Source organism: Xyrauchen texanus, chromosome 50 (assembly GCF_025860055.1).
Source record: "Xyrauchen texanus isolate HMW12.3.18 chromosome 50, RBS_HiC_50CHRs, whole genome shotgun sequence".
Classification (NCBI taxonomy): Eukaryota; Metazoa; Chordata; class Actinopteri; order Cypriniformes; family Catostomidae; genus Xyrauchen; species Xyrauchen texanus.
The window spans coordinates 15,506,543-15,650,721 of NC_068325.1; the positions used below are offsets into that span (position 1 = coordinate 15,506,543).

The following is a 144,179-nucleotide window of genomic DNA, read 5'->3' on the forward strand; positions in this document are numbered from 1 at the left end:
TTCCCCCATTTATCCATTATGCAGGTCTTCAGCTGTACAATTGTACAGGTTTTTGTTGCCATATTGTGCACTTCATAATGTGCCACACATTCTCAATTGGAGATGGTCAGGACGGCAGGCCAATCTAGCACCTGCACTCTCTGCTTATCTCTGTCGCTCCTTCAAGGGCTATGCAGACATTGTAGGGTGTGCTCTGAGAAATAGCCCAGGATGTATTATTAAGTTCAGGGCTTCATAGTCCAAGACTTGCTTTCCTGCTTATATTTTTATAGGTCATTCGACTAATGCCCCCAGTGCCAAACCATTCCACCTGGAAGAAATGGCGGCGGTAAAGCCCCTCTCTGCTCATGACTTGCCCTGGAGCTTGAAACCTCTCTGGATGATATGAGATGCGCTAATGTTGTTTGCATCTATCATAAACCATCTTATCTTTCTCTAACACCTTTTAGATATGGGTAAGCTATGTTGGGATCCCAATTCAAACAGAGATCTTAATACCAGATGGGTGAAGTTAGCATGGAAGGTGTGTATGAGTTCGGCAATGTCACGTGTGGTGTCACAGGGCCTATGCCTATGTGTAAAGTCCTAAAAGATCGAGGAAACGCTTTATTACTCTTCATATTCAGACTCACCTGAGAATCTTCAGATTACAGTCAGGGTTGCTCAGTCCAGTGGAGAGCCTCTGCACACAAGAATCTAACAAGTGACACATGCTGAGATCCAGACATTTGAGGCTGCAAGATCCAAGAACTGAAGCCAGAGTATCAAAAGCACCTGGCGGAATATAACTGTCGCAGGAAGAAATGACATTACACTATACTCTGTCTGACAGGTGCCCATCTCCATGTGTTTTTCCTCTTGTCAGTAAATATCTGTTGCTATAGAGCAATTCAGTCATGATGTCAATTTGTGGACTAACCCTGAAGGCTAATTTGTAGCCTTTTTCTTAACGAATAGAAGTTTTTAATTAATAAGTCAAACAAGGTCTGTGGTTGACCAACCTGGTCTTGTAGAACGAGCTGGAGTTGGCTCGTACATAAACGTGCAATTTTTACTCCCATAGAGAAAAGTAAACGTTAACTCCAAACCTAAACATAAAGCATATTCCCTTTCCCAAATCATAAACCATACCATTAATTTATTTTACTTATGTTTAACTTGGAAGACAGATAAATATTGGTTATGAATGAACTTTCTTATGATTTTTCCAGACTTTAACCTCTAACCTAAACCTAATCATAAAGTGTATCCCCTTTTCCAAACCATAAACTTAACCATGATTGTAATAGGAAAATCACTTTTGTGTATCACGGAAGAAAGAAAACATCAGGGTTTGGAACAAGATGAGGGATGAGTATTTCAGGATATTGACATACATCAGTCATTTGTTTTAGCAACCAAATATGTTCAGAGAAGATTCCTTTTTTAAAATAAATTGTTGGATTGGAGGCTACTGATTTGAAGTTCTGTTTGTCGATTTGTTGGTCTCTGTGGGAATATAAGCTGTAACTTTTCGTAAGAGCCAATTCCGATTTTGATTTTGCCATCTTGTACTAATTACTTTGTCATGTGACTATGTTGGGTTGGCATTACTTGTACAGACTTTCACGGTTTGTTCTACAACATAAATCACACACAGTAATACCTCAAACTTCAATTCAGTAGTCACAGTGTTTTTTTAAAAAGTGTAAGTTTCTATCATTAGATCATATTAAAAACCCTATTATAAAAACCCATTGGAGATTACCATGGCTGGAAAAAGCTAATTCTCTTCCAGGTTTTAGTACTACAAACAGAACAGCTCTTTTAGATTAAGACCAGGTTCATCATTCATACCGACAGTTAACAATCCGCAGGGCCTCCAGTTTGAAGCGAGGATCCCTCAGCAGAGAGAAAAGCTGCTGAAATTCAGCTCCATTTTGTCTGTTGTTAGTTAGATCAAATTCCTTCAGGTGTGAAGGGTTTTCTTGAAATGCAGAAACCAATGCAGAGAAAGCGTCCTCATCGATATTGTAATAACCCAACCTGTGAAGAGACGTTTGAAGATTTCTGAATTAGCCTCTTTTCATTCATTCAAATCGTTTTCTATGAGGGTGTTGCAGGACTGAGCATGCAGCACAGACGCAATGGAGTATTGGTAGAATGCCTCACAATTTCAAAATGGCTAAATAAAGAAGATGGACCACCGTTATGAAATAAAACATTTTACACCAATTTTGGTTGTCCTATTCCTTTAAGGGAATGGATTTCTGTTACCAAAAAGCAAAAACGTGTAACTCAATAAATAGTTTTGTAAAACATATGCTTGCAATTGTGGATTATTATTCACCTTAGTACTGTTAGTTAGCAGTTTGGATGTCTGAACCATGCCAAAAGAGGCTGCACACCGTGATTTTTGTCTGAACATTGAAAACAACTCCTCAAGTCAAGCTCTATGACAAGGACTGCTACAGAGAGCTGCAGCCAACATCTTACAACCTTCTAATGAGAGCTGTCCCTGTACACTGGGAAAGACAAAGCACTGTATTAATGATGCAATGTTAATGCAACTAATAACAGTTAGAATGGCCATGAAGTCTGGTGTGGACTGAAAGTTTTATTGATTACAGGTTGCTTTTTCTTAAGCGTCAGTTTTGTCTCATATTTTAATCACAAAACGTAAGCAACTTTAGTTACAGAGATTCTGAAATCACAAGAACACACTAGGACTATGCAATATGGACAAAAAATATCTTTATTCTCTTGGTAATTTTCTGTTCTTTCGTTGGTACCTTTTTTGCCACATGTGAGCACTCTGAACGCTTGACGGTTGCGTTCGCATTTCTTTGAAACTCGATCTGACCTTGATCTTCAAACACAGGCAAGGCTACATCTAGCTCTTCCAAGCAGTGAGAGAAAGATTAACTGAAAACCCAAATGATGGACTTTTCTGGATTTTCCTTAAGATGTTAAGGACTAAATCCTCTAGCCTAACATTGCAAGAAGACATGAACACAACCAAAAGACATGCCCATTAGAAAGAGGAGAAAGATGTCCAAGTGGTCATTTTTGCTTCTTGAAGCTCTATCCAATGCTCTTCTGTGCATTTCAAGTGGCACTTCTGTAGGTTTGAGCAACCTCTTTACTCTTTCTACCACTGTGAAAGACATTACATTTTCTTTACTGGGTTCATAAAGCACATTAGCATCCAGTGCAGCAAGGAACTCCTGGATGCTCGGATTTGTGAAGCGGAACATTTTCCCTAAATGCATCAGTTCCTCCATGTTGAAAATCATGGGCCAATCCTCAACAAGTTTGACAGGAAGTAAACCATCAATTTTGGCCATTTTCATGTCTTTCTGTGTCCTTTTCCAGCATGTGCCTAGCCAATCTGCCTAACGTTAGGATCTCCTCAGTGACTAATCTAGTGGATCTTTCCTCAGTCTTTTTCTTACTGGAGCACTCGTCCCCTCATTTCAATCAGCAGGAAATGCGAAAGAATTTTGGTCAGTGTCAATGGAGGATCTGTATTGCAGCTGTTACTAAATAGTTCTTCCAAAACAGTGGCAGCCATTTGACAAAAGAATGGCAGGGAACAAATGATATAAAGACTCCTTGACAACATAACATGAGTGATCACTCTTGCAGCAATACTTTGATCGGAAACTCGCCTTTTTCCCACTGTAAATCGTCTAACCCATAAAGTTCAACCACCCGCTGTACATGTTCTGGAGGAATTGAACAAACATATTTGAGCTTCGAGGTGATCAGGATCTGAGCAGATGGTAAAAGGTTCCCTTTGAGAAGGTTGACAAGCAGGCAGTCTATAAAAACCTGTTTCATTGGATTGTTGCACATCTTGCTGAAATTAAGAGGGAGTCTAAACTCACCCAGGCTATCAAATATAAAGAGGACTTGAGCTTGTTTGAGAGCCTCCAGGTTGAGTAACTTTGGAAAGAGCATATCTAAGAGCTCCATCAGGCTGTATTTCTGGTTTTGTAGAACATTCAGCTCAGGCAGGTGGAGAGGGAACACAAAATCAAAGTGCTGGTGTGTTTTGCCATGAGCCCAAAACAAACATCCTCAAGGCCGTTGACTTCCCAGATCCAGATATCCCTCTTATGAGAATGTTGCGGACATGCACTTGCATGAAGAATTGAGGCATCAGGATATCATCATAACTAATCATATTATCATCTTTTTTAATGTCATTGAAGGGTCTTTCCAGCCCTCGCATCTCATGAAACATTTGGCTTTCCAAATGTTTCCCCAAATATATCTTCAGTGGAAAGTAGTTTGTAGTCTTTGGAGTGTCTTCTTAACCTCCATAGTGTAGATCTCTTCTTGAGTGTTGTCTTCAAAAGCTGGAGGTGTAAGAAATTGTTTTTGTTATGTTATTGTTAAAGGAATGTTTGGTTCAATACAAATTAAGCTAAATTAGACAGCATTTGGGGCATAATGTTGATTACCACAAAAATGTATTTCGACTCGTCTTTTTTTCTTTAAAATTGGATGCCATCTCAGTCGATTTTGTGAATACTTAACCCAGACTCTATTTACAAGGATAACAGTGAACAGAAAGTTAGGGAGGAGGCACCAAAACAAAGAAAACACGATCTAGTGACACAAGGAAGTGTTTTGTAAATCTACATCCTTGTTCGTGACATATGTGGCCAATCAGGTCCATCTACCTCTGCTGCAGTCATGCCTTTATTTCCATATAAAGCTACTACTAAACAATTATAATTAACTTCATTTCTAGAGCTCTTTTCACTGGTGTTCAAACAGGGGAAAAGCAAGTCCCACACATTGCCATGTCATGCTAATTTTAGAACGTATATTCAAACAGCAACGTTTACTTCTTACAGCCTTCTTCAGTAATGTAGTGCAAATTATTCATGCATTTTTTTCACACAGTATTACTTTCACATGATGAAAAGGACTGTGAGGAGCCTGAGGATATGGTGCTTGTTAGAAGGAAGGGGATCCAATGGACCATGGTAGAATCGCTTTATTGATGCAGCAATCTTTCCCATGGCAGTGCATGGAATAAATATCCTGTATTCCAACAGCTGAGCTTTCATACAAGACTGTAATACCAGCAGTTAACGTGCTCAGCACAGTACATCTACAGAGGTTGGAGAAGATATACATTTCTTAATTCTCTCTGTATATACTTCTGAGCAATCAAGAAGGTCAATCTGTCAGTAGCACTGGCACCTAGAGACTCCTGTGCTGTTAATATTGATTGGGTCAGTGGGTCAAACCCAATTCCAGGCTTCTAAAAATCAATGAACAGCTCCTTTTATTTTTTTCCATTATATGGTAACTTCATACATACTAACTATATTACTGTAATGTATTACCTCCTTATTTTATCACAGAACCAATCAACCAATTCCCAAAGTGTTTACTATCTTCTAGCTCGGTGTATGATTCCTAATATCCTAATAACTGCCTGTGTTAAAGGAATATTCCGGGTTCAATACGAGTTAAGCTTAATCGACAGCATTTGTGGCATAATGTTGATTACCACAAAACATTATTTTGACTCGTCCCTCCTTTTCTGTAAAAAAAAAAAAACAATAAATGACGTTACAGTGAGGCATTTACAATGGAAGTGAATTTGGCCAATGTTTGGTGGGTTTAAAGCCAAAATGTGAAGCTTATAATTTTATAAAAGCACTTGCGTTAATTCATCTGTTAAAACTTGTGTATTATTTAAGCAGTAAAGTTGTTTAAATCGCCAGTTTTACAGTCATTATAGGGTTTTAGGGTTTGCTGGCATTACATCGTCATGGCAACAAAGTTGTATAATTGGCTATAACTTTACACTGAAAAGGTTACTAACTAATTTGATCACACTAAAATCATGTAAACACACATATTGTTTATGTCTTGTGGCTATACTTTTGAAACGGTGAGTATTTTAACGTCAACAGACAGCCCCATTCACTTCCATTGTAAGTGCCTCACTGGAACTCAGATTTTGCTTCTTTCATTTTTTTTTTTTTAAAGAAAAGGAGGGGCAAGACTAAATGTATTTTTGTGGTAATCAATATTATGCCACAAATGCTGTCGATTGAGCTCAACTTTTTTTAAACCCTGAATTTTTCCTTTAAGAGCACCGTTCTCGTCTATCCCTTTCATCTAACTTTTATATAACAATGCGCGTCGCGTCACACTTCAACTGCGCATGCTCGGAGCACATCCGCCTTAGCACTGTGACTGGCAAGAATAGTTGCGATAGTGTATCAGTGTGACTGTATTGCCAGGAAATTTGCCGATTTTTTTTATTTCTGTTCAAGTGTTACATTGATTATTTGAATCGAACCCTATAACGACAACTAGTGTATACCTTATTTGAGTTCAGAAGGACTGTTTCGGTTTTTCCAGTGGAATTATTTGAGAAGTTCGCTGTTATCGCTGCATTGTTTGTGTCCCATACGCCGGCTTACATTAACTTTCGCTCAGTGTGAAAGTCGCGCTTAGTCGCTTTGTATTCTAATTTCTCATCAGCGGCGCGCTTGGAAGTCGAACTCGCCGATACATTGTAGCGAATTTTCGAATTTTGCGAAAATGGCCGCAACAACGTTCGAAATGGACGGAAGCGTAATGGAAGGGGTGAATATACTATTGCTAGTCCTTTTTTTCTTTAGCAATCTCATTAGTTAAAGTTATAATAATTAATACTTCAGTCTAGGACCACCAAAGCTAAATGTAGTAGTTGTGGACTGTTTTTATTTTTTATATAAATTTTTTTAACAGAATGTCCATGTTTCTTTTTGAAGGGGGGACAGATTTTACGAGTGTCTGCGGCTCTTAGTTGCATCCAAGGGGCGTCAATCAAACTAAATAAAATCCGAGCCGGTAGAAGCACACCGGGGTTAAGGTAATGATCATTTTGTATTGGGACACATCGTGCATTCAGCTCTATGGGGCTTTGTGTATATTTAATAAAAAATATTTGTTCCATGTGGATCGTGCTTCCATGCTCACCCCCTCCCCTTCTTTCCTATTCTACAGTGAATCATGAAACAAAGCAAAGTTGGGTTGTTGGAGTCTAGTACTAATTTTACCTTTACTTTTAGAGTCATTCATACAGATAGGGGACTGTTCATTCAATAAAGTTGTTGTTTTATAACATAAATGTCAGTGAAATACTTTTGCTATGGATTCTGAATGGGTCCCTTTGTTAGTTGGCCTAGAAGCACATGCCTAATGTTGCCTTTCTCACTCTTTCTTACATTTTTCCTTTTGAGAAGGTCTTGATTTGTATTGGAGCTCTTAAATAGCCAGTCTTTTCCCTTCTAAAGTAAACTTAATGTTGTTATCACATTTGCCTATATCAACATAAAAACATGTCCTAAGTTATTAAAGCTTTTTACATAGTATCAAATTCACTGTTGATACGTAGAGTAATTCTGATTCTTTAAGGCAAAATTAGTGGATTTCAAACAGCTCTTAACTTGGTATTCCTTCAATTGTTTTTGCTACCAACCAACCCCCCCAATTCAATGTTGCAGGCCTCAGCATCTGTCTGGTCTCGAGCTGGTGAGGGACATGTGTGATGGCAATCTGGAGGGAGCCACAGTGGGATCCTCGGAAATTATACTCACTCCTGGGAAAATCATGGGTGGGAATCACATCGCAGACACCCAGACGGCTGGGTAAGAGAAAGGAAGCCATGTTACGTAGAGCGTGGATTCATGACATTGTAAAATGCCTAATTTTCCTCAAGTCCATTAAATTATATTAAAGACCTCATATGACTATTATTCTTAATAAAAATAACCTTGACAAAGCATTGTAGTGCCTTGTAAACCTAAGTGAATGGTTTGTTTTTTTGTGCTTTAGAAGCGTGGGACTGCTGATGCAGATTTCTCTGCCCTGCGCCCTGTTTGCTCAGGGTCCGTCAGAACTGTGCTTGAAGGGAGGAACCAATGCTGAGATGGCACCTCAGATCGACTACACAATAAAGGTACAAACCGCCATGTTAAGTTTAGGCACTGGGCATGACCAGGCAGAAACATCCTTGAAATTGTATCATTCATTTTTGTGAAGCTTCAAATGAGATCTTTTCTAGGTCTTTAAACCAATTGTGGAGAGATTCGGGGTTCAGATTCACTGTGATTTAAGAATGAGGTAAAGCATGTTTGGTTTAGTTTGATTTTAAGTTTTTAAACTGATTATAAATGTTAAAACTAAAAGACAATTTTTTTTTTAAATGATGTTTCTTGGAAAAACAGAGGTTACTATCCTAAAGGGGGTGGAGAGGTGGTGGTCAAGGTAAACCCTGTGAAAGAATTGAGTCCAATTAAATTGACTGAAAGAGGAAACATCACCAAGATCTACGGAAGGGCATTTGTGGCTGGAGTACTGCCCTTCAAGGTACAAGACATGTTATCTATTCTATTTTGCTTATCTACACAAATTACGCTTCCTTTTGATACCATCTATCATTAAAGGAATAACTGGTCTTGGGAAAAAAGCTCTGAAACAAACAAAAAATGCCTTTATTTGTTTTTAAATCAGCATGTTTTTTGTTTGTAATTGGCATGTTTTTTGTTTGTAATTGGCATGTTTTTTGTTTGTAATTGGCATGTTTTTTGTTTTTATTTGGGTTGTTTAGAGATCAATACATTTGTTTTTTGTTTTTAACTGGCTTGTTTGGAGATCAATAAATTATTTTTGTAATTGGTGTGTTTTTTGTTTTGTTTTGGCTTGTTTGGAGATCGATACATTTGTTTTTTGTTTGTATTTGGCATGTTTTTTTTTTTTGTTGCTTTTATTTGGTATGTTTGGAGAGAAAGATATTATTAAACACATTGTCTTGAAATTGCTGAATTGACCAGATTGTAAACTTTGAATTACTCTTGATGTTTAGTTGGCGAAGGACATGTCCACGGCAGCTGTACGCACAATCAGGAAGGAAATTAAAGATCTGTACATAAACATTCAATCTCTGCAAGAAAAGGACAAGGCCTGCGGCAGTGGCAATGGGATTATGTGAGTACATCTGATCTCAAACTTACTATTGCTATTTTTTACTATATGTTTTGTTTCGAGTTTGTAAATATATATATATATAAAATATTGATTATTTTTGGTCTTTTTACAGAATAATTGCAGAATCATCCACTGGCTGTATTTTTGCAGGGTCATCTCTTGGCAAAAAAGGTAATAGTTGTCTGGTTGTCATGTGCAAAACAATGTGTTTTATGTTTTTCCACTAGAGGGCATCAGATGACAGAGAGAAGCCTGTTTTGTTGCATTTGTATGGATTAAAAAACATTCACAAGCCCATAAAATCGAATATGTTTCCTTAGTGCATCTCCCTGAATTGGATGTTTGATGTAAATGAAAATATGAACTCCATCTCACTATAGTTTATGGTTGGTTTGTCTGTCCCCAGGTGTGTATGCGGACAAAGTTGGCATTGAAGCTGCAGAAATGTTGCTAAGGAACCTCAGACATAATGGTTGTGTGGACGAGTTCTTGCAAGACCAGGTCAGACAGCACACACAAACACACAACTATCACAGTGCAACGAATAACTACTTATGCACATACTTAAGGGCACTTCTTTATAGACTAAATTCATTATATTTTCCTCTTACAGCTCATTATTTTCATGGCCTTGGCAAACGGCACATCCAGAATGCGGACAGGCCCAATAACTCTCCACACACAAACGGCAATCCATGTCGCTGAGCAGCTAACTAATGTAAGTTGGTGCACACCTGATACACAGCTATATTACATACACTCACTGAGCACTTTATTAGGAACAGTCATAATAAAGTTCCTGACGTGGTCTGCTACCGTTGTAGCCCATTTGCCTCATCGTTCGACGTGTTCTGCATTCTGAGATGCTATTCTGCTCACTACAGTAGTATAGAGGGGTTATCTGAGTTATCGTAGCCTTTGTCATCTCGAACCAGTCATTCTCCATTGACCGCTCTCATCAACAAGGCCTTTCCATCCGCAGAACTGCTGCTCCCTAGATGTTGTTTGTTTTGGCACCATTCTGAGTAAACTCGAGAGACTGTTGTGTGTGAAAATCCCAGGAGATCAGCAGTTACAGAAATACCCAAACCAGCCTGTCTGGCACCAACAATCATGCCATGGACAAAATCTCTAAGATACATTTTTTTCCCCATTCTGATGGTTGATATGAAAAATGAACTGAAGCTCCAGACCTGTATCTGCAAGATTTTGTGCATTGCACTGCTGCCACATGTTTGGCTGATTAGATAATCACATTAAGGTGTACAGGTGTTCCTAATAAAGTGCTCATTGAGTGTATATATTAGCAAAATTAATAACTTAGTTGGCTATTTGGGTTACTCGCCTCAATCCGGGTGGTGGAGGACAAGCCTCAGTCGCCTCCGCTTCTGAGACCTTCAATCCGCGCATCTTATCACGTGACTCATTGTGCATGACACCACGGAGACTCGCAGCATGTGGAGGCCCATGCTACTCTCCGCGATCCACGCACAACTTACCACGCGCCCCAAATGTTGAGAGCGAGAACCCCTAATCGTGACCACAAGTAGGTTACCCCATGTGACTTTGACCTCATTAGCATCCGGGCCAATTTGTTTGCTTAGGAGACCTGGCTGGAGTCACTCAGCGCACCCTGGATTCGAACAGTGGTGGTAGTCAGCGTCAATATAATTCCATTAAATAATCGTCATCAAAACGGTTTTCCGTGTGACGGAAATTTCGGAAAAATTTTGTCTGTGTGTAGCCCGGTTTTTCTAGACATACAGACAGTCTGCGCATACAAAATCTGCATCACACGGAAAAACCACTTTGATTATGATTCTTTGCTATTTAATGCATTGCTTCCTCAAATTTGAAATTTCACATCTTAAATCTGTATATGTGCGTCATTAGCGCATGCACTTGATGTTGACCATGCTAAATAATTATCGCAAAGCAGTCGTAGTGCGAATGCGTTCATATGCGCTCGCGGTCAAGGGTGTACTTCGAAAGGCTGAGCGCTCGACCATGCATGAGACGGAACGGCATGCGGAATACCAAAGTATACCTTAGCCTTAACAGGTACACCACTAATAGCTAAAGCTTGCGGTTTTAGTTTGAAAAACTAGATCATGTTAGCAGTGGAACTTATGTCCTCCATAGGACACTTTCACTAGCGTACATGTCCTCCAGTTTCAGTTTTCTTTCTTTTACAGGCAAAATTTGCTATATGCAAGGCCGAGGATGAGCATGGCAACAACGATACCTTCATCATCGAGTGCCAGGGAGTGGGTGCCACCAACTCTAGCTTGTAAACTCATGGATATGCCCTCCTTAGCTTGTCCCCAGCCAAGATAAAGCGACTTGAAGGGAGTCAACTGGAGGACTTGTTACAGAGACACACTACTATTGTAACTGACTGGATAACTTAAAGATAACTGAACGTTATCTTTATGTTCTCCCACAATAAATGAATCATTTTCACAATGACCCCCGGTCACTTTGCCTTGTCCCTTACGCCAACTGTTCTGTCCCCTCTAATACTTTAGTTACTCAGGGTATTGCCTTGCACTGTAATGAAACTGTCTTTTGACATCACTTTTGCATTATGGATAGTTTGGGCTGTTTTTGCAATATTCCCACACCCAGTTTGTGCTGAATCCTGTCGGTGTTGATATTTTTCAGATTGAAATAGTCAAATTTGCTTTTCCACACCCTAACACAAGCCTTAAAGTTTCATTAAATCCATCTGATATAACAAATCGGTTTTTACCATAAACAATAGCTTAACCAATTTTGCATGGAAGTAGTAAAATACATGTATGTCACTGGTAAATGTAGTGCACTGTGTGTACACAGAGGAAAAGAAAGGTTTTTCCATCCTTTCAATTTACGTTTCCATGTAGCTGCTTTGTTTTTGTTTTTTTGAGAGTTATTTAAGTTGTTGTTTTGGTAAGAAACGAATATCTGAAACGTCATTGCCATTTTATTGTTTTCTCGCTGTACTTTTTCTTTTATTGAAATGCTCAACATCTCTCCGTATATCGTTTGTCATTTTATTTCTTGGGATGAAAAATGCTTAAAGTGAAAGATCACTAGTTTCATTCTTCGTCATTATTACTATTGTTATTTATAAGATGGAATTGCAGATGTTAATTTGATTGACATGAGATTTTTTTGTTTACATCTTCTGTTTTGTTGGCTACTTTAGATGAGCATGTCATTTTGTTATTTGCGTTAAGATCTTTTTGAGGAGATAAAATAAAATGAGTAATAGACATACAAACCTATAACTTGATTCAGTGTTTCTTTGAATAAATGTGGTCTTGAAAGCACTTTGAGACCTTTTGAAGATGTTTTGCTTGCATGGCATTGCGAAATAACAATTTTACAAAGTGAATGAACTTGTGGAGCTTACAATGCAAATCTTCACATTTAACTTCCCCTTAGAGACAGTCTACAAGTGTTGGCTATTACCAGTCCAACTGGAATCTCTCCCTTGGCTCCTTTGTGCTCTGTGCCAATTCAATTATACCCGGCAGATGCTAGGACAATAGAGGGAGCAGAAGAGAATAGGGGAAGCCGTGCAGCCCTTGGGTCTGGAAAAGGGCACATCTACATTGTCAAAAGGAGAGGTGTCCCTGGGGGGTGGTGGGTGTGGTCTCTGAACCATATTCAATGGTCTGTCAGTCTGATCATTGGCTGTCCAGTGCAGCCGTTGCTGTGGGGAGTAATTAAACAATGGCAAAGCAGAGATTAAAATCTTTGCTAATGGCCAACTATGTGATCAAACAAATCAATGCATTTTAAAGCATTTTTTTAGATTTCTTTAAATTAATAGATTTTAAAGTTGGGCTCTTTAAAATTAATGTTAAAATTTGGATTTTTAGATGAACGTTCAAGTAGGGTTTCTTAAATTAATTATTTCATGTTGGGATTTTATAATTAATCGATTTTAAAGTTGTTTTTTAGATGAATCAATTGTGAAGTTGAAATGTAAAAAAAGCTTTTTTGTAAATATATTTATAAGTTAGCAATTTTTATTAGGTATTTTCTAAATTACTTCTGCATTTCTCATTTAATCAATTAAATGAATTAATTTGAAAGTTGGTATTTCTAAACTAAAAGTAACAAATAAAATTAGATAAATGTTAACGTAGGGATTCCTAAATGAATTGATTTAAATGTTTTTTTAGATAAATTGTGATGCAAATTTTGTTTTAATGAATTTATTTGAAAGTTTATATTTAAAGTTGGCCAAGACATTACTGAAAATCCTTCCCATACACTGATGAGCCAAAACATTATGACCACCTGCCTTATACAGCTAAAACAGCTCTGACCTGTCGAGGCATGAACTCTACAAGACCTCTGAAGTTGTCCTGTAGTGTCTGGCAGCAAGACATTAGCAGTACATCCTTTAAGTCTAGAGAGGGAGAATGAAACAGATGAACACTTTAACATTTATCGGCCGATTTACCGGCCTCGCCGATATATCCGTTGACCACTGTTACAGGTATTACATAATCAGTTACACAAAGAATATTGCGTGGCAATACCAGTCATTTTTAAAGGACTGTTTTAATCACCTTGTTAAAAGGACTTCGTACTACACATTAGATTAGATATTGCAACAAGACGGATAACAGTGCACTGTGGTTATAAATGTGTTTCAAACAGGCCATATCAATCGGAGTACCCATATTGTTTTGTGATTACATGCTGTTTTAGGCACTAGGTACATTGGACGGAGAATAGGCTATACATCCATTTTATGCTTGGAGTCCTCTAAATATCAGCCACTGCTAATAAATAATGAAATATTTGCAATTAATATGTTGCTTCAAATAAAATTGTATTTATTTGCCATCAGAAAACACTGTTATTTTTAATGGCTGTCAATGTAGAAAGAGGCTTTTGCCTCCAGAATGGTGTAGTTACAGTATTTACCAGCAGGGGGCGAACTTGACCAATCAAATGTTACTCCAGAAAAATATATTTTATATTTTACTTTATTTTTATTTATGTATTTTTATACATTTTGTGTCAATTTAACATCCTGAAAATTATTCTTTGTGTTTTGTTATTTAGTAAATTTGGCATCTTTCTCTCTTCTGATGGCCATATCCATCTCTATATCTTTTTTCCTTTTTTAGAAAATCATTGAAATGTAAAAGTAAAATTTTTCCATAATACTTGCTGTGGTCTCCCTTTCGCCTCAACGCCATATTTGATTTTTGCCAGGAGGTACAACAAGGCTGTGAAGGGATTGACAAACAGTCTCTTCAAAGGGTTGCACAATTGTATAAAGTGTTTTTGGATCATTCCGCTGATGAAACATTGAAAAGAAATTTCAGTAGACAAAAACTCCAAGCAACACAAGTTGTGGAAAATGAGATGTGATTTAGGAGTGTTTTGATGGCTTAATATACAGTGGATTTCATTGAAGAGACAGCAGGTCCATCCCTCACAGCCTCGTTTTCATTCCCATCAAAAATCAAAGATGGTGCTACCATGAATAAGGTCTATAGAAGTTTAACACGCTCCCCTGATAGCACACCTACATCACCAGATGTCTATTTGATGTGTGTGTTTACATCTGGAAGATGTTTGTTTATATGTTGTTTACTCATGTATGTCTTGTGGACGTATTGCAGATGAGCAGACAATGTAAACAATGCGTTTTCCAGATGTAAACACACATCAAATTGACGTCCGGGTTATGTATGTGTGCTATCTGGGGCTGACAATATACACCAATCTAAAGGCAGAATGAGAGCTGTTGGAAAACACAGTGCTTCTTCAATCTAGTTTAGCCACTGTCCACAACAAAACACCCATCCCATAAAATGTGACCTCGGTCGCCTCTAGATAAAGCGTGTCATGGCTGACCTCAAACTTTACAGTGAAAACACTCATCTTAATTTTCACTTGACAGCCCACTGTCACACTCACTGCCTACATGAAACCTGTAATTCACTTGTTTGCTTCCTGTCCCCTAACTTTTCCATGATGTCATAGCCCCACAGCATTTGCTCTTTTTGTCAGATAGTGTACCTGTACAGCTACTGAACAAAAAGAATGGCCAACATGCTCTAAATAGCTCAGATATACTATATGTGACATGATGACACCAGAAGATATAAACAACAGCATTATGGACAACCTAGATCGATGTCCGTGAGAAGGGCACATTAATCGTTCTGAAAAGTAACGTGAGCGAGCTTGAAAGTCACACCTTGCCAGGACTGTAACGTGAACCCCATGTGAGGAAACCTGAGCAGGTCACACAAACCAGACCCCCCTTGTTTTGTTCCACTGGCACACTCTGTCCACACTGTACAAGTTGTTGAAAGCACATTGTCCAAAATAGACTTGGTTGCTTTGAATGGTGTAGGGTCCCAGGAGTCAGACGTTCCACAGGGCAACAGAGGGAGCCGTGGGTCCCAACAAACCCGGTTCTGTGAAACCTCCATGAAGGCATGTCAGACGCTGTATCCTGGAGATCCCAGGAGAATAGTGAATGGAGCCAGTCAGCCCAAGCTGTGCACAAAGTCTGGATCTCCTTGATTGGAGGTAGGATGGACTCTCTTTCAGTTCAACATTGTTGATATAAAACAGATAGATAGACATTCAGACAGAGTCGAGCCGAGGGTCAGGAAGTTCATTTGCAGATCATTCAAATCCTATGCATAATGCCCCAAAACATCCTGCATGATAGATTTGCATTGTTTGCTTCCTTAATGCTTAAATAAAATCAGACTGCGCTATCATTAATGCACTCATATTACTAATCTACTTCATGATGTCCATCTGTTCAATGTGAACTATTTATTGTAAAACCAATTGTGCGACCAGTCTCATGCGTGATCTCTCCAGCTGTTGCGGGTGAAAGATATTTGATCTTACCATTACAGATTGTCTGGCTACTTTTGTGTTTGGGTTCTCAGATGATGCCACAAGCAACAAAATAAAGACAATGCATTTTTCATTCAGAGAACCTAAAATGTCCACAAATCAGTTTCTTGAATTGCAGAATTGTTTTTTGGAGTAGAAATATCAGGACATTTTAACTTTAAATAAAGAGATATGGACAGATAGAAAAGATAGATAGATAGATAGATAGATAGATAGATAGATAGATAGATAGATAGACGGACAGGCAGACAGACAGATAGGAACGAAAGAGAGATTATATAGATAGAAAAGAAAGGGAGAACAGTTAGATAGATTAGATAGAAAATAAAGGGAGAACAGATAGATAGAAAAAGAGATTAGATAGATAGAAAAGAAAGGGAGAAGAGATAGATATATAGATAGAAAAGAAAGGGAGAACAGATAGATATATAGATAGATAGAAAAGAAAGGGAGAACAGATAGATATATAGATAGAAAAGAAAGGGAGAACAGATAGATATATAGATAGAAAAGAAAGGGAGAACAGATAGATATATAGATAGATAGAAAAGAAAGGGAGAACAGATAGATATATAGATAGAAAAGAAAGGGAGAACAGATAGATATATAAATAGAAAAGAAAGGGAGAACAGATAGATATATAGATAGATAGAAAAGAAAGGGAGAACAGATAGATATATAGATAGATAGAAAAGAAAGGGAGAATAGATAGACAGACAGACAGATAATACTTCAGAAAGACAGACATTATGATGTTGGTGCAGCTATCATTTCGAGGACTCTCCATTGACATAATTATTAAATATATATATATATATATATATATATATATATATATATATATATATATTCAAAAAACATAACGATTTATAAGCTGTTTTCCTCAAGGGGACCGACAAAATGTCCCCACAACGTCAAAAATGTCGGGTTTTACTATCCTTATGGGGACATTTGGTCCCCACAAATTTATAAATACACGCTCACACACTTTATTTATTACTGCGCAGCAATATTTGATTGTTCAAACAATACAACTATCCTACCAAATATCTCGAAATGGACACTGAGTAAAACAGCACTCGAACAGATTGAATTAGACCGACTGAGAGTGAAACATCTTCCCGTTCTCTGATTGGTCCATCGAGACTTAACCCGCGTAACATCATTCCATGCTGCTGATTGGACAACTGGAGAGCACGTGACGTCCCTTTAAGATCATTCTTGACCACCCGCGACCACCGCACGAGACAAATGACCAGGGCAGAGTTACAATGTCGCAGATTGCGTCTCATATCTGTCCGGTTTGAAGCGGATTTATAACCCGGCGATCGGTGATTTCGCGGCTCATACGAAGGAAGAACCTCCGATGCGGATCATTCAAGCACTTTTACGCGCGATGCTGGACACGAGTTGGGATGATGTCGAAATGACGCACCTTGGGTTATTTTAACAGATTGTGAAGTTTTAGTTGTTTTGCTTTATTTCTGGACTGCTTCTTGGCAAGCGCCTTGCATGCACAGCCTAGCAAAACAATAACAAGTGACTTCGCTTAACAGGAAGACCATTTTAATGCACATGTACGCGAGGGAGAATGCCACAAGACTTTTAAGTGCCTTGTTTAAACATATAATTGGGCGTTGTTGTTCTTAAACTACTCTGAATATTTGCGCCATCGGTTGAGAGAGAAGTTGCATCCGTGGAGAGGAAACCAGAGATAGTTTGTTCTTCTTTTCTTGTAGGATAGCTGAGCCAAACTCGGTCTCCGTCAATGACTCTCGACAACGTAAAACATTCCGCGATACTCAAGACTTTTTTTAAAATGGAAGTCGATAATGATTTGAAAGGAGCCTCTGAGTTCATAAAAGGTAAGTTAAACTTTCTGGGTACCTTCTGTTTGAACAACTTTTGATTCATTGAATCAATGAATTGAATTGATTCAGTGAGTCAATTAATTTAGTGTGTTTTGACCATCAAATTTGCCCAGAAAACGTAATTTCTTTCAAATTAAGAACTCAAATTATTCTTTTCTTGCTATGCTGAATCTAATTAAATTGAAGAGGATTGTTCGTTTAATGTTTTTTTCTTCACTTTTGTTAAAGTTACAGTTGGATAACTTAATCGATCCTGTCGAATAAACCCAAGCCTACAATAAAATCTCACCTATGAAAGAGCCTAAAAAGCAGTTTTATAGCTGTTCCAGCTTGTTTAATCGACCATATCTGTTTTTCCATCCTCAGATCGTCTTTATTTTGCCACCTTACGAAGCAAGCCGAAAAGCACTGCAAACACGCATTACTTCAGCACGGATGAGGAGTTTGTGTATGAAAAGTGAGTTTTCCCTCCATCCAAGGGCGTAGATTTGGCTTAAACATTGGGGGGTTGCAGCGTTAAGCATTTGCCCATGTTTTCATTCATCATGGTATAAATAATGGGGCAGTTGTACTTGCTTGTTTTGATTATTGAGGGGGGTACCACACCCCCATCCCTCCTGGAATCTACGCCCCTGCCTCCATCAGTTTTTCCCCATTAAAAACCTCAGCAGGCAGGAAAACATTCCAAAGTTGTTTACATAATGCTTTTATCAAACATTTCCTCTAGTAAAAGAGCTAAGACGTTGAATTGTGTTTGTCTCCAATGTTCCATAATGGACCTTCCAGTCGTTTTTGCATTTCCGCCTGAGGGAATATTGTAAAGAAAAATAGGGCTGCTGTTTTTCACACCCTTCTGACAGAAAACTGTTTCAAACACTTGTTTGACGGCGTCTTCCGAGGATGGATTATGGTCTTGCAAGGCCCCGGGGCCCCAGCCTCTTCGAAGGGCCCCTCTTAGTGCAATTGCTAGAGAAAATGTTCAAAGAATTGAGCATATACAGTACCATGGAAAAGCACATAAGATGTTTCACAAAAGCATTTGTCTTAAAATGGTTATTTATATCTTTAGCTGTAGTGTGTCAATAGGTAATATACATTTTAGACTCCCAAACATAACTTTTGCAAATAGAAAAGATTAGAATAGAAGAACAGGGAGCCCTGCAACAGATGTCATGTCCTCCACTGAACATAGTGTCAGTCTGAGATTACATAAAGATACCGAAACAATCGAGACTAAATAGATAGAAGAACTGTGGCAAATAAATGAAAACCATTTATGGCATTATTTTTGAAGACATCCTCACTAAGCAACATTTTTCAAAAGTGCCTAAAACGTTTTACACAGTACTGTACGTTGCAAATATGCAAAATATTTACTGTATTTACTGCTATCCCTGATAGCAGATGTACATCACCCAGATGTTGGATGTCAATAAGACGTTCAGCAGATGTCTTAGAGACGTTTATGATTGAGAAAGTTTGTAAATCTGATCTTTTTAAGATGTTTAGCAGATGTTGATTAGATTGTGATGCTTGTCAGATGAAAAGATCTAAAATAGACATCTTGGACTTAGATGTACGTGTGCTATCTGGGCTGCGGCCCCCAAATAAATGTGGAAATTGACGGTTTCTTAACTGAAATTGTAATATAGTTTTTCACTTTTATTTTAGTTTTTATGCAGATTTTGGGCCCCTCAACCTTGCTATGCTGTACAGATACTGCTGTAAACTCAACAAAAAGCTGAAGGTGAGTCAAACATCTGCATGATTTGTTACATCCCACCTGAAGAATGTGCATTATGTAGGTACATCAATTAAAAACAATGAGGAATTGGCGCACACACCCCAGTCATTGACTGTGCCAAAGATATTTTTTGTCATTTCTTTTGTTTATGTGGGATGGAAATGTAAATTTAATGACAGCTATGAACTTTAGCAACAGTTAGAAAATGTCTTGTTCAGCACTTACTTAAAGGGATAGTTTATCCATTGTGGAACACAAAGGAAGATGTTAGGCATAATGTGAGAAACTGACAGCCTCTGTCATCATTCACTTCAAGACACAGTGTGCTGAGAAAGTTAATTGCAGTTGTCACTGTTCTTGATCTCTTAGGCTAGATCTTTCACTTCTTTCATGTAAGCAAATGTTGGAGATTAAAAGTGACCTTGCACCGTTCATGCAGTAAAACTTAAGTGGCGGCTATCAGTGTTGGGCTCAGCATTTAGTTCATGCATGTCCTGAGGATTTATGCAGGAGGATTAGATTATCTGTCTGTAGGGCTGAACGATTTGGACAAAAAAATCGAATTGCGATTACTTTGATAAATATTTGTGATTGCAATTTGAAAACCCTCAAGCCTTTATTTTGGCAGGGATCTGAAGTTTCTGTTTGCAGTTGAGTTGATAGCAGCCTTTTAATACAGTGAAATGCTCTTATCTCCCATTCTGTCCTCAAAAAATCCGGTGTCATGAGGTTATTTTAGTTTTGTATTGTAAATTATAGTGGCCAAACAAATGTGAAATGAAGCGAATGTGCAATTAAAGTGAACATGGAGCGCTTTATATGTAACAATAGAAACACTGAAAATCATGAGCCTCATGTGAGCTCAGTTGCTAGGGAGGGTAGAGTTAAATGGGTTAACCACCTCGTGGTTGCGATTAGTGGTTCTCGCTCTCAATGGGGCGCTTGGTAAGTTGTGCGTGGATCGCGGAGAGTAGCATGAGCCTCCACATGCTGTGAGTCTCCGCGGTGTCATGCACAACGAGCCACATGATAAGATGCACGGATTGACGGTCTCAGAAGCGGGGGCAACGGAGACTTGTCCTCCACCACCTGGATTGAGGTGAGTAACCACACCACGCAAGGACTTACTAAGTAGTGGGTATTGGGCATTCCAAATTGGGGAGAAAATGGGATAAAAAAAGAAAAGAATGCCCTACAGAGGGAAGCACATTTAGACTATTTATTTAAATAGATTTCAGCCCTGGCAGGATGATAATCGCACTGGGTCATATCGCAATTTAGAGTAATAATTCAGCCCTATCTGTCTGATCTGCACACATCTGTTGGGTGGGGGGTAGGCAGGCATGTGATGGACATAATGTGTAGGTAGCAATGTTCGATTAAATATAAGTATAATCAGCATTTCTCTTGATGTGTCCAACAACCAACTGATGAATTCGCAGTTCCGAACATGACCCCATGAATTCTGTAATTACCTTTTCCAAAAACACATGTGATACTACCTTAGATTTTGCCCAAAAGAAGGAATCTAAGGGATCATTGACAACATATGCATTTCTTGCATTCTGTGTTGTTTTTCAATAGTTTTTTTCAATTTGTTTACCTAAACATGCTTTGACTGTGTCGACAGCCTTATGTGCCAGGAGTGCGTCTATAATGCTGTCTATTTAGATGGCTCACTAGGATTTGGTACAGGGCTAATGTGTTCTACTGTTGCAGCAAAGTATATAAATGTAGTTGGTTGATTTATTCAACAACTAATCAGTAAAATCAATAATGGAAAGTATCAACAAAGACAACAAATTTAATTATCGATTAGTTGGATATTTGCATTAAGCATGGAGAAGCCCCGTCAGTGACGTCACTTCGCAGCCAATTGAAAAATGTGTTGCATTATGAAACTCGTTTGAAAAACAACAGAGACATATTGAAACAGAAAAATGCATGAGAGCACTTTATAAACACTTCAAAGAAGATCGTAATAAGCATACAGTTTAATGTGGAGCGATTATTGCATTGGGTGCGTTGACTGAGTGCTTGTGCTGTTTGATGCGCAAGTTGTTTCTCTCCAGCACATTTCGCTAAATTGCTAAAGCGAGTCTACTATTTATTATTAAAATACTTAAATGTATGTAATCAGTGACCGTGGACATGGATATGTATTGAACATAATTTATGCATTTTTCAGGTGGGCAGAATTATTAATATTTCTATTCTTGTGCCACTGTTGCCTCTGCTAGGCTGATTTATTGTATTTTTCCCCCCACTCCATGCCCTATGGATTTTATCCGATTAATCGTAGATTAATGAACTATCAGAATAATTGTTAGTTGCAGCCCTAGATTTATCAAACTTTAAGACCATAAAACGGGTAACGCGACATGACTCCAAATTTAGGCTATGTCTACATTAATCCAGATACATTTGAAAATGGCGTTTTCGTTTCAAAACGCTCTCCATCCACACTAACGTTTTCAAGCGTATTCCGGAAGTTGCTCGTCCACAAAAACGTGTGGAAAATCCCCATTGCATGTACGGTCTGAAACGCAATTGTCCTCATGTTCCGTTGCCGGACACCAATTCCGAGTAAACTTCCCTTCGCCTTTGAAGGAACGCAATGTGAAGGTTGTACAAAGTGACATTTATTTTTTAAGTGAGTATCAGGCACAACAGCGCTGCTATAACATAGACCGCTGTCTTGATTGATTTTGTTGGATAGATCACATGACTAAAAAATGCGTCATCGTTTTCCAAAGCATCCGTTTTCACAGTCCACACTACAACGCGGAAACGGCATTTTCAAATGTATCGACTTTGGAGTGCGCTTTCAAAAAGCTCAGTTTTCGTGGACAAAAATGCCGTCTCTGTGTGGACGGAATGCCAAAACGGAGAGAAAAAGATGCGTTTTCAAAAGATAACGTATTAGTGTGAACTAGGCCTTAGTTTCCAATTGACCAAAACTGAGGTCCTCTAAGATGTCCAGGCCCAAAGCACATTAGGCTCTGAAGCTGATAGCGACATATGCACTTTCTTCAGCTGTTTCAGCATAGCCTATATGGATCTATAATAATCAAACCCTTATTTATCCCTGTTCTGTGTTTCTAAAGCTGGCAAGGTGTAGTTCTCTCATGTGTTCATGTTTTGGAATATTTAAGGTAAAGTCATTGTAAAGCATGATGTGTTTCCTTCCTTTTTAACCACTGTCTTCATGTCCACACCCATCCTACCAAACGTGAATGCCCCGCCTGTTTTGCCATTTACAAGCTGTTGCTATAGGGAACGTTTTTTTTTTTTTTTTTTTTAACCTTACCGGTTTAAGCCTGCATGTTTGGTTGTAGACGGGAGGAACCAAAAAGCAAAAGACAAGAAGGGATGCTTGGTATGATCTGTTCGTAGTTGATGCAACAGAACTGCACTGGCATGCAAGTCTGATTATTAGATCAGCTTTCTTGCATTGCTAAACTAAGTTTGTGCAATCTCAAGTTGGGGTTTTTGAAGCACAATCTGATAAAAACTGTCAATCATTCGTGCGATTGTTTGAAAGCTATTCTGATTGTTTTATTTTGACAACTCATTCTTCCCCTCACTAGCATAACCACCTCCTGCATGTGAATGCTGCTATTTTATTTTTTAGTGATTTATTAATTTACCAAGTGATCGTTAACCTTGTTCTGCTTATTTACAATTTACCCATGTTACTATGTTGGCTCAGTGAAAAGAGAAGGCAATGAGACTGATAAAGTTCAAATATCTTCATTTACCAAACTAGATTTTTTGCTAAGTTGTTGACGACCAATGTTCATCCTAAAAAGCTACATCTAGACAGGGGCAATAAGAAAAAATAATATCTCAGTGCTACCAAGTTCTCAGCCTAGAGAGTTTTGGAATATTTCTTTCCTTAGTTCTGTCTTCTGTATGTATTTCTGTAGTTTCTTCGGGGGCAGATTGTAGGTGGACAAGTTTGAATCTCCAGCAATTTGTTGTGCCAGTAGTTTGATTTATGTTTGTCATTATCACACCCCAGCTAAATCTTGATTGCACCATGTGGAGTGACAGAGGAACAGATTTTTTGAGGGATTCAACTCTGATCCAGTACAGTTACTGTTATTCAGAAGCTTTGACGTTGTTGTCGACGTTGTTAACCTGTTTCCTGAACATCTAACCTGTCATGTTAACCATAATCTGGGTGACTTTTACATTAACTGAGATTTAATTCAAACAAACTACCAAGTTTTTAATAACTGATTGCACTTTTATGCAGTTTGTTACTTTTTGTTAAATTTCTATTGTAACAAAATCCAACTTAATGTTTGATGCAGGTTTTTTGTTTTTGTTAAAATGGCATTGTAATGAAAACCAAGTAAAATGATTCATGCAGTTTTATGCAATATCACTTTCCATTTTGTTAATGCTATTTGAGCACAAAACAAGTTTAATGATTGATGCAATTGTCATTGAATACCAATGTTTAATGATGCATAAAATTGTATGCCATTTTTCGTGCATTATTTTGGCCTAAATCAAGTTTAAAAATGGATGCAGTGTCTGTTCTTTTAACGGAAACAATGTTTTAACGATTCGTGCAATGTAATGCCATTTCTATGCAATATGTTTAATGATTCATACAATTATGCAATATTTAATTTGTGTTAAAAAGCTATTTGAGCATGAACCATTTGTAAAAAATGTAATTATTTCTAAATTATAAAAATAATTTCATTAAAATAACTTTTAATGAATACCATATTTTAACGATTTATGCAGTAATGCAATTTTTCCATGCAGTTTTATGCAAAATGCTATTTTAGCAAAAACCAAGTTTAATGAATGATGCTATTTTATGCAATTTTGTTTTCAGTTTTTTTAATGCTGTTTTAGTGGAAAGCAATGTTAACGACTGCAGCAATTTCCGTTGTTTTGTTCAAATGTATAGTTTTAATGATTAATGCATTGTTATGCAGTTTTTTTTGCAATATGTTTCATGCAGTTTTTGTTTAAATGCTATTTAAGCGCAACCCTTTTTCAGTTTTGTTAATGCTGCTTTGGAATAAACAAGTGTAACTACTGACACAATTTCTGTTGTTTTATTAATGTTTTACAGAAACCAATTTTTAAAGCTTCATGAAATTTCTATGCAACTTTTAAAGCTATTTCTAGTGGTAGACCGATATATCGGCTAGGTTGATTATTCGGCCAATATTTGGAAATTATGCGATTTTTGGCATCGGACGATTAACAGAAGTGTTAACCTTGTGTCAGATCCAAAATCTACCAATACATTTGTCAATGGATCGTTAACATTTTAGGTTTTCAAGGTTTTATCTTTTCAAGTTTATGCAAATTTGAGTAAATATTGCATAAAATAAGTGTTTGGTTTACTTTTGAAATTTCGTGTATATCTGATTTGCGGTTTTAAATTGTATTGTTTATTGGCATTTATATCAGCCATCATGTTTTCTTGGTATCTGGATTGGCATCAGCCACTGAAAAATCGGTCAACCACTAGCTATTTCTATGCTATATTGGTTATACGAAAGCCAAGTTTAATTATTGATGTATTTGCATTAAATTGCATAATGAAGTGTTTTTTTTGTCATTAACTTGCAATGTAATACATTTATGTCTGTCTTTTCAGTCTTTTACACTGACCAGAAAGAGGATTGTGCACTACACCAACTTTGACCAGCGCAAAAGGGCTAATGCCGCTGTGCTCATCGGTGCCTATGCTGTGAGTATCCCGTCCCCCTCTTGTTGGCGACTTCTGTTTCTCTTTCCATCTTTGTCACTGGACAAGTGTGTCAATTACTTTTGCTGGCCTTGAGGGATCACACCCAGAGCAATCTGTCATGGCTCTGCAAATTATCTGCTCAGATCTTCTTTCTATGCATCAGCATAAAAAAAACAACAAACCTCCCACTCCACACTCATATTCACTGGTGTCACGTCCCGTCACATCAACAACAACTTCATATATGTGTTTGTGTGGATACTTTGTCAGACGAAGTCTTGTCAGATGTCTGCCAGTGTCCTCATTCCAGCCTCCCCCTCAGAAAGAGCAACAGACTGATGACTGACCGAAACATACCCCGCGATGAGGCGGCACAATAACCCCGTCTTTGACTTGCACGCATGCCAGTTTGTCCTGTTCCACTGCATTTAAAAAAGGTTGGGAAACACTGATCTAACCAGCCTCTGCCATTACGTTGCTCACTTCAACATGAGTAATGCCAGCCTGCCTCCTGATTGCGCTGTTGGACATCTCTAGGCTTCCTGTTCCTGGTGCTTTAAAGCTTGGGCAGATGTATTGCTCAGATGGTACTGTTGGCACACCATGCTGTGTTAAAGGCACACATGGCAGCTGTAATGTGGGTCAGCCAAGGTACCTTTCTGATAAGCCCTTACTTCAAATGACTGCCCAAATTCTCAGATGTTTAAGGGGTCATGTCACCAATTTTTTAATAATATTCTTTACCTGGTCTGCAAATATTGAAATCCTCTTTTTAAAATCATGCACCCATTTTGACTTTATTTGTGCAGAATTTTATTCTCATTGACAAAACAGACACGGTCTCACACAGTGAGATAAGCTTAGGGAGAAAAGCTGCTGTCCTCATAAATACTAATGAGTTCTAAATGGAAACACCGAGAGGAAGTGGTATATGAGATGCTTCTCTGGTGTCCTTCAAAGAAGCCATTGTTAATTTGTTTCTGCCAGAGTCCCGCTCTTAAATGGGCAGGAGAGATCCAGATTTGAATTGAAATGTTAGGGAACTAAAAGTGGTAGTAGTGCTTTCCAATATCAGGATCCTTTTTTCCGTGATCTTGGGCCACTTTTTGTTTTTCTGCAATTATCTGATGTTCCCTTGCTTTCTCTTGGCTTGTTCTATGATGAATTATAATCTGGCTTTCTGCATAATCTGACTCTGGTGTGCTGTGATGCAATGGCTTCATGCCATCATAAATCCTTTTATTGGATGTTTGTAGCTAAGACTCATCACCTCGCCATTTCTGGATGTTTTTTTTGATCCTCACTCATAAAATCTATACCCGTTTATTATGAAATACTCCTGACTTCATAAACAATCAACCTACGCACTGTCATAATTATCCAATCAGTGAGGCACTGATTCAGTAACCGTTCTGATGGATTCAGCAGGAGACTCATGCTACTCTCCGCGATCTATGCACAACTTGCCACACGCCCCATTGAGAGCGAGAATCTCTAATCGCGACAATGAGGAGCTTACCCCATGTGACTCTACTCTAACTAGCAACTGGGCCAATTTGATTGCTTAGGAGACCTGGCTGGAGTCACTCAGCACGCCCTGGATTCGAACTTGCGACTCCAGGGGTGGTAGTCAGAGTCAATACTCGCTGAGCAACCCAGGCCCCAAAAATAACTTACAAATTTTAAAATCACATCTCTAGGCACCTGTGTCTTGTTCTATCCGTTGTGCTGCATCTAGTCTTTCACCGCAAAACACGGCCGTAAACAATTTACGTTTGTTTACAAGATGAACGGAAATGCGTGTTTAACATGATTTTAAAAATCACATACTAACCTTTCTGTGTAGTGTTATAGCCAATTTTACTACTTCATTGCCATGACAATGTAACATCGTAAACCCTAAAACGACCATAAAAAGAAAATGTAAACCACTTTAGAGCTCAAATAACACAAGTTTTATCAAATTGTTAGCTTCTCATTTCTGCCTTAAACCATCAAAACCAGTGCCTCACTGTAACCTCGATTTTTGCTTTTAATAAAGAAAAGTAGGGATGGGTCTAAATAATTTTTTGTGGTTATTAACACTATACCACAAATGCTGTTAATTGAGCTTATCTTATTGAACCTGTAATATTCCTTAAAGACTTAAAATAGGAAGTTTCTGTCATACAGCCCCAGTTTACACACTTGCGATATGTATATTTATGATTTGTAATTATCCTTCAAAGACCCTTCAAATTGAGATGTTCCTTCGCAAAGTCCTCCACTGCAGTCTACTAGGACTGTTCACATTTAACCTGTATGGCTAAATTTAGCATGAACCTTGATCCTGCTCTTAATTTGACTGTCTGAAATGGGAACTCAATTTAGCTACCTTCAAAAACCAAACCTTTGGAGACTACCATGAGATTGAGTATTCCCATATATAAATCCAATACTGTTCTCAATCATCTCCAACAATGAGATTCCAAACTGGATACATGATCTTTTTTGTGGAGTTCTGCACGCACAGATTTCTTGTGGCCCTGCCCATCACTTCACACATCGGCGTGCTCTCAGCTTAATGTGTTTATCTTTAAGTGGATCTTCTAAAAGTAGGTTTTTATCGATCCACGCTTGTGTGGGACTACAGCAGATGTTTGCTGCTGATCTATCCTGCATCAGACAACCCAGTTTTATCATGTGAAGGAGATTATTTGTGCTGGTGGAACAGCTGGGCCAGAAGATTCCACTGTTTTTCTGGGTCACATGGGACAGTAGGGCAAAACACAAACAAAACAAGCGCTGACCCTTCACATGGGATGGAACTTAATCTGCAGAACTGTTCAGCTTATTGTTCACTTGTTCTATATTTTATGAGCTCATGCCTTCATAAACAAGGTCAATTGACCTTTCCGTCCAAGCACTTCACCAACCACAATCTTTATGAAGTCTGTTTGAAAAGGGCTGTTTAGACAAACAGCTCCTCAAGGTGAATCAAATAAAATATATCAGGGTTTACCCCAAAATCTAAAGAGAGAACTATTTAGCATAAAGAAAATAAAGCATAAAGCAAATGTAGCATTAGCGTAATTAATTATGGTAACCCAACCCATAGCCTAATCCCTAACACTACCCCTACTCCTTAACCTACCTATACCTCAACCTCAGTAGGCCCAAATATGAATCTGCAAAACAACAAATAGCAATTGTATTATATGTATTTTAATGCTAGGACATAGTAGTTTAAGTCCCCCAAATAAAGTGGGACCAATATAATTGATTATACATTTGTTTTGGGGTGAAATGTGACGCTTTGTATGGTTTATCCTTAAAATCGACTTTTTCAATCTGTTTTCATGAGATCTTAAGGCCAAGGTATATTTCGGTTTTCCGTGCACCAATACGTCTCGTGCACATTTCTTTTGAGGCACATTTCGCCATCCGCACCATACACTTGGTTTCTTATCCTTGTTGTGTTGTAGCACTGCCATGCTGTATTCTGACATCAAGCTGTTGAAATGTTAAAGGAGGGAGCAGAGTCCCTATTATAGAGTTCTGTCTTTTTGTGATGTCATTGAGAGGGATTGGCACGGCTGAACAGAATAGATGACCACTGTGCCGTGACAAGTTGTCCCAACTTGAGAAAGGCCCCATTGTGCTGAGCCACAGTGTCTCATCTGTGTGACACATTCTGCGATAACATCACTTTCATGAGAGTTTGTTTGTTGGTGAAAGAGGCACATAGACAACAAAATGGGTTTAATAGAAGGTTGGGAAGTTCTGATGTCTGATTCATGAACAGTTGTTCCTTTTACCATGGTTCATTCAAACAGATTCACAGAAAGTTGCCCAGCTACAAGAGAGAACTTTTGGATACACAATTGTATATTGGAAACTAGGGATGTGCGATATGACCAAAATCTTATATCATTATACTAAAGTTTATTTCTGGAAAATCAATAAAAATTGCTTCTATATAAAACCATATTGTAACCATATTTTTGGCTAATCCAGTCAGTTAATTAAATACTTTATAAATGAAAACGACTTCCTTTTTTATAATAGGCCCTTTGCCACCTACAGTCCCTGTTACTAATGGCACTTTTCCATTGCACGTTTCTGTTCGACTCGACTCACTTTACATTTCTGAGCTTGCTTTTCCACTGCAGTTTAGTGCAGCCTCAACATGGGTGGAATTATAGGCTGATCGTCATAAATAGTTGTCGCCCTCATCCAGCTCTCGTTGGATCCTCCCCATGGCTACTAACGAGAGGAACGTCTACACCTTATTGACCACAGCATGGTTTTGTGCTCAGCCATTTATTTTTACAATTCAAAATTCACGTGAACAAATGATACTGCTGTTGCTTTAAAACTAGCGGGTTGATGTACCGTGTCACAAATCTAGTGACGATTCTCTCTGACCAATCAGTGATCTGCAGGGTTTTGACATCACATGTAGTGTCGGCTCGCTTGGAACCTCGACCGAGGTTGTACTAAAAAAGGTACCAGGTATTATCCACAGTGGAAAACCCCCAAAAATCAAGTCGAATTGTTCCGTACAGTGGAAAAGCCCCATATGTTACCTTAGAAACTTTCTAGAGGAGAACTCTTTTTGGCACTTCTAATTTGGATACCCGATTCCCAATGCGCTCTAAGTCTTCATGGTGGTGTATTGACTCGCCTCAATCCGGATGGTGGAGGATGAATCCGCGCGTCTTATCACGTGACTTGTTGAGCACGTTACCACAGAGACATAGGACGTGTGGAGGCTTCGCTATTCTCTGCGACATCCACGCACAACACTTGGGAGCACGTGCGACACTCGCATATGAAACGGATGCATATGAGAAGCATCTTTAGTCTTTATGAATTGCCAAACGCAAGATGGATTTCATAAAATTTGCTGAATTTATTTGAAACTTTCAAATCTGGAAAAACCTGTGCATGTCTCTTTAAATCTAATCTCACGCGAAGCCCTGCCCACTGATAAATATGCACAAGCCGCACACCTGGATATTTATATATCGCGAGACAGCAAATGCTAGGGCTGGGTGTCGATACAGATTTCCCATTTTCATTTTTCATTTAGCTAAAATGATTCTTCCTTCCTAATGATAAGAGGAAAAGTGTTAGTCTATATGTATAAATCAAAATAGACTCTATGCACTTCCTTAATACATACTCAATGAATGTTTCACTTAAGTGCATTATATATAGATTACAGAAGTACAGTTGGTCGTGAATGTAGTTTTATATTGTCTTTGTTTCTTTACTTGGTAAAATATTCTTCTTCCAGCTCAATGCTGGGTACTGCTTTGGTTGTTAACTTATATAATTTCCCATCTCTCTTGTTTCTTCCTCAGGTAATTTACCTAAAGAAAACACCAGAGGAAGCCTACAGAGCCCTTATCTCTGGCTCCAATGCCTCATATCTCCCCTTCAGGTAAGATGCCTTCATTCAAGTGTAGTTCTCCTGCCCTGTTTGTGTCAGCCATCTGAGCTGGGTTGTGACGAGCATTGATATTTAAAGTGGAATAATAACCACCACCTTATTCCATGATGAACCTGAAATAATTCCTACACACACACACACATTAATACTCCAGCTGCATTATTTTTTCCATCTCTCTCTTTTTTGACTCACAAAAAGCATAATTGGGTTACGCTATGCCAACGAGCTGTTCTTTTTAAAAAAAATAAAATTATAACTTGGCTAGAATACAGTATATTTTGCCTCATTTCTCCCACTTACCTCTCTCTGCCTCGCTTGCTACACGCTTCGCTGAAATCAGATTTAGCACAGTATGAAATATCGTCTACTGTTTTGGCTCAGAGGGTTTTGTAATGCAATTGCACTACATTTGCCAGCTAAATAAACCAGGAAATGGGAAAAATGCAAGCCTATTTTTTTTCAAGCCGTGAATATATTCAATCCTGGTGTCAACAATCGTCTCGCATCTGTATCGTAATGCTCAAAATTGCTGCAGGTTTAGCAGGGCTCAACAGTCGGTACATTTACATGCACAGTTATAATGAAGCTACAGCAGGTTTTTGCTTGGTCAAACTGGAGAATTCAGCTCTGTCCAAATTTCTGAATATTTGAAGGACGGACGTAAATAAATTGTCATATGTTATTTCATTATTAGTAAATCTCTCACACTGGCCCAGGCCATCCATATCGTTGAGCCCTAGTTAGATATCCTACTTCTACCAATCGGCATCTCAGCACTTTAATTTGGGATTACAAAGTACAGCTGGGTCAGCGCACTGATGTAATCCCAAGCCTGTTAAACTGTATTTGGAACTCTGTTCCAAATTGTCGCAAAGGATACAGTGATAAACCTTTTATGCTGTGTGCCATATTTAAGGCCAAGTGCCCTTGCAAAGCTAACATTTGTAGAGCAGGAAAATCAGCTTGTAGCAAGTTCTGGACTTAGAGCAGCTGATGTGTAGTTGTAGCCTGCTCTGATTTGTGAATGGGGCAAAGTGAAGATTTCATTTAGTGAATGGGTATTCTTGTTGGCATTATAAAAGTGAGTGTAAAAGCTGTTTTATTAGAAGTCGCCAGTGTTGGTTTTGAACCAAGTGGCTTTTGTTTAGCCTAATTGGTGTGTTGCCAAACAGCACAATTGTGATAACATAAGGATAATGGGGAGGGTTGCCATGTGTAATTTGAGAAAGGCAAAATAGTCTTAATTCAAATCAATTATCGGTCTCTACCGTTCACAAAGTGTTCCAAAGTATTCCTTCAAATACCATGGTTTCTGCTTCTATGGTGAATTTTCTCTTTCCAGCCAACTACTGTCATGGTGCATCAATAGTATTAGGAGAATATTGCTAAGGAAGTAAGTCAATATACACTCACTGACCGGTACACCTACTTATTCATGTGATTATCTTATCAGCCAATCATGTAGCAGCAGTGCAATGCATAAAATCAAGCAGATATGTTTCAGGAGCTTCAGTTAATTTTAAAGTGATTTAGATCGTGGCGTGATTGTTGGTGCCATACTGTCTGGTTTGAGTATTTCTGTAACCGTTGATATCCTGGATTTTCATGCACAACAGTCTCTAGAGTTTACTCAGAGTGGTTCCAAAAGCAAAAAACATTCAGTAAGCGGCAGTTCTGCGGACGGAAACGCCTTGTTAAATTTGTGAGGTCAACGGAGAATGGCCAGACTGGTTTGAGCTGACAGAAAGGCTACTGTAAATTTGATAACCACTCTCTACAATTATAGTGAGCAGAATAGCATCTAAGAATGCACAACACATCGAACCTTGAGGTGGATGGGCTACAACAGTAGAAGACCATGTCAGGCACTTTATTAGGACCATAGTGTTCCTAATAAAGTACTCTGTGAGTGTTTTTTTACTTACCTGATCAACAACATGTACAGTTAAATGGCAAACACTTTTGAAGGTAACACTATCGCCGCTTTGAGTACTAAAGCCACCTTTAGGTTTTTTGCTGCCACAGTAGCGCATGAATGCACGTAAAGCATGTTCAAAAAGACTGTGAGTTGGCAGTGTGTTGGCCATGCAACTCAATTCTGCCTAGGCGTTCTTTTGTAAATTTGCTTATGGCCTTAATAAGGACATCATTTTCAAGCTTCAGTCATATAATGGATCTTATGAAGATTAATGGAAGTGTGTCCAGACTCATCCACAGCATGACCGGAAAAACAGAATCATAGTAAGACTGTGTGAAATTATGTCAGTGTGACTGTTGTTCTGTTCCCCAGCAACCCAGCTCACCCACAGCTCAAAGACCCACGCTCCCCTGCTGTTTCTCAAAATGACTAGAAATTCCCATGGAGATATTAGTGGCATCTCATAAAGCTTTGTACCTCCTTTCATTACCAACATGGAGTATTTCATTACCATGTAGTTAGTATTCTGGATGAGTTGAGCCTTATGGCTGTGTGTCCCTACCACATGTGACTTGACCCCTCAACTCTGTCCTCCCCATTCACTGATCCAGAAACACAAGTACTAAAAGTTCAGCTTGGCCAAGCACATAGCTACAGATTCTGGTGTGCATGCACTTGGGACGTAGGAGATGAAGAATGATGGAGTGACTGGTGGCCCCCTCAAATTTAAATGTTCATTGTTAAAGTGGACTGGCTTTGGCTGAGGAATGGAGCTAGATTCATAAGCCATATACAATGGACAGTGAAGAGGCCTTCATTTTCTGATTCCATGTTTTTGGATTTCCAGTCCAACACTGCTTTTAGCCGAGGTCTTATAAATTAATGAACGGGTCATATATCCGTGCATTCACTGATGGGCATATGCAAATTCTGTAATGTGCTTAATTTAAGTGCTTGTGGTATACAGTAGATTAGCTCTGCCCTTTAAACTGTTTGGATGCATCAGTCAGTGTTAACAGGGAGCTGCTTATTTGTTTTTTCAGAGCCGTACTTTTTACAAAAGACCAAAATACCCTTGGACATTCTATTCATTGAGTAGGTTTACAAGCAAAGCTGATTACTATCAAAAATCAGCTTATTAAAAAAATAATCATTTCTGGTGCTTGACAGCCCCTGGTCCCCATCCACTTTATTGGTATAGAAAAAGATCTGCTTATTCTGCTCAATAACTCTTTTTGTGTTTCACGGAAACAGTTATATGGGTTTGGAAAGACATGGTTGAGTAAATTGTTATTTGTGGGTGAGCTATCCCTTTAATAAACAACCAAAGCTCATGCATCTTTCCTGAAGTAAACAGCTGGTGAAACCATTCATTGTGTACGAAGTCCTGCGGTACGTTTTCTAGTCATGCCTCTTATGGCTCTTCGCCCACTCTGTTTGCCATCCCATCCATCTTGAAGGTTAATTGGGCCCTTGTTTCTCCACAAAGATGCCGTTGTTAATGATGGGGTAGCTGCGCGCAGAAAGAAAAGCGCTTTGTAAGTGCTCCCCCCACTTGGCAGCTGTAGCCATGGCACTTGTAGAGACAAACAGGGCAATGCAGTTATGTAATCCTCCGCAATTGGTTAATTCCAAAAGTAAATAGAGTTGTGTTGTTTATGGGAAGGCATGAATGAGCCATGCCATCCGATAAAAAAAGCTCTGTGTGAGAATGACTCATGTTTAAGTTTGTCACTAAAGGAAGCTGTTACAAATAAATGTTTTAGAGAAGCTTTAAGGAATTGATTGTTTACCAAAAATTACACTTTTATACCATCGACCTTACCTTGGCTGTTCCACTTCTGTCCTGAACAAATCTCAATTGTGTCAGGGTGGGCCCACATTCAGGTAAAATGGTAAAAAAAAATTATGTTTTGATCCATCTGGCCACATCGTCTGCTTCTAGGTCGAAGAGCAGAGCATTTTCCCCACACATAGAAACATCCATAACCAACAAGTTTCCACCCAATAATGGAATGCACAACATGACTAGAACTTGTCTTCAAGCAATATATATTTTTTGGACTACATGCTAGTAACCTGAAAGATCAGATGGTTTGATAGCAGTGAAATTTCCATTCAAGTGAACTGGTATGGTTTCATTACTCGACAGAAGTTTGACGATGCTCTAGTGTCCTGGATGAAGAGCTTTAATCTGTGGTGGAAGATTCAGGCCTTGCTGACCTCTTATGTAAGAATGGGGAAGAATCTTTCTCTGTCTGCCCAAAATATTTGGCAATCCCAAGAGGAAAGCACTGGCAGTCTTTCAGAGGACATGATTGACATGTCCTGCTATTCCCTGAAAGGGCAGATCTCGGAACAGTTTTATTTCCATCCCTGTAAATCGACCTTGCTGTCAGTGTGTACAGAGAAGGGATGGTATCAGCAAGGACTTGGCAATATGATATTGTATTGATACTTGAGTTTTGATAATGATAATGTTATGATAATATTGTGATTCTTCGTGTGTTGCTACTCAAAACTGATATATTGTGATCTTTCACTTACACGTTACTTTTGTTTTTGTGCAAAAGGGCTGGACTTCCATATGTACTTCATGATAGAGCCTTAGAAGTTGTGTAAGGGGATAGCTTGCAACTCATGAATCTCTTATGCAGTATAGTTGTAAAGCCCAACGTATACTTCGGGTTTGATTCAAACGCTTGGCGTCTGCGTACAGTCGAACACAAGCAAATTAATGTATACTTAATTTGACTGTGCTCGCATACACAGGCATGGAGCATGCACGCTACGACTGCTATAAGAGACTGGGCTATTTCTACTAGACTTTTAGACACATAAAGATGTCTTTTATATTCCTTCAGACTCGAGTTATACTAATGCAGGTATTTCCTGACCTCCTTACACATTCACTATTGTGGTTTCCAGATTCATCTCCTGTTACATCTTCTTCTAGCGCTTCTTCATGAACGCAATGGCTCAAATGCGAGTGTTGCCACCTTGTGAACCCACTAATTGGTGCAAATAATTCCAGGTGCATGCGCATTCTGTGGGTTCAAAGACATTCGTTTAGAAAATCAGGCTGCGCTCGTTGACAAAATTTGCTAATGACAAAATTTGCATCAAGTGTCCTTCAGACCGAAGTATACTTTGGGCTTAAAGACGATCAGTATGGACATCCTTAAAATTGAAACACCCACACTTTTCTCCCAAAAATATTAATGTTAAAAAGGTTACTAATATTGTTTCTTGGTGTTAGAACATCAGTATAATAAGTCAATTTACATACACACCAATACCTTGATAACTACCAAAAATAAACTTATTCAAAAATTGTGACAATGCAAGAAAACTGCATTTTCGTGAGAATTGAAATTATCAGGTTTTTCTATGATTTTGACGTCAGATTGTACACCGGAATGTGCACGCCATTTGAGCATGTTGAACAAGCAGGTAAGAATGCAGATTATGGTGTTTACATGTACACGGAATTGGAGTAATGGGCCAAAATCTACATGTGCCGATCAGTTTGTGCTTACACTGCTATGACTTTACCTTGATAAAGTGACCATTTAAGGCATTTACTTGACTTTTCTCATTGTTAGCCCATTAAGCATTATTTGCGTAAGATTGTGCATTAAAAGTGCTCAGTATTGTGAGGTAAAGTATCGCAATACCTTTAGATTGCGTTGTTGTTTTTTTTTTTTATAGTTCTTTGTGCCTCACTGAGGAGCTCCACACTCAGTCCCATATGAGCAAGGATGGGTTTCATTTCTGAGATGGGCTTTACTGTTTTTCTGTCTAGTTTCACTACTGCATGCCAAATTTTGTCCAGTGAACTCATGTATTCTTTTCCCATTCGATCATTGGCACATACGTCATCAAGGCCTTGTGTACAATTATCTCCTATCTGTTTTTCCACTAGTGCTGAGGTCGAATAAGGGAACCCAAGTGCAATTCCTCCCATGGGCTTTGAGGCTTTAGTTTCCCTGTCATTTTATCATATAGGCTTTAGGTCTGCTAAGCCGCATTAGTCTTGCCAAGTAGTAGTGCACCCAAAAGGCTTTTAGACTTATTAAATCATATTTGAATCATGAAGTCACCCAGCCCACTAAATCTCTGAAGATCTTTGACCCTTTATGATTACAGAAGCCATTGCCCTGGCCCTAAATCTGTATCTGCCAAACAAATCAGTTCTGTGGTGGTGGTTACATAACGGTACTAACGTGTGGTTTTGGCATCCGAAAGCTTGTTTTGCTTTGCTCCTCTTCAGTGTTCGCCCGGGACACACCCAGTGCTTAACAACTCTGCTTACCGCAGTGTGACGAGGAGGGCGTGGCCGGGCTGTGAGAATGCACACTTGGTGCCGAGTTGCCCGAATCAGCAAGAGAGAGAGATAAGGAGATACCAGAGTGAGAGATACACGTGTCCTCATGGCCTGGCCACGCCCTCCCCCTCTTCACACGCAGCCTTTTAAACCAAGCCTTTGACAATTAAGAAAATGTTTTATACGCGAATGCTGTGACCAGCCCTCTCTAATACCTTCTTAGTTGGAGACACTTAATTATTTAGTCAGTTGTTTAGGTGGAGATCTTTAACCAGCATAAATCTTTGTTAAAGGGATAGTTCACCAAAAATAAGAATTGTCATCATTTACCCATAGGACATTCTTTCTTCTCTCTTTGGTTAAAAGTTCTTGGCTGAAAACAAAAAGGTTGTAGGTTTGAACCACATAAGGGACAATGTAGGAACTACACTTGACCTTGAATTACTCAATTGAGGACTGCCCCTGCAATAAGTGTACTGCAAGTTACTTTTGAATAAAAAACATCTACTAAACACACATTGATAAATTAGAAATGGACAAAATGGGGCTGTTTTCATAGCTGCTGGCCTCCAAAAACGGAGGTGAGACATTACGTAACCCAGAGGATGTTGGTCTATAATTGTTTCTGGTGAGCCTCTGTGTTTCCGCAGCTGAATCGATTGGCTCAACATTTCTCACTGCTGCCTGAATGAAGATTAATGAGTATCTCACCAGTAGGAAAGACTCCAACTGTTACTTCAAAGATCTCTTAAATCCTGCTGTCGGTATATGGAACTGACAATTGAGTGAACAAAAGAAGAATTCCTCAACAAAGCACCAATGGAAACTTAGCCACTCTTTTGACTTTGTCATCGAAGTGATGCAAGGGTGCTTGTTTATTCATTGTTGTAGTGGTTAATAGTTTTAAACCGCAACCGACAGGTGCATTAAGTGATTCCTGAGAAACACTGTTGATATTCGAATTCAACTGCCAAAACAAACACACCCCCTCCCTTCAGTGCTCCTTTGGAAGCTCCGCCCCCCCCAAATCCATGCACTCGAGATGGTTTTACGCACCCCAGCTCCAGACACTCACAACTCTCCTGCTACTTAATCTAACATCACAACAACATCATATAAAATGTATGTTACCCACCTATCTAGAAGAAATAGAGCAATTTCTGCTTCCATCTTCAAGCCTTTTACCTCTCGGAGGTCTCTCCACCACTGAAAAGCCTCGCCGATGTTGATCCTACTTTTTTTAATTTATATTCATTTGACTTTTTCCTCTTGGTCCGTTTCTAAGCCATTTGTCCTTGGAGTTTAGAAAGTGTGCATCAGCCAGATTTGCCCTTGTTCTTCTAATTAATTTCCCTCTCACTCTGCCCCCACCCCCCATCCTGTGCACGCGCAAGCACCACCCCATGTTGCAGATTGGCTGGAGTAGTGTTGTGTGGATTGATCCGATCCACTTTGCTTTTGCCCCATTTACAGAGCCAGGGCTGTGTATAAATACCAGATTTTTTTTTTCAGCCCACAGTGTGGACAGCTAGCAGACTGTGAGGAGATATTTGCAGAATTTGACAAAGTTAATTGGATAATATTTTTTCCTCCATTAAAAAAATGTTGAACTCCTAAAGACATTAATTGAATTTTGCAATATATGTAGGAAATCATGAACACTCACATTAAAATGAAGACTCCAGTCATATCATTAACCTTATAAAAGCTGTTCTGTTCTACATGGAGAGGGTCCACACATGGGGGCTACCATTTTATAATCAAAAGACCAGTTGAATAGTACTCATTTAATCTGAGTAACCGCCCTGTTATTTGACACTTTCACTCATTGATTGATGTAATCATGGCTGGCTGTGAATACTACATTTCTACAAAATGTAGTGAAAACTATTGATTTTAAATTTTGTAGTGAAAACTATTGATTTTAAATTTTGTAGTGAAAACTATTGATTTTAAATTTTGCTGCATCCAAGCCACTAGGTGTCACTGTAAGTCCAAGATGACATAGACGAACGTTAATGACTGCACCTTTTAACTATGCAAAAATGTACTGTAGCTTAATTATAACTGCACATGCAAACATATTGTACAACGTACTACGAGTGTTTACACTTTTTGGGGAAATCAACGTACAGATGGTTTACCTAAAGTTGTCTCTGCACACCAAGTTTGAATTTATGTTTTTATCAAATTAGGCTACACACATCCGTTTTAAAGAAACTTTAACTTAAAGCAGTGTGCCAATACACAACACCTCCATGCCCTCCTGTGGGTGTTGGAAATGCTTGTGTGAATACGTGTTGTTGATATGGATGAACAAGAGTCTTGTACCTTCCATTGAGGCGCACGAGAGACTGACAAAAAGATCCCAGTAGAACACTGGCCCACTTTTTATACAATCCAGCCTGCATCATAAACAGCCAGTTAAGCACAAGCATAATGCAAAACTTCAAGCTGGCACAAAGGAATTTGTTCCTTGACATGCGCTAGACAAGGGTGGAATTTCTTTTAGTTTCTGAAGCATTCTAGCGATAATGTATCCATTGACCCCACTACATCATTTCGGGTACACAAATAAACCTGAATTTAACTTGCTTGTAATGGTGGTCAAATCATGTCTGTGACATATAATTCCGCCTTGACCCTTTAGATGTAACCCATCAGTCCAGTGTACACCCACATGTGCTCCCTCGACAAACGTAAGGTTTTCTTTCTTTGTGTTGTTTGGTCTTCTGTCACTCTTCCTTCACTCCCGCATGCAAACACAAAGGGCCTGACCCAGTTGCTTGTATTCTTGGCCAGGTAATGGTTTGTTCTGGATGAAAGCTGGCCACCTGAGAGCCATGGTACAAAATCAGCCTTTGTTGTTGTTACTTTAGGCATAGCAGAACTTTATAGTATTGGGTACAGGCCTGAGACCTGTGGCTTAATTGGAGGATGGTGTTTTGTTGTTTTTCTTCTTCTAGTGTTACTATACCTACATCTTTTTAATATGTCTTCTCATTTGTTTTTCAGGGATGCTTCATTTGGGAATTGCACATACAACCTGACGGTTCTCGATTGTTTGCAAGGCATTAGGAAGGTGAGATGTGCACTAAATTGAATCCCTTTGTCTATGCAGTACAAAGTCGTGTAGCAGCACAGATGGGTTAATTGTCAGTATGCACACTTTGCTGGTCTATATTGGCCAATATTATAATTTTTGTATTATTCAAACTTTGTTATTTTTTTTTTGGTGTAAAATTTGAGATTGGAGCTTTATTTTGGGCACTGTATAGATGCAAATATTGACCTTCATATTGATTATCAGCCATTACATAAAAATAAGTATCAGATGTCAATTTCTACCAAAATTTCAGTTTTTGAATTCTAGATTTGAGCTGTATTGTGGGCACTGTATAGATTTAAAATATTAGACATTGAAATTGGCTTCAATTTCAATTGAAAAGTTCTAGATTGGAGCTTTATTGTGGATATTGTACAGATGAAAAATATCAGCCATCTTATCGATTATAAGCCATAACTTAAAAATATCTATTGGATATCGATATCTGCCAAAATCCAGATGTCGTTGCATCATGCAAATGGTGAAAGCAAGTCGGTGAATTTATCATGGTCTATATAAATCAACTGCAGTCTACATTAGCATGTATTATAAGAAAATATAACATTTTAGTGTGTGTTAGTGGTCAAATATTTGAATTATTTTTTCTTCTGAATTAATTATTTAATGATTTGGTTGAACCAATTCACAAAACATGAATAAATTTGACACAATCTATAAGAAAAAATTAAGAAATTACTTAATCTTACTAATTAAGAAAGAAAAAAAAAACAACAACCCTGTTATCGGATCGGGATCTATATCGGCCAATACTGAGAGTTCAGTTATTGGAATCGGTTTGGAGATAAAAAGTGATATCGCTGAGCCTAGTAACTATTCAAATTCTTCAGTCCAAGTTATCAAACTAGCTGGCAGGTAAACAGTGCTCACGTGAGGGAGGTTATAATGCGTATCTCTGTTTGCCAGTTTCTCAGCAACCTGCTGGCGTGTGTACTGGTATCGATGTGGCTGCATTGTGGCATGCTGGAAAGACCTGTTCAGCGCAGCAAGTGTGCAATCTTGAGTACATTCCTAAAATACACTTTAAACTCTTTGGAATGACGTTTAGATCAGCACACTTCAAGAAAAATACCAACATCTATCCACATCATATTTATCCCTCCCTTACAAACCCTCAACCAATGTTGTTTCTTTAATGACCAATAGCAGTAGATTGTTTTCAAGTATACGATAACTTGCATTACGAACCGGTTATTATTTTATTTCTGCTTTTTGACAATAATAACAAAATAATCTTTTGACTACACTAAAATGACTTTTTTTTTTTTTATTATAGTACTAATATACAGTAATATTATAAATATTGTGAATATTAATTTGTATTTATTTTTCATTAATGAAGACCTTGTATTTATGCAAAGTTGTTTTGCAATCTGAAAAAATGGTCGGAAATGTATTTTCATCTTTGTTATATGCTATGTCTAAGTTTAAATTGCTTGTTTCTCACTTCAAAATCCATGGTTGTGTAAAAATTTTAATAATAATGTAAACAATACATAAAGGCGCAGATTTGCTAAACAGTTGCGCAACTACCTGCGTCTTATTCACAAACCACCCGCTATCATGTTTAGCGAGCACAATCAGCACTGAAATTGTGCTGCGTCTTCAATATTTAAATCAAGTTATTGTCATTCTTTTCCATGCAATCAAGCCTCCATTCTATGTAAATTAGGATCATTAAAGATTGCGCTTAATTCACAATTTGCCTTGCGCAGTTTACATCGCGCTATTACCGCCAAATGAAAGTAGGTGGTCAAATTAGTTGATTTTGAACATTTTCAAACGATCATTTCAGCAGTAATTAATCAAATGATGTTGAAGAGTAGTGCTGAAACGATTAGTCGACGTTATCGACAATGTCAAAATAAATTGTTCTTTACATATTTTTGTTGTCGAATAGTCATTTCATCTCATTTAATGCAACATGACATCAGTTGAAAGTCTAATGATGACATGCGAGAGCAGCATTGCCACTCGCAGCTGAATGAATAGAGGAAGAAATCGCAGCTAACAGTCCAGACGCACAACAAACTTTCCAAACAGCTTTAAAGGTGATGTAAATCGCAAATTATGAGGGGAATTATAATACAAAAATACAAAATAAGTAAATATAGAAGCAGAGTTGTCCTGGTGTGAAATAACCGTTTGCGCAAAACGAACCTGCCAGAGCGTCTAAAAGGGTAACACCACCCCGGTGTCTTAAATGCATCTTTTAAAGTTAGGTTCAGAAAAAAGGAAGCAGTTCTGTAAATAAGCAAATTTACAGCAAACCTTTCGCTGTGCAATTAGAGCCGCTTATGAGTTGTGTGAAAAACGGCAAGAGAGTTTCAAACTACTCTCATCGCGTCCGCTTGCTGCAGCTAGATTATAACATGATGGCTTGCAATGTAGTAAATCATAATATACTGTTTGTGTCACTGTGTGTATCTTATCTTGGAAATGCAGCTGTATTAAGTGATTTTTTTTTTTGTTGTTGTTGTACACCAGTCATGTACAACCTTTTAAGTTGAGGCACAAGAGCTAATGATTAATTGTTGATTAATTGACCGAATAGTCGAATAATCGTTCTAATAATCAGAATTTTTGATTATCAAAATTTTAGTTGTCATCAAGTGCACATTTTGCATGTTGAAGAGATGATCCAAGTGTCCTGGCAGGGTGTGTCACCAGTACTGTGGTCTGCGGCATCCTCTTTTGTATTGTGCTCAGAATTGGACGGCATGATGAATGTATAGTGGTGCAATGCCTATTTTGGAGGCTGTTTTTCGAGACTTATTTTGGTGGTCGAAATTATCAAACCGATTTCGTTAGAAAAATGTGAATATCTAATTCATACTGTATATACTGTGTTATGTAATAATGTCATAACGATTATTCTGTTTTTTAAATGATTATTGTTTGTTTGGATGGAAGTGGTTGTTTTCAGATTGATGTTTGTGAGCATGTATTATTCTCTGGCTCCTAATTAACAGCCTGTTTTAACAGCTCCTTAATTCTGTGACACACTGAATCTGCGTGAATGGTTCTGATGGTGTCACAAACACTGAAGCCTGTTAATGATCAAATCCCCTTTTCTGCCTCTAGCAAAACCTTCAAAGAACATTTAAAGTCCTTATTGATAACATGAGAGATTACTTTTGTAAATGTAAGGTGTGGTAGCCTAATGGTCTAAAATTTGGGATCCCACAAAAAGTAATCCTTTAATTATTAGCTAGTTTAGGGTTGTTATTTTGCATCCTGTTTGGTGCAAAGTGACTTATTGGTGGCCTTTAATAGAGTTATTGGAAATATTGTATGTATGTATTGTGTCTTATTTACCAGTAGAAAAATCTCTCAAATATAATAGATTTTGTTAGTGATAACCAAGTCGCTTATTTGTGACGTTAGAGGTACAAGATGTATGCCAACATCAAAGATGGTAGAAGGTGATACTACACTAGATGACAGTATCATTTCAATTATCATGGCAGATTCAAAACAGAATCGAGAGCTTTGGCCAAGTCATTATTATTTATTTATTGTTTTAACTGGAAATATATGATGCATCCTTTTGCGAGGGACCCGCTTCCTAAAATATAAATGCAGCTATATATTTTCATGTTTTGAGTTCCATTTGAACATTACATTTAAATTCTACATTCAGTAAATAAATTTATAAACCTTAAGAATAACAAGTTTATTTGAAGTCTATGAAATTACGACACCGCAATGGTACGTTCACATCGTACACGTCCTTGCGTCAGAAAAAGCTAGATGCAGGTCTGCGAATTGAACCTTGTATTTTTTTTCGAGATGTGTTTTTAGCAGTTGAAGTCCTTTTTAACTTCTCATGACATGCTCAAAAAACATCAGATGTGAACAATGTCAAAATCGCTAATTTTGTTTTAACAACATTCTCTCTGAAATTCCCCCGGGGGATCCTGTGGGTTCCCAGACACTACAGTACAGCTACCACCACAAAGGTGGAATGAGGTGACTGGAGATTTAGGCCATGATGGTGGTAATTAAGAGCAGCTCATCCACAATGTCCGTTGACACCGCAGAAGTGGATGTCTGCTGTAAGCTCCTCATCCAGTCAGCAGTGTAGGAGAAATGGGAAGCCAGGTTCATTCGATTTAAACATGCCCAGTACCAGACTAGAGAACAGTTACATAACCACAGCCTGGGAGAGAGCAAGAAAGTCTGCTTGCAGTATCAGGTACACACACATCTGACAGAGCGGAGTAAATGGACACGACCATCTGTTGTACATCTACATGGATCTTGGCAACACTTATCTCCCAAATATCTCCTGTTTTTGGCCTATATTTGGGTGTTTATTCAACTTAAGGCACTTTTAACCCTGTGAACTTCTTGAAAGCAAAACCCAGTTGAAACATTTTCACAGGAGATTTACGTAATTTCTTCTAAAAGTCAGAAATTCACACCACAGTAGGACTGGGTGCTATGGCCAAAAATATTATCACGGTTTTTTGTTTTTCATATCGTCCGATATCTATATTTATAAAGACATACATTTCATACAGTTAATGTGGGAGGAAAGTATTCCAAATGTTTGTTAGACCTCAAGAATGAATGTAAACATAACTTGTGTGCTACCTTTTTATTTGAAGTTCAAAAGTATACTCTGTTTGAGATTTCATTTTCCATAAGGTGTATCACCTTTTCAATAACATTTTGCCAATTTTATTGTCTTCAGCGGATTTCTGACTTTTGCTTTGTTTTTTTTTATCCGACACTGCTCAAAAAATTATAATTATGCATCAAAATCAGTGTTGTTGCTAGTCACTGACATATCCTAGGCTGTGATAGTCCAATAATTTTATGACAGTTTTTGACGCTGACTTTTTTGTCCTCTAAGGATCCGAGTAAATATTTTTTTTTTTGACTCACTAGGGTTTAATACCTGAAACATAGTCCAAGTATCGAAAATTACTCAAAAGGTTATCATCGATATCGAGGATTAATCTTTTCTGATAAATATCTATATTGATTTATCACCCATTCCTACACCACAGTGTCATTTTCATCACATCTCATGTTCTGTATTGTATTAATAGGGGTTGCATGACTACTGATTTTTATTAGTCGACTAGTCGAGCCCATTAGTTGAGTCGAGTTCGACTAGTAGTGATGTCAATCAACTCCCTGGTATATCAAATTTCTGCAAGTTGGAGAAACACTCAATATACCTTTCCATGTCCCTTGCCCAAAGATGGTTCTTAGGAACCAGAAAACCTTTGAGGAACAAACGCAAGGTGTGCTGATACTGCTTTATAATTGTGATTCACTCGCCATTCAAAATTAACAAAAGTTCAACGAAAGTAGGCATTCTAGTGTGAATAACCAGTGAGAAAGTTTGCAAGAAAAAGAAAAAGTATTCCTGTATTTTTCAAACTGGAAAGGGGAAGTTAAATTCCTGACAGATTGTTTAAAGGTGTATGTCTAGTGTAAGGTCAGTAGGAATGCATTTTGGAGAATGGTGGAAGAAATTATGTGGCTTACTATCCAAATACAGAGAAACATAAATGGTATAATGGTCTGCAGTTATGTAGCGCCTTTTTAACCTTAGCTGTATTCAAAGCGTGTCTCATTCATCCATTCACACACCAATGACGGCCGAGCTGCCATGCAAGGTGCTAGTGTCATTGGGAGCAACTTGGGGTTCAGTGTCTTTCCTGAGGACACTTCAGCATGTGGAGTCGTGTGGGCCGGGAATCGAACCGCCATAAGGTGATTGTAGCGCTCCAAAGGCAACAGTAGTTCATTGCAGAGAGTGTGTGGTTGCTGTAGAAATCAATAAAACTATACAACTCCAAGTCTGTCAGTTCACTACCTGAGTGAGGTCCTTGACCCTTATCAGTTTATACTGTACATCATCTTACTGCTCCAATCTTTACGGACGTGTTGGACAGTTTATTATTTTTCTTGCAGTATGGTTCATCAGTCGATAATTTGAACCTATGTGTAAATGCATTGAACACTTATTATAGTGTTTACTCATTAAACGCCCTTCCAGATTGGCAGGATTTGTTTTCAATAACGTAAAACTGATGTTGTATATTATTAACTTTGTCTTTCAGGCCCTTCAGCACGGATTCTTGAACTTGGAGACGTTCGACGTTAATGAGTATGAGCATTATGAGGTAATGATGCCCCGTGCCCTCTCATTATGAAATGGGTTACATTCACACTCATTAGACACACCAGGAGGCAATCCTTTACCCAGAATTGCATTCATGGCTCCTCAAGCCTGTTACATAATCAAGTTTATTCTACCAAGCCTTATGACAGTGTTGATCAATTTGATTTAAATTGTACACCGTTGTGAGTCACGGTGATTATGCATTGTGCACCTATGTTATGTAAGGGATTATGAACAATCAACTGGTCATTATCACACAATGAACACCAACATTATTTATTAAAACTTATAGTCTGCTATTATGCAAACGTTTCCTTGTTTAATAGTTGTTTAAAAGTTTTTTTGCTTTACTTTCTTTATTTTCTTCATTCCTTCTCTACAGCGTGTGGAGAACGGAGATCTGAACTGGATCGTCCCTGGCAAACTTCTTGCATTCAGCGGGCCTCATCCAAAAAGTAAAGTAGAGAACGGTAAGACCGAAACTTGAAAACGTTGTAGTTGTATGTCTTTTTGCTGCATGCTAAATTGACGGCATAACTAACCAACCTTGCGATATTGTTGCAATATATCCAAAATTGTCATCACATACACTACCAGTCAAACATTTGGGCACGTTTCTTCACGTATCTTAAATCCATGCGCTCAAGTGCCTTGATGAGCACAGATCGGTGTTGTCTTTTGACATATATCCTACTGAAACAGAAGTGGGGTAGGACATGTTGAACAACTCGTCCCATTTTTAAAAATGGCCTATAGGCTTTAGTATACATCTACATACATTCCATGCTGCTCATGTCAGAGCTGCTTACTGGGGAAACTTAAGAATCGATCTCAGTTCCGGCCAGCTTTTCTAAAGACTTGAGATCCAAACATTGCTCTAACTGACAACATTAATCATGCGCTCTTTGCTTACAACAAGGCTGGAGCTGTTGTGCAAGTCATATGCAGATGAATGAGAAACAAGCGAGTAAAAGATCGTAAAAGATCATAAAATATCCATGTTTTGAAACAATACATTGAGCATAAAGAATAAAGAACACTAACTCGATCTTTACATCCCAAGAAAATTCTGGCTGCACGAAAGTATGAATAAACTCGTAATTTTCCACGAGTCCAGATCCCTCGTTGGTGCGTCCCATTCAAAAGTGATCATCCCTATGCCCTATTCCACAACTTTCCTCCTATGTGAGAGCTTCAGATGGCTGATTGGTGACAACGGTCAGTCGGAACTTACTTTTTAGGCGATTCTTATTGGAAACGACCCTACAGCGTAGATTGGGCTCCATTCGAAGTGCCCTGTGAAGTCATGATTAGAACACAGCCAGACACCCTGAACAGTTGTAGGGGGAGGATGTGTTCTCATTCTCGTAAGCGTTTGTTTCAACAAGGTTTCAAAACCTCTGTGATGTCATGAGTCTTTTTAGCCAGAAGAGAGGGATTGCAGATTATAAATTGTATATCTTCTGAAAAGGAACTTCAATGTTTATAAGTACACTAGCAGGGGCCTGGGTAGCTCAGCAATTATTGATGCTGATTACCACCCCTGGAGTCGCGAGTTCTAATCCAGAGTGTGCTGAGTGACTCCAGCCAAGTCTCCTAAGCAACCAAATTGGGCCGGTTGATAGGGAGGGTAGAGTCACATGGGGTAACTTCCTCGTGGTTGCGATTAGTGGTTCTCGCTCTCAGTGGGGCGGGTGGTAAGTTGTGCGTGGAAAGTAGCTTAAGCCTCCACATGCTGTGAGTCTCTGCGGTTTCATTCACAACAAGCCACGTGAAAAGATGCACAGATTGACTGTCTCAGAAGCAGAGGCAACTGAGACTCCGCCACCCGGATTCAGGTGTGTAACCACGCCACCACGAGGACCTACTAAGTAGTGGGAATTGGGCATTCCAAATTGGGAGGGAAAAAATAGTAGTAGTACACTAGCATATTCAGATAATGGACTAAAAGCAGGAAAACTTGAATTCTGATTTCATTGGGTCTTTAAAAGCATTTTGATCTAAAGGCTTGTGCTTAAATGCTTGAAATGAATTGATCACACATCTAATCTTTTAGAATTCCTTGCAAAACTAAAGCTTTGTTGGCAAATAGACTGGAGAAAACTGGTAGTTTTGCATTATTCACTTATGTAACAGTAGAGGGAGCTCTTGTTTTAGTAAAGACTGGTCTATGTCCCAGATTCACACATACAAAACTAGCTTAAAGGGAAAGTTCACCCAAATATAAATATTCTTTCATTTACTCACCATCATTGTTCCAAACCCATATGACTGACTGACATTATTAAGGAGACATTATGCATAATGACAGCTTCACCATCCACTTTTATTGTATGAAATAAAGATGCATTAATTTATAGATAATCTATCATGACAAAATTGTGTATCAGAGCAAATTTATAAGTAGTTTTGTTTCATATATAAATAGATGTTTATGTAAAGATCTCTTTGTCTTCCTCCTCTTTGGGGTTGTAGGTTACCCTCTACATGCACCTGAAGCCTACTTCCCATATTTCCGTAAGCACAACGTCACTACCATAGTGCGCCTCAACAAGAAGATCTATGATGCCAAGCGTTTCACTGATGCTGCATTTGACCATTACGACCTGTTCTTTGTGGACGGCAGTACGCCCAGTGATGTCATCACCCGGCGCTTCTTGCACATCTGCGAGAGCACAGATGGGGCGCTGGCCATACACTGCAAGGGTAAGATGACAAAGACACTTAAATATAAAATATGGAAATTACACCACACAATGACGCCATTGCCTCATTTGACCTACTTTACATAGAGTTGGCAATTGTTGTCAGAGTGGCAATGTTTCCTTTTTTATGTTGACCATTTGGAGATTAAGCTCATAAATGGAGAGCTTATTTATGGACTTAAGTAGGAAAACATTGGTATGTTTTAAGGAATACAATTAGGCAAACGTTAGCCTTTAAGGTTGCTTTCACACTTAGTTCGATTGCTTAGACCGAACCAGAGTTAATTTCCCCCAGATCCGAAACCGCGGTCAGATTACATCAACGTGCGTACAAGTGGCAGCTGTTTACCACTGTAACTAGGTAACAACCGGAGAAGACGTCACTGTGTTAAGTGAAAAGTTTGTCACGTATACTTCCCATGCACAACACTTGTGTTTGTGCCGCAGATGCATTGAATGTGCAATGATGTGATGAACATAAGCGTTTGTATACCGCGAGCCCACGGATGCGTTGCAAGAGATGAGAAGAATGTGATCAACTCTCTGAAGTCAGTGTATTTGCACACAAGCAGGTATGAGAAATGCATTATACAACAATAATTGCGATCGTGAGCCTGCAAAGACGCAAATTGGACGTCATCACAAGCGGTTCACTTCTGCGATTTTGGTACGGTTGCGTTCATATCAGCAGTGAACTGTACCGAGTTCTGTACATGATACCATACCCAAGACCAACTTTTTCAAGCGACCCCGGGTGCACACCAAAAGTGCTAGTGTGAAAGCACCCTAAGACTACTAATCAGTATCATGGTGTTTCTAATAATGTTGTGTAACTTAATTTCCTTCAAATAGTGTAGAGCATCAAAACATCAGTGTCAATAAATGCTAGAGAAAAGTGTATCTTGATTACGGGGTGTTTATCATAGTACAAAACCCGCACAGTTTATCTGTATGGACATCCTTACAAAAGAAATGTCTTTGCTCATTCTGAGTATTTTGTTAGAATATACTTTTTATAAAAAATTATATAAGTAATATCAATACAATTAAGAAATTATGTTTTAAAAATGTACAATGTGACGCTGACTACCACACCTGGAGGCGCAAGTTCGAATCCAGGGCATCCTAAGCAACCAATTGGCCCGGTTGCTAGGGTGGGTAGAGTCACGTTGTGTTAACCTCCTCATGGTCGCTATAATGTGGCTCGCACGCATTGGGGTGTATGACGAGATGTGTGGATGACGCGGAGAATAGCGTGAAGCCTCCACACGCTATGTCTCCGCGGTAATGCGCTCAACAAGCCGCGTGATAAGATACACGGATTAACGGTCTCCGATGCGGAGGCAACATATTGAAAAATCACTAAATATCAAAGCATTATTATGTGAATTTAAAAAAAAAAAAAAATAACATTTTTGGACTTCTGTTTTTGCAGTTCAAAACAACAGAACTCCCATTTTACATGTTTGTATCACAACATCACAAATTACATAAATCCCATCACATAAATGTCAATATTTTCATGGAAAAATAAGTTACCAATGGAACAAAATGTTCTATTGTTGGATAATGTATAATGCCATACACACCGCTAGAGGGTGCCACTTGCTTACACAATGCTGACTGATGCACTGACTGAATTGCTGAATGCAGTCTATTTTTAAGCTTTCAAGATCTTCATTCAATCAATCGTGCAGCCTTAATGTTCACCATACCAATGTTTGAGAAGTGAAAGTTTGCTGGTTTCAAAGTGTGTTAGATGTTTTTACCTCATTATGTATAGGCAAGTGCAGCTTTTCCAACTGTCAAATCTGTGAAGACGGTTTCTCATTAATGTGAGAACAAGATTGATTATAAATTAAATATGACATGTTCTTAGGAGTACCAACCCATCTACATTCTTTGGCTATCATCATATCTGGATTGTGCATTTGAATTCAGAGTTCTTATGATGGACCGATAACCCATTCGTTTTTCATATCAGCGTTTTCATGCTTAACTGGTTTGCAGATGGTTTTAATTTGGTCAATAGCTGGCAAAAACAATTATTCTTGCCATTAGAATAGCAGTACAATATCTCAAGGGAACCTTTTGCCATCTGTGATCATAACACCTGTGACGTTTTTTCCTACCAATCACAGCGGGTTTAGGCCGGACGGGCACTCTGATTGGCTGCTACCTGATGAAGCACTACCGTTTCACGGCTGCTGAAGCCATCGCCTGGATCCGCATCTGTAGACCCGGCTCCATCATCGGACCCCAGCAGCATTACTTGGAAGAGTAAGTCCTAAAACTACCCACAATGCACTATAACCACAGTGTATATATGCTCTGAGCAATCGTGATGCCTTAAAACCAGTTTGTATGTAGTTGTAGTTAGCCCCTGGAAGTGTTAAATCTTGGGCTAAGAGCCATTGTCGAGCCAGAGACCAGATTTTGGAAGGCGTAAAACTGTTACCCATGCGTGTGGCGTCTGGCGTGGAATAACAGGTTCAGTTCGAGACAAAGATGTCTTCATGGGCGTGTAGATTTGTAGAATTATTGGTGCAAAACAAGATATCCAGATGAGAACTGTAGTTTGTTGTAGCCAGACCTTTGTCTGGTCCACATGGCAGCTTATTCAGGCCCACTTAGACTGGAATTGACAGTTTGACCGACATGTACTGCGACCAGCCACAATATACTTTGTTTTTACATGCCATTTAGGGGTGGTTTAATCATTTAACTTTATTAGAACAAAATAGAAATATGTGTCAAATTTTTGTCCATTGTAGTCAGACTAAATTCCTCTTCCTCTCGTGTCTTTAACAATTGTTCTTTCTTCCTTTCTTCCTGTACAGGAAGCAGGCGAGTCTCTGGGCTCATGGAGATGTGCACCGCGCCAAGCAGAAGCAGTACGAGGACCGTTCAGTGCCTCACCTTATCTCCAGTATGGACGACCTTTCCATCAACACCACCTTCTACAAATCCCACAGCATGGATCGCATGGAGGAGGTGAGACCTGCCATGCCGCTTCCTGTTCAGTGCTTGTCATGTTTATGCAAATGCCACACTGCCTAGAATCATCGACTATGTACACACTGCAGGTAAATGAGATCATCACCCCTAATAGTTAACCCAAAAACCTAAAATGCTGTGTGCATTTACCATTTCTAGTTTTGATCTGTAACTAGAAGCACCCAATTTACAATAAAAAAAAAAATTTTCATTCTTGTGCAAATAGTTTTACTAAAAATGTATGTCCACACATGTGGACAGCAGGACTAAGTTGTGAAATTTTAAATAAAACCCAAGCTATAGAGAGTCAGATTTTATTAAATTAAATTCTTCATTAGGAGTGGTGGTGGCGTAGTGGCTAAAGCACAGGGCTGTTAATCAGAAGGTCACAGGTTCTAACCCCATGGCCACCACCATTGTGTCCTTGAGCAAGGCACTTAACTCCAGGTTGCTCCGGGGGGATTGTCCCTGTTTAATTGCACTGTAAGTCGCTTTGGATAAAAGCATCTGCCAAATGCATAAATGTAAATGTAAATGTAAATTATGTTTCCAGGAGTGTTGGTTAATCATGTTTATGAGATTTTACAGACAATATTGCTGATTTTCTGTAAATCTGAATAAATGATTCGGATTCAAAGTAATGGCCAGCATCATCCAATCACTGCCAATCACATTAAAATAAAATGTAGTATTTTACATTCTGAATCTATGTACTGATTATCATTGTCCCATGTCTGCCAAACATCTTGAGTGGTCCAAACATCATCATCAGCCTGAAATTGAACTTTTGGCAGGAAGTTTGGATTGAATGCACTCAGCTGCATAGAGAGCTATAGGATGTCCCCTTGCTCCCTATTTAGTGAATGACTTAACTGCCAGTGTGCTGTCTGTCTGCACTGGTCTCAGAACAGTTCGAAATGCACCTTATTTTCACATTAACTCAATATAAAGCTTCTGAAAGTAATATTTTTTATTTTTTGGATGAACCCATTGATTCTCAATGTGATAATGCACAGTCAATATAAGAATGCATTTGCTAATGTTAATGCATAGAATCATATTGCACAGTGATATGATGAAATATAACAAAATGTATATTAAAATGACCCAGATATTTGCTAATGTGGAAGGTTATTAAAAAGGTTAATGAGGTTAAAAAAGGACCCATTGAGACTTGTGCGTCATATTCCAAGTCTTCTGAAGGTTTCGAAGAAAATAACCTGAATCTCCATTTGAGCTTTTGAGTGCATGATTGACTAGTTCACAATGGCTCAAAGCAAAAGTGTGGATGTCTCAAGCTTTTCGCCCCAGCTGTCGCAAGGTTGCATTGGCTCCGGTATGTCAAAAGTCTTCGCTCGGACACTTGACAAGCTTCTCAAACAAAACAAACTGCTTTAGTCTACAGCAGTTTACTAACAACTTCCAGGCGATAATACATCGTCTCGTTCTCTAATGATAGTTTTGTCAGAAATACCTGACATCAAATGGGTAAAAAAATTTTTTATACCTAAAGCTTTGACTAAAGTACATAAATTCTGACTCTTTACAGAATGATTACGCAGAGAACGACCTCGGAATGACTCAAGGAGACAAACTGCGTGCCTTAAAGGGTCTACGGCAGCCCAGGTCTGCGACCACCGGAGCCATAAGGTAAGAATTCCTGCCAGAAGTTAGTTCAATTTTGAGTCAAAATGTCTTAGCAAACAACCAATTTTTTTTTTCACGTTTGGACATATTGGTTTTACATTAGTTGACTATTAGCTCTGTCTATATAGCAAATTAACATTATTGTAAAGCACTTCCATCTACAGCAAAGTTTGCTTTCATGTCGACACGCTCCTTCCAACATAAATTCTCTGGTATTGTTGAGATTTACAAGCTTCCTACTGGTAAATACGACTTTGTTTGGTCATTCATGTGCATGCAGCTCATAATTAGGATATTTCTGAATCCACTTTATGGCCGCATAAGAGCAACAACACACAACACATATCTTCTCTTCAGAACAAACTGTAATGAGCCATATTACATAAATGACACTCATTCCTTTCGCTAGTGAATAGTCTTTTATCACGACTCTTTCAAGTTCCATTAGCTTTTTAGAGCTAAATAACAGCAGGCCATGCATACTTTTTACAGTCCCCTCTTAAACACAAGGCACAGAGATATAATAATTACTAAAGTACACGGCCAAGGAAACGTGATGTGTTAGGTGCAGAGCTGGTTGGCATAGTAACATGACGGCTATGTTGTATTGGACAGATATTTTTCTGTACTTCAGGATGGGCAAGAAACATGCTGCTGTTGTTGTTTAAGTTACATCCCTGCTTTTTAGAGCCATTGGCTGTGTTCGAAATGTAATTATAGAGTGCTACTTAACGCATACTACATTTATATGATTTTTAAATATCATGAAAACATACAATAAACATTTTTTTTCCATACTAATCATTGCATGTGCAACTAAGCATTTTAAACTGTAGTATTTCGACATGACCTCACTACACTGTATACTTCAAGAAGTGTCCAGAAATGAATATGCATTTTTATTCCACTTTTTTTTTTTCTCCCAAATTGGAATGCCCAATTCCCAATGCACTCCAAGTCTTCGTGGTGGCATAGTGACTCGCCTCAATCCGGGTGGCGGAGGACGAATCTCAGTTGCGTCTGAGACTGTCAATCCGCGCATCTTATCTCATGGCTTGTTGTGCTCGTTACCGCGGAGATATAGTGCGTGTGGAGGCTTCACGCTATTCTCCACAGCATCCACGCACAACTCGCCATGCACCCCACCGAGAGCGTGTAACCACAAGGACGTTACCCCATGTGACTATACTTCTGAGAGCGTCATTCCGTGCATCTTATCACGTGGCTCGTTGTGCATGACACCGCGGAGACTCGCAGCATGTGGAGGCTCATGCTACTCTCCGCGATCCACTCACAACTTACCATGCGCCCCATTGAGAGCGAGAACCCCTAATCGCGACCACTCCATATGACTCTACCCTCCCTAGCAACCGGGCCAATTTGGTTGCTTAGGAGACCTGACTGGAGTCACTCAGCACGCTCTGAATTTGAACTCGTAACTCCAGGGAGGGTAGTCAGTGTCAATACTCACTGGCAGTCTGATCAAAATGTCAATAAGGAGATTTTTGTTATAAAGAGACAAAACAATTGTGGTTGATGTTGATTAATCACACTCAATATTGAAGGTCAAGAGGACTACATACTAATTTCTTCCAAAAGTGTGGTATTTCATTCTGAGCATACCCCTTAGTTCTTTAATTTGGAAAAAAAACTGTGGATAAGGCTCCATTTGAAAATGTTGTTACATAACCATGTTGTGGGTACTTGAACCCAGTATCATGTTCTTTCACCAACAGACTTGAAGAAATGAAATTGCACACTAGATCCACATCACAACCTCTCAGGTATGTTTTTAGTCTCTACAGATTATTAACACTGTTACAAAGGTTTATTAAAGGGATAGTTCACCCAAAATGAGTCATCATTTTCACATCCTCATTTTGTTTTTCGCCCCAATTTGGAACGCCCAATTCCCAATGCAAAGTTCTCAGGGAGACCGAATCTCAGTTGCCTTTGCGTCTGAGACAGTCAATCCGTGCATCTTATCACGTGGCTTGTTGAGCGCGTTACCATGGAGACATGGCGTGCGTGGTGACTTCACGCCATTCACCGTGGCATCCATGCACAACTCGCCATGTGCCCCACTGAGAGCGAACCACATTATAGTGACCACGAGGAGGTTACCCCACGTGACTACCCTCCCTAGAAACCAATTTGGTTGCTTAGGAGACCTGACTGGAGTCACTCAGCACACCCTGGAATGTCCCAGTCCCCAAATGTTTTACTATAACTTTGAAAACACAAAGTTCCTACTTGGGTTGGAAAAGACATTAGCCATTTGAAACGGAGGCCATTTAAATATAGAAGTCATAAACATAAACTAGCTAAACCACCAGTTTAATAACAGTCAGAGAGAGGGTGGAAAATGGTTGTTTGGTGCAAAACATCTTGACAAAAATTATTAATGGATTTTAATGATTTTGTTTTTATAAAAGTGGTGATAAACCGATATGTTGGCCGATATTTGGCTATTTTGAGATTATCTGCATTGGCTGATAACTGCACATTTGCCCAATTATTGTTTATCATTGAGCTATTATATACATATCGGCCATTGGTCACCCTGTTCTTTAGAAATGGTATTGGCATCGGCCATTTAAAAACCCATATCAGTCGCCCATTAAACACATGTGTAAGATATGGCCCCTTTAAATGCTTTGCATAAGCTCTTGGTCCAGTGCACTAGCTATTTTACCTCAAATCTGTCCCAAGGTTAATGAAAAACTCAAAGAACAAACACAGCCTACTTGCATTTACAGTTCTACTTGTACTTCACCCTCTCAAAGACTAAATATACACACGCATTCATGCTATATTAATAAAACGAGATCTTCAAGCCTGCTCACCAAGAACAGGATGCAACATCCTCTTACGTGTGATGTCGTCAATAATTTGAACATGACCCGTTGTAGCACGTTTAAGCCCAGATGTAAATTAAACACCCCCTTGTGAGCACTGACCTTAATTAATTTTCCACAAAGAGCCGGGAGAATGAAGAGGGCTCTCGGACGTAACTGGCCCTCCTACTCATCCTGTCACCACTCCCTTTAATAAGAGAGAATGATGAGAGGAATACGGCCTTGGCGAGTTTGTTTATGTTTAACTGATAGAGACAAACAGTGAGAGAGGGCCAAGAAGTGAGTCAAAGGAGAGTTTTTTGGAGTGGGTACAAATGGAGAGATGTGGGCGATTGAAGGAAGTGATAGGAAAAGAGCACTTTGGAATTAAAAGGATAGTTCACTCAGAAATTTCAATGACTCACCCTCATCTTGTTCAAAACCTATGACGTTCTTTCCTCCATGGACCACAAAAGGAGATGTTAGGCAGAATGTTATACTCCGTCACCATTCACTGCCATTGCATTCTTTTTCCATACAATTAAAGTGAATGTTGACTGAGAATTATGTACTACTCAAACTTGGCTGCTTAAATGTGGAAGGAAACTTGTGGGACTTTGTCTATCAACCTTTTTTGTTCCATGGAGGTAAGAATGTTATTCCCAGTCACCATTTACATTCATTGCATTTTTTTTTCTCCATATAATAAAAGTAAATGGTGACTGAGAATGATGTACTCCTCAAACTAAGGTACTAAAATGTGGAAGGAAACCTGTTGGATTTTCTGCCTAACATCCTTTTTTGTCCCATGGAGGAAATAATTTTATTCTCAGTCACCATTCACATTCATTGCGTCTTTATCCAAACAAAGTGAATAGTGACTCCAAATTATTTAACTCAAACTAGGCCTCTAAAATGTGACCGGAAACCTATATGAATTTTTTGCTCCATGGAACACGAAAGGAGATGTTTGGCAGAATGTTAACCTCTGTCACCATTCACTTTCGTTGCATTTTTTTCCCATACAGTGAAAGTGAATGTTGACTACAAATGATGTACCCCTCAAACTAAGGTACTAAAATGTGGAAGGAAATCTGTGGGACTTTCTGTCTAACATCCTTTTTTGTTCCATGGAGGAAATAATGTTATTCCCAGTCACCATTTACATCCATTGCATTTTTTTTCCATACAATGAAAGTGAATGGTGACTGCAAATTATTTAACTCATGCTATGCCGCTAATATGTGGAAGGAAACCCTTAATGACTTTTTTCCTCCATGGAACACGAAAGGAGATGTTTGTCAGAATGTTAACCTCTGTCACCATTCACTTTCGTTGCATTTTTTTCCCATACAGTGAAAGTGAATGTTGACTACAAATGATGTACCCCTCAAACTAAGGTACTAAAATGTGGAAGGAAACCTGTGGGACTTTCTGTCTAACATCCTTTTTTGTTCCATGGAGGAAACAATGTTAGTCCCAGTCACCATTCACTTGGTGTCATTGCATCTATTTTTCTACATACAATGAACGAGAATGGTGACTGAGAATTATGTACTCCTCAAATTAAGCTGCTTAAAGTGGAAGGAAACATGTATGATGTTCTATCCTACATGATATGCAAAAGAAGGTTTTTTGCAGAATGTTAACCTCAGTCATCATTTCTTTTACATTGCATATTTTTTTCATACGATGAAAGTGAATGGTGACTGAGAATTATAGACTGCTCAAACTAAGGTGGTAGAATGTGGAAGTAAACCTGTATGACTTTTCTCTCTTCCATGGAACACAAAAGATGTTAAGCTGAATGTTATTTTCAGCCACTATTCACTTTCATTGCATCTTTTTTTCCATACAATGAATGTGAATGGTGACTGATCATTATTTTCTCCTAAAATGTGTAAGAGAGAAAATTGTTTATGGAGAGAGTGGGATGAGAAGGTAAATTGAACCTGCAGCTCCTGCACAAGCACCAATGCTCAACATGTCTGACTCATGTTAACTAACCACTAGGCCACACCGCAGACTCACCGACTACAAATATTGGCTCATCCATCACCTGTTACCTCCTTTGATATAATTTCCCCTCAAACAAAGCCTGGTTTCCTTTCTGTAGTGTTAAAAACAACTTGTTATTTACATAGCTTGGCAAAATCTAACACAAGTGAGGGTTTGACCTGGTGTTGAAAATACTTGAAATTCCCCAACAAGAAAATGGTTGTTTCTTATGTCATAATGAATGGACAGCACTACATTTTCCATGGTGGCTGCTGGAGTTTCTAAACTATAATTACAAACACAATGGATGGAAATCAGATTATCCCCTTGTATTGTGAGTCGTGTTTATTCAGTGTCCCTTTTTAAATCATATTGAGCTTGATTTTGCTTTCATTTTAAAGGGGTCATGACATGGGTTTTTTTATTGTATTATTATGTTCCCTTAGGTGCAATTATAGTATTTATATTTTTTTTTTTAAAGAAAACTTTTAAAATCTAGTGATTTATGACCTTTTCCCACCCTGTTTCTCATCCTCTGATTCAAACAGTCTGTTTTGGGGGCGTTTTCCATTTAAGACTTCAGTGTTAACGCCCACTGTTATGATTGGCTAACGTCAGTGCCTATGTATCAATTATTGACGCCCCCAGCCAGAACAATATGCAAGTAAACTAAGTAAAAACACTGTGATTATTCATAATGAATGAAATTGCGCTTTAAAAAGTAGTTTAAAGTTTAAAATAGATTACTTACAGTTTAGCGTCGTCGTTGTTCCCAGAATAGTCGGCACGGACTTATCTTTGAGCAACAGTTTTCTGGCAAAGCCAGCATCATATTGAGATTTGTTCTCAAAACAGTCATCCTTAAAATGTACAGAACAAACGCTTAAGTTAACACTGCCGTGACTGGGATGTCCGCAAAAAATAAACTGCATCCATTTTTCCCTGACGTCTGGATCTTTCGGCAGCTTATTCAGAGGTTTTGTTTGACCACAGCCAGGAACAGCACATCTGTGTGGCATCGTAGTTTTCCTGTGCACAAGTAGTCTCTGTCAGAGCTCGCTGTCCATCGACTGAACACTTGTGAGGCGACGGCGATACTGAAATGAGCGTAGTTGTCTTTGCGCTTAAAGCGTAGTTATGTTGTGCTGGAGGCGGTCATATGCAAACGCTGGTATGTCACTTCTAACCGACACGTCACTTCTAACCATGAATCCAGAACGAGCTGTATTTTGAGCTTGATTAAATAAATGATTCGTTTAGAATGGGGAGGACGTCTTAAAATATTAAACTTGCAGGACGTTTTAATGATACAAAGACCTCTTATATACCAAAAGATCAAGGCAAATTTGGTTTCTCATGTCATGACCCCTTTAAATCCACTAAATGTGTCCTAAAATTCTAAATTATGTAATTCGCTTACGTTCACATTATATCAAGGCTTTTAGCTAAGTTGCCTAGTCAAGACCTGTGCATAAGACCGCAAGAGTTTGAAACAATTTGAGGGTGAATAAATGATAATTACATTTTCATTTTTGGTTGAACTATCACTTTAAATTCTGTGCCTTGAACTGTATGTGGTTGTTTTACAGCAGGATAAGGCCAGCAGCCAATTGCCAGGGCTCCATCTCCCCCCTAAAATCCTCTAAAGTCCCTTCCTCCTCTGTGTCCGCATCTGCCAAGCGAATTGGCCGTTCCTCCTCTTCATCAACCAACCTCAAAAGGTGAGCTAGCCTCCCCTTTCTTCTACTTCATCCAGTCCTCTCCACCCATCTCCATTTCTTAATGGGTCATTTTCCATGGCCCACCTCTCACTCGCCAACTTTGTTGCCTCTTTACTATCTGGGGTGGTTAAATGTTTTTTACAGATGCGTCACCATTCTTTTTTGTTCTGGATTGATCCTTGCTCAAGGACACAATGGTGGTGGTGTAGTGGTCTAAACCACATAACTGGTAAACTGTTAATCAGAAGGTCGTTGGTTCGATCCCCACAGCCACCACCATTGTGTCCTTGAGCAAGGCACTTAACTCCAGGTTGCTCCAGGGGGGATTGTCCCTGTAATAAGTGCACTGTAATTCGCTTTGGATGAAAGCGTCTGCCAAATGCATAAATGTAAATGTAAAGTTACAAGCAAACATGTGAAGTAACTATAACAGAAAACCGTAGCGGTGCCTTCATTAACGATTACTGATCAATGATATTTTTGAAAATTTGCAACCCTAATTGATATGCATCAACAATTAGATTGTGATTCCGTGAATCAAAATCAAAATGGTTCCCGCACTTTTACTTTATTTCCAGCCTTTGGTTCGTATAACTTATTCCTTAACTTATTTTTTCTTTCTCTTACTCCTCTTTTTCCTGTCTTTTCTCCTCCTAGCTCCCTGGTGGCCTTCTTTCCTCTCTGTGACTACCCTATGCTATGAAATGGAGACTCCAAGATGGTTCACTTCGTGCTGTTGGCGCACTGTTTTTTAAATGACTCGCTCGCTGTTGTTTATGCAATCAGCAGATAGCCAGAGCCATATCACTTAGCTCTATATCTCACTCTCTATCTCTCTCTCTTCAAACCAGCACTTTCTCAGACTCATAGATGTATTTTGGGACCTAGTGCATACCCACTACTTTCTAGTACTGTTCTAACCATTTGAAGAGCACTTGGGATCCATTTCACACACTCGAGGACATGCTTCATGGTTTATATAGCAGAAAGTGCAATTTAGCACAGAATTGTCCCTTTACATACTTAACTGAATGGGGCAATTTGTAAAGTGAGGAAAGTTGCAAGTCTAAAAGTAATTGGACTGCAAGTTACCGCCAAAATGATGTCATAACCAATCACAGAATTAAAAATGAGGCCTCTTTTTTTTTTTTTTTTTTTTTTTTTTTTATACATAGTTGTTACTGAATTTCAATGGTTGTGAAATGTCTCGAATACTACATAGTCAAGAAAGTAGTCAAGTTCACGCAATTTTGTTTACATTATCGATAATTGTTGTCACTTCCAAGTAGGGGTGGGCGATATACCAATAGAAATGTTCACGGCTATGCAAAATGCCGCCAAATGATTGGGAATGTGTGTTCCATGTGTTTTATATATATAAGAGAAAACTAGGAAGAGCTTGTAAAAAAAAACAATGCTATGCCAAGAACTGCTCTCCTAAGTTCCAAATACGGAGAAGCGATGGCAATAAAAGGCCATCACAAAGCGGTCGTTGGTGCATTTGTAGAATGCGTCCGTATAGCCTCGCGGTTACAAAATTTACCTTGAGAGGCTGAGTGCTAGACTGTAAGTGAGACTAAACGGCATGTGGAAAAAAGAAGCATACCTTAACATAACATAACCTTAAGGCCATGTCCACACTAATCCGTTTTTGTCAGAAAACTCAGCTTGTATTGAATAAATAGCCCTGAAACCCAGAAGAGAATGCATTTTTTGAGCCATTCAAACACAAATTTCAAACCCTAGTAAAGTGTTAATTTTGCTTGCATCGTCTACCCCTAATTCCAAGTATTTGGTTACTTGTGCCCATCCGTAATCGCCATGTCCTACAGTGTAGCGCTTGTAGAGTACAAGTGTGTTTTGTGTGTCAAGTCGTCTTGAACATCCTCCATATCGTCCACCTTCATGTCTTTTTCCCCTCCCTCCATCCCCCTCCTCCTCCAGCACCAGGTTAGCCAGCTCTCTGGGTAACTTGTATGAACCCGATGAAGAAGCCAAGAGCTCTAGGAAACAGCCCTCCCACTCCTCGTTCACTTCCTCAACTCCTTCCCACCCCATTCGTACGGGCTACAGCAGCCCCCACAATTACCACTACGAAGTCAACAACAACAATCGGTATAACACTTCAAATGCACCGAGCACCAACGGAGTGAGCCCAAGCAGCGGCGCAAAAAGCCTGACATACAACCTCAACAACACCACCCTGGGGGGACCTTCCACCATTGGAAGGCTGGGGGCCGAGGAGCAGGGGCACTACAGAAGCTCTCCAGCAGGACTGAGCGGAGTCTCTGCACGCTACCTTAGCCGCTCCATTCCCGTAAGTAAATTGTTTTTCCTTCAACCGTCCCAAGATACACACATCCAGCAGCAACATTTCATACCCTTACAAAAATGACCATGGTAACCAATGTTTTAGACAAAATATCAATAAAAATTGATAACATAGAATTATGCTGTGATCACGTCATGTCGGAGTTACTGTAAAGCCACGATCCCACTGCACTTCGTGCTCCATTCACTTCTATTGAAACCAATCTGAATGTGGGAGACTCCATTGCATACCAGAAGTACAAGTTTGGTGAACTCTGACCTGCATATTAATTTGATGAGAAGACGTGTGGCTAATAGACATTCGCACCTTCTCATACTAACCTCTTAAATTAATGCAAAGAAGACATATTTCAAAGCAGCAAGTTTTTATTATTACGAAAAGTGAGTAGAAGGCAGAATATAACATTTTGACTACAGTATTTTGTTATTTGTGATTTTATTATTACTTAAAACCCCTCAAGTGTGACTACATATCATGTCCGTTTCGGTGTCCCAAAGAATTTGGAACTCTCAAAGCCTTGGATGGCCACTGATTAATTTAGAGATTCTGGAAATGTACAAAAGCACCGACTTCTCCCTATTGACCGCCACAATGTCATGTAAAAAGGTAAAAGAAATAATGATAATGTTTGCACATATTTCAGTTTGAATGTCATTTTTTTTTTTTTAACCTTGGGTTTAAACGTTAAATCGAATTTTCATACCATTTAAGGTATGACTATCTGACTTTATTTTTTACTCATAAATCGAAAAAGATTATTCTATAACCTATTGGAAATTTCAGAGGGTACCCTTGGAGAGTTAGTCTTGTGTTATGGCCTACAAATCGACCTCTTGACTAAACAGCGTAATTATAGCTAGTGTAATCTGGTTCTCTTTTTTTGCTCTTAAATATTTTGCCAGAGCATATATATGTGAATAGACATAGCGATGGAATTATTTTACCATCATCAACAACAACAAAGCCATGCATGGATCCATTTTGGCGTTATGAGCTTTGCCATGGAAACAAATAATTTTCGATTTTGAGGACGTCTGATAACACTTAGGATAATTACGATAATTAAGACATTACGTGAATGCAGCCATGCTAATTTATTAGGATTTTATTGCAGCAACATTAACTGTAGAAACTAGTATTTTGGTAGAAATTGTTACCATGGTACATTTTTGTTAGGAAACCCCTATTTTACAATCTCTTACTATATGACTGTCTCCAAACTTTTGATTCTTTCCTTTGCATGCTTTAATGCACTTATTTTTCATTTGAAACGTTGATTTCTCTAAAAGATGCTCTTAAATGCTTCTCTGCATCTGTTGCACCTCATTCATAGTTTTTATCCTTTACACGCTTGTGTACAAGTTACTAACGGATACTTCTAATGGTGCCAGTTTCTCTCTACGTACCATCTGTATCTAGTGTGCTTTAATAAAGCACTTATTTAGACGTTCAGATATAGACCTAATTACCATTGTCAAGTGAGCTTTAATCGAGTGGTCGGGATGAGACTAATTTTTAAATTTCACACTAATCTGCCGCTCTTTAACTTGCCTGAGTGCATCCCACGCTGATGCTCCAAGCAAAACGGAATGAATACTAAATTAACTAAATATTAGAAAGGCTGAGCAGTGATTCATTAGGGATATGGTAACAAAGGCTTTAAAGCCTAACTAATATAAATCTTTTATTTGGATGGCGAAAAGCTGTGGTGCTCTGGTTTGGGAGTAAAATGTGTACTAACATGAGTTCTAATGGCATCTCAGTGCTGCTGTTTGATGCAGGGGGAGTGGTTTAGGCTATAAGAAATGCTCTATTTATTTGAGTGCATCAAACAAATGGTCCCCCCATGCCCTCAGCTGGTGAACTTGCCAGGAGTTATGTAATTTCTGCCGTTTTCACCTCTAAACCTGAACCACTTAAACTACACTGCAGTTTAGTGTTGTGAATCAAGAACCAGATCTTATTCTGAGCAGTATTTAAAAAAACAAATACTGGAGTTGAATGATTTTCATGACATTTGATTCCATTTATGATTCTGGAACGTCCGCCAATGCAAACAGAACATCGTAATATACTGTTTGCTTTGGAGCCACCTCAAATTTTGCAGTTGCCATTTATCGTGCATCTTATTTTTGTTTACAGTGACTCAAAACATTAGCCCATTTCCATCACTGAACGGTTCTCATCGCAAAACCGTTCCAGGCCAGTTGGTGGTTACGGTTTCTATAAGTTACCTTGGCGTTGGCAAATTGACAATTGTGAGTCACAACATACTAAATCCTTTCAACGAACTTGGTTGAGAATGGTTGAGTACGGTGAGAATTCCGGGCTGAGAACGGTTTATAATCGTACAGTGCCGAACCGTGCTCAAGTGGAAATGCTGCTGTTACCATTCTATACTTTGCTCAGAACCGTTCGGCCCGATGATGGAAAAAGGCTTATGTAAATGCATCTTTTCGCGGTCACATTGTTCATTTATTCATTCTTAAAATGACATTTATGCATTTTGCAGACGCTTTTATCCAAAGCGACTTAGTGCACTTACTACAGGGACAATCCCCCCCGGAGCAACCTGGAGTTAAGTGCCTTGCTCAAGGACATAACGGTGGTGGCTGTGGGGATTGAACCTGTGACCTTCTGATTAACAGTTATTTGCTTTAGCCCACTACACCACCACCACTCCAGTTACATAAAGAATCATTTAATAGAATCATTAAGTTGAATCAGAACCAGAATCGTTACTTTCCTTACGATTCTCATCCCTCCGAGGGTTTGGTATAAAAAAAAATGTCATGATCATTTAACGGATGAATTGCAAAACATAGTATAATATACAGTAGTTAGGCTAAATTTGTTGGTGCTTTTTCAAAAGGACTAGGAATCATCAATGGAAATGTTAAGGAACAGTAATCGTTACGTGGAATCGAAAGGACATTTGTTAAATTCCCTACGATTCCCATCCCTAATCTCTTCTGAGCATTCTATGAATCTGTAAAATCGGACGAAAAAGACTTAATCCGATTGTATGTGTATATGTAAAAATATATATATATATTTATTAGGGCTTTCAATCGATTAAAATTACATGGTAGGCCGATTAATTAATCGAATTGATTGCAATTAATTACATACATAAATAGGTTGAGTATGAAGGCACTCCCCCATTTGTTAATAAACGCCATGTCAAGTGGACTGAGTCATAAGGGAACATCTGTTACGTACGTAACCTTACGTACGGTTCCCTGAGATGAAGGGAACGAGACATTTACTTTTATTAACACATATGGAGGCGTGGCTTCATACACAACCTATTTGAATGGGACAAGATTAATTGCGTATATTTTTTTTAAAATGTTCTTTTTTTATATAATTAATCGCTCTGAATTAATACGTTAAATCGACAGCCCTAATATTAAAAAAATAAATATATATATATATATATATATATATATATATATATATATATATATATATATATATATATATATATATATATATATATATATATATATATATATATATACACACACACACACACCGATCAGCCACAATATTATTATATATTAGTACTGTCGAAGTTAACGTTAATAAAGCTGAAATTCTTTTAACATGACCAGAGCTATTTAGTTCCACTGTGCTCTTGGAAAGATTATGTCTGGTCAATACTCCATAAAAAGAAGCGAATAAATCCTGCTATAATACACTTTCAACTACCGTATTTTGTACATCATTTGAATTGAGTTATGTTGTTCAGCTCTGTTGGTGGGGTAGATTTTGTGTGTATGTGCATACATCTGAATGAAGAATATTTTGTTCACTCATGTTTATAAAGATATTGCGATTTTATCGCAATTAAATATTTTGATCATTTGACAGCCCTAAGATACAATGTATATACTGTATATGCTTTTTATTGCTGCTATTAACTGTGAACAGTCAAGGGTCATCCTCTGCCCGTGCTCCCTGCCCCATTTATAAGAAATACTTCCAGTGCAAAACAAATGTGATTCAGCTGTGTTATCGCATGACTCGATTGCATTCAGGACAAAGGAAAATGGAAGTGTTTTAGTGGCGTGTTGTTTCTGGATGCCTTCCAGAACTTTCTTCTTTCACCAAATAGCCTGGAAGACATCCTACCACTGGGAATTTGGTAGTTCCCCTTCCATATCCTGTTTAGTGCCTTTTTCAATTGTGAGTTAGGGTTTGTTTTTTGCAACTGTACATGTAACTCATGTGATTTTAACAACTTCATTAGCAGAATTTCTTGCATCCGGTCCCATTTATTTGATTTTGCAATTGGCCCATATCATCCCACCTTCTGGAGTTTTGTGAGCTGGCTTTGTTCAGAACATCAGAACGCCTACACACTCCGCAGGAGTGATTAAACTTGCACTGCAGCAATGATAAATATTACATTCTGTCCTGAACTTGTAACCGTACTGTTCCCTGATAAACCTTCGTTCTTGAGGAGATAATCAAAATTACAATGCGTTTTGTTTTTTGTGTTTTCTTTGGTTATCTGCAAGATTTCCTTTTCGGATGTTCAAAATATTTTTAGGAGCTGTATTCCAGATATTTAAGATTTAGAATGTCTGACTCTAAATTACCCTGTATGTGTGAGTAAGAGTCCCCCAGCCACTGGGGGTTGCGTCAGTAAGGGCGTCCGGTGTTAAAACTGTACCAAATCAAATATATATGTGAAACAGACCAAAACGCTTGGAAAGAGGAAGAATGTATGCCAATATGCTGCTTTTAAGATGTTTATCAGATGTTTGTAAACAAACTACATTTAAAATAGAACAGATCTTTCTATGCTTTCACAGAGGCTTTCTCTGCCGAAAAAGGTGGTTTTGCTGGTTTAAACTGGTTTTCCATCCTAGCCAAGCTGGTCTTCAGCTGTTTTATCTATTCTGCCATTTGGCATCCCAGCCTGTACAGCTGACAAATGCCCCAAAACCACTTTAAAACAATCAAACTAGACCAGCCTAAACAGTGGAAACCAGGTAAGACCGGCAAGACCTTAAGCTGGTTTTAGCTATTTTTTTCAGTAGGGTTACCTTTAAATGTGCATGAACTTGCCACTGTCTCCTTGTTACATTACTAATTTCATTTAGTTTGCCCCAACCTAAGACGCTTTGTACACAAACTCAGCCCCCCCACCCCCCAATTTAGTGCAAATGTATTCTCTTTTTCTGAGCTGTGACGCTGTGTTTGTAATGTCTCTGCTTGGCTTTTGACTAATATTTACCTAACCTTTGCCTTGTCATTTTCCGTAATTGGCATCATAATCATTTTAGATCACTTGTGTTTTCCATACTTACCTTTTTTTTTTTTTCTCTCTTTTTTTTTTTTTTTGCAGTCTCTTCAGTCTGAGTATGTTCAGTACTAAAGCAGCCACTTTTCGTTAACCCCGTTCCGTACTGCTGGCCTGGTTCCGACCCACGTCGCCAGCACTGTGACCACCGCTTCTCCAACTTTTGTCACAGGCACTCCAAGGGAAACAAATTCATGAGGAAGTGCTTTTGAAGACTGATCATCTCCCATGTGATACGTTCTGCTTATCGAGGTTGAACTGATCTGGAATCTGCTGTATGCTGTTCATTAACCGACAACAAAGAACTTGCTTTGGCCGTTTTTTTCAACACTGTTAATTTTTTTTTTTTTTTTTGGAGGTACCTTTCATATTTGAATTTACATAGTTGTACTGAAAAAAATATTTTGAGGTAAATAATTTTATACTATTTTATCTACAATAACACATGATCTTATGCTTGCCGACAAATATGTTTTGTTGATATATTTGTGTATTTTTGGACTAGAGTTTGTTCTGACGACAATATCATGTTTTGTCTGCTGAGTGTACTTACCAAATAACATATCAAGTGTGAGGGCTATATTTGAAAGGTGCAAAATGGGTTGACAGCTATGTGCTGTCTTGAAAGGGATTTTCAGGGTGTTTTTAGGCACATGAAAAAGAGATGTGTGTATTTTCTTCAGTCGGGTTCGGTGGGTCTAATGTGGGCTTGTTTCTACGCAACAACAGATGGCTAATGAGACGCGGCCATTTGCAAGCGCAAATTTATTTTTCTCGTTATATGAAGGGCTTTGTTTGTTCGGTAAGAGTAACTGGTTGGACCCCTGTTCTTTTCCCAGGTCTTTGTGACATCATAATGAACATGATTATCAAACTAATTCAGCTGTCAGCTTGCTCCCTTTTCAAGAGCTTCAAGGGCTGTTGAGAACACATAAGATCCCGGCACTTCGTCTTTCACGATTGTCATTTTCAACAGCGCCCCAAAGCACAAATGAAACACCTCAGATTGTATGCGCAAGTTGCACACTCTTTGGTTGCTGGTCTTAACATGCCTAGGCCACGTCCACACCAATCCATTTTCATCTGGAAAACAATGATGGTAGGAAACTTAATCAAAGTATGCGGTTATGGAGAGTTTCAAAGCACTCCATTTTCAGGTAGAGGAAAATGCTTTTCTAGTGTACTGTAGATAAAGAGGCGTAAACGTAGTGAGATTTCTGCGTTTTCAAACAAAAACGTATAAGTGTGGACGTGGCTATAGGGCGATTTAATGTATGTGAAATTAAGTAGTATGCAGGGATAATGGATGCTTGTATGTTCAACGGTAAATGGCAGTATAAAAGTATATGACATGGCTTGTTTACAAGCTGCATTTATATCTAGACTTTCAATTATGATGGAAGCACACGTAAAAGCAACAACATATGTAAAACCCTTTATGTTCTTAATGCACATAAAGAATGCATCAACTATTTAGAAAATGTTGATCTAACAAGGGTTGGATGGTAAATGTCTAATAAAATTTGGATATTTGACCGTAAAAACATCGGTTAGGAGGTTGTTTATAATCGGGCGAAAATTGTTTATCGTACAGTGTTCGAATAGGTTCACTTGTAAGCCAAGACTGTTGGAATATTGATGTAAAAATAATAGTTAGACCAAAAAAAAAATTTGCATTCTATCATTTACTCACCCTCGAGTGGAATGACTATTTATGTAACAAGTCTATTGAATACATCCGTTAGCGTTGCGCGAGAAACAGATCTGCGATGCTTTTCCAATGTTCTAGATTTGTAACGAGAAATGAGAACCAATGGCCTTCAATGGCATTGACATCAAACCTTTTAAGATGCGCCATTTTGAAAATGCGTGAGATTTGAAAGCCGCGAGGTCTTTAGTGAATCGTGACTTGCATTTCAGCGTGTTCCTTGTATAAAGCTGTTGGCTACAGAAGACTTTAGATTATAGTGCACAATTCCCAGCCCCCAGTCACTTTCGTTGTATGGAAAAAGCAGTGTGAACATCTCTATTTGTGTTCCAATGAAGGAAAGAGTCATACAGATTGCCATGAGGGTGAATAAATGACAGAATTTTCATCTTTGGGTGAACCAAATCCTTTGTTTTACTTTGAACATATGCTTCAGGACACTTTCCGTGTTTTTGCAATTTTGACTTGATGAATGAATTCTTGACTGTTCTGTGTCCTCTTTCACCCTGTAGCACTCTGTACATTCCAGATGGTAAACTTATTTGATTGAAGTTTTCTACCTCTTTGATATATATGGTTGTATCTGCTGTAAACTACTCCTTGCTTATGAAATTTATATATTTTTGAAGCAGTGTGTCAAGAAAATCTAACAATGTTACTGTAGAGTACCGTTTTGTTTTTCACAAATATAGTGACATATAAAGTCAAATACAAAGTTGAGGATTGTACATTATTCTTTTACATTGTAATCAAGATTTTAAAAACCAGAACAAAATAAAAGACTAATTTTCAACAGAAGCGTGCTTCATGTGGAAACCAGTGTAATCACTTTTGATTCTCTTTGTGCAGTTGCCCAATTATTCTTAAGTTTGCACAGTACTTATTTTGTCCTTCGGTGGCAAAAATACTTATTTTTTTACAGCTGCACAAAAGTAAATTAAGTGCCAGCGATATTCTCTCCCTGACACGCATCAAAGTTGGAACTGCAAATCGCCACATTTATAGACTTGAGTTGTCTGTCCTTTAGAGATTGTCTGGCAGCAGGCGTTCTGCCGTGGGCGTCAATGACAGCTGTGAAAATGGCTGCAAGTTGAATGACTACACAACCATAAATTTGGCAAGTATTTCGAAATGTCAGTTTTATTTATGCATGAGTTGATTCTTTTGTTTCTTTTAGTGGTAACATTTTACTGTAAGTTTGTATGCGTTAACATTCGTTAATGCAATACACTGAAAATGTTTTTACTTTCTGTATTGAATGAGTTCGTTGAAGCTTGAACATGAAAATATTAAATAAATTCTACATTCATTTGATTCATAGTTATCTTTACAATGTGCCAATCATGTATCAATCCTAAAGTAGAAAACCTTGTCATATTTTATTTGACTAATTTTGACTGGTAAATATAATAACTACATTTTACTTAAAGCCATAGTTCACTCAAAAATGAAAATTCAGTCATTGTTTACTCACCCGTGTTATAACCCTATATGACTGACTTTCTTTTTCTTAACACAAAGGGAGAAACTGTCAAATGTTGTGCGGTGATGTTTTGATGAGAGCAAAAGTTCATGCAGCTACCTCGTGAACATTGGGGATTTTGGACCGTTTGCAATGCCGAAAATAGAAAACAAGTGATCGGTAGAATGTACCGTCGCTCATCATAGCTGCTTAGAACAAAAACTCTGATTATCATTGGAAATATACCTTTTTATCACCTGTCGTTTGCCATCAGGTTAGGACACTGTGTGACTTTGGCTGCCTGTAGCCTTCTCTGTTTTTGTTTGATTTCCGAATACTCTTAAAAAAAAAAAAAAATAAGGCTGGGCATAGAAATGCATCAATTCTTTGACTACAGGCTCTTCAGGCATGTTTAGTAAGTTCTGTTCTCTGTTTTGTGTGCAGCTGTTGTGTCAGGTTATTGCTATCTCTGTGGCGGACCTGTTTTTAGATAAACACATTTTCACTTGAACGCCCCATTGTCGCAAGGAGGCTGTGTGAAATGTTGCTCTCATGCCCTGTCATGAACACACACAGGAGATAAACAAGTTCAACGGTCAGTGAACATTTTCACGAAATAATATATTAGATTTCAGTTTGTTACTCACCAAACCTTATCGTATGCTTTCATAACAATCATGAGTTTCATGGAATAATTTATTAGACTTCTGAATTATACTTTTGTGTTCTTTTGACGTTTGAAGAGTGTGACATCACTGAGCACAATTTCTCTGTTTAGAAAAAGAAAGTCATATAGGGTTTATAACAACACAGGAGTGAGGAAACAATTTCTTAATTTTCATTTTTGGCTGAACTTGTCCTTTAACTTTTCAGAGCTGAAATATTTCATTTATACCATTTTTACTGTATATTTTGTGGTTACATTTGGTAACTTGTTTTGTGAAGTCTCAAGTTCATTTTCTACTCCAAATTACCCGTTCGTGATCCAAAAATAAATTCTGTTGATTTTCACAGTCATTGTGTTTTGTGCACCAAGTGTTGATGTCTGCATGCTCTGTACCATTTCTATCGCCAGTAATGCAATGTGATGTTACCTGAAAGACTACATAGCAGGCATTAAGCTTCCCCGTGGGAAGCTGCTTTGTGTCATATGATTAAATAGGTGTTTGTAAGGGAAGTTTAAAATGTGACATGTTCTAATATGTTAATATAAGTTACTGTATTTAGTAACAAATTTATTTTAATCAATAAGGTTAACCCTATATAGGTGTATCAAATATGATACCCAAGGTTTGACGGCTCCTGTATCATTTTCTGTTTTAGTTGACGAGCCAAACACCCTATGGTATGTAGGTTTCACATGTTTATGGCACCATCTAGTGGTTATTTGTGAGAAAAGTGGTTTCAATGTTTATATCAGTCTATTTAAACTTGGGATGAAGGACAGTTTATTTAAAAAAGTAAGCGTTACAGTAATGATTTATTGTTACTGATATTTTAAAATAAGTGTGCTGAATATAAGCAACTTGTACTTGGTTAAACTTTTGAATATTATTTTATTGAAAACTCCCCTTTTATATCCATGTATCAAATATGAAATAACAGGCTTTTGATGTATATCTCTCATTCACCATTACATTACATTCATGCCCACCACAAAAAATGTAAGAGCTTTGGATATTTTCACACATTCTTTTTATAATATATATTTAATGTGTGAACTAATATTTCGGTGTAGTGTCATATTTACAGCTTGCTCGGTCATTATATCGATCTCATTATCTTACAAGCTATTATGATGTCATCTTACCATAAGTTCCTGGGACCCATTGAAAAAGTAAAAAAAATGCCCTTTTTTTTATGTAAATATAGTGTTTGGTGCATAAAATACATATGATAAAAAGATTTTTTACAAAATGTCATCAGTTCTTTTAAGATTTCATTTCAGTATATTTCGCTTTGCAAATTCACCTCTAAAATGTAATTGGTTACAATTCGGTTGGAAATTCAACCTATTACTGGCATTGCAGGAAAAGCAGTAGAGTGCCGATGCACAATCTTCACTCTCTGCTACAAGGCTTCACCACTAGGTGATGCTAGGTTCAATTTCCAACCAAATTTGACCCGCTGAAATTTAAGAGGCGAATTTGCAAAGTGAAATATAATGGATCGAATATTACCTTTTGAATAATGATGACATCTTAAACAGAAGGTGAATATTTGTGAAAATGTCTTCAGTTGAAATATAAAAACCATATAAAACTGCATTCCCAAAAATGCAAGCACTGTTAATGCGATGACTTTATTTTTCAGGTAGTGCGAGTTGGCGCACTTTTTTGTTTCAAAGACATTTGTCAGTAATATGCTTCCATAGCGTTCTTAACGTTAATTTCTACATGTACTAATACGTTTTCACATTAAAAGTTGCACAAGTTAATATTGCTTCATGCATTATGAACTTCTTAATGTATTGCATTTATTTATAATTTAAGAACATTACTGTTTATGTAATGTTATTTGTCATTTAACGTTAACCAAGCGGTGAATGCTGTAAAATTGCTAGTTCATGATAACTAATGCATTAACTAATGTTAATGCATAGTACCTTATTGTAAAGTATTACTCTTTTAGTTCCACGTTTATTTTACAAAACTGACGTATATCTGCACAACCATGCAGAAAGTGTTCTTTTGATGAAGGCATGAAAATGTGGACTACAAATCTCTTTCATACCAATTCATTTTTAATGTCTGAAGACATGGATTAAACCACTGGAGTTGTATGAATTACTTTCATGCTGCCTTTATGTGCTTTTTGTGACCTTCGAGGTTCTGGTCACCATTCACTTGCATTGAAAGGACCTACAGAGCAGAATTATTCTTCTAAAAATCTTAATTTGTGTTCAGCAGAAGAAAGACAGTCATGAACATCCGGGATGGCATGAGGGTGAGTAAATAATGAGAGAATGTTCATTTTTGGGTGAACTATCCCTTTAAGAATCTCCTTAATCGCTATGTTATTTCTCATCTCACAGATCTCATAGCTCGAGCCCATTATGTTAGCGCTATCAGTTATCATAGGTCGATTCATAATGATCAGTTAATGTGAATATTGTGCTTGCTGACAATAAGGACGAAACAGACATGTGAGAAAACAGCGTGGGCTCTTGTTGATCTCACGATAAAACCACACATATATAAAGCGCGTTCCCACAGCAGCATCGCCAAAGGTGGGCTGCGCGCTCTCACGCGCACGTATTTCCATTTTTAGCCACACAATGTGAGAAATCACTTGTGATGAGATAAGATGACATAAGATCATTTTTATCAGCAGTCTTGCATCATGCCAAACCACACGGACGTGCCTGACTGCGCGCTGGGACGCGGATCGCGCATCTCCATCGCCACCATCTACTCCTTCATGTGCGTTTTGGGCACCATCCTCAACCTTCTAGTCATCTATTTGGTCATAACGTTCAAGAAGCTCCGCACGGCCAGCAATGCGTTCATCGTGAACGGCTGCGTGGCGGATTTGCTGGTGTGCGCTTTCTGGATGCCCCACGAAGCGGTGGCCACATCCACGGGTGGGATCCTCGCGCTCGGGTACCACGCGTTCAAAGAAGCGCTGCTGTTTCTGGGCATCACCGTGTCCCTGCTTTCCCATTCGCTTATTGCTGTGAATAGGTATGTGTTGATCACCAAAACCCCTGCTGTGTATCAAAGTCTGTATCAGAAGAGGAACACAGAATGGATGATTGCAGGATCATGGCTCATCTCATTAGGCTCTTTGTTTCCATGGCTCACATCCTTTCGGTACCCGCCTGAGAGATGCAGGGATGCTGAGGATGCAGCATCAGCATCCTTCACCAAGGGCACTTCGGCGTCTGTGCTGTCCAGTCGGGTCTCTGCTGGCACATTGGCGGTCACTATCATTGGTCAGACTGTTGTTGTGGTATACTGCTACTTTAAAATCTTCCGCCGGGTACAGATAAGCGTGAAGAGGGTCAGTATTCTGAATTTCCAAATAGTGAACAATCTTCCCTATTCTTTCCCTAGAAAAGACAGGCGCCTCGGGTTTTATGTTCTCGCAGTGTGCTTCATATTCATTCTCACAACTGAGCCCATATTTTGGGTTCTGATGGCAGGACTGTTCGTGCCAGTGTCCATGGCTCTTTGGACATCGACGTGGATTGTCTTCTGCACTATCTTTGTGTCCAATCCGTTTCTATACACTTGGAAGAACGAGGAGTTCAGGAAGTCCTTTAGGTCTGTGATGAGGGGAGACTTGAGGGGCTCCACGGTTGGGGTTGAGCCCATCACAATCAATACCATTTCTCACATCTTCCCACGACAGAACAGTCGCAGGGCTTTCCTGGGTGAGATGAACTGAGTCACCGAGTAAACCTTAAAGCTATGTGGCCCAATGCTGCTTGTGTCTGGACTGTGTGTCTAAGGTGCTTCTACAATCTGCCAGTGATTTTACAGTTATTTGGAAAGCAGGTTTGGAAAGATTTTGTGACTTAACGTGAAATTTGTGAAACTTTTTAAAATAAGACATGTTTATGAATGTGTTGAAATAAATGGGAATTAAACCAGTTAATTGTTTCTTTTTTATTTTAAATTCAAATTATGTTTTAAAATTCTTATAATAATAATAATAGCCTAATAATAAATACACTTTTATTTAAAAATAGTATGTTTCATTTTATTGTGAATTATATTCATAGTATATTTAAAATATGATATAGGATCTGTTATTTATAGATAATAATTTGTATTAATTTGTATTTTGTTTACATCATTTTACTAGTATTCTATATTATTTATTTATTTATTTTGTCAGAACTATCTACATTTTATAGAAAATTAATATTAGTATTTTAATTTAATTGTATTTTTTATTTCTTATATATTAGGGCAATTATTTAGATACTATAGGACATTACTTTTATATTTGATATAAACATGTATATTTATAAATAAATATTTTATTATGTATTTTACATTAGTTTCAGTTTTGTTTTATTATTGTATGTTTATGTTGTTGTTTTTTTGTATTTTAAATAAAATTCTATTTTTTGTGTATTTAAAAATATATTGCGTTTATTATTTATTTATTGTAGTATTTTAATTAATTTTTATATTTTTTATTTTATGTTCACTTATTTTTATTTTACAGCATCTTGAGAATTTACGGTATGCTGGAAGTTTCCACAATATTATTATATATATGAAATGTATAGGCTATTAGCATTTTTATTTTATTTTATTGTATATTTAACATTTTATACTAAAGTATTTTTATCATATTTTATTTTACATCTTCTTAACAATTTACGATATGCTGGAAGTTTCAACAATATTTTTTGTCACGTTTTCATACCTAGCTTAATTTTATTTCAACTGTATATGCTATTAGTGTTTTTATTTTATTTAATATTTAAAAAGTTATATTATAGATTTTTTATTATATTAATTTTACAGCTTCTTGGTGGCATTTTCAGATCCATCTAAATAACAGTTAACAGAGCGCTTACAGACATTCACACCAGTACAATCTGATAGTCTCTCATGTTTGTTTTTATATACGTCCAACTAGTATGCACTTGTTAAACACATTGTCTTTGTTTAATAACTGTATTAAACATACTATCAGATCAAGAGGCTGTCAAGAGGAATTGTCCACAAGCAAAGGAGATTCTGAGTTGTTTTGGCCCAAGAGATCAGCTTGGACACTATCCAGCCAAGTCCCTTCAGGACATATCCTGTCTTAAACACAATGTTACATATACTGTTATCAATTTAGATAACTCTAAATTCATAAAAGTGGAATAAACGCAGATGTGGAGAAATATATTGGATGATAATAGCCCAATTGAGAAGCTAATCTAGAAGTTAACATTTACTAGAAACCTATTCAAGATTTCCATATGATTTTAGTTATAAGCTATGTTATAAATAATTCAAATAGTCAAATGAAAGAATAAAAATCAAAACATTGTGTGGCGGTTCACTCTATCATGATTAATTGATCTGTAACAGCCCCCATAAATGGACCTCCTTCTTGTAGATTTAGTATTTCTTAAAAGGAATAACTGGCCAAGCCTGTTCACATTGTTTTAAATGTAGATATTTTCCGTCTGGAAAACCCTAAAATAAAAAAAAACATGCAATTAGCTTATTGTGTGATATCAATGGCAAAAATGTTATCTAAAAAAGTGTTTGTTTCCTGTAATTATGTTAAAACCTCTAGAAAGTTTCCCTGGCATTTCTGAAAATGACCCCTTGTTATTATAACACACACACTACTGGGGAATTTCTGCATAGACAGACTGGAGAGGCCCCGCCCCCCCAGTGTATATAAACCTGGGCCGTGGAAGTAAAAGTGAAATTGAAATTCACACTGGACAATCTGTGCTCTTGGGAAGTTCTTCATTAGTGGACACAGATTTCACAGCATGGCTTCAAGTTTGCTTTTGACTTTGCTTCTGCCAATTGCAGGTAAGTTTATTATTTTAATCAACACTTTTCTGTAATTAGCTACATATGCTAATCATTTAACCACACATTACCTGCATATTTTAACAACATGCAGATTTTAGCATCTTAAAATGTACTTAATTCAAGACGTGCCATAAATATATGATTTCACTTAATGCAAGTATTATATTCATGTACTTAAATCACATAATTATAATTATTTTATGTAAATGACATATATTTTTGTCTTACATTTTAATAAATTTTCTCTATTTTTTTAATGGTATATGGCTTGTTTTTGTGTATTCATGTCTTTTATTTTTATTTACTTTTTTATCTGTTAATTGTATTTTATGATGCTCAGAAATTAAAAACAAAATGTATATATATATATATATATATATATATATATATATATATATATATATATATATATATATATATATATATATTAGTATAATTTACTTACATTTGAAAACATTTCTTTATAAAACACTTTCATAAAGTTACAACATTTGCATTATTAAACATAAACACTTGTATTTATTAATATTAGTTTACTACATTAGTTAACATGAACACAACATTTTTTTAAATGTATTAATATTTGTTTTAATTAAATGTTGTGTCTATTGCCATTCATCAATGCATTATAAACTAACATTAACATGTATATGTATATAACCTACATTAAAATAAATGCTGTATAAAACAATTTTTAGTTCATGAAATGCATTTACTAATATTAAAAATAGAGCCTACTTGTTAAGTGTTACAAGCTTAATTCATTTTTTTGTAAAATTCATATTTTAGAACGTTTTGCATATGTACTGTAGTTACAGAGAACCCTTAATATTACAACTAAAGGAAAATGTTATTGTATTGACCAGCTGTTTCACATATGGTGGAGCTGACACCCAAAGTTCTGATGAAAGTGGGCGACAGGAGAGAGGTGACCTGCAGCATGACATCTTGCCAGGAGAGTTTGGAGTTGAAGTGGACCCCGTTACAAGATAAACCACTGTACGCTACTATTAAGAATCACGGCAGAGAATCTGTGCTGATATTTGCCAATGTGACAAAGAACCACGAAATAGACATAATATGCACAGCAACCTGTGGGAAGGAGAAAAAACAGAAGACAACAGCAATTCAAGTATATTGTAAGTTTCAGTGTCATTATTGTATGTTTATTTTTAAGTATGGTTTTTTAAAGTAAAAATATTTCAGTATTTTTTTACAGTTGGTACTTATTTTACAAGTATGTTTTATAATTATTAATTAAGTATAAAAATACCTTTTAATGAACTAAATATGTTTATTGTAAGTTTTCAATGTCAAATAGCTGTTTTTTATTTGAGGTTTACTTTTGAAAGTCAATTTCTATATATACACATATAGTTTTAATTGGGGTGGCACGTGGCTCAGTGGATAGCACTGTCACCTCACAGCAAGAAGGTCCCAGGTTTGAGTCCTGTGTGTAGTTTGCATGTTCTCCCCGTGTTTGTGTGGGTTTCCTCCGGATGCTCCAAAAAGACATGCAGATAGTTGTAATCTGAATCTGTGTGAATCTATGATTCACATAGTTGTAATCTGCATTAAACATATAAATGCCTTTTTAAGATTATTTTTGCTTGTCAACCTATGTTTAAAACCGAATTAATTTGTTGCAGCTTTTCCAAGAAACCCAGTTATATCCGGGAATGATCGATTGATATTGGGCAAGGCAAACCTCTTGACCTGTGAAGTGTCTTCTGTTTACCCTTCGGAGTATCTAGAAGTGGAATTGTTATATGGAGACAATGTTCTAAAGGGGAAAAAAGTGGAATCTGGCAAAGATAGTTTGTCGTATTCTTACACATTCGTACCTTCAAGTGAGGACGATGGAAAGGCAATAACCTGCAGAGCATCACTCGATGTAGAAGATATACCCACCAATGAGATGACCAAGGAGACATCTGGACTCATGAGAGTTCTGTGTAAGTTCCCTTTCACCATAGTTCATCAAAGTTCAATAGAAAGCTGCTCCTCGTGAATTTTCATCTTAAAAAATCCATCTTAATCTGGAGTAGCTGCGTTTTAGAACATACTGCCTGGTTTCTAGCTTGTCTAGGTTGGTCACTGGGTGGTGAAACAGCCACCATGTCTCAAAACTCATCTTGACCAGCCTAAGCTGGTATGACTGACTGCTGTTGTTTTATTGCTGGTCCAAGATGATCTTCCACTTAGGGCCAGCTAATGACCTGCTTAGACCAGCTAGAAACCAGCTATCATGTTCCAAAAAAAAAGCTTGATCACCTTAAGCTTGTATGAATATCTGGTTTGCCGCTGGTCCAAGATGGTCTACCAGCTTGGACCAGCTAATAACCAACTTGGACCAGTTAAAAACCAGCTACCATTTTCCAAAAAAAACAGCTTGCCCAACTTCAGCTCGTATGACAAGCTGGTAGCTGGTTTGTTGCTGGTCCAAGACAGTCTACCAGCTAGTACCAGCTAATGACCAGGTTAGGCCAGCTAAAAACCAGCTACCATGTTCCAAAAAAACAGCTTGACCACTTTAAGATGTTATGATCAGATGGTAGCTGGTTTGTGGCAGGTCCAAGGTAGTCTACAAGCTAGCACAAGCTAATGACCAGCTTAGACCATCTAGAAACCAGCTACCATGTTCCAAAAAAGAGCTTGACTACCTTAAGATGTTATAACCAGTTGATAGCTGGTTTGTTGCTGGTCCAAGCTGGTCTACCTTCTAGTACCAGCTAATGACCAGCTTAGACCAGCTAGAAACCAGCTACCATGTTCCAAAAAAAGAGCTTGACTACCTTAAGATGTTATAACCAGTTGATGGCTGGTTTGTTGCTGGTCCAAGGCGGTCTACCAGCTAGTACCATCTAATGACCAGTTTAGGCCAGCTAGAAACCAGCTACCATGTTCCAAAAAACAGCTTGACCACCTTAAGATGTTATGACAGGATGGTAGCTGGTATGTGGCTGGTCCAAGGTAGTCTACAAGCTAGTACAAGCTAATGACCAGCTTAGACCAGCCAATAACCAGCTATCATGTTCCAAAAAAAGAGCTTGACTACCTTAAGATGTTATAACCAGTTGATAGCAGGTTTGTTGCTGGTCCAAGATGGTCTACTAGCTTTGACCACCTTAAGCTGATATGACCAGCTGGCAGAATGTAACTACATTCTAAAACACAGCCACCATCTTTAGATGGATTTTACAGAAGGCTTGTTCCTGGTGTTCAGATTAATGATCAGCTCCATATGTAGGCTTATTTATGTGAACCATTTTTTAATTAAAACCAAAACGGATGTGGGAGCAGCGCATCCTCTATGAGATACTTTCTGAAGGTGACCTCCATGATGTAATCTTATTCTCTGCTGTATTTTCCCATTGCTTTTACAGCTGCACCACATAATGTGAGAGTGTCTGAACCGACCACACTCTTACTGGGATCCATGTTAAATTTGACCTGTGAGGCAAAGGGCAACCCGAAGCCTGTGTTTACATGGACGGCTATTAAACCAGATGGCCAATCTGTTGAAGTGGGGAAACATCAAGAGCTCTTCATACAAAATGTGTCCTTATCAGATGCTGGTACTTACCAGTGTGGGGTTAGCAATGATTTGGGGAAAGAGAAGGCAAATGTTTCAGTTGTCATTCAAGGTTAGCAGGAAATCTCTTTTCATCCTATTTAATTCCTTTTTTAAAAAGACTTTTGAATGCAGTGCATGAAAATTCTGTAAAAATTTACTCAAGGGTTTTTTAATAAAACAAGGGTTTGACTAGTACATTCAGTAAGTGCTTACATTGCTTAACATCAATATATTGGTCTGGCAATGCATATGGAATCATTTTAAATATAGAGGCATTAAGGCATTTTGAGGATAATTTATCTGATTTGAATTCCTTTGCAGCACCTCCAATGAATACAATCATTGAAGCAAGTCCACAAGGAGTTTTGAAGGAAGGTGAATCTGTGAGCATTTCCTGCCTGTCTAACGGTGTTCCAGTAACCCGTATGGTGTTGAGCAGGGTGGTGGACAACAAAGAAACCGAACTAAAGGCCTTTGATGGGGCTGAAACATCAATAAAACTCACCTCGGTCAAGCTGGCTGACTCTGGCATCTATATATGTCAGGCTTTCAATGAGTATGGGAATCAGACGACTACTCTCAGTCTAACCGTTGAAAGTAAGACATTGAAATTCTGATATTGGCAGATATTGTTGGTGTAACACTGATGAGTAACACTGAAATTACAGCTCCCCATCTTAATTATTATTATTGCCTCTCCTAACTCAGCACCACCCAGGAATATGACAGTAGAGGTCTTCCCATCTACCAAGGTTCAGGAGGGGCAGAATATCACCATCTGTTGTCACTCCGTGAGCTTCCCTCCATCTGCGGTGGTCTTGAGTAAGCTGGAAAGCGAAACCAACATCTACTCCCCTAATGGCGTCTTCCATCTGTTCAACCTCACTCTCAACGACACAGGGTTATACCAGGTCAACGTCACCAACAACCTGGGCTTTGAGACAGAGGTTTTCACTATTAATGTTATGGGTAAGTGAAACTAGTTAGACACTACCATCTTCTCAAATGATTGTATTGCTGAGTAATTGGACTGGAAAAGACCATTTTATTTGTGAATTAAGGCTAGGGTACACTTCGTTATTCCGCCTGCTGTTCTATCTCATACACAGTCAAGCTCTAAGTCTTGCAAATTATACTCTTTTGACTGCAATCCCAAATGGATATGTTTGGCTCATGTGCATTACAACTGCTATGTGATAGTCTTTTAGCATAGCCAACATATGTGGCACATGCGGCAATGGTGCGCAAAAACGAGACACGTACGAGTGTTTGCGCATACTGTGCTGATGACGGAATTTGCATAACACGCACTGTTTGCGAGATGTTGTCGATACTGTTGTATATTTTGACATTAAACAGTGTGCCCTAAATTCCGTCATCAACACAGTATGCGCGAACAAGCGTTAAGTAGGACCTAACCAAACGAGACAAGTTTCCAGCAACACAAGTAAATTCACTGTCCTCACTGGAAATTAAATAATGTGCAAAGCGACACCAATCACAGCCAATCAGAGCATATTTGGTGCTTATACATAGTTATATTGTGTGGGATTTTGACCGATGAGATTTCACATGTTGTGGGGCTACCATGTTTAAAGCCATACAAATAGAAACCGAGTAACATACCGAAATTGTCCTGTCGCTCATTGTTTGTCGCGGTCAATGCAGGCTTTTCCACGTCACACCTGGTTAGGAAACTTTATGAACAATTTGCAAAATGTGTCAAGTCTTCAGAATGCGTTTTGCCAATCTCTTTGTCTTGTTTTCGTAACAGAGAAAAGATTCAACCCTTCATCTGGTTGGAATGACTTTATAACCCCTGCAGTTTGCCTAGGAGCAGCTGCGACACTGCTTATTGTTGTGGCGTATCTGCGGAGAGCTGAAAAGAAGGGATCATATAACTTTACGAAGTTCAATCAAGGCACTGTGTAGACTGTTTATACTCCACAAACGGAATTGGCTACACTTTGCTACCAGGACCTCCCTGAAGTGAGAACTGCAGGTTCTGAGAAGATTTTCAGTCACCATGTGTATGTGACAGTACCTCAGCTGTTTGGGAACCTGCATTCTCCACAGCCACAGACAATCAATGGGCATGTCGATATTCATGCATCATGCAGTTTCTTTGTGGTCTCACCATTGAGACATGGCAGCTTTCTTTGAGACCTCATGTCTGCACTATAACAGTGTCTGTCTTAATGTTTGACTGGATTAGAGGGTTAGAGGACGTTTCAGGGTAGAGTTGGGGATAGGGTTCCTGACCAGTGGCAGATGGGATGAGTGTTAGGGAAACCTGCTTGATTATTTTTGGAATTCTATTTAATGACACAAAGTAGAACTTTAATTTAACTTTAACATAATTTAAAGTTAGTTAGTGTTTGGAACACTATAGATACCTACTGTTAACCTCAAAGTCTGTTGAAGATGCTGTTACCTAGAAAATGGACCTTTTAAGTGTTCTAAAATATTAAAATGTAAAAGTGTTTAAAGTATTCTCCTGTGTTGTTTTTCTTTCAAATGTTAAAAGTGTTTTCATGTTCATAAATATTTAAACAAGCAATTGGCAGGGGGCCTGGTTAGCTCAGTGGTAAAGATGTAGGCTACCACCCCTGGAGTTCTGAGTGACTCCAGCCAGGTCTCCCAACCAAAATTGTCTCAGTTGCTAGGGAGGGTAGAGTCACATGGGGTAACCTCTTTGTGGTCACTATAATGTGGTTCATTCTTGGTGGGGCGCGTGGTGAGTTGAGCGTGGATGATGCCTCCACGGGTGCTATGTCTCCGTGGCAACGCGCTCAACAAGCCACGTGATGCGTGGATTGGCGATCTCAGATGCGTGGATTGGCGATCTCAGATGCGGAGGAAGCTGGGATTCGTCCTCTGACATCTGGATTGTGGTGAATCACTATGCGACCACGAAGACTTAAAAACTTATTGGGAATTGGGTATTCCGAAAAGGGGGTTATAAAACATTTTTTATCAAGGAAATTTTGAGAGTTACAAGAAAACTAGCATCTGTTATAGCTTCATTTTCACTTTCGCTTTTCAGAATTTTCACTTTCAGATTTAAAATGGTACTTCCCCAGTTAGCATAACACAGGTATTCATGGGGGTATGTGGGCAGGGGCGGGTCTACCCCCCGAAATTCGATTGGCCACCCCAGGTGCCCCCCCTATAAGATGTCTTGTGATTGGTTCATTTTACGGCCAATCAGTTTATAGACTCTACTGAAGTTTGTGATTCAAATAAGTTTTTTTTTAGTTTTTTTAAAGCTTAATAAAGTCATCTTTATTGCCAAAAAAAAGGATACAAATCACAAGTGACTTATCAAAATATACATACAAATTTTCTCAAATAACTACTGTTATCCTTCAACAACACAAACAAACAAGGTACATCAACAAATCTCTGAATATAACCTCAATTGTTCAGCCATAGATTGAGCATAGCTAGTACAAAGAACAGAAAACACACTATGAACAAACCAATAATTAAATAGAAAAAAACAAAAATAAATAAAATGAAAAAATAAATAAAAAGGGACTTTTTAAATTAATTTAAACGTATCCAAAAGAGAACAAATTTTTAACAAATTTTAAAGATTTGCACAAGAGTTTAACCTCATTCATCCAGTGATTAAAGTTGGGTTTAGATTTAAACCATCTGCATTTATGAATGAAAAACTTTCCAAAACATAACAAGAAATTAATAACAAAATCACAATCTTTGTTTTCCAGACAAACACCAAACCTAATTAACTTCCACGTGAGAGGTGGGAGTTCAACCCTCCTAGACCTTAACCAATTCTGCACCTCACTCCAAAAGGGTTGCACCAGATCACAATCAAAGACATGCTCTAGATTTTCAATATTTGTTTCACAAAAAACACAATTATTCACATCAAAATTACATTTCAATATTAAAAATTCTTTAGTAGGATAAATCTCATTTAAAATTTTGAAGTTCACCTCCTTAGCTTTAGGAGGGAGAGGAAAAGACAAATAATTTTTCAAAATTTTTTTTATTTCAACCTTATCAAAATCTTTAAGCACGTATTCCCGTCTAATTAGGTTTGGGTAATAAGCCTGTAAAAAAAAATTTCTAATGACTCTATTTGTACATTTTTTATCACAAACATCATAACCTTCTAAGGAGAGCTGTCTCAGTACTGGGGAGATTTTGGAGTACAACATGTCTTCTTTAACCATTAATCTTAACGGAAGTGGTATAGCTCTAATCATTCTATTAAAAATATTAACGGTACACTGTACATGGAATTTCTCACAAAACTCTCTATACAGTAACAAATTTCCATTATCATCCAAGAAATGGGCAATAGCCCAAATCTCTTTAGATATCCATTCTTCAAGATATACAGATTTTCTGCCAAACTTTATATATCTACTATTCCACACTGGAGTGTTGTGAGGAGTGAAGTTATGTTTGAACAATAGTTTCCAATAGAGCAGCACTTGCTGATGGAAGGCTGAAAGTTTAACTGGTAACGAGGTGCACTCAAAGTCACAACAACAGAAAGTGTATTCCCCCCAGTTTGTTAAAGATAGCATTGGGGACAATAAACCAAAAGGAGTGGCTATTTTGAATGAAGGATTTTAACCATTTCAATTTCAAAACACCATTCATAATGTCGATAGCATTCACCCCACCGTCTTCATATTTTTTAATCATGTCCTCCTTTCTAATGTACTGACACTTATTTCTCCAAATAAATTTAAAATTCACCTTATTTATTAATTTAATAATTCGTGTCGATATGGGCAAGGAGAAGGCTGGATAGATGAGTCTGGACAAACTATCCATTTTAGATAAAAGAACCCTTCCAAAAATGGTAAGATCCCTCTGCAGCATCTATTCAATATGGACTTACATTTATCTGTTATTCAACACAATTTTATTCTCCATAACATCTTTATCTTTAGAAATAATAATCCCCAAATATTTAAGTTCCCTTTTAATTTGTATATTAGATAATGACTGCAAAGGAAACTCATGCAGTGTTAACATTACACATTTGTTTAGGTTTAAATGTGCCCCGAAGCTTTAGAAAACTGGTTAATCGAATGTAAAGCTCATGGAATTTGATATTCATTCTTTAGAAACAATGTTGTATCGTCAGCAAACTGACTTATAAGTATATGTCTATCCAACACTGAAAGACCTTCAATACCATTATTTTTAATCAATATAGATAATAACTCTGCAACCATTATAAATAATGTTGAGCTTGCCAGTCACCACCGAAACAGAAGAATCCAGCTGTTTTAGTTGAGGTCTGCCTTCTTTCTTTTTCGACTGTTTTCCTCTCTTTCTGCTACCGTTTTTATTGTTTCTAAACTAAAGACGGTTCTTTAATATATTAGCAGAGCACAATGTAATGGTTCCATATTTAATTTTTAAACTGTGGTGTTTTCATTTGAACTGTTACAGTGCTAAACTTTAACTCCGTGTTACTCAGCTTTTTTGTAAATTAATCTGAAAGAAATGTTGAATGAAACACTATGATGTTTTGGCCAAACCATTTGAATTATTACAGTGGGGGGATTTTTTTGTGAATAAAACTACTGTATATTGTAATGGCCAAACTAATTAAAAGAAAATAGTTGACATCAGCAGGAAACCGATGGAGTGCGTACTCCAGGTAGGGAATGAGGTTTTGCCCCAAGTGAAGGAGTTCAAGTACCTCGGGGTCTTGTTCACGAGTGAGGGGACAATGGAGCGGGAAGTTGGCCGGAGAATCGGGGCAGCGGGGGCGGTATTGCACTCGCTCTATCGCACCGTTGTCACGAAAAGAGAGCTGAGCCGAAAGGCAAAGCTCTCGATCTACCGGTCAATTTTTGTTCCTACCCTCACCTATGGTCATGAAGGTTGGGTCGTGACCGAAAGAACTAGGTCGCGAGTACAAGCGGCCGAAATGGGCTTCCTCAGAAGGGTGGCGGGCTTCTCCCTTAGAGATAGGGTGAGGAGCTCAGTCATCCGTGAGGAGCTCGGAGTAGAGCCGCTGCTCCTTTGCGTTGAAAGGAGTCAGTTGAGGTGGTTTGGGCATCTGGTAAGGATGCCCCCTGGCCGCCTCCCTAGGGAGGTGTTTCAGGCACGTCCAGCTTGGAGGAGGCCTCGGGGAAGACCCAGGACTAGGTGGAGAGATTACATCTCCACACTGGCCTGGGAACTCCTCGAGGTCCCCCAGTCAGAGCTGGTTAATGTGGCTCGGGATAGGAAAGTTTGGGGCCCCCTGCTGGAGCAGCTGCCCCCGCGACCCGACTTCGGATAAGCGGTTGAAGATGGATGGATGGATGGATGGTTGACATCGTTTCTGCTTCTGGGTTTTTAAAATTGCTCATTATTAAAATTGCTTTTATTTTATAAACTTGTTAGTTTTATGAAAACACTAAAAATAATAAACACTGGCTCTCAAATTTAACTTAATGGATATATACAGGGATGACAAAAAACTAAATTACTACATGCTTTATTACTACATTTGTTTACAAGTAACTTTATTCAAGTTAAAAAAAATAATAAAATCAATAGGATTTACGTAATATACTGTAGAATTTAGCTTTTTTTTTTTTTGGTCACTGGCGGCCACCCCGTTTGGAGGCAGTGCCCCAGCATGGCCCCCCCCACTGAAAATGCTCTAGACACGCCCCTGTATGTGGGGGACATTTTCATTGTGATTTCCAGCACAAGATGTGTCCTAAATTCAAAAGATGAATACAATTTGATCAAAATAAGAGCTGGAACTCACAGCTTCCTAAAATAAACCGCACTGTATATGCACCTCTGTCCATTTAGCACCAATCAAAACATTCAAATCTCCTGCAAAACATAATTTTCTTCTTTCCTTTAATCTCACCATGCAAATTAAGATCAAACAAGCCAAAGTGAGTTCTTCACTCATTTTTTAATATCTTATATTGATTTTTTCCAACCAATGCTGCTATAAATAGACTGTTGCCATGGTGACTATCCAGATGCAATGAGAGGGACCGTGGGTCGTTTTTCATGTTCCTCGGGGGAAAGACAAAGAGGCAGAGGTGCAAATGGAACAAGTTGTCTCAGAAAGATGGAAGGCCATAAAGTTTCATTCATATAAATTTGAATCCCCTCTATCTAAATTTAGAAGAATCTTTCAAAAGTGCATGCAATACCGGTAATTTTTTTCTACAATGCCTGTTGTTATAACTGTTACCAAAATATGGTTGTATGAACAAAATATAAATGGTGCATGCCCATGCAAACTGAACTTAAATAGTAACTATGCTGTTGATGAGGTGTTCTGAGTGGTTTTCAGTGCATTGCTAAGCTGTTGCTAGGGTGTTACTTGCCCAAGTCAATGTAAGTCTACCTGATTGTTTATAAAAGTAACAGCACAATTATCCTCAACAGGCCACAAGATTTGAGGTATCATTAGTATGTAGCTCAAACAGTGCTTTATGCATCAAAGATTATGCTATTAATAATGTTTTCAAATCCCTAACCCTAAATTTGATCTGTAGTAGTGATGTTTCCCTTAGCAATCACAGCTAATGATAATTACCCCATTTTTAAATAGTATCTTCCAGTTAAGCACTGGCCATGTCCTTATGTGTAGTCTGTACTTGAAGTGTTTGCGAACATGATGATTATATTATAATTGTGTGTTAAGTCAAGTCAAGTCAGTCAGTTAGTTGTTAGTAAGCGTCACCCTTGTGAACCAACCATCAGCATAATTTGAAAATGGTCGAGAACATCTCATACCTGCTCTCTGCCAGTCTTTTCCAACATCAGATTGTTTAAAGTGACTCATCTTTGAAGTAATACTTCTATACTACTAACCCTTTCAGCTCTGAAGTTGTTTTTAAAGATGTCCTGATTCAGTGACATACCCCAAATTAAAGGCTTATAACTCGACAACAAAGCAAAACAAAACAAAAGAAAAACAAGGAGGGTCAAGTAAATAAACGTGATATAGATTATGATGAATTCTGAGACTCTCAGCCTCAGAACTGCTGATCCAGAAATGAACTTTTTTTCTTATTTTTCTTATTTTACATTTTATATATAGCAGGGTGTAAACAAGGTAGCTTAAAAAAACTGCTTTTGTTTTGTTCCCATTGGTCATGTTTGTGTTGATACTACAAAGCAATCAAAAGTTATAGCATTACAAAAATTATTTATCCTAGTGTCCAAAAACTCTCCAAACTGATGAAGCATAATAATTGCACATAAGAAATAAATACACATGCAAATACAACAATGACTAAAGGTTTGCTCTCCAAGGCATGCAGGCATGAGTTATGAGATCTCATCCAGTTGATCCCATTCTGTGTCATTTACTTGCCACCATCTAGTGGTAGCCATGTGAACAATCCTCTCTGCTCATATTTGGATGACTTTCACCTCTGGTTGCAGCGATCTCAATCCTAATACAATTTGTTTAGCATTCCATGATGCTGGACAACATACTGCATAATTTCCGATGCTTTAGCCAGATAGCAGCTTATGGGCAGTGTGCACATTGTGCTTCCTGTGGATTATCTAATGATCTATATATCCAATTACATTGTGCGTAGACTCGTTTTAAAGATAATCACCTCCTCTAAGTAATGTAATATTTTATGTTGCGTTTATATTTCGTGAAATTATAAGCGAAAACACCTATTTAAATCTACTTAAGACAAATACTTAGCTATTAATCAGGTATATTTGTGTCTGTGGCTGGATGTATTCTACTCTTTGAGAGCAATGACATAACACATGGCTATTTGATCAGTTTGATGTTTTTACCTATTACAGTAATATGTGCAGTGCAATTTAAAAAAATATATATATATAAAAACGGAACACTTCTTATTTGTCTGCAATTTTTCAAAACACTTGTTCAGTTTTTGGTCTTAATGCCTACATGCTTTTTATGCTTTCAAACAATACCTATTTTATGTTGGACAAGATAATTAGCAATATTTTGCTAACTGTTTTTCTTGCGGGCCCGCCAGAACATCAGAGCTTAAAGGGTTAATGTTCTTGGCTGCAGGGCTCTTGCCTGTTCATTAGTGATCTTTTCAAGATCGTTCTCAGGTTTTGGAAAGATATTGAATGTGTGTCTTTTATTATTTTTCGAAATCCAGAGAACTGTAAAGGTAGAGGCCCATTTGTGCCTTATTAGTGGTGTTTGCTAAGGCAAGAATTTAGCACTTATGGTTCTGGATTTGTCCTGCATCGTTTGTGCTACAGATATGAATGACATCTCAAATGGTGCTGCTTGTTGAGGAGAGGGAAACTAATGCTTTTCTAGATGATCAGACTTAAATCTGGCCAAAAATGCTCATAAACTTTGATTGAACGAGGGTCCCAATCCATAGGACCAATAATTTTATAGAAATTTGGGGCTTAGCTCTTTTGTTTTGTGCCAGTAAGCCACCCAGTGAACTGTGGAAACCACCAAGCAACACCTTAGCCACCCAAAAGTAGCAACCACGTAGAAACATACTTGAAACCGAGCACCTTAGCATTGTGATGGCGGTTTTTGCACATGATAGCACCACTCATTTATTTCAGAAAATGTAGAAATCAATTGTTTCTACTCTGAAACAGTGAACCGAATCACTACCTGACATCATGTTGCTTGGTTTCCAGGGGTGGCGTTGTGGTGGTCACCATTGCAATTACAGTATTTTTTCACACTCATATTGCTTAGCAGAGGGGAATGAACCATTGCAGTGATATTTAACACTAAATTCCTCCAAGAACGAGAAAGATCAGTAGTTTATGCAGCTTGTGAAACCTCCATCATTTAAAAAGCTGACTTATGAACAGTTTGTGAAAGACTGTGGGACTTTTTAACCCCACCGGGCCCTTGAAAAAAGCCCTTGTTTATGCAACTCTTCAGTGAAAAAGAAAATCAACAATGATTTGTGCCGAGTCTTGTGTTTTTTTAATCACTTAAAGGCAGTGGAATTTCCTGGTGTGTGGACACAGAATGTTTCTAGAGCAGATGCGCTCCAGCCGCCCCTACGCAAACTAGTTTGTTTAATTGCAGTTTTTAAAAAAAACTGAATATTTATGGAGGAGAACCCCATGGTTCAACATATGGTGTTTGACCCAGGGTCTGAACTTTCTTGCAGAGCATCCTTTGCCACCGCAGCAGTCACTATCTAAACGGTGGTTATCAGCAGCTTTTTTACAACATGCCCAGTGCTTTGTCTTGTCCAAGTTATCCGTTTTGTTTTTATTGTTTCCCTTGTCTGTATGTACATAGCCTATCTATCTGGGTGCCTCATGAGGAGATATATTATTACGCACATAAACACATCTGGTTTTACTATATTAGTGAGGTCATATCATAGAAAAAATGGTTACAGAGGTGATGATATTTACTAAACCCTTAACCTAACCTAACCCAACCCCTACCCCTAACAGAATCCTAGCAAAGCAAAACATGATTTTTACCAATTTAAGACTATGAAAATAGTAAAGACCCCAACAAATACTGTAGGTCTGTTTTTGAAATATTTCAATATATTAGTGAGCACTTTTAAAAAATGTGGCCCTCACAGTCTAAGTATAGCAAAACTGCACAGAGGAACAAAATGCAGGTCTCTTGAGACACATTTAAATAATGGGTGAATGAATGAATGTTGCATTTATATAGCAATTTTTTGAACACTACACACAAAGCGCTTTACACAGTGAACAGCGGACCCTCCCCAACCACCACCAGTGTGCAGCATCCACATGGATGATGCGACGGCAGCCATATTGCACCAGTACACTCACCACACACTAGCTATTGGTGGTGGGAGAAGAATTATACAGCCTGTTTATGGATGGGGATTATTAGGAGGCCATGATTGAGAAGGGCCAGTAGGGGGAATCTGGCCAGGACACCAGGGTTCCACCCCTACTCTTTTACGAGAAATGTTCTGGGATTTTATTGATCACAGACAGTCAGGACCTCAGTTTAACATCTCATCCAAAGGACGATGCCTTTTTACAGTATAGTGGCCCCGTCACTATACTGGGGCATTAGTGAGCACCCTCTGCTGGCCTCCCTAACACCTCTTCCAGCAGCAACCTTATGGCACTTTTCCACTGCATGTTAAGGTTCGACTCGTCTCGACTCTACTTGCTTTATTTTTCTGAGCTTTCTTTTCCACCTCTGTTTAGTGCCACCTCAACGTGGGTGTGATAAAGCAGTTGTTGCGTGGTGATTTTACACAAGTGTAACAGTTAAACTGGCCTGGTTGTTTTAGAAGCAAGCTTTCCAGTAGCTGGTGAACTAAATGAAGTGAAGCTTTCAAGCAGAGCATAGAGTTAACATACCATCCTCCATCGTGGACTCCCAACAATGTCGTGGCTGAGTCCAGGGCACTCTCCCTCCCATTGCTCGCCGGTCTAGATAGCGTCCATTTGGTCAAACCACTTCCACATTTCCACTAATATCCACAGTGGGAAACCCCCAAAAATCAAGCAGAATTGAGTTGTAGCATGCAGTGGAAAAGCCCATTAGTTTTCCCCAGGAGATCTCCCATCCAGGTACTGGCCAGGCTCAATCCTGCTTAGCTTCAGAAGGCAAACGGTTTTGAGCCACAAGGTGATAAGGCTACTAAACAACGTAAAACCGCTTGGGGGCTTTAACACCAATTGCATTTTGCGCATGCGCTAGAAAGACTTCTTTGACCGTTGCGCTGCATTTACCTGTTTTGTCAGCATCTCACACAGGAACACTGGATTTTAGATGCTGTGTCAGGTTAAAAATAACTTCAACTTTTAAAAATATATCCACCTTTTTCCTGAATGCAGAAGTGTTCTGCGATTCATAATGGAGGCCTGTTTTCATCTTCAGGTCTCCACTGTTTTTACTCACATTGACATATATTTGTAGCGGATAATGTGATGTTTAGTGTATTACATTTTTAAACATGGTAAATACAAAAACATGTGGCTCTCAACGCTGCGTCATTGCTGACGCTATGGGGTTATCTCTGCAGGAGTAATTGATCTGAAGAAGAAAATTCTTGCTAATTTCAGTAGTTTTTACATTGCTTCTTATGGACCAGAAAACAGTCCAGTGGCAATAAGAATCATCATGGTACCGCCCCAGTGGTTATTATGTCAGCACTGTTCCAAAAAATCTTTTTAGCACAAGGAAGCGTTCGGTGTAAACAGACCATTGTTTTGCGAATTTTGCTGTGCAAAGGTTAATGTGACTGCGCCTTAATTTTTGCGCAATTAAAAAATGTTAATCAACTGTCTCTTCCAGGACAAGCAGCCAATATCATGTGGAATTTTTTATTTGGCTTGCAATATTTTGTCAGTGCTGGTCTGATGAGAAATTTCCATGACTATACTGACCAGTTTCCTTAAACACACAGACATTTTGAACACTTCAAATAAGAGTTATTTGGAGTAAACTTATGTCAAATTTTTCTGTGCCTCTTAAGGCAATATTTCTTTTAATCAGAAGTTATTTGGTTTTCTTTGTCCATACTTTTAGTTTTCCATTATAATCAGAGTTTTGAGAAAATGGAAGTAATGTTTTACTGTGCAAAACTCTGGACCATAAAACTAGGGTGTTTTTGGTATGCAATTGCTAAGATTTTAAGTGGTTGCTGAGGCATTACAATGCATTTGCTAGGGTATTTTGGGCGGTTGCTTGGTTATTGCTAAGCTACTTGGCCAAGTCATTAGAGCCTGACCCAAGACTATGATATTCAGGTCCCTAGAAATGGCTTGGATCTGTAAAGGAATATTCAAGGTTCAATATAAGTTAGGCTCAATGAACAGCATTTGTGGCATAATGTTGATTAACACATAAAATGGTCTTATCGTGTCTAGCATTTAGCATGCTAATGTATGCTATTGATAGCTGAAAGTTAGCAAAGTAGTATATCCTCATAACAGTAATATGGAAGAAAAATATGATGTAAAATTGAGGAAGATATTCATGTTAGGTACACGTATAAAATAATTTTGAGTCTAGTTAATTGGGTCATTTAAAAATAACTTTATTAAATTATGTTGAAATTATGTGAACAAATTATGTTTTCTGACAAAACATTAATGAGCTGAACCAAGAGGAAAAATCAATATGTTTGAACGTCCAAACGTCTGGCCTACTTAGTTATTTCTTTGAATTCATTTGTCTTGTGGAAATAAGCAATTGTAAGTTGAGAACGTGTTAATTTGTAACAGGCTGTGCTTGAGCTCCCATTCCTGTCTGCTGAAGCTGTTACCATGAAAACACCCTTTTTTCTCTAGTTTCGGGGAGCACTGAAGGGTTGTTTCGAAGTATTTAAAATGCAGGTCTTGGACAGTTTAGCATTTAGATATTGTGTTTTGATATTAAATTATTGAAAGTGATCTGAATTGTCTTCACATATATTTATAATAATCAGGACATAAGAGGAGAAATAAAATCTTTACAACGTTTCAACTACAAGGCTGCAGTTTATTAGAATTATTATACCTGCTGTATAATAAGAGGGTGACATCTGGTGGTTTCATGGTGCTAAAATGTATTTTCAGTGCTCTGTTACATAGGAATGTTCAATACAAGTTAACCCTCCTGTAGTATTGGAAAAAGTACACTTTCCTTTGTCATTCAAGGACATATTTGTCTGGAAGGGTCAGATGTGTAACCCCCTTTTTTATGATATAATGATACCATTTCTTTATCCCTGAAGTTAGAACTATACAAATTTAGCATTTTATTTGGTATTTTATTATATTTTATGTTATTTGCATGTACATTTCTACATTTTACTCATCATTTTCATATACAAATAAAACAAATTTTGACAAAAATTAAACATTCAGATCCAACACTTCTATAAGTTGAAACATGAATCAAATATGAGCATGTGACATAAATTGGATGCAGATTGCTTGAAGGCAGATGACTTGAAAAACATGGCATGCTAAGTAACAGCCAGTAGATGGTTGTAGTCACCCACTGTGTCTGATGGCTTGTTGTAAACTAATTTAATATTTTTTCGCAAGATGTGCATTTGGATATATATTGAGACATTATAAAACTATTATCTGACAAAGTTTAGCATTGAAAATGTATTTGAAGTGTTAGGTTTTGCAGTTAATGCCATTATGCTTGCAATCAAACCTGACCATGGCATTACAAAGAGAAGACATGGAATAAGCATTTTCTATCACTAATTTATTTAAAACATTAAAATGTAATAACTCAAAGTAAATGCATAATAATCTAAAAAAAGTATATATCTAAAAATTCAGTTTGAGTATAAAACAGAAGGCATTAGTCTTCTAGTAATCTAGAAGTAAACATTTTGCAATTACAAACTTTCTATAGTAAAAGTTTATTTTACAAACACGTGTGTGTGTGTGTGTGTGTGTGTGTGTGTGTGTGTGTGTGTGTGTGTGTGTGAGCGTGTATTTATCACTTTGTGGGGACCAAATGTCCCCATAAGGATAGTAAAACCCGAAATTTTGACCTTGTGGGGACATTTTGTCAGTCCCCATGAGGAAAACAGCTTATAAATCATACTAAATTATGTTTTTTGAAAAGGTAAAAATGCAGAAAGTTTTCTGTAAGGGTTAGGTTTAGGGGTAGGGTTGGGTTTATGGGATAGAATATAAAGTTTGTACAGTATAAAAACCATTATGTCTATGGAAAGTCCCCATAAAACATGGAAACACAACGTGTGTGTGTGTGTGTGTGTGTGTGTGTGTGTGTGTGTGTGTGTGTGTGTGTGTGTGTGTGTGTGTGTGTGTGTGTGTGTGTGTGTGTGTGTGTGTGTGTGTGTCAAAAGCTGGAAAACAACAGATGACTTGTAATGCCAACAATGACCAAAAGATGGCTGTTGAGCTCCACTTATTGATGCCCTGCTTCTGTGCATGTTTTGCATTGTGTTCTATCATCTTACCCCTTCATTTCTGAGTGTGTTTAGCATTATGACTTGTTTATGTAAAATGCGTGTGTGTTTGAGTGTGTATGTTATGCAATGAGGATGTTTTAGAGTTTCACCCTGTAATTTCTGTCTGTCTGTTTTTTTTTTCGACATTGTGGCTGATATATTTGCTCTGTTTTTTGGTCGTTTTCAATGGTCGGTTAATTTTGACCATGAATATAAATTATTTTAAGTTCTTATACTTATCGAATCAAGCCCATTTTTATTTATTTATTTTGGTCTGTTCAGATGACAAACGGTGAAAAGGTCATCAAGTTGTACTGCTCAGATAAAGGAAACCATTTTTATTAAGTGAGGAAAATGTATTTTGGTCAAAAATGTCCGAATACCATAGGAGAGTTAAGCTCAAATATCAGCATTTGTGGCATAATGTTGATTTCCACAAAAAAATAATTTTGACTCGTTCCTAATTTTAAAAAATAGAAGAGAGAGACAGAGTCAAAAATCCCATTTACAGTAATTCACTTACAATGGAAGTGAATGGGGCCAGTCGATAAACACTAAAATACTCAAAAGTATAGCCACATGATGTAAACAGTATACTGTACATGTTAGCATGGATTTAGTGTGATAAAATCGCTTACTAACCTTTTCTGTGTAAAGATATATCCATACATTATAGCCTTTCATATTGCTATGATAACAAAACCCTGTAATTGGATATAATTTTACACAGATAGCGATTTTATCACACTAAAATCATATTAAAACCAGTGTTGGGGTAAGTTACTCTAAAAAAAGGAATTAATTACTAACTACTAATTACATATTCTACAGTGTCTTAAAAGTAATTGCATTACTTATTACAAATTACTTTGTAAAACCCTTATCATCCTCGACCAGATGAAAAATACAAGGACAGACACGAAACGGTTCTTTTAATTCTTTCAAAAAAATAATACAAAATCAAATAAATTATTCACAAACTGGCCAAAGAATTTAAGGGGGCAGCGTTAAATTAGAAAACATACATTTTAACATTATACGTTAAATTTCAGTTTTAAATTCACTATTGTTATACATAGAGTCATTCTATAAAGTATTTAACACAAATACATCAGAAGTAAATGTAATTAAATGACTGAAAAATGAAGATTAATCCCTTACTTTCTTTTTTAATGAAAAAGTAATTTAAATACAGTAATGAATTACTTTGTAATGCATTGCACCCAACACTGGTTAACACCTATAATGTTTTCATCTTGTGGCTATACTTTTGAAACGGTGAGTATTTTAATGTTTATAGTCTGGCCCCATTCATTTCCACTGAAAGTGCCTCACTGGAACCACTTCTTGTTTTTTCGAAATCGAGTCGAAATATTTTTTGTGGTAGGCCTAATTAGGATTATGCTTGTTTTGAACACGGAACATTATTATGTACTTTAAAAAACTTTTTAAAAGATTTCTTTTTAAATAATAAAATTTAAAAAAAAAGGAATGTTATGAAAGAATTATTTTAAAACATACAAATCAGTAAAACATGCATGGTTGGATGAATGGTTCATTGACATAAATATGCCTCAGAGATAAATGGATGAATTGACTTGCATGACATTTTTTACATAGTACTTTGGTTTACGCGTGTGGATTTGGTGTCTGGGCTCTTGGCTCATCATCAAATGACGGCTGACGCACGTTACGTCAGCTCGAGGACTCGTTTGTTTCCTTGCGTCCGGACGCTCGTGCAGCCGCAGCGCTCAACGCAACGGAGACGCTTCGCTAAAAATGCTGCCGTTATCCATCAAAGATGACGAGTACAAGCCCGCCAAGCTCAACCTTTTCGTCAAATTGTCGGGTTGGTTCAGGTAACTAGTGTTTAAATCGTCAAAAATTCGTTATCTTTCACACAGCTGCCGCAAATAGAGTTAGCATGCTAGTTAGCTCGCGAGACTTTGTTTTAAAATGTAAATGTCTCTTTAAAAATGTATATTATTAAGAAGACAGCATTCATATATTTAAAGGTGAATTCAGCTCTTATGATAAAAAACAGTGTTGTGTAAACTTAATTCCAGTCAGGCATTTGTTAGCAGAGCTAGGGAAACATTTGACAGAAGGTGTAATATGTTCTATTTCGCTTCACTAAATGTATTATAACACATCCCACATACAAATATGCGTATTTAGGGTTTATTTGGACCACTTGTCATTTTTCTAGACCATTTAATTTAACGACATTTGCTTTGAAGTTTGTTCAGTAGCCGGCATGTCCGGTCTGGTCACTTTTCAAATGAATCAATCTAATACTGCTTTGTTGTCTTTCTTTCTTTAGATCAATTCTTGCAGATAAAACCTCTCGCAATCTGTTTTTCTTCTTGTGTTTGAACCTGTCCTTCGCTTTCGTGGAGCTCTCTTATGGCATATGGAGTAACAGGTAACAGTAGGGGGCCAAACACAAGAAAATGCCACGTAGGTCTAAGTGTGGGATGAGCTAGTGTGCTCTTGTTTTGGGCCTTGCCTTCTATTTTTTATGGGCTGAACAAAGGGTTTTGATTGGGTGTTAGGGAATGAACCGTGGTGGCCTTTGAAGTGAACCTAATGGCTAATCTAAGTTCATTAGATATCAGCTGTATTCCAAAACCTACTGAGCTGCCTTGCTATCAGAAATATATGGCTCTAAAATGGTGTTTAGGTAAGCAGCTCTCGCTAGGTTTTGAGACACAGCTGGAATATTCCATATATGGGATATGAGTTGGGAAGTCTGGCTGATGAAGGTTACTTGAATTAACAGTTTTTTTTCCTGGAAATGAAATCTAGTTTTCTGATCCTCCAGTTTCTGTGCTAGGATATGCAGGTCGAGTCTAGCGTGTACCTCCTGAAAATGCCAATTTTAGCCAGAGAAAGTGGGGGAAAACATTAGTTAACTTTCAAGTAGTAGAAAGAAAAGCATGTTGTGTTGCAGTAATTTTGACTAGAACAAATGTATTTATTTTAATTTATCCAATTGGAATAAAAACATGTGATTTTGGTCTTATATGGTATCTGAAAACGCACACAGACAAATAATAATTTTCTTTAAAATTTTTGGTTTTTATTTCACTTTATTACACACCTGTTGTGTTCTTGGTCAAAAATGACCAGCCATTGGAAATTAATGGAGTAGATTTCAAAGTACAGAAATATTATATTGAGCACATATGTGGATGTGTTTGCAAGCACAAAGTCCTCAGACATGGACACACACACACACATGATGTGTGTTCAGTGCCCTTTTGTGCATCATCTGTCCATGTACACTCTTTGAAGAATATTTCAAGATCTACTTATTTGGTGGTGGGGGGGGGGCTGGTTAACTCAGCGAGCAAAGACGCTGACTTCACCACTGGAGTTCGAATCCAGGGTGTGCTGAGTGACTCCAGACAGGTCTCCTAAGCAACCAAATTGGCCCGGTTGCTAGTGAGGGTAGAGTCACATGGGGTGACCTGCTCGTGGTTACTATAATGTGGTTCGCTCTCGGTGGGGCACGTGGTGAGATGTGCATGGATGGTTTGAATCCTCCACCGCTGTCTCCGCTGTAACGTGCTCAACAAGCCACGTGATAAAATGCATGGATTGACGGTCTCAGACGTCGGAGGCAACTGAGATTTGTCCTCTGCCACCCGGATTTAGGCGAGTCACTATGCCACCACAAGGACTTGGAGCACATTGTGAATTGGCCGTTTCAAATTGGGGAGAAAAAGTGGAGAAAATCTGAAAAAAAATGAAAGATCATCTTATGTTGTGTTTTGGATCATTGGTATCGGGAAAGTCTGCTGTAAGTTACGATAAATCGTTGTCTATGTTATTTGTATGTTTCAGGAAGTAATAAGGAAAAACGTGACAAAAAGACACTCCTGTTTATTATATTTATGTGTGTCTGTGGGAATTTAATTCTCTAAAACTCACTCCAGTTTGGCCTCTGAATGAAAACAAATTTGCTCATTGCATTCAACTAATTGAGACCTTTACAACCATATATAACAAATTTGATATAAGTTCTTCTTTTTTATGGTTTTACCAACTCTGAATATAATTGTTTTGGTAACACTTTTGCATATGATGACAACAAAACGGTTCTATTTTGTCAGCAAATCAAAAAGCTCAGTTCAATGAATCATATGGTAAATGGTCTACACTTATATAGCGCTTTTCTTTTAACCTTAGAGGTTACCAAAGCACTTTACACTGTGTCCCAATCACCCATTCACACACCAATGGCGACAGAGCTGCCATACAAGGTGGTAGCCTGCCATTGGGAGCAACTTGGGGTTCAGTGTCTTGCCCAAGGACACTTCAGCATGTGGAGTCACGTGGGCTGGGAATCGAACCACCAACCCTGTGATTGGTAGCCGATCCACTCGACCACCTGAGCCACAGCCGCCCCATATCAATATTTTTTTTTATCAATCAATCAACACCGGGAACACAAATGGTGTTGGCACAGACAAACACAGTACAATGGTTAAGAGTGTTTGAGCTGTAGTTTTTCTCTTTGCCTCTAAACAAAAATTGAATAACGTCTCACTAAAAAAGCCCTTAACCATGTGACTTTGACCTCAATAAAGGGTTGGAACGAATTCCTTTAAGTTTCGTGATTATTTAACACTTTTGTGTTTGATTTTCAGTTTAGGTTTGATATCCGATTCCTTTCACATGTTCTTCGACTGCACTGCTCTTCTGGCAGGCCTTGCGGCATCAGTGATCTCACGGTGGAGATCCAATGACTCCTTTTCCTATGGGTAAGAGACTATAGCATAGCTGTTTGCCACTAACTTGGATTAATAAAGCTTTTGTTGTGGTGCGCTACAAGGGTCCATTCAGACCGAACTTGTTCTTGTGCTAAAAAAGCTAGACTTGTAAAAGTTGTTTTCTTTTACCTGACACAGTGTGTAAAGACAAGACATGAAGCTGAAAAAACAGCTGGACTTTTCGGTGTATATGGCCCTTAATAGTGCATAAAAGAAGGATGTATTCACTTCTGCTTAAATAGCTTTGACAGGAAATGGCATGTCTTGAGTTGCATTACTTTGGTCAAGTTATGCAAGTCCATTTGAACAATATTGCATCTGTTTTGTAGGTATGTCAGAGCAGAAGTTCTCGCCGGCTTTGTGAACGGCCTTTTTCTCATCTTTACGGCCTTCTTTATCTTTTCTGAGGGAGTGGAGGTACGTACAAAAGAAAACAGATCAGTTGAATTACCTTGAGTCTAGTGAAAAACACCAATATTGTTCTTCATGGATGCTTCTGTTTTGCTTTTGTCACCAGAGGGCGCTAGAACCCCCTGATGTCCACCATGAACGGTTGCTTCCGGTATCCATAGCAGGGCTGTTGGTAAATCTTGTAGGAATATTTGTTTTTCAACATGGAGGACATGGACATTCACACGGTGATGAAGGTAGGGTATGTTGATCCTAGTTCCTGGAATTCCCTCTTGATAGAATATGCAGATGAACATGTGTTTTTCATACAAATGATGAAACACTCACAGCCATATCATGTGCCACAACAAAGAGAACTAGATTTTTACCATTTCTGATGGTAGTGTTGATGCTTTCATCTTTTTAAGGTCATGGCCATAGTCATTCTCTATTTAATGGCAGTGTGGGACATGGACATGGAGGCCACGGCCACAGTCATGAGTCCAAGCATGGACATGATCACGGGCATTCACATGGAGGACACGGACATTCACATGACTTTCCAGACTGCCCTGGTAAGACCTAATTCAACCTTTGTGTTAGTTCTGTGCGGCCTTTCTCTAACAGTATGTAAGTTGTGATATAATGCGTCAGTCTTGTTCTGTTGGTGTTATTTTGTGTTGAAATTGAAATAGCAAAAGCTATATTGACATTGTGATCTTGTCTGGTATGGAAAGATTAATTTCTAATCTGTGTGTCCTTAGATGACCACTCGCATACACCGGGAAAAGGTGCCAGCAAGCAAATATTACAAGGTAAGGCTATGAGCCATTAATTTGATCACCACCAGATGGCGTAAGAGTCTGCAAATCATGAAATATGAAAATATTTACAATCACAGCTATCAAGTCTAGACAGCTTTTCCCCTTATAGATAATAGTTAGAATTTTTAACAGATGATGTTCTTTTGTTGTATAAACTCCAAACTGCTATTCTTTATTTAAACATGACAGCTCGGTTATCATTAGACGTGACTGGATGATGGAGTTTTATGTGTAGTGAACTGACAGCTCTGACCAGCCCAACCTCTAACCTTTGACTTTCGGGTCTAACCGGGTTAACACTGACTCCAGAGTATGTGCAGCAGTACTGTCACTTTAAATCCCTTTGTGCGAGCTTGTGTGGGAAAAGAGCAGAGCAGAGAAAGTAGTTTGTCCCCTTCACCCTGGCACACACACACAGAGAATGGATCCTTTGGGAGGCCTGATCAGGGGAGAAAGAAGGGGGCACAGGAGGAGGGAAGGAGAAGAGGTGACAGTGCAAAAGGTTACGCTGTCTCCATCCCAGTATCTCTTTCGCCAAGGGACCTTTTCTCAACTCTTCGTGATGAATTGCAAGTAGATTGTACCAACCTCCCCAGCTGAACAACTTGATTTCTCTTTGGCCATGATTAGAATAGCATTCTAACATTCTGCTCTTATTTTTTACCAGTATATTGTATGTATACTGTACATTATATGCAACATTTTGAATACTTGGATGTACGGCTGCACAATTAATAGATATAAAATCGAAATCGCGATATGACCTTGTGCGATTATTAAATTGCAAAGGGCTGCAAATTAATTAAATTGTCTACTTAAGATGATGGCTTCAAAATGTTGCATGCTGCTCTGTCCTGTCTGTATTGTGTCTTTGGTTTATCAAGACCACATATTAATGCCCTGTGCAAGTTAAGATTTTATTACAGAAATATATTACTATTGTATAGTAATGATGATAATAATAATAATCAATATAGCAATATAATACAAATAATACAAAATTAAAGTTTATTGGGTTCCAAAATATTATGTATAGTGGGGCTGAGACCCTATCATAAAGTGGACAAAAATGGGTGTGAGGTGGAAGTATATGTGAATATGAAGAAGACAGTGCCAGTGCAGAAAAACAAAGTATTCCCAGGCCTTAAGAACATGGTCAAAGCATTACCAAACTTTGGTCAAAAGAAATCACTTACTAGTTTTTTGTTTATCATATCGCAGTTCAAATTGCAATCGCAAATTATTTATTTTTTTCAAATTGTACAGCCTTGGATGACCTGTTGTGTTTGCCAAAATGTGACTGTATACAACAGAGCACACTATTAAATACTGTACACACAATACAGTCCCATTTACACCATATGCTAATCCAGTGTGACAAAATAATCGAAAGTTGTACCGGCTCCCATTTGTAACATTTGATTCGATTTTTTTTTTTTTTTTTTTTTTTATTTATTTTTTTACACAAAATCAAAATAATGATTTTCAAATAACCATTAAAAAAAAAAAAAGGTATCACACCTTTTCTCCCAATTTGGAATGCCCAACTACCACTACTTACTTGGTTCTCGTGGTGACGTGGTTACTCACCTCAATCCGGGAGGTCAAATCTCCGTTGTCTCAGTCTTATCATGTGGCTCGTTGTGCATGACACCGCGGAGACTCTCAGCATGTGGAGGCTCATGCTACTCTCCGCAATCCACTCACAACTTACCATGTGACCCATTGAGAGCGAGAAACACTAATCGTGACCATGAGTAGGTTACCCCATATTACTCTACCCTCCCTAGCAATCGGGCCAATTTGGTTGCTTAGGAAACCTGGCTGGAGTCACTCGGCACACCCTATATTTGAACTCACGACTCTAGGGGTGGTGTCAATACTCCGTGTCAGTCAATACTCACTGAGCTACCCAGACCCCCTTCATATTAACTTTAAAGTTTAAATAAACTGCTGTGGCTCAGGTGGTAGAGCGGGTTGGCCGCTAATCGCAGGGTTGGTGTTTCGATTCCTGGCCCACACAACTCCACATGCCGAAGTGTCCTTGGGCAAGACATTGAACCCCAAGTTGCTCCCAATGGCAGGCTAGTGCCTTGCATGGCAGCTCTGTCGCCATTGTTGTGTGAATGGGTGATTGGGACACAGTGTAAAGCGCTTTGGTAACCTCTAAGGTTAAAAGAAAAGAACTATATAAGTGCAGACCATTTACCATAAATAGATGCTCCTCACGTCCAATGTGATGTGGTCCAGCTATTTATTCTTCAAATCCCAATATCAATCTGATAACTTCACTTTGAATTTTGTTGATTATTTTATCTGTTAATTATAGTGCAATTGATATGCATAGTTTGGGCCCTGTTTTCAATTTAACAATGTAACAAGTTTAAAATTTACAGCATTGAAAGAAATTATTTCAGCTATATATGGACATTATTCAAATGAATTAAAATCTAATCAAAGTGAAATCTGTATCGAAAGAGCTTGAATAGGAATTCTATCAATACCCTGCCCCAATTTTAGGCAGTATATAGGATATTGGTAGTTACTTAAATACACTTTCCTTTCCACTTTCATATTTTTTTTTTTCGATTACAGAAAATGTTTATTGGCATGTTATGGGTCAGTTACCCAAATACTGCACAGTGTTCACTAAAGGCTAGGGTATTCTTTCAAGCACACTAGCCTTTCAAAGTATGCTCTTTAACCAAGAGCAAAATGGACATGCATGTTCGACACATGAGCACTGTGAATGCTTTGTGATACTCTTTTAGCAGTCATCAGCACACACATACAGGATGGCGTGCACAGACGCGCAAATACTGGGTTGACTAGTTTGGAAATGTCACGTCCTTAAGACTTCTAGTGCATGTTGGTTTAAGGTAGTAGCAGCATATGTTTTAATATATTCATGAAATTGTGTCAGTGAGGGTAGTCTTGCAGGTTGCTCATTCATTCTAAGATGTGTACTGGTATGACCTCATTGACACCTATGTTTATGCAATGACATCACCAGTTTGTATCCCAGGCACCAGTTTGTTACAGCAACAGAAGTCATGTTTGAGGATATGTGCTGGCAAATGCTGTATCCTCATTTTTTTTAACTTCATAAATCTAAAGCTTTGCTTTCTTTATTGCAGGAGTTTTTCTGCACATTGTTGCAGACACGTTGGGCAGTGTGGGTGTCATCATATCAGCCATCCTAATGCAGAAATATGACCTGATGATCGCAGACCCTATCTGCTCGATGCTCATCGCAATGCTTATAGGAGTGAGGTAAGATTACTCTCACAGACACTACACCCAGCTATTATAAGCATCTGACCTCTCTCAACTCCACCCAAGAACCCTCAACAGCACCTAACGCAGATCATACAAAAGCCACTTCACAGTGGCCTGAACCAAGAGCCCTATAAAGCCATTGGCACTCCAGCTGGGTGAATTACAGGATACATGCTCAGAGGGTGGAGCTTTTTCAACATGTGGCAAAGCCAGAAAATTAGGACTCAACTCCTCCCATGTGGCATTATTCAAACAGCTTCAGTCAAGATGGAAAAATGCATACTTGTCTTGCATTCTCGTGTCTTGAAGTGCTTGGTTCAGAGTAGTTCATCTGAAAATGCACATTCTGTCATTATTTACTCACCCTTAACTATTCCTTTAATATTGGAAAGGCATACAGACAGTTGTTTTGGTTTTTGAGTATGAAGTAGATATGTGTAAATTCTTTGTATATTTGAGCAGGGCACTGCTGTGTGTGCACCATGTTTAAATTGTCCTGCGGTTACTGTGCTCCAGTGAAGAGGCACATTTTGGATGGAGAATGTGGCCCCATTTTACAAAATGCATGGGTCTGAGCAAAGCCTTGCCCACAAATTCATCTCCTCTCGAACCCTCTCTCCCGCCCTCTCTCTGTGTTTGAGGCTTTTCTTCCCCCTCTTTGGAATGTGGTGGTGATCTGTGAATGTTACTTCAACAAAGGCATCTTTTAAGATGGATTTTCCTTCTCTTTGTTTCTCAAAGAGAGGGGGGTTTATGTCATTGAGACCCCAGTTTGGATAGTTTTGCCCCTCTTCTTGAGTTTTCTGCTGAAGAATTCACAATCATAGCATGATAGTAAGGATTCGACATACAAGACTGCAGATTTCTCAAGATTGCACCAGCATGAAAACGGTACTGATTCAGGTGCAATCTGGAGATCTGACTGGCATGCAGGTATAGCATGACTACACAAAGCTCTTAAACCCCAAACCAGATAATTAAATGCAGTTGCAAATAAGAAGAGAGGTATTTAGAACATCTTTGGCTCGTTAAGAGTTTCGAAGTGCATCTCGTGGAGCTTGTTAACCATTTAGTCCACGTTCTGTAGATGTTTGGACAGTTACTTACATGTTATGTTACTTATGCAGTTATAATATAATCTAGTAATTCAAGGAAGGGTATCAGATGTAGACGTCTTCTGGTTTACTATTTTAAAAAAGTTTGTCGTTCCATGTTTTTTGTCCATCCATGTATTTAAGAATGTTCAGCATCAACTGCAACAACATAAATTGCCTTCTCATCATCCATTCCTTTCGTTTGCCATGATACCTCTACCTTGTCTTTGTTGTGTTCGAATTCATGATTAATTACACATAACATGTCACCTGCATACGCAGAATGCCGAGGTCAGTTGTGGTCTGATAATACATCTAGGTTGAAGCTGTGCTACAGTTGCGTTCATCTGACTTCGTAAAAATCAGAATACGATCACAGCTGGACTAGTGTTTACATGACATTTTAAAAAGTGTAATTATTGTTTTAGTCCAGGGGGATATACAAATGCCAAGTGGTGCTAGGGGGTCAGCAGAACAAAGATTGTACCAAAAAAATTTACTATATAGATGTCTTTATATTTTAAGAAGGTGGTTCTTTGCAAGGGACCATCCTATTTGGGGGTCCTTGGTATCAAAAGGTTTGAAAATCCCTGTTTTAGGCTGACTGATTTTGAACTTTTGCATGTACCCGTGCTTACTGAGACCATTGGCAGAGCAGAGTTCAACTTCACGTAAGCAAACATCAGTGTGATGTGACGACTACGATTGGCACTGCATTAGGGTTGCCCCCTAATAGTCGAGTTAGTCTCGGTCAACCAAGTTTTGATTGGTCTGTTGGTTGCAGGGAAAAAAAATCTTCACAGGAAGTGGCGAAGTCACTCAGTCAGTGACAGACAGACATCATTGTTTACACGGCTGGTCTATGCAGTAATTATGTTGGACTGGAAATCCAAAGTGTGGGATTGTTTCGAGAGGGTAAAGGATGACCCCAAGAAGGTGACATGCAAACTCTGCAGGCAAACATTCGCCTATCATTCATTGACCTCAAACATGGCCTGTCATTTGAAACATGTAATTAGACAAAAGTTAGCCACTTAGCATGGCCGCTCGCTCTAACATTAGATAACCTAGATAAATATGCACTTATTAGGATTATCCAAGTAGTCGAGGGACGTCATATTAGTACCTCGCTTACTGCATGTTTAACTTAATGTGCATTTCTTTATATAAATGAACAAAATGCTCAGACAGTCTCCTTGCTGTTTTCCCGACACATTCAGAATCATCACTGCGGCTCGCTTCGTGTGTACACTTGTAAAATGTATATTTAAAGGCTCATTATTACGGATTAGTATTTCTCTGTAATGTATAACAGTGCTAGCAATGTTACTTATAATATTCTTTCTCAGCCCTGGAACTCAAACCATTTTCTGATGCCCCCCAAAAAATATATATTTAAGTAATTAAATTAATGTAATATACGTGCTACAACTAGTCGACTAATGGCTTAAACTAATGACTACTAGTTGACTAGGAAAATCATTGGTCAGGGGCAGCCCTACAGTGCAGGCAGAAACTCTAGACTATTTTGCATTTCAAAGTTGATATCTATGTTCTACCACACTAGAATCATTTATTGTTTAGTTATTGAAAGAGAAAAATCCCTGTAACCTTGAGCAAAGCTGGATCCCTGTAACCTTGAGGACCGTACTCTTAATTTGTATGTTTATATAGACCATTTTAAGAATATAAACAAAATCAAATTAATTAGAATGGTCAAAAGTACCGGTACTTCAGTACCAATTCGATACAAAAAAAAAGATGTAGTGATACCAGTTACATGCAGTACCGGTAGTACCAAGCACCAAGTCTCTCCGGTACCATCGCAGTGCAGTATGACTGACACACAACTGCTTTTTAAAATGCTTGCAGGCTTATTTTGAATTTGTGCGATTGTGTGTGATTTAATAAACTGCTAAAGGCAGCAATCTTGCTGTGAAAGAGCTGCTTGCTTTAAATAAATCTGACCTCTCATCCACTAGAAACTTCCCAGACGTTGAGAATCATTCACATTCTATGAGATGACAGAGCCAGAGCACTTATACAAAAATGATATATATATATATATATATATATATATATATATATATATATATATATATATATAAAAATGCAATCTTTAATCTCAGCTTTATTTATATTGCATTTAAAACAACAGAGTTGACCAAATTGCTTCACAGTATTAAAATTAATACATAACATTACCACATACACAAGCACCAGTAGTCTAAAATACAAACACTCCAAAACTGTGTCCTACATTTCACTATACTTAAAAGTCTTCAGTGATCACACTGTGCTGTGACATGAACAGTTTATCTGGAAAGGTGAAGCATCCGTCAAAAGAAAAAAAAACATCATAATAAAAGCATGATTCAAAATAAAATCTAGATGCCTGAAATTGTATAAAAAATATATTACAACTGTACAGTCAAATGTAATATTCATTGTAATAATAATTAATCAAAATATCACAGGCTGTTGAATACAAAAAACAATGCAATGACATGAAAGTTCTATTTTCACTTGTTAAAATAATTTATTGATTAGACATAATTTTTATGATGAAATTAAATTGAAAAAAAAAATTAATGGATGTTCTGGAAAATAATAATTACTAAACTATAATTATGAAATAATAAAAAATAACTAAACTGGTGTGTTCAATAGCACATGGAAATTTTGGTACCGTGACAACACTAAAAAGTCTCTTTTTCAATGTAAGTCAGTCCACTCGACTGCCATTTTGGAACGCTTTTGGGTAGTTTGGGCAGCAACTTTTCTAGGTTAACAAGCGTCATGACAGTGCAGCTCATATCTACTTGAATTGGGATAGACCAAAATCTCCAAAACGGTAGGTCAAGATTAAGATAACAGAACATATTTCAAATAAGCTGTAAAATGTATTGGTCCAAGGCACATGTGGCACGGCTTCACTCGAGCGACCCAGCCGCGACATGTGCCCCAATCCCCGCCGAAGCATCTAACTCGCGCTGAGGGTGCGGATCCGGTGACGCATCTAACATGCACTGTACCGTCACCGCTCCGTTCCTGGACCCACGTTCGAAGACACCAGTAAGAAATGACCAGTCTCCCAAGGAGAGGCGTGCTCCCTGTTTAAAGGCAGTGGTGATGAGGCTGTATTTATTTATTTTTTTCAGTTGATGTCACCAATGAACAGTCCAATTGTCTATATACAGTTGAAGTCAAAGTTTACATACACAAGTTAACTGTGCCTTTAAGCAATTTTATGAAAATTATGCCAAACCTTTAGACAATTAGCCAGTTAGCTTCTGATAGTAGGTGTACTGAATTGGAGGTGTACCTGCGGATTAATTTTAAGGCCTACCTTCAAACTCAGTGCCTCTTTGGTTGACATCATGGGAAAATCAAAAGAAATCTGTCAAGACCTCTACCACGTTCATCTGTACAAATGAATGTTCGCAAGTATAAACACCATGCAGCCATCATACCGCTCAGGAAGGAGACACATTCTGTCTCCTAGAGATGAACATAGTTTGCTGCGAAAATATTAAATCAATCCTAGAACAACAGCAAAGGACCTTGTGAAGATGCTAGAGGAAACGGCTAGACAAGTATCTATATCCACAGTAAAACGAGTCAAGGAAGGAAGGCAAGGAAGAAGCCACTGCTCCAAAACCACCATAAAAGCCAGACTACAGTTTGCAAGTGCACATGGGGACAAAGATCTTACGAAACAAAAATTTAACTGTTTGGCCATAATTACCATCATTATGTTTGGAGGAAAAATGGTGAGGCTTGCAATCCGAAGAACACCATCCCAACCGTGAAGCATGGGGGTGGCAACATCATGTTGTGTGGGTGCTTTGCTGCAGTAGGGACTGGTGCACTTCACAAAATAGATGGCATCATGAAGGAGAACAAATTGTGGATCTATTGAAACAACATCTCAAGACATCAGTTAGGATGTTAAATTCCTTCTCTAAAGTGATTCAGGAATGTAGAGAACTTGCGTAAATCCTCATGAAAATGGATACCTCACAATTCATACAGATTTGATAGGCTACCGATAAATATATATTTCTGATGATGATATCATAATGCGGGCTGCATGTTGAGTAGCGCTGGACTAAAGCCTAGGGTATAATTTGTTTTTCTGAATGCCGTTCCATCTCATGCATGGTCAAGTGCTCAACCTTTCAAAGTACACTCTCTTTTGACTGTGAGCCATACATACATGTGAGCCATACATACATACACTTTTGCTTAGGCAAACACAGCTTGCATTTCCTTCAGAAAATGTAAAATTCTATTTTCATTCATATGGTTTTAGCCAAAGTAGTGTTCAAGGCTAGTTTATTAAGACCAAGACAGATTTTTCAAGCTTGTCTAAGTTTCATGCAAGTTCAAAGTTTACATAAATGATCCTCCACATTTAGATTGATAGACTGAACCTCTTTGGACCATCAACTTTGAGGCACAAAACATTTGTGGTTAAGAATTAGTGGAAATGGTCAGAACTAATTAGATATAGGGATATAGGAAATCCATACCTTTAAAAATATGCCCTTGAATCCTGGCATATGTTTTTATGTGTGAGGCCTAATAGCTACATCATCCTGTGGTTGTGGCCATAGCTTTTTGTGGTGAAATCTCTAGTATGAATTTCTTGCCCCAGCAATGGAAAAGTCTGGTTGGTCCTTTTGGTGTTTATAGATTTCAATAAGAGTTGCAGTAAATGTAACACTTTACATACCACTTTGCTGTCTCTAACACAGGCTGCTCCTTATTCTTGCAGTTCCTCTGGTATCATAAATGTTTTTGTGTTCTCATTAGGTGCACAGATTTACTGGATGTGATAACCAAACTTTTCCATGTGGTATAGAAGTGCTTGACCTTTTACGAGAATACTGCTTTTGCCTTTTGAGGTGAAAGCAGATGTTTTCCTGCTTTTCCAAAAAAAGTCCATAAGTGATTACAAGGTCCTTGCAGAAATATTAAATCCTGATTGTCGCCCTGACCTAGGTGGTGACATTTTATCTGTGTCACTGGCCAACTTAACCTTGACATTCACACGTAATTGTATTCTAGCCGAGTGAGTCACTTGTGCAACTATTACGGCGTTTTAGGGGCAGGTTAGTGATTTAAGCAGGGAACGGTGAGTAAGTTTGCATCTCTTTTACTGAACAGGAAGGTGTGAAACAATGGTATGATGTCAGAGGTCTAAGGAACCCTCATGCAGTACTTTCCTGTTTGCATTTTATTTTCCAAAAGAGGCACAAACACACGTGTTGGTGAGTAGAATGCACAGTGGCTAGTTTTATGATGCCCTGTAACGTTACATGTTAATGGAAACAAATGGTCACACTTTACCGGTCATGTAATTACATACTATAGTGATTTAAAACTAATAAATAATACTAAGCAACATGTTGGTTACCTAAAGGGATAGTTCACCCCAAAATGTTTTATTTTATTACATGTTAATCCAAACCTCTATGATTCAAAAATACCACAATTTCAATGGAAGTGGAGAAATCAAATATTTCTATATGGAGGAGTGATCAACAACATGGGGAAAAATAAGACGTCAGTGGATATTGGCAGTAGGGTTGCCACGGTGTGCGTTGTTACTGGTTTTACTTGGTACAAGGGATGACCTCAATATGAAATTTTATACCGGGTAAAAGGGGGAACATTATGAATGGAACTTCCAATATCAATACAATAGCCTAAAGAATAGAATGGCCTTAAAGTATAGTTGCCTAATGAGCCACAGTTTGCGAACCATGATAAATGAACCAAAATAATGCATTGAAAGCCAGATGTTCTTTACTAATGTATCAAATTACACAGGCAGCAAACTACTCGCATTGACAAGATGTTTAATTGCAGATATTAAATACATGTGAAACTCGAAAAATTAGAATATCGTGCAAAAGTTAATTAATTTCAGTAATTCAACTTAAAAGGTGAAACTAATATATTATATAGACTCATTACAAGCAAAGTAAGATATTTCAAGCCTTTATTTGATATAATTTTGATGATTATGGCTTACAGCTTATGAAAACCCCAAATTCAGAAACTCAGAAAATTAGAATATTGTGAAAAGGTTCAGTATTGTAGGCTCAAAGTGTCACACTCTAATCAGCTAAACACCTGCAAAGGGTTCCTGAGCCTTTAAATGGTCTCTCAGTCTGGTTCAGTTGAATTCACAATCATGGGGAAGACTGCTGACCTGACAGTTGTGCAGAAAACCATCATTGACACCCTCCACAAGGAGGGAAAGCCTCAAAAGGTAATTGCAAAAGAAGTTGGATGTTCTCAAAGTGCTGTATCAAAGCACATTAATAGAAAGTTAAGTGGAAGGGAAAAGTGTGGAAGAAAAAGGTGCACAAGCAGCAGGGATGACCGTAGCCTGGAGAGGATTGTCAGGAAAAGGCCATTCAAATGTGTGGGGAGCTTCACAAGGAGTGGACTGAGGCTGGAGTTACTGCATCAAGAGCCACCACACACAGACGGGTCCTGGACATTGGCTTCAAATGTCAAACGCCTTACCTGGGCTAAAGAAAAAAAGAACTGGTCTGTTGCTCAGTGGTCCAAAGTCCTCTTTTCTGATGAGAGCAAATTTTGCATCTCATTTGGAAACCAAGGTCCCAGAGTCTGGAGGAAGAATGGAGAGGCACACAATCCAAGATGCTTGAAGTCCAGTGTGAAGTTTCCACAGTCTGTGTTGGTTTGGGGAGCCATGTCATCGGCTGGTGTTGGTCCACTGTGCTTTATTAAGTCCAGAGTCAACGCAGTCGTCTACCGGGACATTTTAGAGCACTTCATGCTTCCTTCAGCAGACAAGCTTTATGGAGATGCTGACTTCATTTTCCAGCAGGACTTGGCACCTGCCCACACTGCCAAAAGTACCAAAACCTGGTTCAATGACCATGGTATTACTGTGCTTGATTGGCCAGCAAACTCGCTTGAGCTGAACCCCATAGAGAATCTATGGGGCATTGCCAAGAGAAAGATGAGAGACATGAGACCAAACAATGCAGAAGAGCTGAAGGCCGCTATTGAAGCATCTTGGTCTTCCATAACACCTCAGCAGTGCCACAGGCTGATAGCGTCCATGCCACGCCGCATTGAGGCAGTAATTAATGCAAAAGGGGCCCAAACCAAGTACTGAGTACATATGCATGATTATACTTTTCAGAGGGCCGACATTTCTGTATTTAAAATCCTTTTTTTTTTAATTGATTTCATGTAATATTCTAATTTTCTGAGATTCTGAATTTGGGGTTTTCATAAGCTGTAAGCCATAATCATAAAAATTATATCAAATAATGTCTTGAAATATCTTACTTTGCTTGTAATGAGTCTATATAATATATTAGTTTCACCTTTTAAGTTGAATTACTGAAATTAATGAACTTTTGCACGATATTCTAATTTTTCGAGTTTCACCTGTATGTGCAAGGTGGGTAAATGTAAGACATTTTGGATTACAAGAAATACTGTTTGTCACACAGAAACATGCATAAATAAATCCACTTATATTTTTAAGAACAGAAGCCATCAGGGATGCCTGGGTAGCTCAGCGAGTAAAGACGATGACTATCACCCCTGGAGTCACAAGTTTGAATCCAGGGTGTGCTGAGTGACTCCAGCCAGATCTCCTAAGCAACCAAATTGGCCCGATTGCTAAGGAGGGTAGATCATCTGGGGTAACCTCATTGTGGTCGCTATAATGTGGTTCGCTCTCGGTGTGGCGCATGGTGAGTTGTGCGTGAATGCCGCAGAGAATAGTGTGAAGCCTCCACATGTGCAAGCCATGCGAGATGATGTGTGGATTAACTGTCTCCGACACGGAGGCAACTGAGATTCGTCCTCTGCCACCCAGATTGAGGCAAGTCACTACGTCGCCTCGAGGCGCATTGGGAATTGGGCATTCCAAATTGGGGAGAAAAAGATGAAAATGAAAAGTGTCCTGGGATGAAAGGTAATAAAACGGCAACATTAAACCCACAACAACCCATAAGTGATGCCCAGACAACGAAATACCCAACCGCTCATTGCCAAAGAGGTGTTACCCTTCACAACTGTTGAAAAGCTATCTTTCAAAAAGTTGAACAACACTATTTGTATTTATTTTAACTAAAAATTCAAAGTGCAACTAAAATAAAGATAAAAGTTTGAAATCAAGCTGCCTTGCATTATTGTGCAGGCTATTGCTTAACAAAAATGACCCCATAGTACCACCTAGCGCCCAACACCGATGTTAGTCGTTTTTAATGTGAACACCGCACTGGTGTGAAAATTATTATACCGTGGCAAGTCTAATTGGCAGTGGCACTAAGTCATTCCAGTGCTCTACAGACACAACGAAGCTCGAGTCACCATTGGCTAGTACATTTTTTTATTTTATTCGCCAGACTTTTTACATGGAATGCATGAACGCATCTCAAAAAAAAATTTAAATCTGAAATCTGTCTGAATTATTCTTTATGGTTGCATATGGATTGAATGTACCATTTCTTAGCAAATGGCTTTCTCTTGCCACTTGACTTCAGCCACCTCTCCACAGCTGATGATGTGATGATGGGTTATACTGGTGAGTCTCTGGGCTTTCCGTTGAAATGAGGATCAGGTCTGAAATGCGTGAGGATGTGAGACTTCTGCAGACATCTGATTTTGTTCTATTTTGGCCACTGAAGGCTCTTTTCGCAGAAGGCTTTTTTGGCAGAACAAGAAGTATCTGATCAAGATGAAGAATGTTTTGCATCTCAGCTCTGTTGGGTTGCTTCAGCAGCAGTGTCTGGTACAGGTCCAGGTAGGACTTGCCATGAAGATCATTAGACACTCGCCTGTCATTCTTTTTATTTTGAGTTTGAAACCCTTTTGCGACCGCAGATTCCTCAGGGTGTTTGCATGAAGCGGTCACACTATCACAGCATGCTGTATGTCGTTTGCTGTTTGAGTGCGCTGTGAGATTTTCACGTTTAACTGCGTGACCCTGATACAAAGTCAGTTTTACCGGCTAAGCTAGGTTTTCTACTGCAGTACCTGCATATCATCACATCATCCTCCTCATCATACAAAAGCCAATCAAAGTCCGACAGCCAATAAGTCTGGAAAGTCTTTCGCTTTTCCATGACACTTTTTGATTCTTTCCCGCCACATTTGACGTGCTTGGCTGGGGTTCGCCGGCGCATTCACCGCCTTCTGTCTGCAAGTAAATTTAAATTTATTCTTTGCCTCTATCTCAATCACAGGCGAGTGAAATCGTTCAATTTACTAGCCATTGGCTAATTAGACTTTTTTATTTTTTATTTGGTTACATATACAAGTGATTTACAAGTGATTTACTCGCATTGTAAAGAGTTGCATTCTGAAGGAATAAGACTAGAGATAGTATCACATGAATACTTGAGTAGGGCAGAAAATTAAATATGTAAAATCTAGCAATCCCATCACACTAAATGTATTTCTGCTGCAGTAGTGCATGTTAGAGGTGAGATTCTACATGCATCTCACATCTCTTCACTGAATACCTTGTATTTTTCAACCAGTTTCTTTTTGCCTTTATTCAGATAGCTGGAGACAAAATAGTTGTAGAATTTTTTCCTTTATTTAAACTGGTATTTTCTTTAAAAATAGCCAAATCCTTTGGATATTTCTTTTCATTTTCCACATGGAAATAAATAAGTACAGTAACCAGGATTGGCTTTCCCCTATTGTAATTCACATCATATAGATAACTGGTGTTTCTTTCTGTAGCTGTGTGTTAATGCAAGACTTGGTAATCATATTAAGGATTCCAGTCTTGGCTTTCTCTGGGTTTAATGGAATTCTTAAAACATTAATTTTTATAGATTGGCCAATGTTTGAAATCACAGAGGATGCTTTTTTTTTATCATTGTATTTTTGTCAAGTAACATTTAGAATTGGATAATATTTAAAGCTTCAAGGTGCTTGAAAAAGATGATTATGGTACCTTGAAAATGTTTGAATTTCACTCTTAAAAGCTTTACGAACCCTATCTAGCTAAATTAAATAGATCGTTAGACTCATTAACTTCCACTTTCCAGGTGTACGCAAGTTGCTATGGAACCAATGAACAGATTAAATAGACCAATGAGGCTCCAGTTTCTAAAATGTTAATATATGGTTTTAGTATAGATTATTACATGTTTGTACAGTTGCAAACATTGGCAATTATGCTTGCATGTGCTGAATTTTCAGCACGTTACCTAATGTTACTTGATTACAAATTGTTTAATGGCAAGAAGTGCTGCATAGTCAGGAAAGCTATAGATCGGTGTGGAGGGTAGTGCTTATTGGTATGACTTATCTTTGGTCTTTACATCTTAATAAAATTATTTGATGCATGTGCTTAGAATATAGACCAGTGAATGTCTGCGGGATCTCTTTGTTTTTGTTTTTTTTTAGGTTTTGGCAGGGTCAGAAAGACAACTATTGTGAAATCTGAAGAGATTCTTCATGATTCTTGAATCTTATCAAAACGATGTAGTAGCAGATATTTTGAAGACACACTTTGTTGCTGATTTTCAATGTCTTTGGGAAGGTAGTATAATGTGTCATGTCTTTGTAGATGTGTTTATATGTCAGTATTGCTTTCAGCATAATGGTGGTCTACATGAAATGATGAACAGCTTCTCTGCATTAGTGTGGCCTATACTGAGGCTGGGGTTTCAGGGAGGAGATCGGAGTACGTAGAGGTAATCAAGCAGTTCAGGGAATGGGGAAAGGAGTCCAAACCATGGAACCCTCTAATAGTTCACAGATGCAGAAGTGGTCAGGTCTGAAGGTTTGGAAAGAGGGCTGATGACTTTGTAAGAAGCTGGCAGAGTCATGGACTAGCTCTGATGGAGCAGAAATGGTTGAACCCTAACCTCCTATTTCTCCCCTAACAAGTCAACCGTTTTTGCCAAGTGATTCTTCCGCAAAATTAATTTTATGTTTATCGGGGTTTACCCCAGCTTTGTCTGCAAACTTAAACATTGGATGCACTACAGCTGTTGAAATGACATCAACACTTTGTTACTCCACCCATACCATAAGATGAACAGTTTTATGTTGGAAAGTATCAAGTGTGCTCACAAAAAGAGACCTTGTTTGTTATAATAATTTGTTAGAATTTCCTCTCCCTAGATGTTTAGTTTAGGCGTCAAATTGTACAATAATAACTAAGACATACTCAATGACGTTTTTATATGTGCCATCCATTCCTTTTGCCAGACTGAGACTTTTGTACCATTCAGAGTTCATGTCTCATAGAACATCACCTTCAGGGCAAATTAGCAGAGACAGGCCACTTCTATTTAAATGAATGGGAGACATTGGAATGGTCAATGCATGTTGAAAGGAAGTCACGTCTTACAGGTAAAAGCCGGTCACATTTTAGATACAGACATCGCCTGTCAATCAACTCGAGAATGTGAACGCGCATTAGGTGTACAAGCTGGGAAAATATAATTGATTTGATTGATATGATTTGAAATGTTATTTGATTGTAATCTTGACCAACCATTTTGGAGATTTCAGTCTTTCCCTATTAAAGTAGATGGGAGCTGCACCGTCATGACTGGAAATTTATGGAAGTTCCAAAGATGACTGAGTTTCTAGAGAGACGTTAGTCTTGCCCAAATTAGTCTTGCCAAACAGGGTTAATGGTATTTTAAAATGCATTTTCATTTGTATTTTATAAAAAAACAAAAAAATATTCAATTTAGTTTTCTTTCAGTTTTTCTTTAGTTTTTGACCAACTACTTATTTTTTTTCATGACTTTTAGTTTTTACATTGTTTTCTAGTTTCAGTTCAGGCCAGAAACATACTTCATGCAAGTTTGCGTAACGTACAGAATGCGAGCGCTTGGCTTAACCATTGCCAATTCGCGTTCTGGTTGAACTTGCTTAACGGGGTTCTTGTCATACTGTATTGATGATAAACTTCAGAACTCAAAGAGGTGGTAGTTATCTTCAAAAGTACATGCCATTAAATTGGTAAGTGGCTATAAATATATTGACTTAACCTTACTTGCTCAGAAAAATTCTCTTCAAACAAGACTGTTCACTCTAATGTCTGCTATAATACCCCTTGAGGCAGCGTTGAAAATGCATTGCATTATTACGAATGCACTTAGAATGCAACAATACACAAAATTGAGCTTGCAAAGCTAGAAGTCCCTGCGTCTTCTATTTCTTAGTGCCATCTGCTTATGTTTTAATGAAGGCATGTTGAAAAGGCACATTTTATAATGCAGTATAATTAAAATTAATTAAAGTTTCAGCTTTTCATATGTATCATGTTTCCCTCTTTCTCCACAGTGTGGTTCCTCTTCTCAGGGAATCCATAGGAATTCTCATGCAACGGACACCGCCTTCTCTGGACCTTTCTCTTCCTGAATGCTACCAAAGGGTGTGTTCAACATTTTCTGGGTCTTGTTCTCCAAAGCTACTTGGTTAGCCAAATAATTTTCAGGGCAACTTAGCAATGTCTGCAGTAATCTGTTTTCTCTTATTAATGGGAAGTGTTATACATTTTGGTTTTCTGTGGAGGAAAATGGCAATCAAGTGTGGATGAGTAGGGTATTTTATTCTAAGTTATACCAAAATGTATTTGGCTAAGAAAGTAGCCAAGTTCAAAAAATGTGACTCTGACCACCTAATGCGTCTTCATTCCATCATAAGTTAAAAATAACATTAGGTTGCATTTGCTTATCTGTAATGTTCACTGCAGGTCCAGCAGCTTCAGGGGGTGTATAATCTTCAAGAACCTCATTTCTGGACCCTTTGCACAGACGTCTACATTGGTACGCTCAAACTCCTTGTGGCACCTGATGCAGATTCCAGATGGATTCTCAGCCAAACACACAACATTTTCACACAGGTGGGGTTTTTTGGAAAAATACACCAGCTTCATCTTGCCAAAAATAACAAATGTAAAAATGTCCAATACATGATCTTTTCTGCTCTGTGCTCAGGTTGGTGTCAGACAACTGTATGTTCAGATTGATGTGGCGGCCATGTAGGAGTCCACTACATTTCTCCTGATCTTTGGGAGCCTCGGGACCAAAGGCCTTCTGTGCTGCTATGGGGAAACCCCGTCTCTCTTTGGGTTTCTGTCGCTCCACCTCCATCTTGGATCAATATGGAGCTGTTGCAGTCTGACTCCACTCTTACCAGAAACATGACAAGAATACCAAACTGATCAGTTATAGCTGTGATGTTTAGGATGGAAACAAGAACTTGCAACATGGATGTTGCCTGCACGGTTATTTGAAGTTCCCCTTTGCTTTTTTCCATAATCCCATTGGACTGTTGTTGTTTTTTTTCTTAATTGTCGCCCTTTCCATTTTCAGAATGGGATTTTAATTAATTTGTGGTATGAGTGTACAGTTCTGTGGACATTTGTAAAAAAAAATTGCATAACAGTATGAGATTCATTGACACTTTATGTACATCATCTGCTTTTGTTCTGTTCACAGTTATAAAGAGGTGCAGAATTTGCCGCCAATGCAATTATAAACGTAAACCGATTTGTCTGCATTTCTTCAGTGCCTTTTTTAAAAACGATCATGGACAATTGCTTGAACCATATTTAATGGCCAACATGAAAACTGGACCTATTTGACCTTGGGTTCTGTCTTTAATTAAAACATTCCTTTGCATCAGGCTTGCTGTTTAATGCATGTGTGAAATTTGTATAAAACATCTGTATGGAATCGCTGTGATGTCATATGGGGACTCGATTTACCAGGCGGACTCAATCGATCATGACACTGACTCTGTTGAATCTACAGCATGAAATAGACAGTGCCTCTGGTATGGTCCAATTTCCGAAAGAACAATCTTCTTTTGAATCCACAGGGTGAAATATAGAGCACTTCCGGTCTAGTCCGGTGTAATATCAATCTTACATTGAAGTGCAAGTTATGAATGTCCAATTCAAAATGAAATAAGAACTGTTGAAGTCTTGAAGTACAATATTAGACAACAGAACAGTCTAAACTGTCTCTGGATCTGTTACTGTTATGTCATGTGACTTTATAACTGTGAGACTTCAAGCAGTGCAGTTACTGACGGGTTGTTCATATGAAAATGTTTAATTAAAGATGCACAAGTTTTGTAATACAAGGAATTTTATATTTAAAAAAAAAATTAAGAAAAAAATCATTTCTGTTGCAGTGTATAGTGCAAAACAGACTTTCTAACTTTGTCTCTTTAAATACTCTACAGAATTCATTGAGACAGAACATGACTTTAAAATGTCCACAATCTTTGGCTATTAGTAACGCACAAACTTGTTTTATGACGTCTATTTGAATATCTATTATATTCTTTACTGTCAGTTGTTGATCAAAGACACATTAACCGGCAAAGAAAACAGTGCAGCGGCTCTCATCTATGGCTTCTCATTTCTAAAACTGTCCCTTTGCATCCTGCCAGAACCCTCTTAGGATATGAGGAAAAGATGCAAGGGAAGGAAAGAGGACGGAGGAAACTAAGTGAAATGTATTTGTAAAATGAAATGTCCCACTCATTCAAGCGTCATTTTGTCGAAATTGAAAATGTGAGGGCAACAAAATTTAAATGCCGCTTATGATTTCTATTTCTTATTTGTAACATTTCAATTTATTTATTTTTATTCTAGACCTAGTATATACGTATCGCATGAAATTATTTGGTGTTCATTTCAATTTATAGGTAACCGCTTATCTGATTATTCAGGTTGAACGTGTTTAAGGAATTGATTCATTTGAAAATTTGATGTAGCACAATGTCATATTGTCAAATTTTGTATGGTTAGAAAGAAACATGCCCTAACAATTCCAACATAATGGTGAAAAATGCCTTTTAAACAACTCCAGGGGCAAATGTTGCCCCTTAATAGAAAAGTTAATTTCTGGCACTAGTCTAAATAGCCTCTTTTAGAAGTGTCAATTGTTACATAAATGAACAATACTCAAGAAAATAATAATAATAAAAAAGGCTTCTCTCAAAAGTTACCAGAGTTTAATGCCTCGGTGTTGTTTTGACCAAAAAATAAATCAATAATGGTTTAATTGTTTTTTTTTTATATAATAGAATAACAAAGAATAACATGTTGATAGATGTGTCACAAAAAATGCCATTTGCATCCCCCCCAAAGTCTGTCACCTTTTTCAACTCTATGGAGTTTGCAGGTCAATCATCATCAATACTAAACATACCACGTCAAGTTTTTATGGCAGCTTTCAAGGTCCATAACCTTGACTCCATAGTCAGGGGACAGTAAATGTTTGTGAAATAAATCAGAAGCTGTGAATAAATCAAAGAGCCACATCATTTACCTTTGCTCATTTTCTATGCAATTTATTCTGATTGAACTGAAATGACAGCACAAACAAACCCACAGAAGTCAATAAAATCACTCAAACCCAATGTCAGGCAACAACGTAATCAATGCCAATGACACGAGTGTCTTTATGGTACAAAAATCAATCTATTTTTGCTCATTATGACATGGCTGATTCATACTCAAAAGAATCTCGAAATTTACTTTCATCATCTTTACATTCTCAATGAGAAAATTCCATGTGGTACAGATCCATTATGCCAATTTACACGAAACGTCCATTTTCAAAGGCACTACTGCAACCCAGATGTAGTTTTTCTAAAATAACTTTTCCACTTCCTCAGTTATAATTGGGTTATATTTTTTTGACAGCATGAACATGACTGGCACACATCTCGTTAAAAAAAAAAATGCAACCCTGGTCTGACTGAGGCTTCAAGGTTAAAATGGGAAAATGTATCTGGAATAACAATTCTGTAATTTTTGTGCTCTCCTGAACCTCTGGCAGGTCTGGGCTTCACTTTAATGTTGTACACCTCCAAATGTCCCTGCCCGAAGCACTTGTTTTATTCTATATCTATTGAAACACCAGAGGAACACTGCCAAGTGGACAACAATTTTCTTGATGACAACAGTCCCTTCAAGCTTCTTGAACATCAAGACACATATGTGGAACTATCGGTCATCTTCAAGGTCTTCAATCCGTCTGGACCACAGAACAGTTTGAGCATGTCCATCTCAAGAGGGTGAAGGTGTCCGCTGATAATCATGGAGTGAAGTGGTCCTCCCAGGTCATAAGAGGCCAACTCACGTAGGGTCCCAGAACGGATAGATTGGTCTTCGGCTCCAACCCGGGCCAGACCGACACACACTGTATCTTCGGTCAATGCTGCATTGAAGCAAAGAATATAAACCGTGAGTTTTTTTTTATCACAAAGCTTTTAATCAGAAGTAATCAGATTTCCTTCAATGCTTGCCAGTCTGTAATGCTAGAGTTGGCTAGATGTCCAGATGGTTCTACCAAAAAGATAATTTTGGTCCTCAAGCAATTCAGAAGGGTTTACATGGGTTCTTACCCAGCTCCTCTCCCCGTTCCCGTCGGTTTTGCAGTATCTCCAGAAGTTGCTCAGCTGCCTGAGTGACAGTCATGTACCTGGGGGGATCGTAAATCTTTCGGCCCCTGGAAAGAGAGGGGACAAATAAACTCAAGACTTCTAACTAAGCGCAAGAACTGCTAATGCACAATGTCTATTCTTTAACTTGTCTTCATAGAATGAATCTGTAATGTGCTCTCAATTAATGACGTCTTATGTATGCCGATTATGCTTAATAAGCCAACAACGTTTAAGGTCATGTAGAAGCATTTATTGGGTACGGTTATTAATGGTTTAATCAAAAACTGATCCGCATTCTTAGGTTTTTGCCCATTACCTTGATTTTGTGTTGCATGTTTACACCTTTACCGAAATTCTTACCGGCCTATCTAATGTGCGCAAGTGTTGTGCGCATGACTGTTTACAATTTGATGTCAAAAGCAGATAATAACCCATTTATTTCTAATCTCATGAAACCGCGGTTTCCTTGCAATGTTGGATTTTTGGAATAAGCGATTGGTGAACATGTAAAGTAACTTGTTGTTGTGTGTTGTAACAAACTTATGTATCAGGTCATCTCACATTGCATTGAGCATAGAGCAAGTGGGTGGCCTGTTTGCTCTCCATTAATGCTTCCACTGATGTTATCCACGTTACATTGGTTGAGATGCATTGCACACTTTACTTAAGGTGCATTAGCCATTAACTGACCATCAAGCTGTCAACTTTGATTAAATCAGTCAACTAAAGGAAGTTGGAAACATCCTTTACATTTCTTCTTGGGGCCATTTCCCCCTCCCCGCAGTGAAGGGCACCAACCTCACTGGACAAGCATCTGACTGTGACCAAAATCATCCAGCATATGGTTATTCCATTTCCAAGTAATGGTACAAAAGCACCAATAAATCTGGGAGACATTAGCACTTTTCAGCCTTGAACGAGGATAGCACGCGCCAGTCCTATTGCTCCTTTTCCATATGGCGTACATAGAGGAACATTAAAACCCATTTGGGTTTATGTGGATTGGATATAAAATGACACAAGTGCACAACTATGGGGGGAGATGATTACAGGACACCACAGACAGAGCAAGGAGTTAACACTCATCTTCTACAATGAGAAATAATTAAAGTCGACCCCAATGAAGTTGAGAATGAAGTTCTCGAAAAGACTCGGTTCAAGTTTGGAAGTATAGTTTCAAACAGCAGATTATACAGTAGAAGTTTTGGAAGCAGCCCAGGGAAGCTCCATGATAACAGATCATACGTCCAAGTCAAACAAGCTGCCACAAGTTTTATTGTTGCTATTTTTTTCCAACTCAACCAGTTTGGCATCCAGCAACTTGCATGTATGAATTTTTTGTGTATGTCTGCTGTAAACCACAAATAGACCCAAAGCCCCTCCCTAGACAGTACCCAAGACTAGATATATATCAGTGGAACCCAACCCCTACACATACAGAAAACAAGAGAGTGAGAAGGTCTTACCTCATTAAATTCTCCATGGACTGCTCTTTGACTTTGATATCTGTGAAACAAGGGAGTTATATGTGTCATATGATAAAATAAGCTTGGGTTTTATAAACTAGGCCTCTCTAGACATTACTGTCACATCGTAAATTGTAGGTCGGCCTTCTATCTGGGGCTGTTAACCCTAAAGTCTGGAGCGTAAGTAAATTTTCAGATTGCACCTGAGAGGGGCCCCACTTTGAGAACAAAGTGAAAGCAGGTCTACAAATCATGATCAGTCATGTTTCTACACTGGATGCAGCTAATGTGGAACATTGTATCGAATCGCAACACGACAGCTCGAGGCTGTCTACGCTGGAAGCGTTTAAGTGGAATGTCACCTATAATGTTCACAAACAAGCTAAGAGTTCGAAGTCAGACTTTAGCAACAGTCAAATAAGATAATTTCTTTAGCCACTTTACCACAATTGGGACAAAATATTCGGACACTGTCAGTAACGTCTCCAATAGCATTTCAACTTGAGTACAGTTCCGAACAGTATGATTACAAACCGTTCCTGGCCTGGATTTCCCAACACAGTTAGCTAAACATACTCAACCATGCTGGTGGAATAACTTTAGTAAGTAGTGAATAAGCTGATTTCGCAGAACCACGGTGAAAAAAGAAACCCTAACTGTTCCATCAAGCCTGGATTGGCACTGAACGGTTCTGGGAACGATAAGTAACGGTTCCAGTAGCATTCCCATTTGAGCACGGATAAGTGCAATATGATTACAAACCATTCCTGACCCGAAATTCTCGACACGGTAACCTTACCGTACTCAAGAAAACTGGTTAAAAATTTACGTTAGTGTAAAAACAGTACTGATAGAATTAGTAGGCCACAGTCCAGAATCATCAAGAGTATGTTTGGCATAACAAATTTGTAAATACAATTTTATTTCAGTCAGATGAGGAAAATAAATCTGCTGGAGTAACTGTGTAGCATGTAAAAAATAGAAATAGGGTCTTCATCAACTGAAGGCACATTTCAATGTACCGCAATTGCCACTTCTAGTCTAGACCGTTCCGTTGACTGTCACTTTGCAACATGTTTCAAACATACTGTGTGATAAAGTGTCTCTTTATCAGACTTTATCATTTCGGATTGAATTTAGAAACATACGCAAATAAATTGACCAATCATTGCCAGTTTGATTAATAACCCATGTCTTGTTAGCACAGATATGATGAATGGATGCAGTGTATAGTCACTGTGGGGTTGTCCATGTGTATGAGAGAGTGTCTGAGTGTTCTTTTGTTGTGTCTGCGGGTTACTGTGTTAGATAAGCGCTCTTGTGGCATAGGGTGGATGGGGATGTGTCCAATCCCCGCCTTCCTCTGTTTGCTTTTGAATAATGAGGTTAATAACACTGATCCCCCTCTTGCTCATTTGTCTCCCCGTTCTTGCTCTCTGACTCTGATTGTTTCCTCAGCTGGGATGCACCTGGGGACTCCAGCCCCTCCCGCTCAGTCCCCACCAGCCAATGGGAGCTGACCCCCAATGAGGCGTCTACGATTTCACAAACATTTATTACCAAAGAAGGCTTCTACTGGGGAATCCCAATGGTACTTTGGAAGGTGGGGGTTTAGGTTGGTCTGAAATCTCCATGGCACACAGATAAAGTAAATTATTTGTGACCATCTGTTTTGAGGGGTACCAAGCAGAATTCTGCCCCCCACCAGCGAGACACACTTGCTCTTTTGCCTCCCTTGTGCATTTACAATGGGTCCAAGTTTAATATGCACCCCAGGGGTGTCACTGAAGGGAAATGGCTATTTGAGGTTTTGCTCAAAATACGGAAGTAGGGGGCGTTGCGTCCCTTAGGTGGAGTCTGGTTTGACTGACACATTCATTGCTGTAATGACTGAATGTAATGAAACAAACAAACGTGTGGTATCTAAGGGACAAACTGGAGAGCCAAGTCATATGCAGGTGTAAACCAAATGCTTACCCAACAGGCACAGTGTGTGCAGGCCCATATCCCTGTTCTTCTTGATCTTATCATAGAAGCTCTCAGGTTTCCACGTGTCTGTCCAGAAGACGATAGATACGGTCTCCCCAAAGTTGTAGAGCTAAAGAGAGAAATCACATTTAACTTTAATTTTAAAGCAATCAATGGGTCTAACTGTAGCTGGTCATTTTTGCGTGGGTCAGTGTGTTGAAAGTAGGAAGTCCATTTTCAGTAGTCCAGTTTTGTTTAGTGTTGTGATCGCTACAGCATATTGGTCACTCAGTGTGCCACCAACAAGGAGCTTCCTGTTATTCAGAAAGCATGACATTATTCTAAACATTAGAATTCGGCACAGCTGACACACCAAATTAGTGTCATTGCAGTGTGAGAACTCATTACCAGTTATTTTCTATCCTTTAGATCCCATGATGCATGTATTACTTCAACATGCCCCACCACAGGTAAGAGATGGGTCAGGGTGGTTGATTGGTTGGTTAATAAGTTCAACCAGTGAGTTTATACAGATGTTATATTATTATTCTTTGGCTTTGCATTGCAAATACAATTTTATTTGTATTGTCAATTATGGAATTAGCGTCTAATTTAAAAAACTTTCAACAATGGGTGGAAAACAAAACAACTTCACTGCCATGTCACATATCTATTCAACTATAAATAAATACCAAATCGTTATGCTATGTCAAAAACTCTCTCACCTTTTTTCAGAGCATAAAAGAATTTTGTTGCCAAAGTGAAATCAAATTTATCCAGTGTTTCTCTACATCTTGAGATTTACATTAGCCTGGTGGCCTCCACTCCAGAAGATGACAACGCAAGACTGTTTTAATGAGATTCTGAAGCGAGAAACTGCTCACTGCGGGCACTCAAATTGGCAATAACGCAGGCTGCTTTTGCCAGTGGATATAACCTGCTGTGGTCACGGATTAGGAAGGTTTAAACCTCAGTGGCAGCGAAGCGCTGTTATCATTGGGATGGCGTCATGCAGTACACTTGTGGCATCAACTAAAGAGGTTGCTGACGCATCATGTTAATATTTCCACCAGACATTGTGTCCGTCAAAGTTTGAATTTGTCAGACATTAGGACACTTTAACGGTATAAAAACAGAAATTATCGGCTAATGGAAACCCTGGTCCTAAGTGAACGCCCCTTTAAGAAATGGGATCTGGTGAACATGGCTCTAAGGTAGTCTAATCACCAAAAATGTTTTTGTTTTTTTACATTTACTGGTGTTGGTCCACGACTTTTTTATAATAATTTTGCTACGTTTACACCTCTCATCCACAATGTCTGTTTAGTTAAATAAGAAAATTGGGGGGAAAAGGGGAGAGAAAAGATGCAGATGAAAGGACACATCCTGCTTCACCTTTCTAGTTTAGTTTTATTTTTTGAGTTTTTGTTCTCACTTGAGAATTGTGTGGGCTGGGCCATAAATCAGAGTTGTTCCTAACAGTGAATTTGTTCAGACAAGTTTTTTTTCTTTGGGCTGTTCTTTGGCCCAGTATTGAAGAGTATTGCCTTTTTGGGTAACACTCCCAAATTCTTATGTTGTGTTCCACAGAAGATAGAAAGTCATATAGTTGAGCATGATGAATGAGGTTGACTAGTTAATACACTCATTTGTCTCTGAAAACAAAATCAGATGTGTTGTGGGCAACAAATGGTGGCAAAGAACAACACTTGGGGCGGGGAAAGTCTTATTTGTGTTATTATTATATATCTTATTTGAGTATTCACTGATAACATTTTTACGCATCCTGGTTGTTAAATGCTTCAAATTAGCTGGTCTGAGATCAGTTGAAGATGCCCCCTTCGCGGGCCTGGGGCAGCATGGTGTGCATGGGGGGCAGCTGGGGCCTCAGGGTACACAAAGCTGCCCTGACAGGTCAATACAGGGGGCTGTTATTGATAGCCACTACACTTCATTGATATACTCCACTGGGACGTCTTCGGCACAAAGGATAATGCAGTTAATCATTTTCAGCAGAGACTAGCCATGAATGACTCACAATAGCAGGAGTTTGTTCTCTTGAAAGCTCAGAGAATAACTGAAAAGGTGAAAATTGGGCTGTTCCAAAATCTACTGAAGCAGCACTTTAAGGCATCATAGGAGCATTCCAATTTGAAGGCTACTTCAAAACGAAGGTATCTTAATTACAGTGGCAAGAAAAAGTATGTGAGCCCTTTGGAATTAGCTGGTTTTCTGCATTAACTGGACTTAAAATGTGATCTCATCTTCATCAAAGTCACAAATATTGACTAACACAATGTGTTTAAGATAACAACACACAAACAGTTGTAATCTTTCATGCCTTTATTGAACACATCCCATTAAACATTCACAGTGTTGTGGAAAAAGTAAGTGAACCCTTGGATTTTATAACTGGTTGATCCTCCATTGGCAGCAGTAACCTCAACCAAGCGTTTCTGGTAGCTGCGGATTAGACCTGCCCAACATTCAGAAGGTCTTTTGGACCATTCTTCCTTACAAAACAGCTTCAGTTCAGCCATATTCTTAGGATGTCTTGAGTTCTCTTGAGGTCATTCCACAGCATCTCTATTGTGTTAAAATCTGGGCTCTGACTGGGCCACTCTAAAAGGTGGATTGTCTTTTTTTGAAGCCATTCTGTAGTGGATTTACTTAAATGTTTAGGGTCACTGTCCTGCTGCATCACCCAACTTCTACTGAGCTTCAGCTGGCGCACAGCCACCTTGATATTATACTGTAGAATATCTGTAGAAATTCATTTTTCCCTCGATGTAGGAAAGCATTTCAAGCCCTGAAGCAGAAAAGCAGCCCCAAATCATGATGCTCCCTCCACCATACTTCAATGTTGGGATGATGTTTTTAATTTGGTAAGCGGTGCCATTTTTACGCCATATGTTGTGCTGCATGTTCTTTCCAAGCAATTCAACCTTAGTTTTATCGGTCCATAAAACATTTTCCCAGTAGCGTTGTGGAGTGTCAAGGTATTCTTTGGGAAACTTCAGACGATGAGAATGTTTCTGTTGGAAAGCAGCTGCTTCCTTCGTGGCGTCCTGCCATGGACACCGTGCCTGTTTAATGTTTTCAGTATAGTAGACTCATGAACAGAGATGTTAACCAGTTCCAATGATTCCTTCAAGTCTTTATCTGTCACTCTAGAGTTCTTACATTCTGAGCATTCTGCAGTGTGCCCTTTGAGTCATCTTGGCTGGATGGACACTTCTAGAGAGAGTAGCCACAGTACTAAATTGTCTATAGACAATTTGACTAACTGTGAACAGATGAATATCTAAGCACTTTGAGATAACTTTGTAACCCTTTCCAGCTTTATGCAAAGCAACAATTCTTGATCATAGGTCTTCCGAGATCTCTTTTTTGCGAGGCGTGGTCCACATTTGCAGATGCTTCTTGAGAAAAGCAATCTCAAAATATTTGAGTGCTTTTTAGTTCTACGTTTTTTATAAGCTCTAACCCACACCTCCAATCTCGTTTTATTAATTGAATGCCAGGTTTGCCAACTCCTGACTCTTAATTAGCTTTTGTTGACGTCATTAGCCTAGGGGTTCACAAGTACGTTTTCTAACCTCCTGTACACTGTGAATGTTTAAATGATGTATTCATTATGTACAAGAACATTACAATATTGTGTGTTATTAGTTAAAACAGATTGTGTTTGTTCATTATTGTAACTTGTTCACATACTTTTTCTTGCCACTGTATGTACCCTCCTAAAAACCTCGTTTTGTCCATATTCTATGGAAACATCTACACTAATACGTTTTCGCTTGGATCTCATTGATTTCACTACGTTTACACCTCTCTTCCACACTGTAATGGCTGTGATTCGAAGCATTACCACATTCTTTGGAAAACAATGACATTATGAAACTACAATTACATTTAAAAACAAATCCACGTACCGGTACATCGAAGCAAATTGTGTCATCAGTACCGTACGCACAGACTGTCCATGTGCAGCTTATTTTTTCTTGACACAAGGACAGTCTTTGCACAACGTTGGCATTTGTGCTTGACGTTGAATGTGCTAAAAGGGCAAAGCTGTCATAGTTCACATGCGTAGAACGTGTCCATATGGTTTCCTAGTCAAAACAGTGAACTTTCAATGGCTGAGCGCTCAACTGCCCGAGACGGAATGGCACGTGGAAAATTCAGTATTTCCTAGCCTTGTGATGCTGCCCATGTTGGCGTTTAAAATCTGTCAACGTATGCAGTTTCATAATGATTAGGATGCAACCTTTGGGGCCGTTCACACTGAATGCTTTTTTCATCCATCAGCACTGATTTTCAATAGTTTTTTAAGGTAAACTTACACTAGACGGACATCTTTGACCATTGCGTGACGTTTCGTGCAGGACTGCCGCGTTTTTAGATGCCATGTTAGGTTAAAAAGAACATGTCTTAGCTGCGGCTAGCTTTTTTAGCACAAGAATGCAAACGGAGCTGTCTATGTGGGCAGTAGGCAACGAGAAAGCTCACAAAATTTTAAAACAGAGCAATTAGGGAGGTGTTTATTAGCATCTACCTACCTGTAGTCCACAGCAGCCAACAGCGTTCATTATGGAGGCGTTGTGTATAACACGATACTGTATCCCGGCACTCAATGCTCGAAGGACCAAGTCACTATGAGTTGTGGCTCTGGAGAAAAGCAAAAATGCATGTTTATGCACACATACTGTGCACACATTGTCGAAAATGCTACATAATAATTCTTACTACTGTGCTGCACTGTTAACAATGTGGAAGTGGTCCAAACTGCGCCAAAAATGTTTATCTTTGCAATCTTGAAGCATATAATTAAACTTTATTAAACCCAAACATACTTAAGTGCAGGAAAATGAGTCGTCAGAGCCCCTTCCCCCTCCCGCAATGTGGGTTTCAGTGGTTTGGATGGGAAAAAACACTGGAGCCGAATGCTATGCAAAACTTAACCGTGACAACAATTGAAGTGACCCAGATGGGAAAGCACATGTAATCAGCTCATTTCTTTAAAAGCATTCGAAAAGTACCAGACGTCCATATCCCACTTTTCGTAAGACCAATATCCTGTAACCCCAGAACATCATTGCTCAACCACACTGTGGTGTTTCTCAGTGGTCCAAATAGTCTGAATAATGGGAATCATTCCATTATTTACCATCTATTAGACTAAATGCTTTCTGATTGAGGTTTCTTGTTGTTTCATTATACTTATAGTTGAGATTTACATTTATTTTGCAGTATGCATGCTTTTAAGTGAACTTCAATCAGTCTGAGGGCATTATCAGAATCAGAATAGTGTGAAGACCAAATAACTCTGAACTTATGACAACCTTTGAGTAAGAGTGAGTTGTTCCAAGATCTAGATAAGACTATGCATAAAAATACTCTACTAGGGTGAGACCCACTAATGATATTTCCCTCCCTATTGTATTTTTAAAGTTACAAGCCAGCAATACTACAGCTTTCCGAAATGTGTGTGCTACATCTGGGTTTAAATTTCCTCTCAAGTCACTGTAGAGTTGCACTTGTGGGATTGTGGCATGTGTGATGACAAGTTAAAGGGATAGTTCACCCAAAAATGTAATCATAATTTACTCACCCTCGTGCCATCCCAGATGTGTTTGACTTTCTTCTGCTGAACACATGTTTAGAAGAACATCAAAGCCCTTTAGGTGCTCACAATGCAAGTGAATGGTGACCAAAACATTGACGGTCCAAAAAGTAAATAAAGGCAGCAAAAAGTAATCCATACGACTCCAGTGGTTTAATCCATATCTTCAGAAGCAATATGATATGTCCGTGTGAGAAACAGATCAATATTTATTACTATAAATCTCCACTTTCACTTTCTTCATCTATTGTTTTTCCATTCACATTCTTCATGCATATTGCCACCTAATGGGCAGTAAGGAGAATTTATGGTTAAAAAATGACTTTTTTACACATCATATCAATATCATCATATCATGAAGATATAGATTTAATCACTGGAGTCATATGGATTACTTTTATTCTGCCTTTATGTTGTTTTTGCATCTTCAAAGATTTGGACCCTGTTGATCTGCAGTGTATGTACCTACAGAACTGAGATATTCTTCTAAAAATCTTTGTTTGTGTTCAGCAGAAGAAAGTCATACACATCTGGGATGGTAAAACACATATGGCATGGCATGAGGGTGAAAAAATAGATCTTGAGGTAGTCTCACTTACCCAAAAGGATCGCCCACAACCAGAAATGCCACATCACTGACATCTGCTCCTTTTAGGATTTCATCTGCTTGTTGTTCCACCATGTCTCTATCTGCCAGCAACAGCTCACGACCATAATACTCCTCCTAACACCAAGAACACAATGACACCATAAACCTGAGTGCTTTAAATAATATCTCAGATGATAAGACGTGTTTAGTTGTGTATTTTCCATCAGATGTTTAGAATGAGTTCTAGTAAAAGCCAATTAGCAACTGAACTCTTGTGAGTCGGTTCTTTCATTGAATCGGCCGAACGGCTTAGTAAAATGTTCAAGAATCAGTTCACGACTCAGTTCGAATCATTCAGCTCCAGTAATCCATATGACTCCAGTGGTTAAATCCATGTCCTCAGAAGCGATATGATAGGTGTGGGTGAGAAACTTTTTATTATAAATAACCATTAGCCCTCCTTTACACATTTATGAGTACAGAGTTCAACTTCCCCTGTTTTTTGGTGATTTGCACTCTTACTTTTATGTTGATTTTACGTGCTTTTTGGAGCTGTATGTACTGTATGGACCTACAGAGCTGAAATATTACTTAAAAAATCTTTGTGTTCAGCAGAAGAAAGAAAATCATACACATCTAGGATGGCATGAGGGTGAGTAAATAATGAGAGAATTAAAAGTTTTGTGTGAACTATACCTTTAAGTTTAACATATCTGTACAGCAGGTCAACACTTTATTCAGGAGTTTCAAAATAGTACATGAACACATGTAAAATAGCATGGCAGTACCATTGTTTTTGGCCATATACCAAGGTAGTACCATATTGATGTTTTTGTTTCTAATAAATTAGGTATTAAATCAAAATAAAGATTGCACATTTTTATGTATATATATTTATATATAATGAAGTAGCCTAACTGTAGCAAGCTACTGTTTTCATTTCAATAACCATCTGCTTAGCTTATTTTATATACATTTTTAATTAAATATAAAAATCGAGTCAATAACTCAACATGCAATTTTGTGCTCCCCATCAAAACATTTTCTAATCTGTCAACTGTCATCCTTCATAATTAACATACCAAAACATCTTTCCCGACGGTCAGTATGGACGTGTAAGCCTCCAAATAAACCCGACTACACTGTCGGATGATCTCTAAACCCCTGACAGTGATGTCTTTTGAATCACCAAGACCAAGACCGATAAAATACAACATCTCCAAAACACCGGAGAGACCAATTACACCTCGATAAAAAGCTAATCACAGTATTGTGGGCATTATAGACCCTTTAAATAAATTAAGAAGTGAATTATCTTTTATCAGAAACAGAATTCGTTTCTAAAATATCTTTATCAGGCTACAGAATAGATTCAGTTAGCTGTCTGTTGCTCTCACATGGCACCGTATGGAGGAACTGACAACCGGCTGCCGTAAAGCGCAGAGACATTTACGACAGTGACGCGGCTTTCACTTAGCGGTAGCCATAGAAACATAATAAGGGGTAAACCATGGTAACTGGCTGGTAAAGCGTCAAGGATCTCTTCGCACAATTGTGTTTAGGAAGTTTCTGGCCTATAAATATTTTCTCATGAACCCATTCTAAACGTAAAATAACATTAAAGTATTAGTTCACCCAAAAATTAAAATTCAGTCATTATTTACTCACCTCGATATGACTTACCTTTTCTTAACTCAAAGGGAGAAATTGTGAAAAATGTTGTAATCAGTGATGTCATACAATGGTAGTTCGTGGTGACCACCTCTTCAAGCATAAAAAAAAAAAAAGCAAAAGTATAATTCAGAAGTCTAATAATTTATTTCATGCTTTTGTTGTTTTAGCACATTCAATTAATACATTAATTTACAGTTCATTCAGAAAGTATTCAGACCCCTTAATGTTTCACATTTCGTTATGTTGCAGCCCTATGCTAAAATGCTTTAAATTAGTATTATATTCACATCAATCTACACTCCATACCCCATAATGATGAAGCAAAAAACAGATTTAGTCATGTCTGGGGAAACCAGGCACCTCTCATTACCTGCACAACACCATCCCAACGTTGAAGAATGGAGGTGGTAGCATCATGCTGTGGTAGCATGGACCAGCATGGACCTCTGAATATGAAGGATATGGAGATATTCTGTATGGAGTAACAGTCTTAGATCATTGCCAGGTGTTCTCCAACCTCATTAGACATTATAAGAGAACACTCAGAGATGTTATCTTGGCAAAGGAAGGTTGCAAAAAGTATTGAATAAAAGGGTGCCAGTAATTATGGCCAATGTGTTTTGGAGAAAAAATATTTATTTAATTATGAGATTTCCCCTGTATCAATTGTTTTACTTCAATTAAATGTTAGATTTGTGTGAATTTTTAATGAAAGATCAAAAGGATAATCAATGCAGATTTAGTTTTTCATAGACTTCTTTGCTCATATTTACCATGGGTGCCAATATTGTTGGCCACTACTGTACAGATACTTGAATAATAAATTAAATAAACAGATAGTTCACCTCAATATAACTTCTGTCATAATTAACTCACCCTCATATTGTTTTAAATCTATATGACTTTCTTCCTTTTAGACAACACAATTTCCAAACACAATTGTGTGTAAAAAAAAATACAAAATATGCAATGAAAGTGAATGGTGACTGAAAATAACATATCACCTAACAACTCCTGAATTCATTGGAAGAAAAAATAGGTAGTACAGCATGCAACATGAGAGAGTAAATGGTGACAAAATGTTGAACTGTCGCTTTAATACTGAAAAAACTGCCACTCACATAATAGGTGAATGTACCATTTAATGTGTAGAATGCTGTTGTCGAGAAAAAGCCAAATGTGCAAATAATTAACTTATTGCTATGGATTGAGGGGGGGACTGTTTGAAGCCACCATGCTATTGAGTGGAAACATGTGTAATTCTTGTTGCTTCACAGTGATTATTAATTGACACTTTTAACGTCTTTATTATTGCTAATTGTATTTTGGGAAAAGACCACCCATTGAATGGAAGAGTGAAAGTGAAGGCAAAGAGAGGAGAATTGTAAAACCGCAGGGTTTTACTGTGACTCATAGTGTGAGTCAGGGTAACTCCACAGTACTTAATAATCATGGTTTAGCAGACCTTGAGCTTGACCTGTTTTATTTGTAGGTTAATATGTTGTGAATTAGGGTGAGGACCTTTTGTTATATACAGCTGATACCTGTAATGAATGAACACAGACTGCAGTCAAAGGTCCTTAATCTAAATATAAGGCTTACCAGCCCTAAAGGCTTGTGGACCATCTGGTCTCCACCCCAATGAACTTACATTGAGAACTCAGACAAACAGATTTCGTTTTTTTACTAGGTGTTTAGGACAGGAGGATTAACACAATCATAATTATTTATGTCTGTCTGATTTGATTTATTTAATCAAATCCTTTTCTTTAAGAAGACTAAAATAAGGTTGAGTAAATTAGAGTGGAGTAAAGTAGAATAGAGTAAGGCAGAGAAGGGTCAAGTAGAATAGAATATGTAAATTAGAATAGTATAGAGTTAGATAGGGTAGAGTAAAGAAGAGTGTAAAAGAGTGGTGTAGAGTAGAACAAAGTAGGTTAGAGTAGAATACAGAATGCAGAATATAGTATGGAATAGTAGTATAGTAGAGTAAGATAGGTTAAGTAGAGTAGAGCAGAGCAGTGTGGAGTGGAGAAAAATAGAAAAGTCAAATAGAGTATTGTACTGGAGTGTAGAGTAGAGAAAAGAAGAGTATAATAGAGTAATGGACTGTAGAGCAGAGCAAAGCAGAGTATAGTGGAGAAGAATAGAGTAGAGTAATGGAGACTAGAGTAAAGTAGAGCAATGGAGTGTAGAGAGTAAAGTAGCTAGAGTAGAGTACAATTTGAAAATGGTGTGTATAGTAGAATAGAGACATGGAGTGTAGAGTATAAAATAAAAGCGAAATGGGGTGTAGAGTAAAGTAGAGTAAAACAGAGAAATTTGAGTAGAATACAGCAAGAAGTATAGAATAGAGCAGCCGACAATAGAGTAAAGGAGTGTATAGTAAAATAGAGCAGAAGAGAGTAATTGAATGTAGAGTTGATTAATGGAGTGTGGAGTAAAATAGAGTGATGTAGTGCAAAGTAGAGTAGAACAAAATAGTGGAGTATAGAGTAGAGAAATTAAGTTTAGAGATGAGGAAAGAAGAGTAGAACAGTGAAATGAAATGAAGAGTAGAATATGGAAATGGAATATAGAACAAAGAAAATGAGTGTAGAGTCGAGTAGAATATAGAAATAGAACTGTGAAAAGAATTGTGAAATGAAGTGTAGAGAATAATATAGAGATGGAATGTTGAGTGGAATATAGTAAAGGAGTGTAATATGTAGTGAAATGAAGAGCAAAGTAGAATATAGAAATGGAGAGTAGAGGAAAGTAAATTAGATTATAGTAATGGCGTGTAGAGTAGAGAAATGGAAAGTAGAGTAGAATAAAGTAAAGAAATGTAGAGTGAAGAAAAAGTAGAGTAGAATAGTAAAATTAAGTGTAGATTAGAATATAGAAATAGAATGTAGAGTCAAACAGAGTAAAGGAGTGTAGCATACTGTAGAGTAGAATAGACAAATGGAAACTATAGTAGCATATAGAAATGCAGTGTAGAGTAGAGAAATGGAAAGTATAGCAGGATAGTGAAATGAAGTGCAGAGTAGAATTTAGAAATGGAATGTAGGGTAGAGTAGAACATAGTAAAGGATTGTAGAGTAGAGAAATGGAAAGTATAGTAGAACAGAGTAAAGGAGTGTAGAGTAGAAATTAGAAATTAATATAGAGTGCTCTAGAGTAGAATAGAGAAATGGAAAGTATAGAAGAATATAGAAATGTAGTGTAAAGTAGATCATAGAAATGAAGTGTAGATTAGAGAAATGGAGAGTAGAATAGTGAAATGAAGTGCAGAGTAGAATTAAGAAATGGAATGTAGAGTGAAACAGAGTAAAGGAGTGTAGAGTAGAAATTAGAAATTAATATAGAGTGCTCTAGAGTAGAATAGAGAAATGGAAAGTATAGAAGAATATAGAAATGTAGTGTAAAGTAAAGTAGATTATAGAAATGGAGTGTAGAATAGAGAAATGAAGTGCAAAGTAGAATTAAGAAATGGAATGTAGAGTGAAACAGAGTAAAGGAGTGTACTGTAGAGTAGATTAGAGTAATGGAGTGCAGAGTAGAATACAGCATAGGAGAGTAAGGTAGAATAGAATGTAGAAATGGAATGTACAGTTGAGTAGAATAGAGAAATTGAATATGGCGTAGAGTAGAACAGATAAATAGAGAACAAAGCAGAATAGAGTAGTGTAGAATAAAATAGTAGAGTAGAATAGAGTAACAGTGAGCAGAGCAAAGTCAGGTAGAATAGAGTAATTGAGTGTAGAGATGAATAGAATAATTGAGAGTAGAGTAGAGTTGAATATGTTAGTGTGGTGTAGAGTACAATACTTAATTGCCATATGTTCAAGTACAGTGCTGTTCTTATGCACATTGATCTCTCATTACATTAACAAAACAGCTGACTCCACAACAGCAGGCTACACATTGAGGCATTGTTGTTTACCTCAGCTTAAACTGACGTGTTAAGTGCATCTCAGCTCGAGGTGTGTGTGCGATGAATGACTTGTCTCTGGCCCTCTCCAGTTGTGCTTCCTCAACATTTATAAAGAGCAGAATGGACTCCGTCAGCCCGATTGTGCCAGGCAGAATGGGCTTAGAGGAGCCTGGCAAAGAGAGGGTTTTTTTCCCCACTGTGGGCTCTGGATCCGGTACTGTCCATTCCACTGCCAGGGCTGCTCGCTGCCTCTCAGCTTGTTGCTAGGGCAACCAGACCAGGCCAGTCTCTAAAAACAATTTGGTTCTTGATGAGAATTTACTTTGCACAAATGGTGGGAAAATTGGGGTGGAAGAGAGGGAGAGAGCAGAAGAAAAAAGAATGAATAAGGAAATGAGGTGCCTGGATCTCGCGTACTTCCCGGAATGCTAGGTGTTTTTCTGTATTGCCTGCTGAAAAATAAAATAAAATACATAAATCTTACATCATTTTCACAAAATGTTAATTTCCAATGTTAGCCATATATCAATGTGCAACTTATTCATGATCATAAACATTCATTATTTTCACTTTTTGTCAATTAATGCCCATGATTTCTGAGTGAAACATTATGTAATGGTTCTGTGTATGAGGGGCATTTAGATGGGAAATGATGCCAGCTTCCACTGGGGTCCCCCCTTTGTGCCCCGCTCCCTTTGCCCTAGTTTTGTTTCAGTCCAGTCAGACAGTAGCAAACTGTCCCAGCAGCAAGGGCCAATCTGGTTGGACTGTGTTAGGAGAAGATCTCACAGCAAAATCAACTGTTTCTCACTGCCAGCAACTGGTTTAACCACCTTTACGCAACTTCAAGGACCTGGCACAGAAAGAGAATTAGAGGAGAAGTTGAGATGGGCGTGAAGGGGTGGGAATGTTTTTTTGTTTTTTGTTTGTTTCATTTTTTTGGACCAATAAATAAAAGCACTATTGTGTCCAGGTCACGTTTCACCCTAAAATCAAAAGAAAAAAGCAAAGAAATCAACAAACAAAGAAAACTTATATTTTGTACTGTTTAGATTTTTTACTGTATTACTGTATATAAATAAAATACTGTAAAATCACTTTAAATTGGCATAAATAAAAGCTATATAAAAATCATAATAATATTTACAATGAAAATAATATCTATTTTAATATTTTTTAATAATAATATAAAATATAATGTAGCATCATTTTATTAATATAAATAATAATTTATTAATATTAATATAAAATAATAAATAAATAAAATGATATTTATTTTATTATATATTCAAATATAATTGTTTTGTGTTCATTTGAGGGGTCTTAGTTGACATTAAATTTGTATTAGTCCTAAAATAAATTGATGTAATTTTCATTAGGTAAATAATTGCTTAATTCATTCTTTTTTGCAGTTGTAATTTTTACTGTATTACTATAAAATAAAATCAATAATTATTTTCTTATTTAAAGCAGCATAAATGATTTTCTTTCCATTTCAATAATATATATTTTTGTAATTCCTTATGTTTAATAATTATATTTATAGGGGGCCTGGGTTGTCAGTGATTGCTTGGGGGAAGAAGCGGCTGGTGCGGGTCCTGATGGCTCTGATGATCCTCCGAGCTTTTTTCACACACCACCTGGTATGTATGAAATCACGAGCACTCACATTAAAATGAAGACTCCAGTCAAATCAGTAACCTTATAAAAGCTGTTTTATTCTACATGGAGAGGGTCCGCACATGCAGGCTGCCATGTTAGAATCACATGACCAGCCGAATACTACTCGCTTAATCTCAGTAACCATCCTGTTATTTCACACTTTATCTCATTGTTTTAAGTAATCAGGGCTGAATGTGAATACTAAATTCCTACAATGGCATCTGAAACTAAAAACTATTGATTTTAAATGATCCAAGCCACTAGGTGTCAGTGTAAGTCCAAGATGACACAAAGACAAAAGTTACTGAGTTTAAGTCCCGGTTACTGTTTTACCTGAGACACCAATTTTGTTGCCTTATTTATATGGCATTATAGTTAACCTTCTACCACTGTCCTTATGAAAATTTCCCATTCATAAAAACGTTTCACCCAATATAAAACATTATAATCAAGCCCCCCTGTATCATACAAGCAAAACCACAAACAATAAATATCTGATAATGCATAGATCTGTTCAAATAAACCAACAACAGGAAGACTGCCTTTGTTTCCTTTTCCTGTGCTTCAGGAAAGAATGTTCCCCAGTGCCTGCTGCCTTCTCCCACGATTCTCAGTGGGCAGTCTCTGGTCCCCTACATATGTCGTCACTGTGAGGCAGACGTGTCAGGGGAATATCGAAGAATGTCATTTTTGGGGGTCTGTTGTGTTTCACTCCCCAACATGTCTTCATAATTCTCCCACTAGGATATACATAACTGACAGCATGGAACTTTAAATTGCTGCTAATAACAAGAGGAAGAGAAACATTTGTGCAGTTTTAAAGGTCCACTGTCATGGGGGGCCTGGGTAGCTTAGTGGGTATTGACACTGACTACCACCCCTGGAGTCGTGAGTTCGAATCCAGGGTATGCTGAGTGACTCCAACCAGGTCTCCTAAGCAACCAAATTGGCCCAGTTGCTATGGAGGGTAGAGTCACATGGGTAACCTCCTTGTGGTCACTAGAATGTGGTTCGCTCTTGGTGGGGTGCGTGGTGAGTTGTGCGTGGATGCTGCGGGGCATAGTGTGAAGCTCCACGGTAACACACTCAACCAGCCACATGATAAGATGCACAGATTGACGGTCTCAGACGCGGAGGCAACTAAGATTCGTCCTCCACCCCACGGATTGAGGCAAGCCACTACGCCCCTACAAAGACTTAGAGCGCATTGGGAATTGAGCATTCCAAATAGGGGAGAAAATGTCATTAAAAAAAGAGATGTAAGTGGGTCATGTGACCAAGTGACTGCTTTAAAGGTGAAGTTTGTAATTTCTACATCACCTTTTTATTTCCCCCGTCTCTCACTGTGAACATAGAAACAGCAATTACATTTACATTTACATTTATGTATTTGGCAGACGCTTTTATCCAAAGCAACTTTCAGTGCACTTATTACAAGGACAATCCCTCCGGAGCAACCTGGAGTTAAGTGTCTTGCTCAAGGACACAATGGTGGTGGCTGTGGGGATCAAACCAGCAACCTTCTGATTACCAGTTATGTGCTTTAGCCCACTACACCACCACCACTACATTCTACAATTACCAGCAGTTCATCTCAGGTGACAACCCTTATCGCTTCCTCTCTCCCAAGACGGACGCTCAACCACACCCTTGCCTCCAAAGTCATCATCAACTTGTCTCATAGAATGAAAATAGCAAAAATAGCACAGATTGTACCTCAATTTCAACAAGCGATCCTCATAAACAAACTGTGTTATATTTTGGGAGAGAAAGAAGAGTGTGTTCAGCTGGCAGCGCAGTATGTGTCTTCCTGCCATCATATGAGGGACAAGGGCTGAACCCTCCGTTCCATTAAACTGGTCTCTATACTTATTTTTGTTATTGTATATATTTTTTTTTATTTTTTTATTTTTTTTTATTTTTTTATTTATTGTGATATATTTATGCATAATATAGAAATGTTTTTTTTTGTTTGTTTTTTTATTGTTCACTTTTATTTATCTACATATATGTTTGTATATTACTATTGCTTTGGCAATATTGTGCTATTTTACACAGTCATGCCAATAAAGCTCAATTGAATTGAATTGAATTGAATGAGCGTTACTATAACTATATAACGTGCCGCTTTCTACGTTTTGCTGCAGTTTCCTGGTGTAATTCACACTAGTGGTGCTGCCACAACTGTGCGTTTTATTCACTTTCACACAAATCTCGGTTACTGTGGCTGTTTATGACTTTATAAACACGTATTTTTCGCTCTATTACTCACAAACCACTATATTATGATATAAAAAAACGTTTACTCTAATGCATCTTTTGAAAAACTATACGTTTCAATACTTGTATTACAGACCACCTACATTTACACACTTATTCCAATGTGATTAACTTACGCGGTAGCTCACCTGATAGAGTGTTGGACTTTGGGCTCAGAGACCAAACCTCGAGCCCAGCACCCAGAAAGTGCCATAGAAGCTAAATTACGTTATTGCTTCTTTTCATGTCGAATTTGCTTTTAAAACACTATCGCGTAGGTTTAAGCGTTTGTTTAAGGTAAGGATGTCTGTTTTCGAACACTTCTGGTTAGGTTTAGGTCAATATTTTAGGTTAGGAAGGTACGTTTTACTCATCAACATTCACTTTAAAAACATCATCTGATTACAACATAATTTCACTCGCTTTTGGCGCCCCCCACTGGACATTTCACTGGAAATCTGCAGCTAAACATGTAATGAAGCATGTCATTTTTATTTGCAAAAATGTTGCCATTGTCATGTAAATTTCATGAGATCAGGCTGGTCATTACATAGTAACTATCTGATAAAGCTTCATTTGGAAAGCTGATATTATTGTGTATAATTTCACTTTGGTTCCGATAACATCCAACATGTAAATGGAAGAGTACTGCTTTAATCAGACTTGGAATTTGATTCCTCAAGAGTATTGAGAATCCATCATTGTGGATATGCTGCATGTTTCAAAAATGTAAGGTCATGCACATGGTGCAATTAGACAACAGATTTCTCAGTGTTGCACGTAGTGATTAGAAAAAGCTTGTGGAATGCCATCCACTTCCAGTCAAGGGATGCACTAGATAGAGTGAGTCACTTCCGCAGTTGACCTTCGTCCCGTCAAGCTTGCCCTACAAATGCCATAGACATCAACACATCCTTCCACTGTAACTCACCAGATACAAAGTAAAAGTCAGATTTGGCTTATGTTTCGGATATGTCAACTCAAAAAATATCTAAACAACAAAAAGAGCACCTTCAATGCCGTGCCAAGTGCATACTTTGGTTGCCAGGTGCAGGATGCTGGATCAGCACTGTTGGAAATTCCCTTGGTAGAGTTTTTTGGCTGAACGCAACATGAAATCTTCAAAGTTAAAGGGGTAGTTCACCCCTTTATGTATGTATTACAATGTATGTATTACAGAATACATTTTTGTGTCAACTAAGGGGAAACTCTGAAGGAAATAAACCACACCTGATTTTGGTGGGGATGGTAAAGAAATTAGTAAATGCCATTGAGAAAAGTGACTTAGTGGCACCACACTGCAAAGCGGCAAAGTTAATGTGTAGGCCTATGTGTGAGTGTTTTCCTGCATAGAAAGCTCCTTTTAGCATTCCATGTAGTCTTCATTTCCCATGCAAAGCCCTAGTGTTCAAGTCCATGCCTCCTGAATGAGGTCCTTTTGTGCTGTAATTGGAGATCGCTGTGTGCTGCTAACAAAGAGTCGCTGGGCCTCTCCCTCTCTTCTCTGCCCCACTCTCTATTTTCCACCCATCTTTTCCCCCTGTCCTCCTCATTACGCCTCCGTGTCTTATCTCTTGTGTAACTTATTGCATAAAGATACTCATGTGTGCAAAACAAGTGTTATTATCGTTAGCAAAACCTAAAACAAGAACTAAATTAAAACTAAAACATTTTCATTAACCGAAATAAAGACAAGTGTTATCATAGTTGAAACTAAAGCGAACGCTGAATGAAAACTAAGCAAAAACAAAAATTAAACGAAAAACTTTCGATGACTGAAATAAAGACAAGTGTTTCAATCGTTAATGAAAACTAAGATGAACAGTGGATGAAAATGAAAACTGATGCAAAAACATTTTTGCTAAATAAAGACAAGTGTTATTATCCTAAACGAAAAAACAAAACAAAGAGTAAATGAAAACTTCAACAAAAACTAAACATTTTTTTCGCTAACTGAAATAAACACAAGTGTTATTAGCGTAAACGAAAAAAACAAAACAAACAGTAAAACAAAAAACTAAACAAATTTTTTTTTCGCTAACTGAAATAAACACAAGTGTTATTATCGTAAATGAAAAAACAAAACAAACAGTAAATTAAAACTACAACAAAAAAACTAAACAAAAACATTTTCGCTAACTAAAATAAACACAAGTGTTGTTAGCGTAAACGAAAAAACTAAACAAAACATTTTCGCTAACTGAAATAAACACAAGTGTTGTTAGCTTAAACGAAAAAACTAAACAAAAACATTTTCGCTAACTGAAATAAACACAAGTGTTGTTAGCGTAAACGAAAAAAACAAAACAAACAGTAAAACAAAAAACTAAA

The 144,179-nt window shown here is 38.1% G+C and overlaps 6 protein-coding genes across 10 annotated transcripts; 5 read left to right on the forward strand and 1 right to left on the reverse strand.

Moving 5' to 3' along the window:
• The first annotated feature begins 6,193 nt into the window (after window positions 1-6,193).
• On the forward strand, window positions 6,194-12,249 carry LOC127641214 (RNA 3'-terminal phosphate cyclase-like). Its single transcript, XM_052124037.1, has 11 exons — window positions 6,194-6,603; window positions 6,771-6,871; window positions 7,506-7,649; window positions 7,837-7,960; window positions 8,066-8,124; window positions 8,229-8,370; window positions 8,867-8,988; window positions 9,101-9,159; window positions 9,395-9,489; window positions 9,602-9,706; window positions 11,184-12,249. Exons 1-11 carry the CDS (start codon window positions 6,559-6,561, stop codon window positions 11,280-11,282), a joined length of 1,095 nt encoding a protein of 364 aa, XP_051979997.1. The 5' UTR covers window positions 6,194-6,558; the 3' UTR covers window positions 11,283-12,249.
• Window positions 12,250-15,417: 3,168 nt separating this feature from the next.
• On the forward strand, window positions 15,418-72,030 carry LOC127641227 (dual specificity protein phosphatase CDC14AB-like). 5 transcript variants are annotated; one of them, XM_052124057.1, is made up of 18 exons: window positions 15,418-15,543; window positions 17,625-17,750; window positions 18,123-18,213; window positions 19,428-19,503; window positions 22,608-22,655; window positions 25,136-25,228; window positions 30,577-30,656; window positions 39,926-39,992; window positions 46,118-46,180; window positions 46,562-46,649; window positions 48,655-48,885; window positions 51,026-51,164; window positions 51,725-51,878; window positions 53,431-53,531; window positions 55,265-55,312; window positions 59,953-60,084; window positions 62,029-62,401; window positions 67,776-72,029. In XM_052124057.1, the coding sequence occupies exons 2-18, from the start codon at window positions 17,654-17,656 to the stop codon at window positions 67,803-67,805; spliced, it is 1,911 nt and encodes a 636-aa protein (XP_051980017.1). In that variant the 5' UTR covers window positions 15,418-15,543; window positions 17,625-17,653; the 3' UTR covers window positions 67,806-72,029. The 5 variants fall into 5 exon arrangements, with proteins under 5 accessions (XP_051980017.1, XP_051980018.1, XP_051980016.1 ...); XM_052124058.1 differs by lacking the exon at window positions 15,418-15,543 and having other exon boundaries at window positions 17,109-17,750; window positions 59,956-60,084; window positions 67,776-72,030; XM_052124056.1 differs by lacking the exon at window positions 15,418-15,543 and having other exon boundaries at window positions 17,109-17,750.
• A 1,883-nt stretch (window positions 72,031-73,913) lies between these two features.
• On the forward strand, window positions 73,914-75,486 carry LOC127641473 (probable G-protein coupled receptor 88). The gene has a single exon (XM_052124502.1). It carries the CDS (start codon window positions 74,243-74,245, stop codon window positions 75,287-75,289), a length of 1,047 nt encoding a protein of 348 aa, XP_051980462.1. The 5' UTR covers window positions 73,914-74,242; the 3' UTR covers window positions 75,290-75,486.
• A 1,734-nt stretch (window positions 75,487-77,220) lies between these two features.
• On the forward strand, window positions 77,221-83,455 carry LOC127641406 (vascular cell adhesion protein 1-like). Its single transcript, XM_052124408.1, has 7 exons — window positions 77,221-77,400; window positions 78,270-78,542; window positions 79,053-79,358; window positions 80,790-81,050; window positions 81,302-81,577; window positions 81,689-81,949; window positions 82,755-83,455. Exons 1-7 carry the CDS (start codon window positions 77,358-77,360, stop codon window positions 82,910-82,912), a joined length of 1,578 nt encoding a protein of 525 aa, XP_051980368.1. The 5' UTR covers window positions 77,221-77,357; the 3' UTR covers window positions 82,913-83,455.
• A 14,137-nt stretch (window positions 83,456-97,592) lies between these two features.
• Window positions 97,593-120,294, forward strand: LOC127641489 (zinc transporter 7-like). The gene is made up of 11 exons (XM_052124523.1): window positions 97,593-97,727; window positions 98,192-98,293; window positions 100,524-100,637; window positions 100,976-101,063; window positions 101,164-101,293; window positions 101,465-101,611; window positions 101,801-101,851; window positions 104,998-105,133; window positions 118,561-118,651; window positions 118,973-119,122; window positions 119,217-120,294. Exons 1-11 carry the CDS (start codon window positions 97,648-97,650, stop codon window positions 119,262-119,264), a joined length of 1,137 nt encoding a protein of 378 aa, XP_051980483.1. The 5' UTR covers window positions 97,593-97,647; the 3' UTR covers window positions 119,265-120,294.
• A 1,261-nt stretch (window positions 120,295-121,555) lies between these two features.
• Window positions 121,556-133,725, reverse strand: LOC127641490 (diphthine methyl ester synthase-like). The gene is made up of 7 exons (XM_052124525.1): window positions 133,417-133,725; window positions 132,345-132,469; window positions 130,682-130,790; window positions 126,129-126,249; window positions 124,152-124,191; window positions 122,647-122,750; window positions 121,556-122,459 (listed from the first exon to the last, which is right to left on the reverse strand). The coding sequence occupies exons 1-7, from the start codon at window positions 133,549-133,551 to the stop codon at window positions 122,227-122,229; spliced, it is 867 nt and encodes a 288-aa protein (XP_051980485.1). The 5' UTR covers window positions 133,552-133,725; the 3' UTR covers window positions 121,556-122,226.
• Between the last annotated feature and the right edge of the window lie 10,454 nt (window positions 133,726-144,179).

Bases quoted from the DNA above. Each gene is read 5' to 3' on its own strand.
- LOC127641214 (XM_052124037.1), top strand. From the start codon at position 6,559: ATGGCCGCAACAACGTTCGAAATGGACGGAAGCGTAATGGAAGGG. The intron at 7,650-7,836 runs GTAAGAGAAAGG...TTTGTGCTTTAG, and splicing joins GCAGACACCCAGACGGCTGG to AAGCGTGGGACTGCTGATGC. The intron at 7,961-8,065 runs GTACAAACCGCC...GATCTTTTCTAG, and splicing joins AGATCGACTACACAATAAAG to GTCTTTAAACCAATTGTGGA.
- LOC127641227 (XM_052124057.1), top strand. From the start codon at position 17,654: ATGACTCTCGACAACGTAAAACATTCCGCGATACTCAAGACTTTTTTT. The intron at 22,656-25,135 runs GTAAAGTCATTG...CTGTCTTTTCAG, and splicing joins CATGTTTTGGAATATTTAAG to TCTTTTACACTGACCAGAAA. The intron at 46,181-46,561 runs GTAATGATGCCC...CCTTCTCTACAG, and splicing joins ATGAGTATGAGCATTATGAG to CGTGTGGAGAACGGAGATCT.
- LOC127641473 (XM_052124502.1), top strand. From the start codon at position 74,243: ATGCCAAACCACACGGACGTGCCTGACTGCGCGCTGGGACGCGGATCG.
- LOC127641406 (XM_052124408.1), top strand. From the start codon at position 77,358: ATGGCTTCAAGTTTGCTTTTGACTTTGCTTCTGCCAATTGCAG. The intron at 79,359-80,789 runs GTAAGTTCCCTT...TTGCTTTTACAG, and splicing joins TGGACTCATGAGAGTTCTGT to CTGCACCACATAATGTGAGA. The intron at 81,950-82,754 runs GTAAGTGAAACT...TTTTCGTAACAG, and splicing joins TTTCACTATTAATGTTATGG to AGAAAAGATTCAACCCTTCA.
- LOC127641489 (XM_052124523.1), top strand. From the start codon at position 97,648: ATGCTGCCGTTATCCATCAAAGATGACGAGTACAAGCCCGCCAAGCTC. The intron at 101,294-101,464 runs GTAGGGTATGTT...CATCTTTTTAAG, and splicing joins ACATTCACACGGTGATGAAG to GTCATGGCCATAGTCATTCT. The intron at 118,652-118,972 runs GTGTGTTCAACA...TGTTCACTGCAG, and splicing joins TTCCTGAATGCTACCAAAGG to GTCCAGCAGCTTCAGGGGGT.
- LOC127641490 (XM_052124525.1), bottom strand. From the start codon at position 133,551: ATGTTGTATTTTATCGGTCTTGGTCTTGGTGATTCAAAAGACATCACT. The intron at 132,470-133,416 runs GTATGTTAATTA...TCTTGGTGTTAG, and splicing joins CCGTCGGGAAAGATGTTTTG to GAGGAGTATTATGGTCGTGA. The intron at 122,751-124,151 runs GTAAGACCTTCT...CTCTCTTTCCAG, and splicing joins TCCATGGAGAATTTAATGAG to GGGCCGAAAGATTTACGATC.